This window comes from Molossus molossus, unplaced genomic scaffold (genome assembly GCF_014108415.1).
Source record: "Molossus molossus isolate mMolMol1 unplaced genomic scaffold, mMolMol1.p scaffold_m16_p_1, whole genome shotgun sequence".
In the NCBI taxonomy this organism is placed as follows: Eukaryota; Metazoa; Chordata; class Mammalia; order Chiroptera; family Molossidae; genus Molossus; species Molossus molossus.
In genome coordinates, this window is record NW_023425344.1 from 56,294,541 (window position 1) to 56,438,719 (window position 144,179).

Genomic DNA, 144,179 nt, shown 5'->3' on the forward strand with positions numbered 1-144,179 from the left:
TACTGTTCGTAAGACGTGGAGCCAGGATTAAGAAACCAGGATGTAAAGCTGCACAGTTCAAAGTCTTAACCACAAACACACATGTCAACAGGTTCATGGGAGGATTTATGGTATAATGAAGGAGACTCTAAAATGTGATGTGTGTTAGCATCATTTCCAAAGAAGAATAGGAAAACATTTCCTGCATCAGCTTATCTATCATCATTATTAATACCCTACTCCAGTTCAAGGTAATCAGTAAAATTTAAGATCGGTAACAGGATATGCTTTTTTTTAAACATTCATTTTCTTAATTTAAAATTGATAATATTTATCATAAAATTTACATATTACAGAAATAACAGATATAGCCCTGGCTGGGTACCTCAGTTGGTTAGCGCATCATCCCAATACGCCAAGGTTGTGGGTTCCATCCCTGGTCAGGACACATACAAGAATCAACCAATGGCCCTGGCCGGTTTGGCTCAGAGGTTAGAGCGTCGGCCTGCGGTCCAGAGAGACCCGGGTTTGGTTCCCACTAAGGGCATGTACCTCGGTTACAGTTTGTCCTCGCCCTGGTTGGTTGTGCGGGTGGCAGCCACTCGATGTGTCCCTTTCACATTGATGTCTCTCCCCCCTCCCCCCACTCTATCTGAAAACAAAATGAAAAAATGTCCTCGGGTGAGGATAAAAAAAAAAAAAATCAACCAATGAATGTATAACTAAGTAGAATGACAGATCAGTGTTTCTCTCTCTCTCTCCTTTCCGCTTTCTTGCTAAAATCAATTTTTTAAAAATGAGAGAAAAAGAAATAACAGATATAGAGTGACTATCCCTAGCCCCCAAATCATTAGCCATTGTTGGGTGGAAATTTCTCCAGCTCTTTTATATATGCTGACATATTGTCATCATTTATATTAACAACCCTTTTTCCCTAAGGTGATCATATTGTCTCATAACATGCTTTTTCATTTAATATATTTTGAATATCTTTCCATACCAGGACATATCGTATCATTCCCTTTAAGAGTTGTATAGATACACTTTCACTTTCAGCATGACCCAGTCTGGATTCATGTTCTTTTCCAATCAGCAGAGCAACAGGTTTGTCGTGACCTAGATTCTTACCTCAATGCCACTTTTGTTCCTTTTGTGTCTTGGACAGGACTCAAGGAGACACAAGCTCAAGTGGGACTCAGTTTTCTGTTTCTGAGAAAATAATAGAAGCTAGCTTTTATCTAGTATTCACCAGCAACTGTTCCTAGCCCCATTTTATAGTTGAGAGAACTGAGGCCTAGAGAGGTCAAGTAACTTACCTCTTCAAGTTCATACCATTAGAAATTAGAAAGTCAGCACTTGAAGCCTGGCTCTTTGACTCCAAAGCCTGTATATTTAGCACCTTATTATCTCTATCTCTTTTACAAATCTTCTACCTAAACTGGATAACGTGCAGTGGTTTCCATAGCATCATGTTGAGGTCCACTGTAGAGTAAAAGTCAGTCAATTAAGATAAGCTCTGCTACTTCTCTTAAAGGCATACTTCACAAATCTCAGCAGCCAACAGAGGGGGGCTTGTCTGGAGAAGCACCTTTCTTCCTGCTGTCTCTCTCCACACCCTCCCACAGGTTGCTAGTTAGCCTGGAGTTTGACCCACCACCTCTCAACTGCCCCAGAGGATGCCCACTAGGACTCCAACCTCATGTATGACCTCTACTGCTGATGGCGGCCGCAGGGAAAGAGTGGCCAGAAGTCCCCTGGGTGAGGTGCAGTTGTCTCCATTCCAGCTGGGCAACATGATGGCTGTATTTATCTCTCCACCCAGTACAGCCCACACAGAAATTTCCAAAGAGCCTATTTAAGTGGATGAGTATAGATAAACAATCTTAGTGGAGCATCCTTTAAAGGACTTTGGTTTTTTGTTTTATGTTTTGTCTAAGTGAGCTAGACTGGTTGAACATACAATCTCTTCTAAGAAAAGTAAGTCTTTTCTTAGCTTTGTGCTAGGAAAACCTATACAAAGACATACAAGGTAAATCCTACAGTCCTAAATCCTTCAAACCATTTATATTTGAGTTATTTGGTTGTACCTAATTTTGTTGCTTCAAATCGTTTCTCTCCAAGGTAGGCATTTTCATAAAACTTCAGGGTCAGAGGGAAGTAACAATTTTAGTTCGTGTCTTATATGCGTTAGCAGAGTCCCTCTAAAGTGGCCAAGTGGCCAACCAGCCTCCACTCCAGCCCCATCAAGGAAAGTGAATTCCCTAGGGCAAAAGCTGACTACTTTATTTTCAGATCTTTTCAAAGTTCAGCAGTGTTTTTCTATGTTAACTCTGTCATCTGATGTCTCATAATGTCATCCTTGTGTCTTCCTTGGACCAAACAGGAAACATTGAATGGTTTTCCCACTTGACTCCTTCTGTCCTTTGAGGACAGCTGGCATTGCCCTGCCAGATCGTCTGCTTTCCGGTTAGTCTACTTCCTTCACCTGTTCTTCCCATGTCTCAATCTAGAGTCCTGGGCTGTTAAGGTCCGGCTTTTTGTTGTTGTTGTTGTTGTTGTTAATCCTCACTCAAGGATACTTTTCCATTGATTTTTTTTATTTTTTTTAAATTTTTTTTGAGAGAGTGGAAGAGAGGACGGGGGAGAGAGAGAGAGAGATGTCAATGTGAGAGAGATACATCAATTGGTTGCCTCCCGCATGACCCTAAGCAGGGCCAGGGATCAAACCTGCAACCTGGGTACGTGCTCTTGACCAAGAATTGAACCTGCAACCCTTTGGTCTGAAGGCTGGCACCCAAACTGGCCAGGGCAAGGTCCTCCTTCCTCGACTGTGTTCTAATTTGTCCACATTGCTCTCAGATGGGTGACATCTAACACAGAACACAGTGCTCCAGGGGAGACTAGATGAGGGAAATCGCTTACCTTGCTCTTGATGGTCTACTATTAGGAGTGCTAAACTTAGGATTTTGCCCAATTCTTCAAAAGAAGGGCAAACCAAGGAACTTCTGAAAAGTTTGTAAAGAAAACAGCTCCTCAATTTATTTTTTCTTCAAGCAGGAGCTATAGAAAAAAAAAGAAACTGCAGACCTAGAGTTTTCATTTGGTGTACTGTAGCATCTTTCTGATATGCCATTTTTAAAAATAATATTTATCCATTATCTCTGAGACAGGTATTGTGTGGGAATAGCAGTGCTTCACGTTTCAAAAGTATCTGAGCAACAACTCCAGAGGTACCAAATATTGAGGCTTCTTTCAAGTGTCTTAAATAGAAACAATGAAATATTGTAGATTATTTCTTTTTGCAAATGATTCTTTGAAGTGGATGATTAGCCCAGAAAGAGTAGGTTTTGTTTTGTTTTGCTTTGTTTTGTTTTTTAGCAGCCTCTCCCACCCACCCGCCTCCTTACTGCTGACGAGGAATCGTGTTTCTGTGAATTCTTGCAGATTGCCTTGAAAGGTTTACTACCTCCCTCCTCCACTGAAGGACTTAGGTGCCCACTCCAGATCCAGATTAGTTATTGTAACACTAGAAGAAAGTATAGAGTAGGTTTCCTCTCAAAAAGATTTTTTGATTAAAAACTGTGATCATGTACATGTAAGATTTGATTACACCTCAGACTTCTCTGGAGAAATTACTGCTGGAATATGCAAGGTAGTGTGCGATAGGGGGTATATGAAGGTGGGAGAATGTATTAGATGCTCCTGTATCATTTCCTAAAACGCATGTGACTGGGGAGTCTGTAGAAGAGACTGAAAATTATGACATGTAAGGAAACTGCTGTAAAAAATAACACTGCCCCTCAGCTACTGGCTAAATAAAAAAAGGAGGACAAAATCTTAAAGATGAATTTTAAATAAAGGCTAACTAATTATAGCAGAGAATGTGCTGGATAAGAGTGAGTACATGTAATTATATAGTAATTATGTTTAAAATGTAATCACATGCCACCTAAACATTCACTGTGGGATGAATCCACCCCTGCAACCATCTCCGTCTGATCTCAAAGACCCACATGGACTTTGTAAAACGTGTGAGATGGTTTCCTAGTCTCAGAGGGTGACCTTTCCAGGCCAATTAAAAGGTGCTGCTTTGAGGATATTGGAACCCATGCTCAAAGGGATAAAAGGAAATTGAAACTTCTATTAAAAGGAGCTAATGATGCCTGGAGCAGTTGGGATTAAAAAAGAACAAAGTCAATTTTTAAAAAGATCCCCAAATCAAAGAGCTACTTCTCTCATCAAATACTAAGAGAAAGCAAAATGATTTTTTAATGAAAAATGGGACAATAGAATCAGCCTTTTGCCTACATCCTGGGGCTTCAATCAAAACCAGTGAGAAGTTTTGAGCAAAATCCTTTGAATTTTTGGAGAAAAATGTGTTACATAAATCTGAGATTGTATCATAAAAGATAAACTAGCTTTCTCCCACATTAGGTACAATAATCCAGAAATATGTTGAAAGGATAACAATAAAATATAGTATATATGTAGGACTGACTTATAATTAATTCCTCATCTGACATAAAATAATTCGTGGATTAAAATCTAACATTTTAAAACATTGAGATATGGTTGACATATAACATTGTATTAGTTTTAGGTATACAACATAGTGCTTTGATACATGTTTATATCATGAAATGATTACCATAATAAATTGAGTTAATATCCATCACCATACATACTTAAAATTTGTTTTACTGTGATGAAATCTTTTAAGATCTACTCTATTAGCAACTTTCAAATATACTACACAGTGTAGTTAACTTTAGTCACTGTGTTGTGCATTACAGCCCAGGACTTAGTTATCTCATAACTGAAAGTTTGTACCTTTTATTGCCTTCACCCCCCTTTACCCACCACCCCTTGCCCTCCCTCAGTCTCTGGCATCCACCAATCTGTTCTCTTTATCTATGAGCTTGGTTTAGGGTTTTTTGTTTGTTTTTTTGTTTTTCTAGATTTCATATATAAATGAGATCATGCAGTATTTATCATTGTCTGTCTGGCTTATTTCATTAGCATGAAGCCCTCAGGTCCATCCATGTTATCACAAGTGGCCAGATTTCCTTCTTTTTTTATGCCCAAGTAGTATTCATGTGTGTGTGTGTGTGACATCTTCCTTATCCATTCATCTGTTGATAGACACTTAGGTTATTTCCATGGGTTAGCTATTGTAAATAATGAACATGGGGGTGCAGATATCTTTTTAAGACAGTGAACAGTGATTTGGTTTCTTTCAAATAAATACCCAGACATAGAATTGTTGGATCATGTGGTAGTCCTATTTTTAATTTTTTGAGGAACTTCCATACTGTTTTCCATAGTGACTGCACCAATTTACAATCCCACTAACAGTACCCAAGGGTTCCCTTTTCCCCACATCCTCACCAACACTTGTTATTTCTTGTCTTTTTTATAATAGCCATTCTAACAGATGTGGGGCAAAATTCCAGTTTCATTGGTATTTCCCTGATGATTAGTGGTGTTGAGTACTTTTTCATGTACCTCTTGGCCATGCCTATGTCTTCTTTGGGGCGGGGGGGGGGGGGGGGGGAGTGCCTATTCAGGTCCTCAGCCCATTTTTTAAATCAGATTGATCATTTTGTTCTTGTTTTTCTTCCTATTGAGTTCTATGAATTCCTTACATATTTTGAATATACACCCCTTGTCAGATATATGATTTGCAAATATTTTCTTTTATTCCACAGGTTTGCTTTTCTTTCTTTTTTATGATGGTTGTTTTGTTACATACAAGCTTTTTAGTTTGATATAGTCCCACTTATTTATTTTTGCTTTGTTTCCTTCACTTTTGGTGTCAAATAAAAAAAAAATCATAAAGACTGATGTCAAGAGACTTACCCTCTGTGTTTTCTTCTAGGAGTTTTATGGTTTCAGGTCTATGTTCGAGTCTTTAATTCATTTGAGTTGACTTTTGTGTATGGTGTTAGGTGTTCAGTGTCATTCTTTTGCATGTGGCTGCCCAGTTATCTCATCACCATTTATTGAAGAGATTATCCTTTTCTCATTGTATATTTTTCGCACCTTGGTCATAAATTATTTGATCATATATGTATGAGTTTATATCTGGGCTCTCTATTCTGTTCCATTGATCTGTGTGTTGGTTTTTATGCTAATATCATTCTGTTTTGATTACTACAGGTTTGTACTATAGTTTGAAATCTGGAAGTGTGATGTCTTAAGCTTTGTTCTTTCCAAGATTTTTTGGCTATTCAAGGTCTTTTGTGGTTCTGTACAAATTTTAGAATTGTTTGTTCTATTTCTGTAAAGAATAGCATTGGAATTTTGATATTTGGGTAGTACGGGCATTTTAACAATATTAATCCTTTCATTCCATGAGCACATGATATCTGTCCATTTATTTGTGTTGTCTTCAGTGTCTTCAGCAGCATCTTACAGTTTTTGGTGCAGAGGTCTTTCGCCTCCTTGGCTAAATTTAATCTTAGGTATTTTATTCTTTTGGTCAATTGTAAATGGGACTGTTTTCTTAATTTCTAAAATCTAGCATTTTGATGATTGGTGATGCACATAGTGACAATTAGGGTTCAATTTCTGGTAAGAACTCAATTCCTGGCTTACAGTGGCCATCTTCTCATTATGTCCTTTCATGGCCTTTTGTGGGTGTATGTGAAAGTGTTGAGAGAGAGATGGGGGGGAGAGAATGAGTTTTCTAGTGTTTCTTAAAAGGACACAAATCTTTTTAGATCAGGTTCCCACCCTTATAACTTTATTTAATCTTAATTAATTCCTTAGAGGCCCCCATCTCCAAATATAGCCACATGGGGGGTGAGGGCTGCAACATATACATTTGGGGGGAATGTGAACATTCAGCCTATAACACTGTCCAAGGTAGAAGGCAGGAAATGCCTGGGCTTGAAAAGGGGTAATGTTTACCACTCCACCTGCACATCAGTGGGGAATGCCTTGTCATTTAGAGGCTAGTTGGGTCGCTGGTTGGCAAGCCATCAGGAAACCTAAGAGCAGGCTAGTGCTGCATTTTTTTTTTTTTTTCCTGTTTAAATTGTAAGTGAACTAACTGCCCAAACCAAGGAGCACTACACCCTTGGCACTACCAGCAGAAGCCTCCTCATTACAAATTTGCTTTGAACTCCCTTAAGATATGTTTAATGGCAATGTAGCCAATGGGACATTCCCCATCATACACCATCACTTATTAACTTTGGTTATCTGTCTAGCAAATCAGGGCTTTGGCAAAGGAAGCTTCACAGTGTCCAATTTCACTACCTCTGAACTTCAGTCTGGCTGTGATTTTAATGGTGGCTGAAACTATTATTTTAGAATAATGAAAAGGTCTCCTGTAATAAGCAGGTCATTCCTACTTATACTGGGACTCAAAGCTACCTTAAAGGGCTCAGGGTGTCTCAGCCTGGAAATTCTAGGATGAATTAAGTATTAAATTTACAAAAAGAAGTACATAGCCACTTCTGTGCCCATGTGTATTAAACAGAGACAAATGTGTCCATACTGGCAGTCAGTGTTAATAGTTTAATAATTCGAGTTTGGTAAAGAGAAAGGGGAGTTGCTTAGGCAAGAAAGATGACTCTTCTCAAAAGCAGAAGATATCTGGACTGATAAAAAGGGCAACTGAAAGAGGAGCTGAAGATAACCAGGAGAAACTGATCATAAATTTGTCTCAGGGTTCAGACAGGGGGTCACGTAGCTGAATTATAGGCAAGGGTCACTGTGGTGAATTCAGAACTTACGTCCTGGTTTTGATACCTTTGGGCGGGCTCCCTCACCATGCACCCCAAGTCCAAACATTAGGTGGCTGAATATGCATGGATGGAAATAGTTGCCCACGACGAACTTGTTATGCATAGTTGATGGCACTTTGGGGTTCCTGAGAAGCGGGTCAGCCAGTGTGTCATGGCATAGGTTAATGCCTCAGCTGTGCTGTGTCAAATGGCTAATTAAAAACTCACCTGACAGCTTAAAAGTTTTCATCTTTATATTTCTCTTATTATTCCAGGGAGGCCAGGCCTTCCTGGAAGGGGTGTCCAGACTATAAATTCATGCAGGATAAGAAACACATACACACACATTCCAACATCATAGCTGGTCAGCTAATATAGGTTGCCCATATCGTCCATTCTAGTTGGTTGTCCGTGGATACAGGCCTGGAGCAGATATATCATGTGTATGTGTTAGGACAGAGGTGGGAGGAGAGGGCCATGCATCATGAGTAGGACTTTTGCTTTATTTAAAATACAACTGTAAAAGTAGAACTGAACTCCCTTAGGTCTGATGCTGTAAAATGAGTTAATGTCATGCAGAACGGCTCAGTAAATTTAAAACAGTATCCTGGACAATGATATGATTTATATCAAGCATGACGATCATTTCTGCCACTAGAGCCACTAAGCTGCCAGGGTTAGGCATTCTATCTTGAGTCTTCCGTGTGCCAGATGCTGTTCAAGATCAGGATTTTTCTATTTGGGCTCTTATTAACATTTGGGGCTGGATAAGTCTCTGCTGTGGGGGACTGTCCTGAGCACTGGAGGGTGCTCAGCAGCATCCCTGGCGTCCACCCCCGAGATGCCAGAAGTGCACTTCCTCCACCCCCAGTTGTGACAGCCCGAATGTTTCCAGACATTGTGAAATGTCCTTGAGAGCAAAACTGCCCCTGGCTGAGAACCACAGTTGTAGACACATGCCACTGGGAGATGGGGTGTGGTGTATTCCAAGAGCAGGAGCCGGAGAGTCACATTGCTGTCTTCACTCCTTCTTCCCTCACTTTATCTACAGAGCCCTTGCTGTGGGCCAGAAACCGTGCCAGGTGATGGGGATATGAGGAGGGACAGATAAGGATTTTGCCTCAAGGAGAAGGATCCAGTATGGGAGAAGAACTTGTCAGTAGATATATTACCAATCAATGTGGTAAATGCAGTGAAATAGATATGAAATAGAGCTGGGAGCACATGATAATGGTCAAGAGGAGAGAGCACCTGATCCAGTTTAGAAGTGGAAGATGGAGTCATCAAGGAAGGCTTTCTCGACTTGCCTAGGCTGACCTGAGTCTTAGAAGTGGAGGTTCCTGGCAGATGTGACTCAATGGCTGAACGTCAGCCCATGCACCAATAGGTCCCCGGTTCAATTCCCAGTCAGGACACATGCCCAGGTTGTGGGCCAAATCTCCAGTGAGGGGCATGCAGGAGGCAGCCAATTGATGTTCTCTCTCATCGATGTTTCTATCTCTTTCCCTCTTTCTTCTTCTCTCTCTAAAATCAGTAAAAAAAAAAAAAAAAATTTTTTTAAGATAGGTGGAGGTGAGAACACTGAACAGAGGCACAACTCAGAGGTGAAAACAAGCCTAGAGTGTGTTAGGTGTTGGGTAGGAAATGGTCAAAGTCTGGTGAGGTAGACAGGATGACCTGTTTGCTGTTCTAAGGGCTGGTACTTTATTCTAGGAGGTGAAGAGCCACTGAAGGGTTTTAAGTGAGGGAGCAACATGTTTTTGTTAAACCTGTTGCTTTGGTTAGTATGTAGAGAACGGATTTAGGGGACATAAGGGTAAAAGCAGGGACCCACTTAAGAGGCCAAGAGATAATGAGGGGCTCAAGTAGGACAATGGAAAGAGGGGAAAGATTTGAGAAATGCTTCAGAGATAAAATGTCATGACTTGGTGACTCTTGGACACTGGAGATGAAGAAGAGGGAGCATTCCAGGACGACTGCCTGTCACACTTGTTATAAGGTGCCACTCTTGGTGTCTAGCACATAGGACATACTCAGTGAGGACAACCATTGTATTATACCATCATGTCGACTTCTTTTTACCCCATTTTGCAAGTGAGAAGATTGAAGCTCGGAGAGGAAGAACAAATGGTTAGCCCAAGCCCTGGCCAGTTTGGCTTATTGGTTAGAGCGTCGGCCTGGGGACCAAAGAGTCACAGGTTCGATTCTGGTCAAGGGGCATGTACCTCGGTTGTGGTTCATCCCCAGCCCCGGTCGGGGTCGTGCAGGAGGCAACCAGTCGATGTGCCTTTCTCACATCGATGTTTCTTTCTCTCTCTCTCTCTCTCTCACCCTTCCACTCTATCTGAAGATAAATGGAAAAATATCCTCGGGTGAGGATTACCAAAAAAAATGGTTAGCCCAAACTCACATGGTAAGAAGAGAGGCCAGGGTTTGGGCTCTATTTGACTAATTTCTACACTATCCTACTGCATGGCTTTGGCTAAGTGTAAATTGGACTGTTGAAAATGAGTTCACTCAAAGAAGTGGATTTGGTTACCATTGGCTTTCATCAATATTTACATATCATTTTCATACATTCCAAATTGTTGAGAGGAAGAGAAGTCGCGTACGTAATAGCTTACGCCTAGTATCACCTGCAAACATCATCCACCTGAGCTGCAGTTTTAGTCTCTTTTCAGGTTTCTGGAACCTGCAACTGAAATCTGAAGGCCCCACAGTCCATTGTTCTGTCTCTTTGTTTAAACGTTCAATTTGTCTCTTCAGACACATAGCCCAAGACATAAGTATAACAAATACTTGTTAAATATTTCAGCAATTTATATTATATTTTTAGCATCACCATTAAGTTCTGGGCCAAGAAGAGGACCTCCAGTCCTCCTGTCATGTCTATCTGAAAATATTCATGTGACCAAGACCAAGAATGACTGTTGGGCAGGAAAAGGGGAAGACAGTCACTGGGCTAAAGGTTGAGTCTTATGGGTGTCATTAAGATAAACACAAGGAAATTCCTGTTACTTCTCTCTAGGATTGCTCCTTAATCTTTCCTTCTCCAAACCTAAACTTCAAAGCTTCTAGAAAAACCAAGATACAAAGTGTAGGATTAGTTGCCCAATTCATTTATATTTTAAGAAAGTGTCCCCAAAGGCCGGTTAAGCCTGCCAGACAACAGTGACAGTTCTCATCGTCAGAAAAGCCCAGAATGATTATAGCCCGTGACCTGTGACAGCGCTGAAGGCCCAGATGAATAGCCCAGGAATGCCCCTGGTATTTGCCTCTCGGGATCACCTTCTTTCTCAAGGCTACGGAGAGAGCGCTGGGCCTGGATGGAAGAAGATCCACAGCAGTTACTGCAGTTACTGGCAGCTGCTTTCCTCTGCTCACTGTGTGTGAGGGTTTGGACTAGAACCGAAAGGGGAGAGACATTCACAATTTTGTACTCATGAAAGTATAACACAGCGACCCAGCCCAGGGCCCTCTGCAATGGCCACTTCTCTCCCTGCTGAACTCAGGACTCCTTGATCTGGGGTCGAGTCGTCAGACAGAGTGCACCAGGAGAGCCCGCGGGGCGTCCCTCATTCCTGTTGCTCCCACTTAGGTTCCAACGGCAGTGGAGCCCGTGGAGGTGTTTCTTGTACATCGGTGGTGCCAGCGCCGTCTCACCCGCCATTCCCAAAGCAGGGCTTGCCTCTCCCACAAGCAGGGCCTGGTACTACGGTTCTCCTCGGAAACTGCTACTGAGTAATAAGTTATTAATGTTATAGTCCACACTCAGTCCAATTTAAAATAAACATTATTCCTTTCAAATAAAATTTTTCTTTAGTCTCTGGCCAGGTAGCTTGATTGGTTAGAACCTCGTCCCCATACACCAAGGTTGCGGGTTCAATCCCCTGTCAGGGCACATACAAGAAACAACCAGTGAATGCATTAAAAAGTGCAACAGCAGATCTATGTTTCTCTCTCCCACCCCCCTTCCTCTCTTTATAAAAACAATTAAAAAGCAACTCTTCTTTAAGTTTAAATTACAGGTAACCATAATACTTCTCTTTGTGCCTAGGCACCGATGATTCCTCCGGATAAAACGCCCTTGATCTGCGTTCCCCTTTGCCGGCCATATTTTATGCCTTCAGGTCTCACCGCAGGGCTACTTCTGACCTCTCCCTCGGATGCGTAGCACCTGGCAAGAGCCCTTCTCACTCTGTGTTGCAATAGAGATGTCTAAGACCTTAGGGTTTCTTTGGGGCAGGATGACACCATGTTCATTGTAGTATCTTCAGTGAGGGACACACAGTGGGCTGTCAAAGAATTCTTGAACCGGGTCAGAGCACATTGGAAAGTGCCGGGGCTGTGCTGGCCAGAGAACATGGACTTACATCCATGTTGTCACTTACCAGCTGTATAACTAGAAACATCATTTATTGTTGCTGAGCCCCAATTTCCCCATATAAACCATGGAAATAATAATATCTACCTTAAAGAGTTGTGGAAAATCTAAGACAGTTCCTGGCACATAGTAGGTGCTTAATAAATGTATTTATTCCTTTGATCTTTATATTAGGTTGAGGATTAGCAGTTCCTTCGAAAATATTTATGCTGAATGGCAGCGGTATAGTTCGGGGTAAAGCATTTGACTGCAAAATGTTTATGCTGAGCCATTAATAGGGTGAGAGTATCACTCTAAGTATCAGCATGTATATATTTTTTGGCCATCTCTTCCCTTGATAAGTGACACACACATTCATGTGTATCTACCGACTCTGCTCAAAGCTATTGGCCTTACTTGAATGGTTTGCCCTAATTTAACCCGAACGTGCCTGCTCACTACTAGCTCTAGAAATTTAAAATGGAATATTAATTACCATCCCACTTAAAATAGTTTCCTTTTGGTTCCAGGTACACTCTGTTCTGTTCAAGTAACCAAATAGTGCGTGTGCTACTGTTCAGGGTCCCCCAGGGGTTGAGGTTCTGTTTCTCTGGTGCAACAGTGACATCCATTGGCCTGTTGTGCTAATTATAGAGGAAACCTGCTTCTCAGCTCTTTGACTATTGGGTTTCCTGATGCAGAAATGCAGATAACAAACTGTCTCTGGTCTCAACAAATAAGTCAACGCTAGTGGTGAGCACCTGGTCCCTGCACACTGAGCTGGTTTCAGGACTTCTCCCAAGGACACACATTCTCAGACCAGTGCCACCTGGGTCTTCCCTCGTGGTCATGTGGGGCAGTCCTGGAATTGTGCTCTCTTTATGGAGTTCAACAAATGTATAGGGTTGTGGGGAAACCATGGGTTTTGGATTCAGATATGCAATTGAGTACATGCACCAGGGCACATCACTTCCCCTCTGAACCTTTTCCATGAAGGAAGCTGATAACCATACCTGTTTTGCAGTTACCAAGGGCTTTTCCATTCAGCTTATAATAAGTCCCCACAATTTCACGCCAATGGTGAAAATTAGGAAAGCACAAAGTATATCTGCCCAGCTTCCAGAAGACTGTGAGGATGGGAAGCTGAACACCAAATCATGGATTTCTACACCTCAGGCCTTGGTGACTCATGTTCAGTGCCTTAGGTGGAATTAACCAGGCCACTACTCTGGGGAAGAGGTAAGAACTCTGGAGAGAGGTTCTAGAGACGGAACATCGAAGGAAAGGTTACGCAGCTGAATATGAGATTGAGCATTCACTGTTCTGATTTAATTCACCAGAGATTTGCTTTGCCTATTCTAGAACTTCTCATAAATGAAATAACACAGTATGTACTCTTTTGTATTGGTATTTTTTACTCAACATGATTTTGAACTTCATCCCTGCTGTTACATATATTAGTAGTTCATTTCTCATCCATTCTCAAGTTGATGGACATTTGGGCTGTGTCCAGTTTGGGGCTATAATGAATAAAGCTACTATGGATATTAGTGCACAAGTATTTTGGTAGACATATGTTTTTATTTCTCTTGGTATAGACCTAGGAGTGAACTCCTGGATCAGAGGGTAGATATATGTATGTTTGCCTTGTAAGAAAGTTTCATACCATTTTCCAAAGTGGTTGTACCATTTTACAATCCAGTTCCAGTTGCTTAACAATATTCTCAACGTTTGGTGTTGGCCGTTGTATTCATTTTCTATGGCTGTGTAACAGATGACCACAAACAGCATCTTAAAGCAGCACCAGTGTATTAGCTCACACTTCTCCAGGCCGAAGTCCCGTGTGACTCAGCTGAGTTCTCTGCTTAAGGTCTCGCAAGGCTGACTCGAGTGTTGGCTGCCTGGGTTCTCATGTGGAGGCTCTGGGAAGACTCCACTTCCAAGCTTACTCAGGTGGTTGGTGAATTTCATTTCTGTAATATCCTTGGTGGCTGTCACTGGGGCTGCTCTCCTCTCCTGGGGGCAGCCTGCATTCCTTCTCATGTGGCCCCTGCATCTTCAAGCCGGCAGAACACATTGAATTCTCTTCATCCTTTGAACCTCTCTGACTTTTTGTTCTATCAGCCAGAAAAAAGATAAAGAAAAAAAAAAAACTTATTTCAAAAAAGTTAGACTTACCTGGATAATCTCTGTATTTTAAAATCAATTGACTTGGGACTTAAATTGTACCTGCAGACTTCCTACACAGTAGTGCCTAAATTAATGTTTGATTGAATAACCAGGGGACAGGAATCTTGGGGCCATCTTTAGAATTCTGCCTGCCCCAGCAGTCCATGGTGAAGCCCTAAAACCAGCATCACTTTTCATTATTCAGTTGCTTTCAAAGCTTGACATTTTAAATCTGTTTTCCTCCTAAAGAAGCATACCAATGGTGGCTTCAGTAATTACCCCTTACTACTTGTGTTTTGTGCATTTATAAAATGCCTTGTGTTTGAGAACATTCAAGTGCTTCACCAACGTTTAGTTGGACAGCCCCATGATCAAGTAACATGATCAAGTTAACTGGCTAGCAATGTGAAGACTAGAAAACTTAGACACAGGTTAAAGTGATTTGACCAAGTTAATTTTTGTCATTTCCTGGTGTCTCTTATAAGTGGTTGCAGAATTGAAAACCAGTATTTCGCCCTGGCCGGTTTGGCTCAGCGGTTAGAGGGTCGGCCTGCAGTCCAGAGAGACCCGGGTTCGGTTCCCGCTAAGGGCACGTATCTCGGTTGCAGTTTGTCCCCAGCCCTGGTTGGTTGTGAGGGTGGCAGCCACTCGATGTGTCCCTTTCACGTCGATGTTTCTATCTGTCTTCCTCTCTCTCCCTCCCACTCTATCTGAACAAAAAAATGGAAAAATGTCCTCCGGTGAGAATGAAAAAAAAAGAAAGAAAGAGAGAGAGAGAGAGAGAAAGGGAGGGAGGAAGAAAACCAGTATTTCAACTTGGTAACTAGAATAATAGAATTCAAGGTTGAAAATTCTCAAGATCTTTATAATCCAACTGAAGATCAGAGAAATTGATTCATAGAGTTGCTTAGTCAGAGATGAGCCCAGAATTGTGTCTCTAGATTCCAGGGCTAGAATACACTCAAATTTCCCACTCCACTCCAGTACCTCTTTGCTTCTAGGGAGTTGTCTGATCGAGCAAGGGGACTTTTAGATTTGTTGTCTTAAGTCTATAAATCTCTGGCAAATCACGCATGGGTTATAGTGTTTTCCTTACTTCCAAATCAGAATACTTAAACTAGCTAGAAACTAGCCAGTGTGCTGGTAGAGTTGACGTGCTTACTTGCTAGAGTCTTTGGAGTCCTTGATTCTGTGCTTAAAATCTCATGGGGCATGGGGATGCTGCATTTGCTCCAATAAAGAATAAAAGAGTTATATGCCTGACTTTCAAGAAATTCTTCTAAAGCCCCCTTATTTTTCAAGAAGAATTTTAGAGAAGGTGGTTGTGAAGTCACATGACTTGCCAAGTCAAGAGTAAAACCCAGGTCTCTCTGTGGTTTTACACCAGAGACAAGAACCAGTAGCAAACCAGCCAGATCTCTCCTGAAGCTATATTTTATTTGGCCCACCAAATGGTACTGTTTTTTATTTGAATTACTGTCAAACATTTAAAAACTGAAAAATATCATATGAAATCCCTTATTTTGAACTTTTTTCTGAGAAACTGGGAGCTCAGGTCACAAGGCATGAGGACTCTAGGTGCCCAATCCCTGGCTTACTTCATCTATTTACCTCCTTGGTTTCTGTAGGAATTTGAGTCATGACACCTGCCTTACCAAAGCTGCCATTTTGAGACACTTTTTCTGACTGTTCACTTTCTTTTTTTTTTTTTTAATGAAACTATTTTTTTTTATTGATTTTGAGAGAGGGAGAGAGAGATAGAAACATCGATGAGAGAGAACATCGATTGGCCACCTCCTGCATGCCCCTCACTAGGGATTGGGCTCACAACCTGGACACGTGCCCTGACTGGGAATCGAACTGGCAACCTCTTGGTGCATGGGTTGATGCTCAGCCACTGAGCAACACCAGCCAGGCTAAACAAACACTTCCTTATGTGGGCTATACATACCAAATATGTTTGGCTCTCGTTTCCTAGCAATTGGAGATAATGCACCAGATTTTCAAAATAGGAGAGCTACTTCCTGGTATTAATTCTAGCCACTTAAAAGAACATTTTCTCTGTAGGCCCATAGTCAGTTACCATGTGAGGTACCCAGCATTCATGTAATTTTAAAAAGTACTTTTTTTCTAATGGGCTAGCTTACTAAGCAGGAACTTCTGACTTTAGGTAAATAAAACATTTGGTATTTATGAAGTCAAAGAGTTTATTAGGAAAGCCAGCTTCTCATCTAAAGAACTTATGAGTTGAATTATGTCTCCCCCAAAACTCATAGGTTAAAATCCTAACCTCAAGTACCTCAGAATGTGACTGTATTTGGAGACAGGGCCTTTAAAAGGGTGATAAAGTGCCCTGGCCAGTTTGGTTCAGCGGTTAGAGCATCAGCCTGTGGTCTGGAGAGACCCAGGTTCGGTTCCCGCTAAGGGCACATACCTCGGTTGCAGTTTGTCCCCGGCCCTGGTTGGGTCGTGTGGGTGGCAACCACTCGATGTGTCCCTTTCACGTTGATGTTTCTCTCTCTGTCTCTTCCTCTCTCTCTCCCTCCCTCTCTATCTGAACAAAAAATGAAAAAAAAGTCCTCAGGTGAAGATAAATAAATAAATAAATAAATAAATAAATAAATAAATAAATAAAGGGGTGATAAAGTTAAAATGAGGCCTTTAGGTTGGACCCTAGTTCAATACGAGTAGTGTCCTTATAAGAAGAAAAAGTTTGGGCGTACAAACAGGCCCTAGGGATGCCCAGAGGGGAAAGCTCACGTGAGGACACAGTGAGAAGATGGCCATCTGCGAGCCAAGGAGAAGAGGCCTCAGGAGAAACCCAAACTGTTGACATCTTGATCTTGAACTTCCAGCTTCCAGAACTTCGAGAAAATTAATTTCTGTCGTTTCAGTCACCCAGTTTGCGGTATTTGGCTGCGGCAGCCCTAGCTAACTAATACAGCTCCTCCCGTTGTATTTCTTTGGAGGAACCTGTGTACAGCCTTATGAAATGTATGCAGTAAGTTGTTAATTACTCATTCTTCTTGAGATTACGCAGCTAGAATCCTGAGTTGACTGACAGTTGTGATTCTCAGCCTTAGCTGCACAGGAGAATCTTGAAAAATAATGCCTGGGATCATTCCCCAACGTTCTGACTCAATTTGGGGGGACTGGTCCTGGGCCTCTGGTTTTCGAAGCTTTCCAAGTGGTTCAGAGGTGCAGCCTAGAGTGAGAATCATGGACTTGGAGAGAAGAGTCTCCCCCCTGGAAGACGGACCAAGCCTTCTAGAGTTCACAGCTGAGATTCCACAGCTGCTAGTGCCGCCCAGAAACAGGTGGGGTGACTTTATTGCCTCTATAACAGGGCCTCAAGGGCCTTGAGTAAAAGTGAGCCTCTGCCCTCGGGCCTCAGGTCAGTGGAACCGCCTCAAGTCTGTAGTGGCAGCAACTTGCCTGTGAGGGACTTACTCGTGCAGTGTGGCCTGGCTGGGATCCATGGAGTTTGTTTTCTTATTGATCTCCTATCTTTCTGCCATTGATAGCCTGTGTTTAATTTCTGTCCCACCTTCCATACCAGTTGCGGGTGGGGCACCTGGGAGGGCATTCTGGGAAGCCGTGGCATTCCCTCGGCACCCTGGGCCTAGCGCCTGGAGCCAACAGAAGGAATTGCCACTCAGGGGGGGGGGGGGCGCTGCTGAGACCCACGTGGCTTCCCTCCCCGCAGTGCTGAGACCCAGGGCCTTGCCAGGAGTGCTGGGCTCTGCTGTGGGTTTGGCTGCTTTTTGCAACATCTTTGATGATTAAAATGGTGTTTTCTGATGTTTATGACTATTTAAGCTTGCTGATTTCATTCACTTAATTCGTGGCAGTTCTTATCAGTCTCTCATGAGCCTGGTAGAGTGAAAAAGTTACCCTGTTCTGGTGTTTTCCATGGGCTGCCTGCTCTGTTCATGTGTGGGGAGCGGTGATGTTTTTGAGAGACAGATGCACGTTAACAGAGCTAGGAAGCACTGGCCCCTTCCTTCAAAACTCTCTCCTCTGTTAGCTGGTGTCTATCTAATGTTTTTCTCTGCCATCAGGTGTGACATCCTGACCCCATGTCATAACTTCGTTGCTAAGTGCTGTTTTGGTAAATTCAACTGTATCAGTGGAGAACTGCCCTACCCAACATTACTACAGAAAACTTTCAATGCGTGAGGAAGTTCCCACCGAACACTTTTATCACAAAACCAACAGAACGGGGTCACTTTCAGGACCCTACAGATTACCAGGAAAAGAAAGAATTCTATAAGGGATTTGGGGGCTTAAGTGTTGGTTGATATAAGGTGGTATTGACAAAATCCTAAAACAGCAACAACAACAAAAAAGAGCAATTTGCTGCACTGTGATGTTTGGAGTTTAAGAAAAGTCCAGTGATACCCAGTGTTTCCTAAAGCTGAAGAAAGTTCTGGCCTCACTCAGTACAAATGGATATTTGTAATTATGATCTTGAACTAGTGATGCGATCACCTATTATGCAAGTGATTATGTAGTACGGCTTGCCTGAGCTCAAGTATGACAAAGATCTTTCAACTCTCACAGCTTCTAATTTCTTGAAAGGAAATGCTGAGAAAGCAGGGACATGAAGAGATATTTCTCTACCCATGTTCATAGCAAACAATACCCAAAAGGTAGAAGCATTCAAGCAAGTGTTCATCAACAGAAGAATACATAAGCACATGTGGTATATATTTATAACGGATATTGTTCAGCCTTCAAAAAGAAGGAAGTCCTGGCACATGCTACAATATGGATGAACCTTGACATAATGCTAAGTCAAGTAAGGTAGTCACAAAAGAACAAATACTGTATGATTCCACTTATATGACATACCTAGAGTAGTCAAATTCATAGAACCAAAAGGTAGAATGGTGGTGGGCAGGGGCCGGGGGGACAGAGAAATGGGGAGCCTGTGATTAGTAAGCGTGGAGTCTCAGTTCCGGAAGATGAAAGAGTTCTGGAGATGGATGGTGGTGCTGAATGCACAACGGTGTGAAGGTGCTTAATGCCACTGAACTACACACTTAAGCATGATTGAGATGGTAAATTTTGTGTATTTTATCACAATTTTAAAAAAGGAAAAGTTGAGCAAAGAGAGAATGTTACTATAATTATTATGCAAACCAAAGTGAGTATACAATGTGAGGTTTTAGGAAGTTCTTCTGTGGTCAGATTTATATAGTGAGGAGCCAAAGTTACAGAGAAATAGTCAGCCATGAAACACGCTGCTCAAAAAAGGGACCTTTGCCCTGGCTGGTTTGGCTCAGCGGTTAGAGCGTCGGCCTGCGGTCCAGAGAGACCCGGGTTCAGTTCCCGCTAAGGGCATGTACTTCGGTTGCAGTTTGTCCCCGGCCCTGGTTGGTCATGCGGGTGGCAGCCACTCGATGTGTCCCTTCACATCGATGTTTCTGTCTCTCTCTCCCTTCCTCTCTCTCTCTCCCACTCTATCTGAACAAAAAATGGAAAAATATCCTCGGGTGAGGATTTAAAAAAAAAAAGTGACCTTTGACAGACATTTTGAGGAAGCTAATTTCCATGCGTCCACCTGCCTGCTGGGCATACCGACTCCTGTCTCATAGGCACTTGTCCCATACTGAGGTCATCTTCCCCATCAAAGCTGCTCCTCACCTGGTCTTCCCTATTTCATGACTTGTATTATCATCCATCCAGTTGTCCAAGCCTGAAATATGGGCATATTCCTTGACCTTCTATTTTTTCTCACTACCTCCTACATCTAATCAAAATTAACAAGGCCTTTGTTTGTCCAAAGACGCGTATACAAATGTTTGTAGAGGCATTGTTGATAGTAGACAAATGTGGGGACAGCCCAAATGTCCATCAACTGGTAAATAGATAAACAAAATATGGTATATATAAAATGGGATACTATTCAATGATAAAAAGGAATGAACTATTGAAACATGCTACAACATAGATGAACCTCAGAAACATTATGCTAAGTGAAAGAAGCCAGACACAGAAGATAACACATTGTGATTTCATTTATTTTAAATATTTAGAAAAGGAAAATCTATAGAGACAAGCAGCCGAGCAGTAGTTGCCTAGGTTTAGGGGTAGGAATGGGAATCAGGCATGAGGGAACATGAGGTGATAGCAATGTCCTAAAACTGGATTATGGTCATGGTTGCGCAACTCTAAAAATTTACTACAAATCGCCCTGGCTGGTTTTGCTCAGTGGTTAGAGTGTCAGCCTGCAGACCAGAGAGGCCCAGGTTCCCACTAAGGGCACGTACCTCTGCTACAGTTTGTCCCAGGCCCCAGTTGGGGTTGTGTGGGTGGCAACCACTCACATATATCTCTCTCACATCGATGTTTCTCTCTCTCTTTCTCTTCCTCCCCCCACACCTTACTCTATCTGAAGATAAATGCAAAAATGTCCTTGAGTGAGGATAAAAAAAAAAAAATTTACTAAAAATCATTCATTTGTATACTTTTAAAAAGTTAACATTTTACATGAAAAATAACTTAGATATTTTATTTGGAATCACATCGAGTTATCATGGAAAGGATGCAAAGGAGCACGACTAAATCAATAGACTTAAAAAAAAATCCTCACCCAAGAATATGTCTAGAGAGAAGAAGGGAGAAAGAGAGAAATTTTGATGTGAGAGTGAAACTTTCATTGCTTGCCTCCCATATGCTCCCCAACAGGGGGTTAAACCTGCAACCTAGGTATGTGGCCTGACTGGGAATCAAACCCGCAACCCTTTGGTGTATGGGATGATGCTCCAACCAACTAAGCCACCTGGCCAAGGGCTAAATCAATAGATTTTAAAGAATGTTTCAAGAAAGATTAACAAAGCCAATCCACTTTACTTCCTAATTTTTCTTCCCATCTGCCCCATCCTTTAAGCCCCCCCAGCATTATTCTACTTCAGCCTATTTATTTGTTTGTTCAACAAATATTTGAGTACCTACAATATGCCGTATACTGTTCTAGGTGCTTGAGATATAGTAAACAAACCAAGCAATGAGCCCTGCCCTCAAGGAGCTTACACTCTGGGGTGGAGAACTGCACCACCTCCAAGCTGGACTCCTGTGGTCCTAAGTGGCCTCTAGCCTTGCGCCTGTCCAATCAGTGGCCACTGTAGGCAAAGTGATTCTTTTAGAACACAATTCTGATCCTATCCCTCTGCCTAAAATTTTCCAATGCCTTCCTGTTGCCTTGGATAAGCTCTAAACTAACCAGGACCTGACCAGATCTGCATGTCCAGGGCCTGCCCAGGCCTTTTTGTCCAGGCTGTGTCTGCTCCCTTAGCCTCTTCCTCCTCCTTTCAGTCATATTGGTTTCTTCTCAGTCCTGGGTCTTGCTGGGCTCTCTTCCCTCCATTCTCTTTACCCAGCTAACTCCCATTCAACCTCTAGACCTAATTTACCAGTTCTGGTTTAGGATGCCTTACTCCAGCCTGCCAGACAGATTCTATCACACCGTGCCCAAGGCATAGTAGTTGCTCAATAAAACATCCAGCGGGAGACAAGTTTAGTTGGCATTGACCTTGTTATTTATGTGATGCCATGGCCTCCATATTTAACAGAAAGAGTATTTTTCAGAGTTGTGATCTGAGAAATAGGAGCTCTACTTACTACTTCCATTAAGGCTACAGTGAAAAGGTCAAGATGATGTATCCCTCTGGTCTAATTGCATACATGGGGCTAATATTGATGAAGTAATATTCGTACAAAGCTGAGCTCATTTGGCTGAAATAATATATTAGTTTATATATTACAAAGTCGATTTTATAACATTTTTTTCAGAGAGAAATAAAACAGAAAAAAAAAATCTATCCCTAAGATTATTGTTTCAGCAGTAACATGTCTTAAATGTTTTGATCAGATTCTTCTCACTATAAATTATTCTGTTACTTCAAGTTAGGGGTGAAGAAGAGAAGATGGCCACTCGCCTCCCTCCCCAGCTGTACTGGTCAGAGCAGTGAGCACAGACTGTGTGGGAAGTTTCCTGCTTTAAAAGTTGTTTACTCCCCCCAAAAAAGCTACTTTTATTTCATTATTCTTTTAAGCATACATGGGTTTTAATTTGGTGAGAAAATATCCTTGCCATTAAGAGGATTCTGCCTCATTACCTCTAATAAAAAAGCCTTCCCCTTAAATTTGCAGAACTCAAGGAAGCATAAATTAAGACACTTGTTGTTTCTCGCTTTGATCAACAAACACCCATCCCCAAAAGAAAACACTCTAAACTGGGCCACATTGAAAAGCAGTCCCTTCCCTAAAATAAATCAATCCATATAAACAGCGTAGCCTCCCTACTGGATGAGAAAGAAAAAAATGGGACAGGGCTGGGGATAGAAAGAAGAATTAGGAAGGAAATGGGGTTGGGGTTCTCAAGTTCCCTTATTTTGCCTGTTGGCATGACTCCTCAACTGATCGCGCTACGACTGTCAGTCTTTTGATTTGGAATCAAGTGGTGAGGACTTACTGTAGTCTGTTGTCTGGACTTCAGATGCATCTTTTGCCATTATTCATTATATATGTAATTTTAAAGTATTCTATTGGCCAGTGGTTAAGAAAAAGAGGAAGATTCACATTTTTCCTTTCTACTTCTGAAAACTCTTACATCTTTCTCTTTCTCCCGTTTTGTCCACACGAAGAGCACAGATATTCATGTGTAATGGAGGCAGCTTGCTACGAGAAAAAAGGGAGGAGAAGGGATGAAATAATAGCCCAAGGAACAGTAATATATTTTCTTTTTCTGAAGGTATTTGGCCATTTTCTTCTTTTTCTTATTTGTTTTTTAATGTTTTAAGTTTTAAAAAATATTAACTGTGGTTAAAAAGCTACATACAATTTACTGTCTTAACCTTTATAAAGGGTACAGTTCGGGAGTGTTAAGTATATTCACACTGCTGTGCAAGAGATCCCAGAATTTTTTCGTCTTGCAAAACTAAAACTGTATATCCATTGACCAACAGCTTCCCATTCCCCTCTACTGTTGTTTTAACATCAGAAAGGAAAAGATGGACTCTTCTGATTCTGTATAATGTCCTCATTACCTCAGATTTAGGAAGTAAAAAACGCTGAGTGTTTTTTCAGTAAGGCAAGGATACCTGTTTCCCGAGAGCAGTGAGCACTGTTCATGTTTCTCCGGGTTACTTATCTTTTCCTCTCTCCTACACATTCAAAGATAAGTGAAGGAGGAAACAAATCCTGTCCTTGAACCTTTAGCACACTGGCCTCTCTGACTCTCCCCCTAACATGGGGATCAAAGGTGAGCGGTCCTCTAACCACATAGAACTAGCCTCTTTTCAAGTCAAATTTCAAGAAGTCATTTCCTCCTACCCAGCCTCCCCTTACCCCCAACTCCCGCAACTGTGACACACTGGTCTCTGGTCTCACATTTCACACCAGCTGCCAGGGTCCCCACTTGGGTTGGGTCCAGTTTTCTGAAGCCTGGCAGTTAGTTAATAAAAAAAACCAGGGATGTAAATCACGGGCTCAGACAGTTTCCTGTGGGGGAGCTTTTAAGTTCCCATCAGATCTTTTCATTCCAGTACCTGAAGAGGAGACCAACGCTCCCTTCAGATACAGATACGAATATAGACCAGAGATAAACAGGGTTGGGTTCAGGCAGGGAGTGGGAGGGAAGCTCAAAGTAAAGATGCTTAGCACAGGCTTTCATTCTTTTGCCTAAAACATTTATTTAATGAAGGGTGGGGATCTCATGCTAGATTGAAAAGAAAAATAGCAGAATTCTTAATCTGGCAGTTCCAATACTGATTGGGGAAGGGTTTTTTTTTGTTTTGGTTTGGTTTTTTTTTATCCTCACCCGAGGATATTTTTCCATTTTTTGTACAGATAGAGTGGGAGGGAGAGAGAGGAAGAGAGACAGAGAGAAACATCGATGTAAAAGGGACACATCGAGTGGCTGCCACCCGCACGACCAACCAGGGCCGGGGACAAACTGCAACCGAAGTACGTGCCCCTAGCGGGAACCGAACCTGGGTCTCTCCGGACCGCAGGCCCACGCTCCAACCGCTGAGCCAAACTGGCCAGGGCATGGGGAAGGGTTTTTGCTTGATAATTTGTAATATGTGATGACCACTAGTATTTCTAAAAACAGGTTTTAAAGCATTTTTTTTTGTTTTGTGAACTTGGCAGTTCCCAAACTCTGATGGAACATTTATTGGGGCCCTGTTCTCTTCCATGATTGCACTAGACACTGTAGGTTCCCAGATGAATACCAAAGATGTGTGTTCCCCGCCCTCCGGAATCTTACTGTCCAGGTGTCAAAAACCAGCAGAGAAGGCTGAGGGCTGACTCAGGCTGAGGATCGAAGTCAAAGGGACCTAAAGTTCCATAAGGGATAAAATAAATGAAGCACTCACAGAGTGCCTGAGAACAGCACCCACTAAATGAAAATTGTTTTGAATAGCAAAAAGGATAACAACATCCTCCAGACAGACATTCACCCAGGAGAAGCTCTAATTGGGAATACAGGACGTACAGATAACAGAACAAATAATGTGTTCAAGCCACACGCAATAAACACCAAAATTTAGTTCATAAATTTTGGGGAAGAAATGGCTAATGCAATTGGGGAAAGGTCTTGAAAGATTGGAACTTACATAAACAAAGAGAGACAAGAACAACCTGGACTCCAACAGTGAGATGATGGGTTTGTGTACAGTGGTCTGAGAACATTAACTGAGTCACCAGCGACATGCTCTGCACATGGGCATCAGGGATGAAGGAGGCGTAGTCCCGTTCCTAAAACACCTTTAGTCTTGTAGGGGAGGTTTTTGTTTTAATGGCACCAGTAGCTGTATTGAAGGTAAATTTTGATAAGAGCTACAGTAGGTGGTTGGAGAATGTATTTTTGAGCATTCAGAAGAGTGAGAAATTGCTTTTGGTTAAGGATCAGAAAAGTTTCTTTGAGAATAGAATGTATCTTATAGGTCCTAGGAAAGGAATATGTTTTTCAGCTTCTAGGAGATGGGCTACAGTTTCCTTAGTAGAGATTGGGATTGAGGAAGGAATCTCAACCCAAACAAAGGAACACGTGAGTCAAGTGTAAGGAGGGAAACCATGCTTGCGAAATGGTAATTACTGGACTCACTAAAGGTAGCTAGAAAAACTCTTCCTTATAGCTGACTCAGGAAGGATGGGATCAGGTGAAGTTAAGGACTTTTCATTTGGGGAAAAAGGCACAATTTTTAAAGTAGAAAATATAGTAGTTTTCCATTTACTGAGGAAAAAAACATCATTCTGGGGAGATCTAGGGTTTTGCTCACCCTCCACTAGATTAATGAGGCAAAGGGGTATTCAAGTAGCTTTCTCTTTCTTGGCGCTCTGGATGGCAGTGAAGTCTGCCTACCGAGTGGATGTGCCCACTTCCCTTCCCCCTCTAGGAGACAACAAAAACGTGTCTTCTTACTAAAGTAGAGTAACCTGCAGTGTGTCTTGGTCATCTGGGGCGTCAGACGAACAAGGCCTGGATGGGCTTCTTTGATTCTTCATTCTGCCCTTTCTTTACTGTTGGAGCAAGTTCCTCAAAGCCTGAGCTTCATTTTCTCTCCAAATAAAATGGGACTGCTAAGAGGTGCCTTGAAGTGTTATTGTAAAAGTTAGAAATAAGGTATATAAAGCCCGAGGCATGGTGTAGGACTAATACTAGGCACACATTAAATAGTGGCTGTTATTCTTACCGATAGGCTGTGGCTCAGCTCTTTCTGGTCTACCACTCAGTCACGGCAGCCAACAGCCTGCAGAACCTGCCCGGGACTCTGTTGTCTTCTTGCCTTTGGCCAATGCAAGCGTACTTTGGACATCTCCCAAAGGGGCTGGTTACAAGAACTTTAAAAATAAATTCTCTCTCCCATCTTATCTGCTGGTTCCTAGGCAAGAGTGCTAAAGTATGCGGAATAACACCAACATCCGGCTCGGAGTAGAACAGTCTCCCGAACACCTACCGGGAAAAAGCTGTGCTTAAAAGCAAATACACTGAAAAGTAAAGGAAAAAAAAATGTACCAGTGTTTGCATCTACATGTTAAAGTATAAAATATAACTATGTAGCTTCAGGCAAACAAAAAAGATCCTAAGAAATGAACTATTATAATGATACTTGGTGGCCAGAATCTTTTTCTAAAGCAAATTGTTTGTGGCTTTTAAAGGATGAGGGGAGGTGAGTTGGCTTCTTTAAGTCAATAGCTGAAGTGAGACCGCCAGAAAGTAAACACGAGCTACGTTGAATTTCTCTGTTATTCTTCTGAGAGCCAGAGAAGTTAACACTTAAGACCAATGAAGCTGCCAACTAGCTAGTGGAAATTTTATTCTCAAAATTCGGTTTACAAATGAAGATGAGGTGTGTTTTTTTAAACCTAAAACACCAAATAGGATTTAACTCTTTTTGAAAAATATGTAGATATTAAACACCCTATTGTCTAAGCCTCACCCTGCTGTCTAACTAAGTGGCAGTTCATCATCAAAGTAAGTCACCCACATTTTAAAAATACCAATTAGTTTTACCCTGGCAACTTTTCTTGTTTTTATCTCTTGAAGTTACACTTTTGTAGCACCTTGGGCTGTTCTTAAAGCAGTCTGGGACAATGTTAATAACATTGAAATATTTTAAATATTTATATGGAGTCAATACTTCATATAACACAGTCTTAGGGAGAAGCCTGGCTAGTAGAATAGGTGTGTTGATATTGTGAATAAAATTAATAAGATGCCCTTTTTGAAAGGCCTAAGATTCGGATACGATGCAAAGACCAGAAGTGCCGGATCAACGAGCATTAACAAAAGAAGTAATTTTGGTTTTGTGGATGTTGTGTATTGTTATGAAGAAATTGTTGGTGTCTCTGATGAAGCCTCTTGGTAAGGGAAGCAGCTCTTTGCAATCCGCAGGTCATAGGTTTGCAAGCAGTGGAATAACATAATGCTTCTAGTCATTAAGACCGACTTCTATAGGTAAATCATTTGTTCAGTTTGTATGCCCATTTATAACCCATCTTCATTTCCAGTTGTCCTCTCTCCATATGTGTCACATGTGATTAGATTCACACACCTCAACTTGGTTTTCAGGCCCTCCAGCATGCAGGAGTTGTCCACCCGGGGCTACTCTGCCTAGTCTTTCTCTCAATATCTCACCTCCTGCACTGTTTCAGTGGCTCTCTCTTCCCACCCAGTCCTCACGCAGGCTTTCAGGAAAGCAGCTTTTGTTAAAATACAGTTGCAGATCAAGGACAGGAATGGCACTGATTTCCATCTCTATGCTTCCCCTTCCTCACACCTGCATCTTCAGAAATATATGAATATTCTTCTAGAAAGAAGAAAAGGGAGTTACAGCTTCCATCAGAACATACTGCATTATGTCCCAGAAAATACTTCAGTCCTCAGTTCTTACACTTCTTGGACACCATTCATTAAAATACTTCCATTAGTAGAAAGTAATGTTCACATTTCGCTCAGGCACAGGTTGGGCTGAGCACGCTGGCTGGCTCAGCCCTGTCTCCCCTTTCCCTGTGATCTTCCCCCAGTGACAAGGACATACCAGCATTTGAATGCACTCCAGCTGAACCCATGCTCTTAAGGACCTGTCACTTGTCGAGTTTTACCGTTCAGGATTCTGGCTGTCAGTACTCATTGTCACCTAGCTCACGTCTTTGTCCAAGAGTCAAATGACCTTCACATACCAAGCACACGTCACCTTCTTCCAGAAGGTTGCTGCCACTAAGGGCCGGTGGCAGCTGGTAGTCGTTCACACCAACCCTGTTCTGAGCTTCAGAGTTAAAAAAGAAAAACACTTTCTCCAGCACAAACAGCTACAATCACTGTTAAGCAGGCGAGGTTTAGTTGTTTGAATTGCAGCTTGACCTGTACCTTTTTTTTTTTTTTTTTATCCTCATCCGAGGACATTTTTCCATTTTCTGTACAGACGGAGGGAGAGGAAGAGAGAGAGAGAGAGAGGGAAACATCGATGTGAAAGGGACACATCGAGTGGCTGCCACCCACACGACCAACCAGGGCCGGGGACAAACTGCAACCAAGGTACGTGCCCTTAGCGGGAACCGAACCCGGGTCTCTCGGGACCGCAGGCGGACACTCTAACCGCTGAGCCAAACCGGCCAGGGCTTGACCTGTACCTTTTACAAGCGAATATGCAAAGGGGATTTTCTTACCTGAAATTTTGCTCAGTGACCAAAAATTAAAGAAATACCATGAGTTGCAGAATTTACCAATAGAATCTTCATTCTCTCCTGTACAGAGTTAATCGTGACTTTAAGTGCCGCCTAATTAGTAAGCCAAAATTCAACCAGCACTTACTTTATGCCAGGTAACATTCTAAGTGCTTCATATGAAGTATTACATCTGAAACTCAGGTCCAAAATAACTTAGCTTTATTTTACAGATGAGTAAGCCGATGGAGAAGGTTTATGACCAGCCTAAGATCACATAGTAGGTTCTGTGGTCAGGATCTAAGTACTATACTCACAGAGACCCAGAGACTGCACTCTTAACAGGAGTAGGATTCCGCACTAGGCCTTGTGGTCAAAATCAGTGAGCCCAGCACCTCCCATTCAATCCATCTTCCACATGCCAGCAGCATGACTTCTTGAAGGTGCAGATCTGATCATGCCACTGGTGTGAACATTTAATGATTTCCCGTTGCCTACAAGATTTTTGATGCCTTGGAACCTTCAAATTGTCTGCATTGACCTATTTTTCCCCTCCTCTTAATCCCAGTAAGCTCATGTACATCCTTCAAGACCTCTCCCAAACATCTTCTCTATACCTTTCTCTGAGAACATAAACTTTCTTTCTTCTGTATGCTACCAGCACATAGAACAAAAATAAAATTAAAATAGCTCCCATGTGCTCGGCACAGTACTGAGCATTTTATCTGTTTGGTAGGTACAAATCTTGAGCCACAAACACAATTATGGAAGAAATGTAACGCTTTCTTTAAAAAAAAACAAAAACAAAAAAAACCTGACAATTTCTGTTTTAAGACCTCATTCAGACAGGAGGCAGAAACTTAATATCGGCCAATTCAGCATGTCCTCCAGCTCCTGGGGTTGCAGCTGAGCTGTTTAGGCAGAGTCCGGGGGTGGAGGTGGGGGGGAGGGGTGTGTGTGTGTGTGTGTGTCTGGTCACCATCCGAGCTGAGACAGTTGTGTCTGCAGCCTCCTCGGGTCCACCAGCATCTTTACCAGGTACACTGTCTCTCCTGGACACTCTGGGTTGGGAGGATTGCTGGCGAGCATGGGCTCTCTCCTGCCTAAGTGCACCACAGACATTTCTTTGACGCCTACTTCATGCTGGGTTCCCAGCAGCTCTGGGACTGAGCCAGCTCTCTGGACTCTTGTGTGGGGTCAGGGCTCACATACTTTCTGCTTTCAAACCCCTAAGCCTATCTGGAGCTCCCATCGGACCCCTTGTGGGACTCAGATGGGCTCCAGCTTCTAACTCCCCTCACTCCCCTCCTTCCGACTTTCCTTGCCCTCAGTCCTGGGAAGCTGTTCCGTCTGTTGGGGAGAAAAACTGGCTCTGACTAATTGAGTTTTCTTCTAGCTCTTCAGTCTTGTGTCTCGATTCCTTTGTTATGTGAGTTCTGTTGAGTCATCCCTTCCTCGGTCAATGAATGTTACTGACTGGGAGGCAAACAGGAGCATGAGGAAATTCAATGGAAGGAATAAGAACAATTAATATTACTATTACTTTTGACCCCAGACACACACAATGAATATCTCATATAATCTTTGCAAAAAACCTATGGGAGGTGTAACCATTCTTATTTTACAGAGGAATAACGGAGGCATAGTGAGATCAATTAGCATTGCACACAGGTATAGAATCCAGCCCATGCTCTAGACCACCAACAACACTCTACTTTTCTTATCACATGGTACTGAAATAATTTCTTTTTAAGTTTATTTTTTATTGTTGACATTATTACAGATGTCCTCTATCTCCCCCCTTCCTCCACCCAGCCCCACCCCTCGGTCTTCACCACACTATTAGCTATAGTAAACCATACTTACTGTTTTTAAAAATGCCCAGAGCTATAGAAGTGTTTAAAAGCAAAGGTTAGATTGATATGTATCCCCCAGATTTTCTCTCCCTACAGTCTTAATCCCCAGCAATAGTTTAGTATCTCCTTCCAGATGTTTTTCTGAGCTTTTATCACACTTATAATAAACATTGTATATAATGTATATGCAGCTTTTTCACTTAACAATATGGACATCTCTTCAGGTCACTACATATTTTAAATTCTGCTTCACAATTAATTTAACCATTTTCTATATGAACATTTAGATTGCTTCCAATTTCCAAGATGCGTTTCGAATCTCTCGGCCAAGACTTTCCAAAGAGAATGCTGTCAATGCTTATCTTCTTAATGGCTGAGGCTGCTGACCTGAGTGACTTACGTAATCATTGATCCCCAAACACTGAAAATGTCCTTTGTCTCCTGTTTCCATGAGGACAAAAGCTTGCTGACTGCCTTCATGCTCTGAAGCTACCCCTTTGAGTTTTCTTCTGCTAGTTTTGTTGTTATTGTTTTCTTCTTCCTTTTTGCTTCTTTTAGTCCTATAAAGTTTTGACGCAGGATTCTAAACCTGACCCACTAAGTCTGTGCATGGCAAATGAGAGCTGTACTAACGTACGCTTATAGAGGCACAACGAATGAGTGAATTTTCGCCAACATAGTCCTGCCCTCTCTTTTCCTTGGGTTCTGACCTCTGTACAAGTCTAAGTACCTTTCTGGATAACAGCCAGGTTGCCTAAAGGCCCTTTACAGGGGACCTTAGTCCTGGGGCTACAAAGCACAATAGAAAACATGGAGGTGCTCCTGTCAATATGAGTCCGTTGCCTGCAGCAGAAAATGCCTTAAATTAGGAGAGTGAGGAAGGTGTTAGCTTGGGGACCAGGGGCCTCGCTGGGCTATTTACGGGAAAGGACTGTGATGGAGGGTAAAAGGTGGTTGAAAAGACTAAATACAGAAGGTCCTCAAATGATGTCATTTTGTTATAACATTGATGAGATGCTGTAGGAATTTAACTCTTGTTTGTATCACTTAGCCTATGGTCAAATTGGTTCTGTTATATGTTGTTTTGTTTAAAGTCACAGAACCTATCAGTAATATTAAGTGAAGATTTATTGTAACTCAGATGAAATAAATTATAGTGTTTTCCCTCCTTCATGTTACAATTCCCACTTCATGAACTAAATTGTTTCTAAGGTTTGGCATGGTCTTAAATGCATTTCCTTATTTTAAATGTTCATTTTAACATTTTACTCACTAGGATGGTTGCTCACTTGTTTTTTACATTTTGCTGTGAGTTGTTCAAAAAAAGTTAAAATACTTATTAAAGTGAATATTACGTTAGATGTTTTGTAATGTTCACATTAAACCCAAACACCCATTTAAAAAGGAAGCACACTATCTGTGCTTCCTAATATTTTCTCTATGAAGCAACAATCCATATATCGAGTGTATCCTTTCTCGGTTGTGATTGTTTATATTGATCATTAAACCGTCCCTAGAACTAATTTTCAATATTCAACAGATATTGACATTGTTTTTCTAAGGTGTCAACATCCAAAAGAAGAGTAGATGAACCAGGGAATTTATTGTATAGCTGTGGCAAGAGTGAGTTGCTATTATTATAGTTTTATTATTATTTAGCAAAGACCCTTGTTTCAAATAGTTACAATGTTCATATTAAAACTTTATTTATTTAAAATAATAGAAAGAATGCCAACATTGATTGGTAAGAAGTAATTGTAGAGTATTTCTAAGTGAAATTTAGTTTAATAATTTAAAGTATAACATATATTACAAAACTATATTATAACCTTGGAAAGAAGCTAAATTTATTAGAATATAAATTCAGAAACTAAATCATAATGTGATTTCTGTATGTAGTGTTTTTAAAGATACAACTGCTTAAAAGTTTTAGACTAACTGAAATGAAACAATTCAAAGAAAGAATAACTGCTTATTCTGGAATTTTTAGATATATGGAAATAATCTTAAATTTCTTCAGTTTTTTGTTTGAAAAATATACTCATTCATATAGGTATCTCCTTATTATTTAGACCTGATAATTGTAGTGGAAAAATGAACTTCTAAATATGTAGATAGTATGAATCAGACCATTTGGATCCTCAGTTAGCATAGTTTAATTCAATGTGATTTTAAATATATTTAGGTTGTCATATTTACTCAAACTGAAATGTGGGTTTGTGGGTGGAAATATTTAGACATTAGAGAAAAACGTGAAAGCACAAAGTGCCTGCAATGGCTGCCTCTGCTGCCCTCCCGTCACCTCTCCTGTTTGTGAGCCATGACCATCCCTGCCGCCGGGGACCTTCTGCACGCTCTCCTGGGTCTGTGTCGGCCGCTCTCCTGGGTCTGTGTCGGCCGCTGCTGTGGTCCCTCACTCTGTCTGATACTTACCCCAGTCTCTCGGGACTTTTTCTCCCACCACCCCCTCCAGCATTAGAGAAGGCAGGGTGGGGCGAGGGCACAATATGCCCATTTCAAAGTGTAAATTTTATGGCATTTGAATTAAATCTCAATTAAAATGTTTAAAAATAATCATGACTTTAAACAAAAGAGAAAGTATGCAAATAGCAGGTGCTGGACTGGCCACACATGCCCTTGCCTCTAAGAGCAGGTTGTGCACTTTTTTCCTATTCGTTACCTCCTCATAAATGAATAAATGATTTTAGCATTTTTAAAGCTTTATTTCTTGATCAATATATGTTTTCATTTTAATTTTTGTTGTTGTTGTTGTTAATCCTCACCCAAGGACATTTTTCCATTGATTTTTAGAAAGAGTGGAAGGGAGGGGGGAGGATGGGGGGGGGAGAGAGAGAGATGCATTGATGTGAGAGAGGCACATCGATTGGTTGCCTTCCACACAAGCCCAACCAGGACCAGGCCTGATCAAACCTGCAACGCAGGTACGTACCCTTGACTGAGAATTTAACCCTTGACCCTTCAGTGCATGGGTCAATGCTCTAACCACTGAGCAACACTGGCCAGGGCCCTATTTCCATTTTAAAAACATAAAGCATTTTGGATTCTAGTGTGATGCACCATTTCTGAGAGCAGTCCTAGTACAGGAACTAAAGGGCAGCATTGCTTGACAGAGGCTGTTTTAATAATTGGCTTGGAGTTTATCCATACATATGCTTGATATGTGTAACTATCTCATGGACATTTACCAGTTATGCTTTGTGAGGAAGGGATGGACCATTTTTAAGGAGAACTGGGGCACCAGGTGAGGGGACTTGCCAGGTGAAGAGACTTGCCCCTAGCTCATGGGAAGAGGATGGTAGCGTAATTTTGTATTGCTATGAAGATTTCTTCATTTCCAGTCTCAGCTTTGATCCCATGAGAGAGGTTGTTTTCCTGTCATCAACAAAAATCAGATGATGCTGCCTGGCCGGTGTGGCTTAGTGGATTGAGTGTGGTCCTGGTTCCATTCCCGGTCAGGGCACATGTTCAAGTTGTGGGCTTGATCCCCAATGTGGGGTGTGCAGGAGGCAGATGATTGGTGTTTCTCACATTGATGTTTCTATCTCTCTCTCTCCCTAAAAAATCAATAAAAACATATTTTTAAAAAATCAGATGATGCTTCTAAATTACAGATACAAGTAAAAAGTAAATTCCAGAATCTCTGGTACAATGGAAGCTCAGTGATAGATTTCACTGGTATAGGCTGTGGGGGAGCACAGATTTGAACCCAATGTGTGCTTCCAATCACCAATTTAAAGTGATGCTTCACACAGGAACGAGGGATCTGTTCCACCCTTATGAGATTTCATCTGACCCTAAGCACTTAGAAAACAAGATGAAGAAGCAGAAGGATCGAGGTCTTACCTGTTCCGCTTCCAGAGTTCCTGCCTGTGTCCTCAGCTAACACTTATTTCCTCCATAATGGGAGGGTGTGCAATGTGCTTTCTAAACTGTAAGGGCTGACCACTTCTTTAAGGTTTAAGTTCTGAACATCACCTGCCATCTCCCAAAACTAGATTCCCACTAGGACACCAGACAGTCAACATTAGCCTCCCTGCTCCAATGCCTAGCAACACCGTGTGCAGAGACCTGGCTGACAGTGTTTGCACATGCTTGTGATGCCACTAAAAATTAAAAACAATTTTAAGGGGGATAGTACTGTACAGGGTGGGGGAGAACCTGTCCATGAAGGTATCAGTAAAGAGGTTTATTTAGTGGTTGCCCTTGCATTCATCCAGGTTATTACCAAAAGCACAGCCAAGTCAAGACAAGTGGATCCACTGTAGGGGAACTGAGTTTTCGAATTCTACCTAATTAGGCATTCTCTCTTTTTGTGTCTATATGGATATCTATTGTCTTAAATATAGAACCTGAGATTTTTAACAACAGAATTTCTACATAAGTAAGAAGAAATAAAGCCACTTTCAAATCTTATTTTAATTTCTAGAGCTGACATGTGAAAGCAATTAGGGAAAAAAAACTTACCTCCATTGAAAGAGGCTGGAAGAGGCTTTGAAGAAAGATGACATGAAAATAGCACCATACCTTCCTTGAGAAAACTGGGCACCCTGATCATGAATGCAAAACACATGTAAATGCGTCTAAAACTTGTCTAAGACTCAAAAGCTTCCAAAGCTGAATCTAGTATCTCCCAAAAAATCACAGTGGTAGCCACTGAAGCAATCACCTGTCTCTCATCTAGAGATGATGCTCGTGGAAACAAAGGGGGCTGGAAGGAAGGTTTCAACAGCTTTAGCAGATCAGCAGCAACCCGAGTCTCTCCTGTTGACTTCTAGTGGAAGGAGGGCATAAAGAAAAAAAGGATGGTTATTTTCCTTGTAATGTGAGCTTTTTTTTTTTTTTTTTTTTTTAAGCTGTGAACTTTTTACCTTGCTTCATTCATGCTTCATTTGATCAATTACTAACTGTATAGCCCCTGAAAAGCGAGCGCGGGCTTCTTGAAGCTGATATTTTGCTTTTGGATTCCTCTTCGTTTCAGAGCGGGCGGGGGAAGCGTTCGGGCGCCTTTGTGCTGTGAACTGGTCAAGGAGAGACTGGGGTGTGCGCGTTGGTACCCAGATTACCAACAGGACCCCAGCGGAGCCCGCCGCCTTCTCCAGCCCAGAATCCGTTTTCAGACCTCAGTGGGGAGCCGGCCCTGCCATTGACATGCAAATCCCGTCCTGAGCGCGCGGGCCAATCCGCGAGGCTTCCTGTGGGATTACCTGGTGGCGAGCGCCGCGCGGGCACGGCCCCTCCGGGCGGCCCAGGGGGAGGCGTGGTCGGCGGGCGCCCCCGCACCCCCCGCGCCCCGGCGCCGGATCCAGGCCCTCGGAGCCGCGCGCCCCGGGCCCGCCGCAGCCTCTGGAGCCCGGGCGCCGAGGCGCAGGGCGCGGCCGAGCCTCCCATTGTTGAGCGCGGCCGAGCCCCGCCGGCGATGCCCGGCGCCGCCTCCTCCCAGCGGCGGCGAGGTTTGAACTTGGCGTCGGCCTGGAGCCCCGCGCGGCCCGGGGGGCGGCGGCGGCCCCGCGAGCGACGATGGTGAGTGCGGGGCGTGGGTCCCCTCCCCGGGCCAGCGGGCGCGCCGGGCACTCTGCCGCCTACTTTCTAAAGGCGCCTGTTTCGGTCCCTGCGGCGACTCGAGCCGAGTCCGCGAGGACGGGACCCGGGGCTGGCTTCACTGCAGCCGGCCTCCGGGGTGGGGGGGCTCCCGGGGTCTCCTGACACTTGGGGCTCGGCTTTTCTTTTTATTATTGTTAGGGAGGCAGAAACTGCCACTCCGAGAAGAAAATAATTGCAGATTATTGACAGCATGAAAACTTTTCAGAAGAAATGATCTGTGAAATATTTTAATTTTGATAAATCGCTTCCCACGAGGGCTCCTACTGAGTTTAGAACGACTTGACTTTCTTGGTTTAACTGGATTCGATTCTGTAGGAAAGGCCCCAAAGGGGCTTTGAGGGGCGTGCCTGCCCCTTCCCCTCAACTTGTTCCAGATCGTAAGGCAACATATTGAAAGGTGTGTTCCGGTCATGTAGGGAAATTTAAATCATGAAAATGAAATTATACCTGTCACATGCTCTACGCTGAGTTGTCAAAGGGATAAAAGTGCATTGCTGAAGGATGGGGGAGAGCTTAAAATTTTTCAGTACATGCAGCATTCTGTGGGGTGCGGTGGGTTGTGTCGGTCTCCCTCTCTCGCGTACTTGAGCGTTTCTGTGTCTGGGGGTGGGGGTTCGTTTTTAAATCGCAGTGTCGTGGTGGTGGAGGCTTTTGGACTGGGAGGGAATGATCTCCCACATACATGTAATCTCCATGGAGAGACTGCTGTGAGGTGCCAGGGATCTTAGCACAGAGCCTTCTGAAGACAGCTGTGCCTTTTCTGTTTCTAATTGTTAATATTGAAAGGCTAGTTACATGATCATTTCCAATTAAAAGCACTGTGGTCAGACATATAGCTAAATCTTTCCCCCAGATAATTTCACCAGAAGTTGTTTTGCATTTTAATTAATTCAGATGGTTATTTTTGTCTTTTGAAATATCTTTTTTTCCTCCTGATTATAAAAGTATTGCATGACCATTGCAGAAAAGGTGGAATATACAGAAGTGAGAAAGAAATCAAGTTATCCTGAACAATAACATTTAAGTTCTGTTTGCCAAAGCCTGGTTTTTCACAGAAGCCTAATCATTTGAAAACTTTGAGCTAGGGACATTTTTTAAAAATTGCCAACAAACCTGGTCAGACACTAAAACTAGTAATTGATAAGGAAATAAATTTGTACTTTAAAAAATGTTATAACCAACTTATAACTTATTCACATGGAACAGAATTTATTGTGGCAATTTCTCTTGAATCAACTTCCCACATCTGTTCCTCACAAATGGTTTCTGTTTGCACAGCCTGTTTTGTAAATACATCTCTCTACCATTGAAGGCAGAGTGCCCAAGCACATACATACCCCTTTCCAGTGCTTGCAGCTAGGCTCACAGAGCTAATATTTTTATTGGTTTCTACATCAGAACTTCCTCACTGTATGCTCGATAAAACCCTGGAGAAGGTTACCAAGGGATGTTGTAGAGAATTTACTTCCCTGGAGATTTTAAGAATAGGATAAACATCCATCTGCCTAGGATGGCTTCAGTGCAGTACTGCCTGGATAATGGGAGACTGGGTCACCTCTCAGAACCCAGATGGAGGAATTCTAAACTTATTTCAGTCCTCAGTAACCTAGGACCAAAGAAAACAATTGTCCCAAAGTACCTGAGTCCAGTATGAGGCAAAGCCCTGCTTTGATTTATGCCAAACAAAAGTTCTTTTTTGGTAAGAAAGATTTAAAATTACTCCTAGGACTTGCCAATCCTTTTCTATTTATGGATAGAAAAGCAAAAATGATTACTGTCTAAGAAGTTATAGGTTAACTTAGATTTGTGGGAATTAAAAGTTCTGCCTCAAAGGCAGGAAGAGGTGTATTGTGATAAACCTCTGAGCTAAGGATGGTGCATGTCTGAGACCTTTCTCTACTTTGGACCCTTTTATTGTTGTTGTTTTTAATCTTGTGTGAAAACCTGGTTACATTTTTACACTAACATTTTACTTTCTTCTCAGAATGTTTTCTTGACTTTTCACTTTCAATGTAGAAACCACGTGGCATTTTTGCTAAAACCAAGTATCTCTGCCACTTTTTTTGGAGGCTGTCCCCCTGGGTTCCAGCAGTGCTGCTGTTTTACTGGCTTCTTTCAGAAGGTCGGGATTTCATGGCTTGCTGCTTCCTCTGCCCTCCTATTTGACAGAAGTATCCTGTAATTCTAACCACTGTGTGACCTCAATTGCAGCGACACCTTCCTCCCTTTCCACAGTGTCACTTGATCGGAGCAGCCACCCCTCTTTCTTCCTGCAGGATCACTGGGAGAGGTTCACTTTCTAGGAAAGGCCATGCCAAAAAAGAAAATGGGAAGTCAGGAATCTCCTGGCTGGGTAACTTTTCACCTTGCTTGAGTGAATGACCAGTGCCTCCATCTCACACCCTCCAGCTTGTCATATTTTTCCATGCATGCCAAGCATCTTTTCTTATGCTATATAGTAATACCTAAAGAAGGAACAGAAATACAGTATGAACAATGGTCATTCATTTGTTCAGCAAACATTTACTATGTGGGAGGCAGCCCAAGAACTGGAAATGGGTTCTTTGCCCTCAAGGAACTTGTCATATAAGAGGAGAAATCAAATATGTTAATAAGCTAGGGTATTTCTGAGTACAGAACAGAGTTAAGAACTTAGGCTTATTGTAAGTTAAACATACACCAACCCCAAGACCCAACATTTCCACACCTCGCTATTTACCCAAGATAGATGAAAATAAAAAACGTCCACAAAATGACATGTCAAAGACTGAAAACAACCCTAAGTTCAACAGGAAAATGGATAAACTGTGGTATATCCATACAGTGGAATACTACTCAGTAATCAAAAGGAATGAACTTGTGATATTCATCACCTGGATGATTCTCAGTACCATTATGTTAAACTGAAAGGAACTGGACACAAAAGAAAACAGAAGCAATTCTATTTATGAAGTAGTAGAATGGGCAAGACTAATCTGTGACAGCAGAAGTTAGTGCTAGCCTCTGGGGTAGGAGGATTGACTGGAAAGAGGTAAGAGATTTTCTGGAGCGATGGAAATGTTCTGTCTTTTTTTGAGTGTTGGTTACATGACTGTCTGCGATGATCAAAATCCATTGGCCCAAACACATAAGACCTGTGCATTTTATTGTATGCAAAGCATTAGGTTCTAGAGATAGACAAGGGTACACATCCCATCTCTGTCTCTAGGTATATATTACCTTGGCAAGTTATTAAATGCCTCTGAACCTGAAAATGTTGGACAATAATAAAACATTTCCTTCATAGGAAATGTGAGGATTAAGTTAGATAATGAAAGTGTTCAGCTTGGTCAGAACTCAGTAAATGCCAGCTAATAATTCCATGCACTGTGATAAATATACTGTGGTTTGGGTGTTGATATTAAAATTAACTGCACTTTTTGCAAAAGCCATCTATGTAATATTATCAAGGATCTTGTAACATATCAACCAATATCCTTGACATTATATATGCCTTCTTTTTAATTTATAAGAGGTTGTAGGGAATTGAAATGTAAAGTTCTTACCCACCTTATCAAAATACCACTGGAGCTTTGGTTTTTCAGCACAAGTAAACCCCAAAGAAAGGAAACACCCACCAGGCAAACTCCTCTGTTTTTGACTGATTTAGTGATACTAATTGTAGCTGAACTCCCAGACTAGGCTCACAGCATCCTCTGGGAACCCAAGTGAAAGGGTTACATATTATATACTCTTTCCAAAGCTGCAGGTAGAAAACAACTCTTGGTCTCTGTATCAAATTAATATTGTGCTTTTTTTAAAGGGACAAATCTATAACTTGAATTTTCAGCAAATTACCTTGGAGAAAGTGGTGCATAAAATATAGGCGTTCACTTAATCTATTAAGCTTCAGTTATGTTTAACTTTAACAAAGTGTCTGGCACAGATGTTTTACATACTTTGCCAGCTCCAGCAGAGGCATTTTGTTGTTGGGTTGGTTTTGTTGGGTAGGTTTAATTCATTCAGTAAACATCAACCATTTGCAGAAAACATTTTATTAGCCTCTGGAATTCAGTGATGAATAATAAGATATTTCACGTTCAAGGATTCATAGACACACTGACAGTGTAAATGTGTATCCATTTCTCAGAGTATTTGTCAGGGCAGAGGTCTCTGTCTTAGGCTAGCCTTTTTTTTTTTTTTTTTTTTAAGCCTTTTGCTTATGGTGGAGGTTTAAAATCCTGGTTCTTTTTCATTGGTACTATTTTCTTAAATACCAGAGTTTCTTGCTAATGTTTTTTCTTGTTATTTATTACTGAAATAATGACAACAACAGCAAAGATCGTATGTATAAAGGCAGTTTAGTGTAATGGAAAGGTCTTAGACTATGGGGCCAGCATGACTTGGGTTTGAATATGACTTCCACTACCTACTAGCAATTTGGGTCAGGTTCTTCAATTCTTGAAGCCTGAGTTTTCTCATCTGCAAAGGGGTGATAATAATACCTTAAAGGAGGTATTAATACTTATCAGATTAAGGCTGTTATAACGATTAAGTGACCAAATACATGTAAAAATGACTAGTTTAGCACCTGGTGGGTGTTGACTTGTAATATTTATCAAGTATTTGCTAAGAGTTGAGAACTATCTGAAATTCGTGTAACTTCCTCCCCATCCTGTGAGGGAGGCATGATTATTATCATCGTCTTCTCTAAAGATGAGACCAACACAGATTAGGTTAGGCGTGGAGATGCCAGGATTTGGAACCTGACAAGATCTGGCCTTTCAACTGATGGTGTTCATAATAGATGTCAGTTCGTTTTCCCTGTTAGGTAAAATAATTTTTTATATAATTACTGCAAGGAGAAAGGAACAACGATAAGTGAGCATTGGTGGTTGAAGAATTGGTCAATCCTGAGTGTGTTCTTAAATGGTTCCGGGTCCACTTGCTACCTGCTTGCAGGGGGTGGGGGTGGGGTTGCAGGAGAGGCGCTAATGAACTTGTCCAGTTCTTTCTCCAGCCCTCAAAAGTCTGCCTGTCAGTGGCTCTCTCTGACATTGTCCTTCACCCCCACCCCAGGGACTCCAATGAAGAGGTCAATTTCTGAACAAAAAAGGTGGAGCACCAGGCCACCTCTTATGACTGGCCTGGACTTTGTGAAGCCCATGTAGGGACTGACATAGAGGTAGTATTATCTTAGTGCCTACAAGGAAGCCAAGGTGAGAAATGTGTCTGTCATAGTCAGAGGCAAAGGAAACTACTGACTCAGGATATTTTGTATCCCCTATTTCCACTGGCCTTTCAACTCCCAGATTCTGGAGCATCCTGAGCTAAAAAACTTTTAAGTAAAATATAAATCCCAGGGGGTAGGTTGAGAACTATTGATGTGATGAGAACAGAAGTCACATTGGCCAATTTATTTTTAAAATATGTTGACGCCCCGGGGGGAAATGTAGTTAAAGATACAGACACAATTTTCTATTTAGATCTGAACCTTTTCACTCAATCCCATTAAGATGCTCCGATGTTCTGGACATCCAAGCCTCTGCTTTGCAGTCTGGCTAGACAGCCTGAATCTCAGGACCCTTTCCTCAGCCACCCAAGTGCTGCAGGTCTATTTACAGACCCATCTGAGAAGCGCCCCCCCCCCCCCGCCCCCAGCATGCAGAGGAGGTGCCACTGGAGGCAATGGGCTGAACAAAACCAGGGGAGTTGGTGAGAACCCCCTTTGCATAGTGTTTTTGCAGCTCTGTATTTGAAGGAATGTCAATGTGTGTTTTGAAGTTCTATCCATCCAAGTGAGCCCCATTATCTCAGGGCAAAATTACTGGCAGACAAAATTCTTTTAGGGATCTGCTCTCTGGACAGAAGAAACCTAGAGGAAGATCCTACAAGGGTCTCAGCTCTGTGGTTGTTCCTGACCTCTCCAGGCTGTTTGCTGTGCGCAGGCTCCACTTGCCTCGGTCTGACTCACTCGATGTGCGATGTGCGTGGCTAAAGTTAGGAGAATTGTAGGACTGTCACTTGAAGTTCCTCTCTGCCTCTTCACTATCGCCTCCAGCCTCTTTCCTTCAACTTTAAGCCCTTTGTGATGGTTCCCATGGTTACCTCTTCACCACTAGCAGCTGGAATGCCACAGTGAGAGGAGGCCGCCTCCCCTACTGAGCCAGGTCTGGCTGAGCCAGAGGCCACTGATCTGCAGCTGGATCTGCAGCTGGATTCATGACATGGGGTCACAGCCCACTACCTTCTCTTTGTCTTGGGTTCTGTACCTTTCCCAGGCTCAGTGTGTTGGTGGTGCAGTGGGAGGGGAGACAAGTGAGTTGATGTGTAGCTCACAGAGTATTTCCTGCCGAGGCTGGCCTGGCCCTGCTGCCCCAGGACCTGCCAAACTCCTGCTGATGCCCACCCCTCCTGGGAAAACCAGGGGAGTTGGGGAGAACCCCCTTTACAGAGTGTTCTTGCAGCCCTGTACTTGAAGGAATGTCACTAACAGTGCAGGGAAAGGACCTGTTCTGCCCTGTCAGACAAAACTTCTCCACCGGCCTCCCCTTTGGCTTTTGTTCCCAATACTACCTGTTTGTGGGTTAGTGGACATTACCAAGGCCATACTCCAGTCTAGAAGGAATTTGGTATCAAAGGTGGGTTTTCATCCAGCCTGGAAGACCAGGCAGGCCCTGGCAACTGGGGGATTGCATGGAGATTCGAGGTTCAAGATAAGAACACAACTAGCCAAGAGTTTGTCTGGAAGCTGTCTCCTGAGATACTGCTCAGAGGCTTGAGTTCCTTCTCATTTGCAGTCCAATTGGCCCCCGAGTTAACACAGGAATTCTAACTACAGGTGGAAATTAAGCAGCCAGACAGTGAGGTTAAGGAGTAGTAGTTACCAATAGAAACCACCAAAAATGGTTACTGCTAAGGAAGACAATACTGAAAGAATATGATGCTCTTCCTGGGATAAGGCAACTAACTCTTGTTTTCTGAAGATGGCTCAGCCCTACAAATCTCTCACTGAGCCCTTAGGTGAAGCAGTTATTCTGGACGGTGGTTAAGGACACCATTTGGAGCCTTATAAGGTGTTGGGTCCCGGCTTTACCACTTTCTTTGTGATCTTGAACAACTTATTTAAACTACCTGTGCCTCAGTTTCCATTTCTGTGAAGAGGAGACAATACTTCATAGGCTGCTGTGAGGATTAAATTTGTGAGGTAAAAATACTTTGTAAATTGTAAAGCTCAACAGAGGTGCCAAATGTGTAATCATTGTAAACGCTGCTTGAGAAGGCCACGCTAGACACCGGTTTGTCAGTCCCACTTTTGTATTACATTTGTCGATGGGTCCAGAATTCCCCTGGAGAGGAGAAGGAAGTGTTGGGGTAGGTAAGGACATATAAGATTAAAACAAAACACTCTAGACTGTATTACAAAAGAAAAGGAAAAAGGATAGGGATAAGTAAAAATTTAGTCCATGGAACTATAACTATACAAGTACCTTGAAAAGATAGATTGTAAACCTCAAACAATTACTTTTTCACAATCGGGCTGCATTTTGGTGCCTTGCCCTCCATTTAAACTGTGCTTCCATAGAATATAAAGCAATAGCTGGGGGAAAGCTTGGGAGACAGAGTCCTGCTTTGGGTGATAGCAAAGGTTGGAAACATTTAGGTATGAACTTTGGAGGCCTTTAAATAGCTTGGAATGTCTATTATCTACCCTATAAAGCAGAACGAATCTTGCATATTGTGGACATAAATGCAGTTGGCACGAGCTTTTTAAAAAAAATGCATGTGAGTTTCTTTCTAAGACCCAGTAATCCTCTTGGGCAAAGTAAGGATTAGGCCTCCCTCACAACAAGGGGGTGAGTTCATTTTTGCTAAGATTCCTTAGCTGATGCCAAATTTAGCAAGGGACCTACTTTCTCCCAATGAATGAGTCTCTATTTACATTTTTAATGTCCATCCATCTTCTATAGGCAAATCTAGGACAGGAGCCACTTATTTGCAAGTAGATGAAATTGAGAAGGATTGGCTCCCACAAACCACATTGCGCGCCCCAGGGACTTTCCAGAGCCCCAGTCCCACCTCCTCCTGCCTGCAGGAGGGGAGGGGTCTCTCACCTCAGGGCCCAAGGTGGGAGGACTCCAAAGGCTCAAAAAAACTGGGCCCAAAGTCATTATGGTTTTTTTATTATTAAATTTATTGAGGTAATCTTGGTTAATATCATTATGTAAATAACAAGTGTACAACACAATTCAAAATCTATATACTCTACTGTGTGCTAACCATCCCAAGCCTAGTTTCCTTCTGTTACCATATATTTGACCTCCATGTTTTAAAAAACAACCTTGCAGATACAGTCACTGTCTGAGTCACTGCCTCTGGGCGGAGGAGGCCTGTAGAAGACCCCTCAGGCTAACCCTGTCATCCTGACCCTTGAGGAACCTTTGCTTTCACACCAATTGCTGGGTCCTCTGCTAGTCTGTTTCCTAAGAGGCCTAGGCGATGCCCCAGATTTCCTGTTCTTACATGCCAAAAACCTCTGCTCTGGAGTTAGATGGGTATATCCTCCCCAAATGCTTCGGACATTTGCAGTTTCCCTTTCTAAGGTATAGAAGAGCCCGTCATTACACCACCACCCTGACATACCCCTTGGCGACTTTCCTAGTCATCTCAGAGAGGCCACTTGGATTGAACGGTCATGGCTCCTGTCTGATGGTGGTTATCACAGGCCAGACTCAGTGGATCCCATAGCAGTGCCACCAGGCAGGTGACGCTCTGTGCCCTTTTTACAGATGACGTCCTGAGGCTCAGGCAGACTAGTGCCAGGGATCAGAAGAGCTCAGATTGGCCCCCAGGTTGCTCTGACTCCAAATCCTGTGTGAGTCTCAGAGACACTGAAAGTCAGAAGTTGGTTTTTATTTTACAGTGATACCTCGGTTCTCGAACGCCTCGGTTCTCGACCAAATCGGTATTCGACCAGGAGATTCGAGAAACTTTTGTCTTGGAATCCGAACAAATATTTGGAACTCGAACTTCCGAGATGAGCCGAGTTGAGCCGAATGGCGTTCATTCGGCCCAGCGCGCCTTGCTTGCGTCACCAGTGTGAGTGCAGAGAGAGAGTCACGCTTTGTGGAGAGAGTCACGCTTTACACTGAATTTAACCCTTAGACATACTGTACACTTTTATTTCTTGTTGAGACTTATGTTTTTCTACATATTATATACAAATTAGGCCAGTAAATAGGCATTTTCTGGGGCTTGGAACGAATTAATCCAGTTTCCATTATTTCCTATTGGGTTTCATTGCTTCGGTTCTCGAACAATTTGGTTCTCGACCGTCCTCCTGGAACGAATTATGTTCGAGAACCGAGGTATCACTGTATTTTATTTTTTTTCCTCACCCGAGGACATTTTTCCTTTTTTTTTTTTTTTTTTTGTACAGATAGAGTGGGAGGGAGGGCGAGAGAGAGAGAAACATCGACGTGAAAGGGACACATCGAGTGGCTGCCACCCGCACAACCAACCAGAGCCGGGGACAAACTGCAACCGAGGTACATGCCCTTAGCGGGAACCGAACCCAGGTCTCTCCAGACCGCAGGCCGATGCTCTAACCGCTGAGCCAAACCGGCCAGGGCAGAAGTTGGTTTTTAAAAAAATTATTAATTTATTTTTGTTACAGATGTTTCTCCTTTTTTCCCCATTGACACACTTCTCTCCATCCCCCCCCCCATCCCCAGCTTTGTTGTCCTTGTCCATCTGTTATACGTACATGCATGTAAGTTCTGTGGTTATCTCTTCCCTCCTCCCAACGCCCTCTTCTGAGGGTTGTCAGTCTGTACCCCACTTCTACATCTCTGGGTCTACCCTGTTCCTCAGACTGTTACGTTCATTATATTTCACAAATAAGTGAGATCATGTGATATTTGTCTTTCTCTGCTTGGCTTTTTTCACTTAGGATAATACTCTCCAGGTCTCTCCATGTCGTCTCAAAGGATAAGAGATTTTTCTTACAGCTGCATAGTACTCCATTGTGTACATGTACCACAGCTTTTTTATCCATTCATCTGCTGATGGACACTTGGGCTATTCCCAGATCTTAGCTATTGTAAATAGTGCTGTTATGAACATGGGGTACATATATTCTTTCTGATTGGTGTTTCAGGTTTCTTAGGGTATATTCCTAGAAGTGGGATCACTGGGTCAAATGGCAATTCAATTTTTAATTTTTTGAGGTAACACCATAGTGTTTTCCATAGTGGCTGCACCAGTCTGCATTCCCACCAGCAGTGTACTAGAGTCCCCTTTTCTCCACACCCTCGCCAACACTTGTTTGATGATTTGTTGATGGCGGCCATTCTGACAGGTGTGAGGTGATACTTCATAGTTGTTTTAATTTGCATCTCTCTGCTGATTAGTGATGTTGAGCATTTCTTCATATGTCTCTTAACCATTTGTATGTCCTGTTTGGAGAGGTGTCTATTTAGTTTCTCTGCCCATTTTTTAATTGGGTTCTTTGTTTTCCTTTTGTTGAGTTGTATGAGTACTCTATATATTTTGGAAATTAACCCCTTATCTGATGTTTCATTGGCAATGATGTTCTCCTATACAGTGGGTTCCCTTTTCATTTTGATGGTTGTTTCTTTTGCTGTGCAGAAGCTTTTGAGTTTGATGTAGTCCCATGTGTTCATTTTTTCTTTTATTTCTGTTGCCTTAGGTGATGTATCAGTGAAAATTCTACTACATACGATGTCCAAAATTTTGTTGCCTACATTTTCTTCTAGGATTTTTATGGATTCACAAGTCACATTTAAGTCTTTTATTCATTTTGAGTTTATTCTTGTGTATGGTGTAAGTTGATGAACTAGTTTTATATTTTTGCATGTAGCTGTCCAATTTTTCCAATACCATTTATCAAAGAGGCTGTTTTTTCTGCATTGTATGCTCTTGCCACCTTTGTCAAATATTAATTGAGCATAATGTCTTGGGTCAATTTACGGGTTCTCTGTTCTGTTCCACTGGTCTGTATGCCTGTTAGAAGTTGGCTTTTATTCCACACAGATTGCAGCTTGGAGCCTGCATGCAGTGTAGAAAGTGCTCATCCCTTGTGGAAAGAGGCCCTCAGATGTTTTCTCACTCGGGATTTGTCATTTATGCCCTTTTTCACCTTGGTCCATAGACTGTTAAAACCGAGGTCATCTATACTAATCTGGTGCAGGTGTCCTGGCTGCTGGCCCAGCACTGTCGACCTGTATAGCAGTGCATGCACATATGGCCACTTTTGGTGTCTCCTTAACCATTCAGACTCCTTTTTCCTAATGTTTTGTGGAAATCGGGGGGGGGGGGGGGAGTATTACCATATCTGTTTGCCTGTATAACTTCCACCATGATGCTGCTTGTTCTCTTCTCTCTCTTGGCCCTCTCACAAGTGGATCCTTTCCAGTGTGCTTTCCTACAGGTCACTGCTGGTACTACACTGCTGGTCTGGGAGAGGCATGGCAGAGGAATTTGGACTGGGAGATTTATTTGGCTCCAACTTTACCTTTCTAATAGGGTCCCATGATTCAGGATGTCAGAATTGTTTCACGTGCTCTTGACTGTCTCAGCTAAGGGTCTGGCGTTGGTTGCATTATATTTTGTGCACCACTCCCCCCTGTCCTGAGTAGGCCAACACTACACTGGTCTGGTCTAAGCAGAGCATCAGCAATAGCAGTTCACTGTAGGAAGACATCAATCCCCATCCAGATGAGATAGGATAGACAACTGCAGGGAGCCGACCAGGAAGCTGCCTAATCTTCATTCAGAGCATATTTTTATTAAACAAATATTTATTGGGCATCTTCTCTTGGAAGAGGGCACCATATAGAAGGGGGTACCATATCTGGCCAAAGAAGGAAAGAGAAACTCAGTAAGATTAGGACTACAGTTGACCCTTGAATAAAGTGGTGGTTAGGGGCACCATATTTAATTTCTGACTCCCCAAAACTTAACTACCAATAGCCTACTGTTGACTGAAAACCTTACCAATAACATAAACAGTAGATTAACACATTTTATATGTTATATGTAATACTATATACTGTATTCATACGATAAAGTAAGCTAGAGAAGAGAAAATGTAAGAAAATCATAAGAAAGAGAAAATGCATTTATTGAAAAGTCTGCATATAAGTACAACCTGTGTTGTTCAAGGGTCAACTGTATTATGTGGTCTTTAGGAGCACAGGCTTTGCCACCAGCCAGATCTGGATTCATAAAGTTTGGTTCCACTAGAGTTTGAGCAATTTCCTTTGCTTCTGAGTCTCAGTTTCCTCATTTATAAATCTGAGATGTAATAGCTTAAGAGTATCTTTCTTAGAGACTGGTTGTGAAGATTCCAATGAACTGTGGAGGTAATGATTTAGCACCTGGCCTGGCTCAGAGCGCGCAGTAGGGTAATTACAACTTCTGAGACGGCTGCTTTGATGCTGCTCCCTGTGAGGTACCTGACAGGAGGGAAATGAACATACACACAATGTAAGAAAGTGGATGCCAAGGAGAGAGAGGCATGCTGAGTAGACTACTCTCGTCTCGTGTATTCTGTCTCCCCAGCACTTATGATTTGTAATTATATACGTGTACCGTTATTTTGCCTGTGCTCATCATTAATTTGTAATATTATAGAGGGAGGGATTGTGTCTATTTTGCCACTATTCCAGGCCCAATGCATAATCCATTGTGTGGTCCGTGGTTGACCCTTACTGACTGTTGATTGAGTGAATGGATGATTGGGCTGGGTGTAGCTCTGAGTCTGAGCATGAAACATTCCTGTATATTTCAGCAGTGTGACCAGTGTTAAGAAGTTCTGGGTCGCCCTGGCCAGTTTGGCTCAGCGGTTAGAGCGTCGGCCTGCGGTTGGGAGAGACCCGGGTTCGGTTCCTGCTAAGGGCACGTACTTCGGTTGCAGTTTGTCCCCGGCCCTAGTTGGTCGTGCGGGTGGCAGCCACTCGATGTGTCCCTTCACATCGATGTTTCTCTCCCTCTCTCCCTTCCTCTCTCTCCCTCCCACTCTATCTGTACAAAAAAAAAAAAGGAAAAATATCCTCGGGTGAGGATAAAAAAAAAAAAAAAAGAAGTTCTGGGTCAAGGGTAGGAAAGCCATCTAGGTGGCAAGGGTCAGGGTGCAGGAGCCCTTCAAAACCTAGCCTCACCCTTTCTCTAGATCTAGGGACAGAGAAGGGTCCCATCTGAATTTTAATAACTCTCCTTTCTTTGGAAGAAGCTTTCCCTGTAAAGAAGTTTTGGTATTGAATGTTTGTTACCTGTGTCAGTGGACTTTCAGGACTGTTGAATCCAAAGGCAGCATGATATAAGAGAGACTGTGGAAGTTAGAGTTAGGGACCCTGGCTTCATGCACCAGCTATGTAACTTTTACATCCTGACCTCCAGCCAGTAACTGTCCCGATCTGAGGCCGTCTACATCGCTAAAAGGGAATAAATAATACCTGGTAGAATTATTACCCGTTAGGATTATTATGAGGGCCAAATGGAACAATGTACGAAAGGTGCTTTCAAGCCACAATGTATGATATTAAAAGTAAGGAAGTGTAATAGTTCACTGTGGACGTTTGTATAGTTCTCCAAGGACACTGGAGAGAGAGAGAGTAGGTGAGGGAAGAAAGGCGGAGGCTGAATCTTCTCAGGAAGGCTTCATCGTCCTCTGCTGATAACGGTTTCCCAGAAATCTTGCTTCTCCACTGAGTATTTTCAGTGTTTACAGAAGCTCCAAAGTAAATCCTGCCACAGTGTGAAGTCTTTCCGCTGCTGGAATTGGCTCCCAGGATAGGTACATCCACTTCCATTTCATGACCCAGATTTTGCCTTAAAATTATGGAGAAATTAGACTCTTAGACTCATCTAGTTAGGAAAAAAATAAGACTAATTTACTTTTTCTGGTAGTTCAAATGATGAATGTTCATTGTAAACAATTTGTAAGATATAGAAAAAGAAAACTATCACCCATAATCTTATGACCCAGTAGTAACATTTTAGTATATTTGCTTGCTGGTCATCTGTTTTCATGCATATCTATTTGTCTCATGAGTAGCATAAGTGTGATGTGAAGAAATGACAGGTACGCATGGCTTGGCTGTGGCTAATGGCTAAGAAGAAGGTATTCAAAGCCCCGTTCTCTTCAGAAGCATTTAATGAGGGGGTGGGGTGAAGAGGGTGTGGCCTTTGGCCATACTTTTTCTACTTGTATTTCATTTCACTTTCTTTATGTCTAAAATGAAAATCATCACTGTCTCGGATGATAAGAAAGTTAACTGAATAACTTTTAAAAGCACAGTATCTAGTACATACCATGTGCCCAAAAAATGTAAGTTTCTGTTCTATTGGTAAGGAGGTACCATTTATTGCCAGGCACTATTCTAAGAGCTTTACATATATCAGTTCATTTAAGCTTCACACCTACCCTTTGATGCAGGTGCTGTTATCTAATTCTATGGAGAAGGAAACTGAGGTTCAGCAGCCTGCCCAAGGTCAAACACCTACTGGGGGATAGAGCCTGAATAGGAACCTGAGCAGGGTGGGTGAGTCCAGAATCCATATTGTCCACACGCGTCATACAGCCTGCCACTCATCCGAGCTGAGTTACGGTCAGGCTCTCAATGTTTGAGGAGAGTATCAGACCCCTCCAGTGGTGGAGTTATCATCCGTTTAACTACAAGCCCTTGCATGAAGGCGCTTGGTTTTCTTGTGCACTTGCCTTGGGCTAGCTGATACAGAGTTTAGTGGGTGGAGGGACTGAAGTCAAAAGTAAATCTGAAGCAGATTAAATATTTATTTGGTTAAAAGATTTGACTTTTTCCCTTACCCACCCTCTTCCCGTGTCCACTCAAGGCTGACATACAGGTCACTGGATAAGATCTGGGCATAGTTGAGCTCTGGTTTCAGCAGAAGCAGATGCCGAGTGCCAGCGGCGCCCCGTGCAGGTGGGCTCACCTGGGTAGTTTCAGGGGAACTCGGGGCGAAAGGCAGCAGCAGAGCAGCGGGGGGCACAAGTGGACATGGGTCTGAGACAGATGTACCACTGCGTGTGGCTGAAGCACTACGTACAGCCCTCCTCCAGTTACCAAGGGCCAGCCCGGGACCAGGCGAGAGACAGGAGAGGTTTTGTTGAGCCTGTGATGGAAAGCACCAGATAGGACGCAGGCCTGAGGGAATACAGAACAGCTTCCTAGATGGTCAATGATGATTTGAAAAGCAAAAAAGGAGAGTAATGAAGGGACAGTGACCCAGAGGTTAAGTCTAAATATATAGGTACCAAAAGGTCAGGAACAGAAACAAGGGTTTTTTAAAGAAAGGGCAATTATTGAGAATGTGAAACCCTTGATGAATGCTCAGCCACCAGAAAATGAAGAGCTGCTGGGTTAGCCTAAGAACGGAAATCTATACCCACCGGCATCAGTTCTGAAAACCTCCAGACACTCACGGAGCCGGGGGTCCAGGCTTCCCGCACTCTAGGAGACTGAGGGGACAGGTGCTGGGAGCTTATGGCGATGACACCAGAGACCTGCCAACAGGATGGGGAGATGACAGTGAGTCCGCTTCTTGCACGCTGGATGTGGAGCAGGATAAAAAGTAAAACAAACACGGGAAACCAAGAACACGACTTTTAAAAAGGCAGATTATGAAAACAAATACACATGTACACCCAGCATAACCCCAAAGGAATTTCTCCAAAAGGCTCTGAGGATAAACTTAGCCCACGTATATGCACTTCTGTCTTCTTAATCTCAAAAAGCATCTGGCTCCTTTGAAACAGAAGGTGGCAAAACTGTGCCAGCTGTTGGTCGATGGGTGTGGCCAAAGTCCCCCAACCCTGGTCTTCTGTACCCCATGAAAGTCAGCTGCTGATGAGATGGACCAACAGTTAAGACCTTCTTTCACAAAGCAATTGACTCACAAGCTATACAGAAAGCAACTAAAGAAAAAGGATTCCTACCTTCCCCAAAACATGAATGTATACAGTTTAATGCTTTTGACAGTTTAAAGGCATGGAGCTGCACTTTGGAGCATTACACAATTATTCCCTCTAAAGTCTCCTGTGATTTAGTCAATAAATCTGTATTGTGTGCCTACCATAAGCCACTCACTCTGCTGGATCCTGGGTGTATCGATGGTTAAAAAAAAAAAAAAAATTTTTTTAATCCTCACCTGAGGATATATTTCCATTTATCTTCAGATACAGTGGAGAGGGAGGGAGAGAGACAGACAGAGAAAGAAACATCAGTGTGAGAGAGACACATCAATTGGTTGCCTCCTGCATGACCTCAACCAGGGCCAGGGACCGAACTGCAAAACTAAGGTATGTGCCCTTGACCGGACTCAAACCCACAACTCTTTGGTCATTGGCCTGACGCTCTAACTGCTGAGCCAAATCAGCCAGGGCATAAAAAAACAAAGCCAGCATGGGCCTGGGCCTCACTGAGCTCACTGTCCAGTAGAGGAAGAAGACCATGGCCAGTGCACAATGACATGTAGCCGAAGTGCAGTGAGGGAAAATACCAGATGCCAGGAGACGGACTGTTTGCGATAGATGAGGCGGGCGGTCTCTGAGAAGATGTTTGACCTGGGACCAGAGGCTGAGGAGGAGCCAGCCAAGTGAAGAATTGGGAGGAAGACTCTTCCAGGCAGAGGGAACAGCATGTGTGAAACTGACGAACTTGGAGGGGTTGGAGAGCTCAGGGTGAAGTGAGAGAGCAATATTCACAGGAAGGTAGGCAGAAGCTAGGTCAGTCGAGGTGTCTAGGCCAAGTTGGAAAACTTGGATTTTATCCAAAGTGCAGGCAGCAGCTATGCTAGAACTTTATTAGAGAATGACATCATCCATTTACATTTTTTAAAGCTTATGCTGGCTCCTGGGTATATGCTGAATTGGAGGACAGGACGGGACGTGGCTACTTAGAAGCTGTTCCCTACTGGACAAAACACAACAGAAAGGAAAAGACCACTGATTCTAAAGCCAAGAACTTCCCTAAGGTGGTAACTGTCCATGCCAGGGAAGGACAATTCCTGGCCCCCTTTAATCCCTCCCTGAGGACAAAATAAAACTAAACTCAGTAGAAATCAGGAACTAAAGGAGCTGGGGAGACCACTTTAATAGTGCCAGAGCAGCTCTTGAAGTCTTTCACTCAGCTTCCGTGGTCTTCCCCAAGTTCCGTGGCATCCAAGAGAGCCCCCGGAACAGAATGATCTGGGGCTTTTTCTTCTTGTATTGGCTGAAACTCAGTTCAGAAAGCAGTTAACAGTGCTATTAAAATACCACATAGTAAAGCAGGAGATACGATTATTGGGGCCAGGGAGAAGAGAAAATATGAATGTACTCATATCACAGGAAATAGAAACATGTAGGTCATTGACGTTTTGTTTTGCTTCTCCACTATTTGCGGGTAGAAAGATGATACTGGAATTGTGGATCACAATACTTTATGAGCCCCTGCTAACCCCTCTCAGGTCAGCTTTGATTCCTATTTCATCCTTCATAGTTCATGATCTTGAGACTGGAGAACATCAAGAAACAATATAGAAACAGCCCCCAAAATGTCTCATTAGTTTTGTTAGCAAGTTATGAATTAAATTTATGAATTAAAAGGATGGAAGAAAGGGTACAGGTCTGTTGAACACACACCAGCATGTCATTTATTGGGCAGCTCTCTGTGCCGGGCACCAAGCTGGCCAGCTCGACTCTCTGAGCTTGTAGTAGAAGAGAGGGACCTACGGGGGGGGGGGGGGGGGGGGTCAGAAGAAGGTGTGAATTGCACTTTGAAATGCACATCTACAGCCAGGGTACCACTCTGCTAGCATGGAGGGGTCACCTCACCCTGACCTGTTCCTAGAGAAAACGATGGCCAAACTCAAACCTGCAGGACAAGTGTGGATAAGCCAGGAGAGAGTGGTACCTTTCAGAAATCTGGAAGTAGACCCATAAGGTAGAGGTTTATTTGTGTACTTTTCACTTTGAAGCTGTTTCATTCATTCCAGGGCTTCTACAATGTGTCTTTTGGTATCTTGAAGTAAAAGAAGGTAGCTTTGAGTACCCTTTAAGTAAAAATAAGCTCATTTGGTAACATGTTTAATTAATGGCTCAATCATCACCATTCTGTCCAAACCTGGGTTAGTAACTTCAAGGCTTGTAGAATTTATGACATAAACTGAAAAAAAAAAGTGTAAGACTACTAAACTGGAAAGAAGAGTGAATGGTTGTCAGTGATTTTCATCTCAAATGAGTATGATTCCGTGTGTGGTTTGAGCCAGGATATACAACCTCTCGGTGTCTCAATTTGTTCATCTGGAAAATGCGACTAGAAACATTAGTGCTTGTCTTCCAGAGAGGGTATGAGAATAAATCCTGGCATACGGGAAAACACACACACGCTTTCTTAGGAAAGACTGGACTAGCCTGCGCCCGTCATGGAGCACCGGCTCCTGGTGAGATCAAAGCCTGGCAGCTTGGTCGAGTGCAGTCTCATGAGGCAGGTAGCACGGTAACCTCAGGTGGGTAGGAAAAATGATCTTTTTGGAGACAGCCCAAGTTCAGTATACAGATACAATAACTGGCAAGGGGAGAGAAGGGCAAAGTGAGGTTGCAATTGGGGGTCTCTGGGACAGTAGCCTTCCACCACTGATCCCGGGTCTATTTTCCACCTGGACTCACTGTGGAATTTCTTTTCATCAGAACATCTGGATTTTAAAATGTTTATTTTCCAAATTATTCCAGAAAAAGTTTAAGGCAGAAAAAGAGCCCTCTAGCCTGTTTCTAGTTGGTGTGGTGCATGTAGACAATCCACTCGGGAGCCTCCAGAGCCAGCCCAAGGGCCGCGTATGACTCAGCCTGGGGACTGCAGTCAGCAGCCAGCATCGTGGGCTTCACGAACCCTCTGCTAACCTCAGCAGGTTCCTTGGAGGTGGCAGGTGACGGGGCAACATGTGACCTTGGAGAGCAGTGCCAGGGTGCTGGTGTCCCTTCCCGAGGGTTAATCATATGTTGAAAATCCTTAAACAGATGAGATGATTTCACGTTCCTCATGCTTCTATCCCTCTCCCATTCGCCTGCTGTTCCTGCCAGCCCTTCACTGTGGCTGTGCTGCCTGGACCTTTAGGTCCTTGGTGCAGCCCAGCAAGGGGGCGTGGGCAAGGGGAGGACAGGGCTCAGCCGTCCTGCACAGAGGACGGAGCCAACAGTTGTGGTCCAGGCCAAAAACGAGGAAGTTATTAAATGCGGCAAAGGTTTTGTGAACACTCAGGCCTGGTCTTTGCTGTCCTCCAGCAGACAGGAGGGTCTAGCGGTTCCCAGCCTGTGGGTCGCAACCCCTTTGGGGGTCGAACGACCCTTTCACAGGGGTCGCCTAAGAAATAACAGTAGCAAAGTTACAGTTAGGAAGAAGCAACAAAAATGATTTTATGGTTGGGGGTCACCACAACATGAGGAGCTGTATCGAAGGGTCGCGGCATCAGGAAGGTTGAGAACCACTGGAGGCTCGGAAAGGACAGCTTGCTGCCGGACGGATGATACCAACAGGAGGTCTTGGTGGGCTGTTATATTCGTGGGAGCTTGACATTCACGCATTTGGTGGGGAGATACCTCTGAATCTACTTTGCATCCCCGCTTAAGACAGATGCCATTGGGGTTGGTGCTTCTACGGGTTGTCTGAGGAATCCTATTGGAGACCGCTCGATGAAGTCTGCAAAAAGACTTTGACAATCTTCATTCTTCAGCTAAGGCTCTTCTACTCTTACTTCCAGCACAAATTAGGCCTTTTTAGGTGTGTCTGTTTTCTATAACATCTTAGCTGAAAGGAGCTCTAAAATGAAGGCACTGGAGTAAGACACGGCACAGGCCACATGTAGGCTGCATGGTAGAAGCTGATCGACATGGTCTGGAAACTCGCTAGCAGCCCTGCGAGGCAGGTGTGACAGCGGCTGATGTGCCGAGTGCTGAGTAAGCGCCAGGCTCTACTCCAAGTGCCATGGTCCCTGCATCAGTTTATGTTCCTCAGCAGCCCTGTGGCAGTGGTTATTCTGTTACACCCACTCAGAGATGAGACAACCGAGGTACAGAGAGGACAGAGCCACAGACCTGGCCAGTGGGTAGAGCCAGGACTACGACTCAGACAGATCAGCTGACTCTGGAGCTGGGCCGCTCACCGTAGTGCCCCTGCCTCTTGTCTCCATGGTACAGATGGAGTCTGAGGCTCAGGGTGTACCTGCCCAGGGTCATTTCATTCATAAGGAAAAGAACCTCAACCAAGTCTTCAGACTTCAAGTTTAGGTTTATGTTGAAAATATTCAAAGCCAGGAATCCTCAATTTGGTGAGAAAAGGGATGTACAGAAGGAGGTGACAGTGCTTAGGTATAATCCAGGTGAAGATGGAACTGGAGCTGGCAATGGAAACTCCTCGAAGACTCCGCGTCATCTCCCTCCACATCCTGAAATGACAGAATCAGTACCCCTCAGGGAGCCCAGCCCCTTCGGCCCAGGCCTGTGCAGAGGAGACAGCACGTGTTTGCACCTCTCAGATTCTTGCTTCCCTGAGACATGAGAGGCAAACCGGTCAGCCCTCGGAGGCGTTGCAAGCCCACCGCTGGTGCCCAACAAAGTGGAATGTGGCAAACCCACTTCCGGGCCCATTGCAGGGGCGGCCTGATCAAGAGGGGGCCTTAGGGTTGCAGTCAGGGCATCTGGAAATTCCACAGCCAAGACTCTCCTAAGGAGAAGAAATATGCCCGTTCCCATGGCAGAAGGCATTGGCCACATGGGGCTTAACATTTTTCTCTGACTCCCTGGGAGCATGGGGGAGACGGGTTACGGAGCCGGTGTTAGGGCCCGGGGTGGGGGCTGGATTTCGGTGGACACACAGGCTTGCCTGCGGTGCGGTGGAATCCCAACAATCTGAACCAGCTGGGCTCAGGATCCGGCCTGTGCTCTGAGCTGCCGCCCACTGGACAGACGGGCAGCTCCGCGGGCAGTCGCTCTACTGAGAAGTGAGGCAGCAGGGACTTGTTTCCAGGGAACGACCTCTCCTGACACTTTGCTTCAGTGAGTCCGGTTTTTCACTTCCCGACGGACGCTGAATTACAGGGGAGTTCACCTTCATAACAGTGACTCTTCCCTCCCGCTCGGTTGGGAAATCTAGAATTCTGAGATTGGAAGTGCACGTCCTGGCTTCACAGAAACACACGGGAAGGGATGGAGACCTCCGTGGCAGATGTGCCTGGCTGGGGCAGACAGCTTGCATGGGGCAGGCTTAGAACTCCGGTCTTTGCTGTGTTGCTTTGCTCTAACTCTGCGTTAATTTCCACACGTTAGGCTCCTTGTTAGGTTCATCTGTGCCCCTGCCCACGAACACCGGCATGCTCAACTTTCTGTTTTCCTATTGCTTTGCCAGAGATGCATGTGCAGACCCGGGCCTTGCAGACACTGGCACCTCTGACCCCGTCAGTCCAGAGCACCTCACCTCTGATCCCCAGCACCGGAAAGCAGCGTGGTCAGGAGGAGCTAAGCTTCGGCTGAAGCACAGGTAGGAGGCGCAGAGGTCTGCACCAAGCGGTTCAAAAAAGATGCTGGAAGAGGGAATTGGGGGCAAGCCTGGTGAGAAGGGTAAGGAGAGGCCAAGCAAGGTCAAAAGCTCAGAGTTCAGAAGGATAATATCATAATGGCAGTTTTCAAATTAGGTTCTGGAGAACCCAAAAGTGTCCCTCAAATCATATAACTCAAATATCTTTTAAAAATATATACTCACAATTGTTTTAAAACTGTAATTAAAAGCGCTCAAGCCCTGGCCAGTTTGGCTCAGCGGTTAGAGCGTCGGCCTGCAGTCCGGAGAGACCCGGGTTCGGTTCCCGCTAAGGGCACGTACTTTGGTTGCAGTTTGTCCCCGACCCTGGTTGGTCGTGCGGGTGGCAGCCACTCGATGTGTCCCTCACGTCGATGTTTCTCTCTCTCTCCTTTCCTCTCTCTCCCTCCCTCTCTATCTGTACAAAAAATGGAAAAATATCCTCGGGTGAGGATAAAAAAATTAAAAAATAAAAAATAAAAAAATAAAAGCGCTCAAAGTAATATACCAACATTTTGTACTTTGGAAATGTCAAATTATGCAGCAAGATTAATTCATCCTTGAACTGATATTCATTTAAAACTTTTCTTGTCTCTAACTGAAGAATGTCCTGAGATTACTAAATTAGAATAGAAATTTGCAGCTCCTTATCTGTGCTGCTACGTGCCAGGTGGTGAGCCAGGGCTTTGCATATCGCATCAAATTCTCACACCAGTCCTGTGAGGTTTGCACTAGGATGCTTCTAGGAAGTGGCGGATTCAAATTCAGACACTTCGATCGAGCTCTTAGCAACTACACTCTAGGGCCCCAACAATCCCTATAACAGAACCTACGTCATAGGACGACCATGGGAACTTAATGAGCACTTAGCACAGAGCCCACTCATAGGAAATGAGAACTAAATGTTAGGTAAAATAAATATTAGGTGGTATAATGTTGTGGCTATCATCCTCATCTTCATTTTCATCATTATCATGGGAGTCTGAGCCGGCATGAAAGGCAGTATAATGTAGTGAGTAAGATGTGGTCTGTGGCATCAAACGACCTAGAATTTGTATGGTGACTCTGCCACTCACTGGGTAACTGCAGGCACCTTCCTTAAGTTCTCACAGTTTCCAGTCTGTGAATGAGTTTTGTACCTCACCACAGGGCTGCCAGAAGTGCTAATCCATGTGAGCACTCACAGTGGTGCCCGGCACATGGTAGCACCCAATAGACATTACTGTTGATGTCAGTTACCCGGATTCCAGTGGGGGGGCCTTTCATGTAGATATGTGAATTTGCATTTTAAGCAAGTTAACATTGTAAATCTTGTGTTTGATCCTCATGTTTCCTTAGTCTCCTAATCTGTTATTTCCTCAGTCTTTCCTTGCCTTTCATCACCTTGACACTTTTGAAGAGTGAGGGCCAGTTATTTTGTAGAATGCCTTTTAATTTGGTTTGTGTGGTATTGTCCCATGATTAGACTGAAGTTATTCATTTTTGGCAAGAATACCACAGAGGCCTGACCAGTTTGACTCATAGGTTAGAGCGTCAACCCGCAGACCAAAGAGTCATGGTTTCGATTCTGGTCAAGGGCACGTACCTCAGATATGGTTTTATCTCCGGCCCTGGTCAGGGTTGTGTGGTAGACAATGAATTGATGTGTCTGTCTCACATCGATGCTTCTCTCTCTCTCTCTCTCTCTCCTCTCTCTCTTCTCTTCTCTTCTCTTCTCTTCTCTTCTCTTCTCTTCTCTTCTCTTCCCTCCCTTCCTCCTTCCCACTTTATCTGAAAATCAATGGAAAAATATCCTCGGTTGAGGATTAAAAAAAAGAATACCAAAGAAGTGGTATGTCCCTCTTCATGCAACCTCACAGGGATTACTTAGTGTTGATATGTTTTATTACTGGTGGTATTAACCTTGATTACTTTGTTAAGGGGAAGTCTGCCAGGTTTTTCCATTCTAAAGTAAATATTTGTCTCTTAGTAATTAATACATACCTTGGGAGAGAACTTTGAGGCTATGCAAATATCCTGTTTCTCCTCAATCTTTCTCTTATTGATTTTAATATCCATCAGAGGATATTGTCTGCAACAATTATTACTGTAATACTCTAAAGATGATTCTGTATTTCCTTCTACATTTATTCATTGGAATTCTTTCGTAAGGAAGAGCTGTCTCATTCCCCCTCTTATTTACTTATTCAACTATTTATATCAGTAAGGATTCCATCATGTATCAGTCATATTTTGTGGGTTATAATCCAGTACTACTGTTACTTACTGTATTGCTCAGATTGTCCCAGATTTGCTCACTGGGAGTGCTTTCAAGCTGGCTTTGGTCCAATCCTGGTTTGAAGTATGGAAAGGGGTATGATGCTGCTGTCTTGTTCTTCCACGTACAAAGAGCAGGCATGATGGGCTTACCATCTTCTTAGGAGTCTTACAAGTGCTCGGGCGGGAGGTTAGGAGTAGGCGTTGAGCAAGTCTAATTTGTGACTGTCACGGAGCATATACACTGACCTTGGAATTGGAAGTGCTTGAGCCACCTCCTGAGCCAATTCCAAGTCCAATGGGCCACAAGTATATATAATTCCCTTTTCATGGGGAAAAAAAAAAAAGAGCCAGAAAGTATTTCTTACTTATTTATAAGAACAAAACGAAAAACTTCCCTTCCCCCAGGTGTATACAGGAACGAGCCAAACAACCAAGTTCAAGAGAGAGAATCTTAGGCCCTGGCCAGATAGCTCAGTTGGTTAGAGCATTGACGCAAAACACCAAGGCTGCGGGTTCAATCCCCGGGCAGGACACATACAAGAAATAACTAATGAATGCGTAAACAAGTGGAACAACAAATCGATGTTTCTCTCTCTCTCTCTCTCTCAGCAATAAAACAATAATTCTTTAAGTTGTTAAAAAAACAACTTAGTGGCCCAGAACTTATTATTCTCACCGATCCAATCCCATCCTTCTCTGAATTCTCTCGTACCTAATTTAGTAGGACTCCTGTTATCTAACTTACCTTGGCCAAAACTTCTCCCTAAAAAAATCTGTTAAGCCTTAGGCGAGGGTAGTTCAGTGAGTTGGAAAGGAGACAGAATGTTCTAGCTTAAAACTCTAGATTTTCTGAGCCAGTTCTTCCCTCCATGAACTTCTCATCCCTTCCTCGCCTTCCACCACCAGTCACCACCTTACTCTGATAATGGTCTCATCTAATTATTAAGTGCTTAGCCATACATGGTGATGTTGTGTGCTCTGTAAAGTAAATCAAGATGAGTGGATAATCGAAACTCAGGTCTTGACTCCCAATTCAGTCTCAGTGAGCAGTGAGGTTGGTTCAGCTAGCACCTTGCATTTCCCTTGGCAATGAGTTCTGTCTGTGATACTGACTGAGTGTTCTCCGGACGGCGCGGCATAGGAGGCCTTGGTGGATGTCCATATAGAACCCCTGCTTCACTAGCCTCCCAAACTGTGGGAAGCTTAAAGCAATTAGCATACTTTTGCAGACAGTGGCATTTTTGCATGTGGAGGAGGGTGTGGGTTTAGCAGGGAAGATCATTCAAGGAAACTTCCTGATTTGAGTTTGATGCATTTTTATCAGCAGACGATTTTCCTTGCTCCCTCCTCTTCCTGCCCACAAAATGGAATTCTGGCATTTCTAAGCTGCATGCTGTTTTCTAAGATGCTGGTTCTTCTCAGGAAGAATTACTGGGTGTCACCTTCTCTTCTTTCCTCTTCTAGAGCAGGAATTGAACTTTAATTGGCCAGTTTACAGACGTGACTGGGAGTGAGATCCCTCCCACGGGCACAAAGCTTAGGGAGTTTGGGGCGGTCCCTGCTGCCTGGAAGGCCTGGCCGCCCTGGGAGGAGCAGGAAGAGCGGTAGCAGGGTGTAATGGCTCTTTACCCCACTCCTGAACATGACGTGCGGTTGGCCAGAGGGTTGTTATCTGGGATGTTTCTGTTTGCCACAAGGTAAGTCCACTGTTTCGTTAGAATGAGATTTAGCATCTTTCACTGCAGGGTTCTCAACTGACAAGCCTTCCACAAGTGTCTGGTTCATGTTGTGCTATATCTGTTTATAAAGAAAAATAAATAACCAACCTCATGTTAAGGTTAAGCCTGTTTCTCTAAGTTGTCATGAAACTTATTATTTGAGTATCTCATGTAAGCCAGTGTACTATTAATATTTCTGTGGGGGAATTTTCAGTCATTCTCTCTCCTATATATACTGTCATCGTATTTTTTTTTATGATGTGTGTATTTAGAGTGGCTTTTTTAAATCTTTTTATTTTTTATTTATTGATTTTACAAAGAGGAAGGGGGAGAAGAAGAGAAATCTTGATTTGTTGTTCCACTTATTTATGAATTCATTGGTTGATTCTTGTATGTGCCCTGACTGTGTATCGAACCCATAACCTTGGTGTGTCAGGATGACGTTCTAACCAATCGAGCTACCTCCTGGTCAGGGCTAGAATGGCTTTCTATCTCATTCAAATAAGCGATTGCTTTGTGTTGTGTACTCCCCGCTTTCGCTTCCCCATTTCCCTGGGGAATTTCGGAGCAATTCCGTTTCTCACAGGGAAAGCCTACTTACCTAGATAGTAGTAGCCAAGTTCTCTATTCTCATTGCCAACATTAGTGTAAAGAAATGGAAACCGTGAATTTATTCTCAGTTTTAAAAGGTCTTCTCTTGCAACTTTGAGTTTATATGAAAGGAATTGTTGATTGTGATCGCCAGTTTTACATTATTTCACTGCGTTACAATTGAAAGTTTAATTCTAGACAATCTTTTCCCTTATTTACAGTAATTTGAGTTCAGCTTTTATCCATACAATCTTGATTCAAAATATTTGTTCAGCGTTATGCTTACGGCCAATGCTTGCTTTTAAGGATGCTTTTACTGAAAAGAAAATTTAACATGGAAAAGAGCAAGTAGCTACGACAGTCATGGTGATCTAGATCTCAAGGTGACTTGAATATTCGTATTATTGTACCTTGTAAAGGGTAAAAAAATATGAACTGCTTATATTATAAAACACATATAGAGAGAGCAGGATCACAGGGCTGGTTTTTCAAGTTTTATTTGGCATTCTTTCATTTGAAAGCAAGAGAGAGCATTCTTGTGAATTTTATTTTCTCCCCAACAGTGTCAGGTTATGTGTGAGTATTGGTGGAGATTAAACTTCTTGTTGTAAAATTTAATACAGACGTGTTGGTAGGTAGGAACTAAAGAGTTGGAGCAAGTGTTCTTCAAGTTTTCAGCTTCTCTGTCTTATAACTCTTCATTGTTCTTTTATTCAGGTTCCAGTATTACCTGAAAGCTTTATTTTTAATGCATAGTTTTTTGCCAGTATGATTTTAAAATACAGATTCTTCTTTAGACCATTGTTTAAGAGTTTCATCTGAAATAACTGCTTTCTGTCCTTTTCTTTGTTGTTGCCTTTAATTTTTTATTTGTGGTCTCTTCCTCTAAATGAAGAGAGAGTGAAACAGAGAAGAGAAAAACACAATATAACACATCAAATTTACTCCAAAAGAGATTGAGTTTCTTTAGTGTCGGAGGTTTGGTGGGGAGCATTCATGTGTCTTGTTTAGCTGGAGTGGTGTTGGGGGAGAAGAGGTCACTACATAAAGATTAGCCTTCTAGCCCTGGCCGGTTTGGCTCAGCGGTTAGAGCGTCAGCCTGCGGTCCTGAGAGACCCGGGTTCGGTTCCCGCTAAGGGCACGTACCTCGGTTGCAGTTTGTCCCCGGCCCTGGTTGGTCGTGCGGGTGGCAGCCACTCGATGTGTCTCTTTCACATCGATGTTTCTCTCTCTCTCTCTGTTCCTCTCTCTCCCTCCCACTCTACCTGAACAAAAAATGGAAAAATGTCCTCGGGTGAGGATAAAAAAAAAAAAAAAAAAAAAAAAAAAAAAAAAAAAGATTAGCCTTCTACCTCGCAGGAAAACCCTTTCGTTTTGGCAAGTAAAATCTAATTTATTCTTTAGCATTGTATAAAAATGAATTAACTTGATTTTGAAATATCTTGGTTGGTATTTGGACTTCTTTGAACCCTCAAAGGACAATATTCTGTGGATTTGCAACTTAAGGAGGTGTGTTTCCAGCGAGAGAGTGGAGTTCCCTCCCCCTGCCCGAGCCCTGCAGCCGCTGAGGGACAGGACGGCCACACACACCCTTCACTACGCCCTCTGAGCGGCTCCCAGTCTGTCCAACAGGAGTCCTTTTGGTAGAGCCCCTGAACAACTTTCCTTTAGGAGGGGGCAGTAATTCAGGGGTACACACAATATTTCTAGCTTCTCTGCAACTGTCTGACCCTTTCTGAGATCCATGAGATTTATGGGTGTCTGCATGTGTCTGTGTGTGCAGATAACAAGCCAGCATGGCAGTGATTCCTCCTAAGTCCTAGCATATAGTCAGTGGCGCGGAAAAGTAGTGGAGAGGAAAATTGTAAGATCATAATATCTGATATCTGAAGAAATCAGCAAAAGCCAGTCCCTCTTTTCTCCAACAAATAAAATGTCTGATTCCAAACTGACAGTTGGAAAGACAGTGTTATTTATTGATGGCGGTCACGCTATTCATTTATGCTATGCTGCTCTGTTGTAAGGGAGTTTGAAAGCCAGTGAAAGACAAAGATGAATGCTGTTCTAGATCAAAGACCTTACAGTGTTTGTATTAACTTCTGCTGTGACTTATATGTAAACGCCGAAGTGTGGGAAGGAGAGTTGACTGTTCTCTGTCTTAGTCAGAGTTGGGAGGAGTATTGAAAGGGGGATATTGAGGAAAAGGACATTTCAACATCATCAACCTCTGGTGACTACGTGAAAGACACCCACCCCCATTGCTCGTCCTTCTCTTTTACGGTAATAGTTTTGTGTGGTTATCAATAAAATGTAATCTTTAAAAAAATGTTTCAGAATGGAGGATAGTAAGGAGATAAATAGTGAAAGAATGAAAGAATGTTGGGACCGTATGGAGGAATGGGGTAAAGTCTTCATAGGAAAGTTTTTGGGTTTTTTTGTTTTGTTTTGTTTTTTACATTTTATGCAAATTTTAGATGTTTGAGTCTTAGGCTATTAGCAGACTTCACTCTTACTTGTGATTCCATTGTCAAAGCCAAAAGTCCCCAGGGCATATTATCAGGATGTGACATTTAAAAAGAACTCTTTCCAGAAAGGATTGTGTGTTGCTATGCAGTTATATTACCTAATGAATACTTTTCTACCCACTGAGCCACTTTTTAAAGACACAGATATTATTGAGGTAATTATAAAAGCCTTGTAAAAGTTTGCTTGTTAGATTTTTCTGTGAATTCAAAAGGTCTGGGGGAGCGCCTCCGAAGCCATAGAAACCAGACAGATGCTGAAGGGTGAAAGGGTTTCTCAGAACAATGTCTTTGCCAACTCTGTGTTAAGGGACAATTACTTTTTATTTTTTTTAATTTTGGAAGATGATAGGCTTTTTCACCTCTTTCAGCATTCCTCAGAGCTTTTCTGTTTCCCCTGAACCTGTAGAAAACATATCTCAATATAGAGTGGTTTTTATTCCAGAGCCCTTCTGGATCTGCAAATGCAACAATGCTAGGAACGCAGTTCAGTGTACCTTGACTTACAGTTTTTGCCTGCTGTATGTTATCATCATCAGTATTTAGGGCCCGTCCTTTTCCTGTAAACAGGAAATGCCAAAAAGACACCGTTGTTCAAATATCTATTCTTCTCTACTGACGAAGATGTAACTATAGTCCCATCCAAATAACTGTATGGTAACATTTAATTGGTGATATTGCGTTTGTTTCCTCTTTAAAGTGTGAAAGGGGCAACTTAGCAATAATTATCAAAATTGCAAGTTCATTTTACTTTGAGCCAGCAATTCCACTTCCAGGAGTTTCTGCAGATATGTCAACATAAATAGAAGATAGTGTGTGGGCATGGTTGTTCATTGAAGCATTATTTGTAATAGCAAAACACTGGAAATCAAAGAGCATCTACAAAAAGGGTCTGGTTAAAGGAACATATGCACACAGTAGAATACCAGGAGGCAGCTAAAGGGAAAACAAGATATGAGGAAGCCCTGTAAGTACTGACATAGAATGATCCCTAGTATGTACTTAAGTTAAAAAAAAAAAAAAAGGGTAGAACACCACATGTAGTTCCCTTTGTGAAGGTGGTGAAATGAGATTATATGTTCGTATTTGCTTATATTTGCATGAGAAAACATTGGAGAAGATACACAGGAAATTAACCACAGAGGTTATCTGTAGGGAACAGGAGAAACTGAGGGAGGGGCTAGGAAATGCTCGATGGCGTTGATCTTTTTTTCTTAAGTATGTGAATCAAACCAATGAAAAAAAATACCAGAATATGGGGAAAATATTAAGATTTGATAGATTTTGGTGATCAGCACAAAGATGTTCTTTATATTAATCTGAATATATTTATATATGCTTGAAATGTTTGATAATTTTGAAAATGGATGAGGAAAAATAGGGGGAAATAGTAGCAATACTAAAAAAGATCCTGAAGAAACAGAATTTACAGAATATATTGATATATTGTATTTCCTTTGTCGTTTTCTTTGTTTTGGGCGACGGGTCAGACTAGAACCTTCTAATGGAGGACGTGGCCTTCTATTACAGTATGTGCACCAGACCACTGATAGGTGGGCAGGCAGGTGTGGGTTAGAAAATACGATGTTTTATTTGGTAGCACTGATAGTTGAGTATATTTTGTATTCTTGTACATTAGACTTATGCCCAGTTGATAAGTGGTATGGTTTAATAACATTAGTGCTCCCAGAAGAGCCCAAAATCTCAGGCATAACAGCTCATCAAAGAACAGCATCAACAAAATAATTAACTCTAGCTCTTAGAATTGTTTGTTTTCCATACAATGGTTGTCGCTTTCTCCATTTATCCAAAGCATACTAATCCTTCAAGGTCATTAAAATCCCACTCTACTACCAAGCCTTTTGGCTAACTTCAGACCCCATTACTGATCACCAGCAGCACCAGCTTTTTTGGTGCTTGTATCCTGAATGCCTCCATAGCCTTCGTGGCCCAATATGATCTGATGACTTGCCCTACTATCTGGTCTTCACTCGCAAGGTGTTGGCCACACTGTCCTGCTTTTTAAAATTTATTTTAATGTCCTGCTTCTTGAAAACCCCCAATTCACTCTCACCTTAAGGCTTTTGCATTCATCATTTCCTCTGTGTTAAATTCTCTGTCCCCAGTTCTTTACCTGGTTGACCATTTCTTATTATTTAGACCTTGGGTTCAAATGTACTCCTCAAAGAGGCTGTCCCTAATCCAAACCAATACCCTCAATCACACACTCACATTACCCAGTTGTAGTTCCTTTAGAGCCCTTATAACTGCATGAAAATATCCTGTTTATTTGCTTTCTTGTTTATTGCCCATCTTCCTGCTCTGCCCACCCCACCTCATCATGCTGCTCATTGCTTAGAAATTAAGAGCACAGGCTCTGGGGACAGATGCCTGCATTTAAATTTCAGCTCTGATTCCCACTGCTCTTGTGACTGGACAAGTTATTTAATCTTTCTTATTTTCCTCATTTTCTCACTAATAGTCCTGTATCATATAGATAGTATAAAGATCAAGTGTCTAGCATGGTGCTTATTACTTAGTAGGTACTCAAATAATTTTTGAATAAATAATACATTGATTCTGTTTAGTACTTTTTCTTGCATCTAACACTCCACAAGATCATCTGTGTCCTGCTAGAGCTACAACTATAATTCTGTAAGTGGAAGGCATATAGTAGGTGATCAGTGAATACTGCTTGAAATACCTGAACTGCTTTATAGAAGATTTCACAGAAGTATGCTTTGCATTCCTGAATCTCTCTGTGTTAGAGTATAATCATCGAAGAAGGACATCATGTCACTGGCTAGTTCCAGTTTCATCCCACGCAGTAAAGCTTCCTTGTCTGTGGTTAGGAATGCAACAAAAGGGTTTTGTTTGAATTACACCCACAAGCAAAACTTAGTTTGCTCAATCTAAAAATTAAATCATCTTCTGACTAAATCATCTGCTGACTCTTATTAATATGTTCATGATGTCACGTACTTTTTGAAAATATTTCTTTATCTTCTTAAAGATCAAAGTGATCCCAAAATGTAAAAAAGCATTCTGTGCTCTTTAGGAATGCTTATTAAATTATTTGCATTACTGAAAAAGTCAATAAACAGCTGTTTGACTTTTTTTGGGTATCTCAAAATACATGAAGTAGATTTTTAAAATGAGAGGCCATTTTAAAAATACTTTGTTTCTTAATGGGTAAGACATGTACATGGTACACAATTCAAAAGTTACAAAAGGAACTTTGGTGAAAAAAAGCAGTCATTGTTTCTAGTTTCTCAACTATTCTTACAGAAATATTCTGTTGTTGTTGTTGTTGTTTTTTTAATTATTTTTATTTGAGAGAGAGAGACATGGATTTGTTCCACTTATTTGTACATTCATTGGCTGATTCTTGTTGTATGCGCCCTAACTGGGGATTGAACTCACAACCTTGGCCTAATTGGGAAGACACTCTACCTAACTGAGCTACCAAGCCAGGGTCCAGAAATATTCTTTTTTTCTTTTTTAATTTATTTTTTCCTTTAGTGATTTTTAGAGAAAAAGTAAGAAGGAGAGAGAGATAGAAACATCAATGAGAGAGAACATCGATTGGCCACCTCCTGCATGCCCCCACTGGGAATCAGGCCCACAACATGGGCTTGTGCCCTGACTGGGAATCGAACTGGTGACCTCTTGGTGCAGGGGTTGATGCTCAGCCACTGAGCCACACCAGCCGGACCATAAATATTTTATTTACATTAATAAACATATAGGTGATTATGTATGTTTTCCCCCATATAGTGCAGGGTACAATACACACAGTTCTGTACCTTACTATTGGCATGTAACGATACATTCTGTAGATATTTCCATATCAACATGTATAGAGAGCTATTCCATTTTTTTTTTTTTTTATCCTCACCCCAGGACATTTTTTGATATTTTCTTCAGATAGAGTGGGAGGGGGAGAGAGAGAGAGAAACATCGACGTGAAAGGGACACATCGAGTGGTTGCCACCCACACAACCCAACCAGGGCCAGGGACAAACTGCAACCGAGGTACGTGCCCTTAGCGGGAACCGAACCCCGGTCTCTCGGGACCGCAGGCCGATGCTCTAACCGCTGAGCCAAACAGGCCAGGGCCCATTTTTTAAATAGACATGTAAATATTCCGTTATATAGATGTACCACACTGACTTAACTATCTGCAACTGATGAGCATTGAGGCTGTTTTCATTTGATAGACGTGTTACTAAACATTTGTTGTTGTTAGGTGCTGCCACACTGCTCTTTATTCAGGTTGTACCCACTTATACCCCCGCCCCAGCAAGACAGAATTGGGCTATATTTAGGTCTTTTCCATTGTTTTTTCATTTTATCACTTAACTGTACATTTGGAGGAGTCTTATAAAACAAAGATTAATCTCTGAAGCCGTTTCTCAACATATGTTCTGTGTTGAGAAATACCCAAAAGAAAGGGTGTTGTTTCAGAATCACTGTTCTTAATGTAGTAGATCTGTGATGAAACCTGATAAACCCCACCCCACCCCAGGGCAAACTTACCAACTTCCCAAGTTGGCTTCCTGTCTTGGCATTGCACGCCTTGGGCACTTGTTTTATCTTTAGTAGGACCTTTTTCTTTATGATTTATTATTTTATTTTATTATTTTTTAGTCTTCACCCAAGAATATTTTTCCATTTATCTTCTGATAGAGTGGGAGGGAGGGAGAGGAGAAAGGGAGAGAGAGAGAATCGTTGATGTGAGAGGGACACACGACAGGCTGCCTCCCGCATGACCTGGACCAGGGCTGGGGACCAACCACAACCCAGGTTTGTGCCCTTGACCAGAATCGAACCCACAACTCACTGGTCTTCGGGCCAATGCTCTAACCACTGAGCCAAACCGGGCAGGGCTGACTTATTATTTTTTATAGGAATTACTTCATTTGGTCTCCCTACCAGAATGTAAGCTCCTTAACGGCAGAGACCATATCTTAGTGGCTGTTCTTTAATATCTCAGATCAGTTTCAACTCTTCTAGTCCTCATTTACTTTGTCCCTTGTGCCCCAACCCACCATATCATCCCCTCCACTTTTTTTCCTTTCTAGGCTTCATCATGAAAATAGAGGGCAGCGGGTGTGAAGTCCCTTCGACTGTCTTCCCTTTCATACTCTGAGCATCAGTATCTTACCTGCTCCTTTCTTCTCATCTCAGTAACTGGCTCTCCTCCCACACAAGGTTATATCCCCTTCCCTCCGTGTGGCTCCAGAGTGCCGTCCCCTCCTGCTTCCTCATGAGTCGTAAGGAGCGCCATCCTCTCTGTCCTGTCCCTTCAGCTGTGCGTGTGTTCACCCTGTCTTGTCAACTTGCTCATACTTCTCATTGTTGAAAACAAAACAGCTAGAACAGAACCTTTTCACTCCCTGGCCCTGTAGTCTTCTCGCTACCACCTGTTTCCTTCAGAGCCAGGTTTTTTTTCTTAAATAGCCTTGCTGTCTCCATTTTCTCTTTCATGCACTTCTTAGCCCACATAATCAGGCGTCTGCAAGGGCTCACTAGTTGTCAAATCCTGTGGACATGCGGGTACCCTCGTCAGAATCACCTCTCCGTAGCAGCTGGAGTCGTTGACAGTTCCTCCTCCTTGTTCTTCCCACTAGGAGTCTGTGAGACCCTCATGTTCTTCTAGTTGACCTCCTACTTCTCCTTTTTGGGCTTTTTTCCAGCTCCCCTTTCTTTAAATTGTGACAGTTCTCAGAGACTCATTCATAAACTACTTCCTTTGTCTCCCTGTGCATTCTCCCCAAGCAACATGTCTTTTCTCAAAGGCCTCGTGCTCTGTGACTCCTGCATTTCTGTATGCAGCCCAGATCACAGTCCTTGAGACCCTACTGTGCACCGTACACCTCCGCTGAACACTGCACAGGCAGCTGACGTCTGTATCCCCACTCCGGTCTCCTCCCTCTCTCATCCCCCACTTAATAGTTCTTTATCTAGGTTAATACTACCATTCTAGAAACCTGAAGGCCATCCTTCTTCCTTGACTAGACTCTCCTCCACACCACCTACATCGCTGCAGTCACTAGGCTGGGTGGGCATTTTGCCGCCTCAGTGGCTTTGAGATCTGTCATCTCTTCAAGTTCACTGCCACTGCCTTAGTGCTCATCACTCATTAAGTGATCCTGGCCAATCTACTAGCTGCCAATCTTGTCTCTCTTAAGTTTATACTCTGTTATTGGTGATATCTTCCTGAAACTCAAATTTGAACATGCCCTCCCTGGCTAGTGTTATTGGTGACTTGCAGTTCCACAGGATACTGTCCAGGCGCTAGAGGCATGCTAAGATCTGGCCCCTCCTACCTCTTCTCCTGTACCTGCTGCTCTTCCCCTACTCATCTCTTCTCCGGGCACTATGAGTTGGGTGTACTGTGTGCTTGCACATTTCTAGGCATTTGTCATGCCGTTTCCTCTACCTGGATGTCCTTCCCTTTATTTTCCCACCTACTTCCATGGAGATAAACTCTATGTGACTTAGTTAAAAGTGAAGGCTCCCTGCCCCAAGCACAAAGTGTTGGTACTCCCCGCTCTGAGCATCTTGTTCAGGTCTCTGCAGAACCAGTCACACTATATTTTAGCAGTTTACTTGGCTGTCACTTCTACTACCCTGTGACTTGTTTGAGGCTGATGAAACTTTATTATTCTTTGTATCCCCAGTGCCAGCATAGTGGCTGACATAAAGCAAGTTTCTGGATGTCCCCTGGATGAATGGGAAGGAAACTGAGGAAAGGTCTGGATTGCTTACATGTAAAAGAAAGCCTTGCTATTGTCTTCAAAGCACAAAGAGGAATGTTCTGCACTTAACCTAGGTGAAATAGCTCCATTCGCCTTCATTGTGCTATACACAGTCTCTCTTGACTTCCACGGCTGATTTAGGACTTTCAGCAGTGTCTGATCCTTCATGAAGGAGGTGTACCAATGGACGGGAAGTCTGGGTTGCTACGTCGTACCTCGGGCACCTCCTCTCTCCTTAGAGATGTCAGAGGAGAGGGCTTCTCTGGAACCGCTGGAGTTCAGTAAACCCTCTCACACTTGACCTCCGTGGCTGGAAGAAGGATCTTCATTCTGCAGAGCCTGTGGAGTTGGTCGGGGCCTGTCCATTTCCCTTGGGTGGGAAAAGCTTCCTGGGTCCGTCTGTTTAGCTAGGCATGGCTAGATACCGCTGGGGCTGGCGCGCTGAAGGCGGTCCTGGGGGCACCACGCTCAGGGGCGAGGCTGAGTTCCCGCTTCGCCTGCGTCCATCGGCTTCTCGAGGCCAGTCCCCAGTCATAGGGTCAGCCTCCTGCTACAGAGGGGTCCTGCCAAATGTGGGGCAGGACAATGGCAGTTTGTCCTTTCTCCTGTGTCATTTGGACCCATATGAAATGTCGCCAGGTACCACAAGAAAAAAAAGACTCATTATTTTTTCATTAAGTTCTGGGCCTTTCCTGTATAATTAACAGTGACACTAATTAAGTACCTGAACTCATTTGTAATTGGGTTTGAACCCAGACTCAGGGCTCTGAGATTTGGGCCAGTGCCAGAGGGGCCTGGGGCACCAGGAAGGATCTCAAATCACTGAACGGAACTGAACGATAAAGCAGGAATCTGAGTCACTGAGGAACTGGTTGAAGAACCTAGCTTCTGGGGAGCTGGGTGTCCAAGGTCACAGTAGGGTTTGCAGCAAGGATGCCAAACTACTAAAACTCTGAGCCATTAACTAGAGCTCCTGCTTCCCCCTCTGAGAACAGGACTGATTCAGCGGTGGGGCCGTGCGGAACCTGAGTGTGGCTTACCTGGGACCTGTCGTGAGGACGGGACAGTTATGGGGGCAAGAAGACAGACAGGTTGTAACATATTGGCTCTCGTTGTTGGTCTCTTGGTTTTGCATCTTATATCCTCTCTTTAGCTCGGCTATGGGATGATTTCCTTCCGTTCCTTCCTAGTTTCCAGGTGAGCAAGGTCTACCCCCTCTTGGCCTGTGTTTACCTCCCTGACTAGAAGTGACAGCCACTGCCCAGCAGCTGCCTGCTTCACAGGCATGGCCAGGGTCCTTCAGGCTGTGACCACAGTCAGTCTTAGACCAGCCTCTGCCACAGTTATGTACTCTCAGCCTCTTACTGGGGAGCTCAGAGCTGGGCGACTCATTGCCACCAACAGTCCCTGCCCATTCCCCTCTCTTCCTGCGCTCACCCAGCTGCTTTCTCCCCTTTCTGTCCTGCATTTGAGGTCTCCGATGGGCTTGGTCTCCTTAGCCTCTCTCGTCTTTATCAGCTGATTAATGATGAACGACTGAGGATAATTATACTCAACATTTATTGAGCTCTTCCTAGGGGACAAGTATATTATCTCATTTTAATATAAAAAAAAAAAAAACACTCTGCCTTTTACTGGTGAGGAAACTCAGAGTAGTTAAGAGTGTAGACCCTTTTAATTCAATAAATATTTATTAACTGACTGCTGAAAATCTTATGTGTCTATATCCCTTGTGTCACACAAAACCATTTTCCTATCACTATAACCTCTTCAGAGAGTTTAAATATATGCTTTTTAAAAATCATCTCTCTTGGTAAGTCCTTCATTGTCTTTCTTATTTTATTTCAGATTAAAATGAGGTTAACCCAGCCTCTTTGATTAATGTCTTCCTTTTTTAGGTAAATGGAGGCTTCTGGTGGAGAAGTGACTTACATAGGGTCATGCAGCAGGCTAATAACACATTCAGGGTGAGCCCAAGTCTCCTGACACTGGGCTAGTAGTATTCTGATGTACTTGACACTTGAAATTTTTATTGGCATCAGGGGAATGATTTCTCATTTATATTATAAAAGCCAATTTATTTTTTTACAGAAAAGTAATAGATGGACATACAGCTTTATCTTCAACAGATCAAAGTGGATTCATGGATCCCCCTAAGTGTTTCTAAACTGAAGAAAAAATTCCCCTGTCATCTTACAGTTAAAAAATTTTCAGTATGAAATGCCTGGTAGCTCACCTCACTTTTTTGCCAAAAATAAAGCCCAGCAACTCTCCGGTCTCTGACCTTCTTTAGTAGTGTAACCCTCCTTCCCAAATCCATGCTTCAGTCTTGCGGTCTGAGGGGCACCCACGTTTTCCTGTTGGCTTTGTCCATTCTTTGTGTTATAAGGACAGAATGTTTAAAAGCTGAAGTCATTGACTTGCAAAATGAGAAACTATTTTGGAGAGCATCTTGTTGTTTATACTGCTCTTGTAGCTTGGAACAGTGTTGCCACTGAGGTAGCTGCTGGTTTTATGTAGTTCTTTCCAAGAAATTAAAATAATAGCATTTATCCAGTATCAGGCTATATGACAAAGGACTTAAAAGTCCCCAGGAAGCTTTTTGCCTTGGGAGGTGGGGAAGTATTGTTGCTCCTGTTTTTTTTTTTGTATTGATAAGCCGAGGCCAAGGAAGACCAAAGCAACTTTGTGTGCTTTAAATTAAGCATGTAACGTTAACATGTAGGAAATCTAGGCAAAAGTTATGTGGGAATTCTCTTCCCCCAGCTTTATTGAGATATAGTTGATACCTTGGGCAAGTTTAAGGTGTACAGTGTGTTGATTTGATATATTTATAAACTGCAAAATGACCACCATAGGATTAACTACTGCCTCCATCCCCTCACATAGTTGCCATTTCTTTTTTGTGGTGAGAACACTTAAGATCTATATTCTCTTAGCAACATTCCAAAATATAATATAGTATTATTAGCTATAATCCCATACTATCCATTATATCCTCAGAATTTGTTAATCTTTTTTTTTTTTATTCTCACCCGAGGACATTTTTTCTTTTTTTTGTTGTTGTTCAGATAGAGTGAAAGGGAAAGAGAGGAAGAGAGAGAGAAACATCGACATGAAAGGGACACATCAAGTGGCTGTTACCGGCACGACCCAACCAGGGCCGGGGACAAACTGCAACCGAGATACATGCCCTTAGCGGGAACCGAACCCAGGTCTCTCGGGACCGTAGGCTGATGCTCTAACTGCTGAGCCAAACTGGCCAGGGCTAATTTTTTAACTTAAAATATATTCCCTTTGACCAAAATTTCCCCGTCCCCCATCTTCCCCAAAACCTGGAAACCACCACTCAATTTTCTGAGTTTGTCTCTTTTTTTTCATGTGTCAGTGAGATCATACACTGTTTGTCTTTCTCTCTTTGATTTCCCTTAGGATAATGCCCTCGAGGTCCATTCAGTTTGTTGCAAATGGCAGGATTTTTTTCTTTCTCATGGCTGAATAGTATTCCACTGAATATATATAGTACCCTATATATATATTTTTTCCATTCATCTGTTGATGGACACGTAGGTTGTTCCCATGTCTTGGTTATCGTGAGTAATGCTGCAATGAACACGGGAGTGCAGATAGCTCTATAAGATCCCGATTTCATTTTCTTTGGATATATACCCAGAAGTGGGTTGCTGGATCAAACGGTAGTTCTAATTTTAATTTTTTAAAGAACCTTCCTACTATTTTCCCTAGTGCTGTACCAATTTGCATTCTTACCAACAGTGTCACTAGGGTTTATGTAGGAATTCTTCATGCTAAGTTTGCTGCATTTTTATATTAATTTTAAGTTAAATGAAAATTAAAATATTAATAAAGCAGAGACTAATACTGCTTAGCAAGATAAATAAGCAGTAAAACCTACTTTCCGCTGTTTACTTGATTTTTTTAAAAATCTCAGGAAAAGGATGTAGCAGTCTTTTTCCAGATGCACAAGCCACATTGGCGACGACTCAGCTGAGAATGCCGCTGACGGTGGGGTCCCCCTCCTGTCTCCCCAGGCGCAGCGAACCTGCAGGCCGGCCGCACTCTTGGCATTCAACCAAAATTGGGGAGCACCAACCCAATGCCAGCATGATGCAAATATCTCCGGGCACGATTGGCCCTCCTTGGCCCCAGAGCTACCATTCCAGGTAAGTGGCCCAAGCTGAAACCCAGGGGGTTCTTTTCTTCAAATGTCCTGTTCCCCAAAAGAACATTTTCTTCCGTCTCAGAATATTTTCTTCCATTCACCCTGAGTATTAAATCTCTCTACCCACTACCGTCTTCATCCTCTTACAACTCCTAACGTGGCGGCTCATCTTTATGTCCCCCGCGAGATTGGTCGGAACAAGGACAGCCTTACTCTGAGCGGTGGCTAGCTCTTCGGGATATTTACTGGGTCTGCTGATGCTCAGACATTTCTCACTTCCACATTATAGCACTATCGTAGGAAAACTGACCAAGTTCTTCCCTCAACACTCAATGTCCTTTCTGCTTTAGTCAGATATGACAGGGGCTGGGGAGCAGAGAGCCACCTGACCACCCAGACTCCGTAAAGCAAAAACGAAGTCGGGATTCCCCTACACTTATTGCAGACTTGAACCCACACAGATTGGAGTTTATCCTCTGGGCCCAGAGAGTCGGGCTCTGTTGCTTGGTCACTTTTCGGAAGGGCACGATAAGGGTAATGGTGGGGAGATGGAAGGGTCAGGAGACTATGCCTCGTACGTAAATGAGATGCAAGTGCTGACGTGGGGGGAGTCGAGGGCGGCTTCTGGAAGGGCTGCTTAGCTAACAGATGATGACTGTGCATTTGGCAAGGCCGGGACCCAGAACCCTGAGCACTCGGGTCTGGGCCAGTGAAGAGCCGAATCCTAGCCCTCTCACTGGTAGACATGCCTCCCCGCATAGTAGGGTAGGCTTCAAGCCACAGGAAGAGAGAATTTCCAGGTTACCCTCCTTGTTCCAGACACTCCTCTCCCTTGCTCCCGTCCCTCCCAATAACCCTGAAAGAATTCATTTTCTTGCCCTGACCGGTTTGGCTCAGCAGTTAGAGCATTGGCCCGCAGACCAAAGAGTCACGGGTTTGATTCCAGTCAAGGGCACGTACCTCGGTTGTGATTTGTCCCTGACCCTGATGGGGTCATGCGGGAGGCAACCAGTCGATGTGGCTCTATCACATCAATGTTTCTCTCTTTCTCTCCCTCCCTCCCACTCTACCTGATAATAAGTAGAAAAATATCCTCGGGTGAGGAATTTAAAAAAAAGAATTCCTTCTCCCTGTCTGAGCCTTCCTTGCTCAGAGAACAGTGCCCCGCCCCTCCACCCCCTGCAGGCACAGTGGTTTTGCGGTGGGGCAGGTGTTGAGGCCTTCAGGTGGGGTGAGGGCTCAGTGTGAAGGAAGGACAGCATAATGGTAAGTAAGGTGCTTGGGATTTTAAGTCAGACGTGGGTTTAAATCCTAACTTCCCCCCCTACTGTGTGAACCTAAGCAAACTGTTTAGCCTCTTTGGTCTTGGTTTCCTCGTCTATAAAATGAAATTAGTACTATATATATATCAATGGAGCACAGAAAAGATTAAACGAAATAACATAAAACATTTAGTGTAGTTCCTGGAACATAGTAAGCTCTCAATAATTATAACAATTAGTTATAATAATTAGGCTGAAGACTTATCAGAGGCACAGTGACACCTGGTAACGAACTTCAAGGTTAATTGCATAAACCAGCACAAACTTATGAAATGCAAGTGTGTGTTAACAGAGTGCCCTCAACAGTAGGGCGCTTTGGAGCCTCCTGACCCCTCCCCTTAGGAGGCCCTGAATCCGAAGTCACACAGGAACAAGATCACTGCCCGCAGTGCTAGAGTGAGTGCTCATGTGACTGTGGGGAGCCCCACGAGGCCCCCGGAGAGGGGTGCTGTGGGCATCAGAAGTGCAGCATTCTGAAGGCTGCTTCTTCACCTCCTGTCTCCTCCTCCCCAGCCTCCAAAGGCATTTACGCAGGTGGATCTGCCCTGACTGTATCCACCGGTCTCCCCTGTAAGTCAGGCTTCCGAACAGCTCCTGACACAATGACTGTCAGCCCAAAGGCACCGTGTGGGGTACAAGGAGAAAGAAAGGCTCAGATTACCCAACATGGGAGAGACGTGTGGATTCTGTTCTACCCCAGCACAAATCAGTGATCTGTGTTCATTCCATGCCTCAGGCTTGCAGCTCTGGCAGAGGACTTCGCCCCCAACTCTGCCTTCTGCTCCATGGGTCTGAGTTGGCAGCTGTGGGAGGAGCAGCACTCCAGGTGTGGTTCTGTGGAGCACAGTGGCACCTAGTGGTCTCGTGCGCTGCATCCCTCTGGCGGCACCCCTCTGGCAGCCTCTAGTTCCAGAGACCAGTCTCAGCCCTCAGTTTGTGCATCTGTTTCTCATTAAGAAGCAGGAGAATGAGGGAGCTGAAGGGGGGCAGGGAGCGGGAGAGAGAAATACAAAGAGACTGAAGACTTAATTGTCTGCAAGCTGGCTCAGATCTGGGATTTCACTGAAATGGTCTTCCTGCTGCTCTGTCAGACCCTCGTCACTGTCTTTTCACTGTCCTAAAGAAATCTCACACAGTGGTCCTGAAGTATTAAAGTACTTTAGACGAGACCTTGGAAAGTCTGGTAGTCCAGTGCCCTCATAAGGGATGAAACAAAATACTATCAAAATACTCAAGTACCTGTACTTGTTCATGGATTGATTCTTTCAAACAAATACGTACTGAGTACCCACTATGTTTCAGATGAACAAGACACAAAAAGCCCCTATCCTGTAATATTTGTTCCCCAAGGTGTGTTCCATGGAATAATAATCCACTAGATGCCCCTTGGGAAAAGTTTCTAGGTTCAAATTTAGATAATACCACTTAGTGTATTTTCTTTTAAGAATACCCCATGAACACCAATGTATTGAAGACTCAGAAGCCTTGCAGCAAATAAAACTTGAACTCATTTAGCCCAGTGTGAAAGCATATTTGATCATCTAAGGAATTCATTTTCTGTAAGCACCCTGTAGGAGATGTTTTCATGCACTTGTTTTGTGCTCTTTGCTATGTTTTCAGTATTTACAAAATAGTTTTAAGCACACAAAATAGAGTAACATTATAAGAATGCATGAATCTGCCCTGGCCAGCATGGCTCAGCGGTAGAGCATCAGCCCGCAGACCGATGAGGCGTGGGTTCGATTCCAGTCAAGGGTATGTACCTCGGTTGCGGTTCATCCCTGGCCCTGGTCAGGTCATGCTGAAGGCTACCAGTCGATGTGTGTGTCTCAAATCGATGTTTTTCTCTGTCCTTCCCTCCCACTCTATCTGATGATAAATAGAAAAATATCCTCAGGTAAGGATTTAAAACAGCAACAAAGAATGCACGAATCTACCACAGAATTCCCATTTTGTCATTTTTGCTTTGACTGAAGTCTCTTCATAATCAAAGGGATATGATGTAATGTCCAGTATGGTGAGTGCTATGAAGAAAATAAAGCAGAGTGACAGGGAGTAAGGAGAGAAGGTGTGCTCCTTAGCGAGTTCCAGGTGTTTTCTGACGCAGAGACGTAAAGGAAGGAGTGAGCCAGGTGAAGAGCATTCTGTGCGGTGGGAATAGTAAGTGCAAAGGCCCTGAGACCTTGCCATGGCCTATATTTCATGGGTGTGAGTTAGTAAGGAGCCACCATGCTGGAGTGCCGTGAGCAAGAAGGAAAGCAATAGAAAATGAGGTTGGTCCTGGCCGGTTTGGCTCAGTGGTAGAGTGTCAGCCCATGGATCAAAGAGTCGCAGGTTCAATTCCGGTCAAGGGCACATGCCTCAGTTGCGATTCGGTCCCCGGCCCTGGTCAGGGTCATGCGGGAGGCAACCAATCGATGTGTGTCTCTCACATCGATGCTTCTCTCTCTCCCACTCTATCAGATGACAAATGGAAAAAACTATCCTCGGGCGAGGATTTAAAAAAAAAAGAAAAGAAAATGAGGTTGGAAAAGTAGCCAGACTACAATAAGAACTTTGACGCGTTCGACTCGAGGGTAAGGCTGTCCCTGTAAAGGACTAAAGATCTCCATTGCAGGTTTTTCTTACCCGTCTTTAAGAGTGCCACTTTGGAAACAGGAATGGCAAAGGTAATCAAAATAACTACTTCCAGAAATGGGTGGGAGAACCTGTTCCTAGAAGGTGATGTCAGGACACTCAATGGCCTATGTCACTGGTCGTGTTTCCCAGTCAGCGTGGGAATGGGAATTCTGAAGGGACAGAGCCCTCCCTGAGTAGCAGGGAAGAGCACGTCACAGTCCTCATGGGATGCTTTCCACCTGATGTTTGGTGGGTGAAGTTCCTTTAGCTACAAGATGGAACCCACTCGAACCTTGCTTTGCCTGGCTAGAGAGATGTACCCCAGTTATTTCATGTTTCTGGGCACCACCTCTATGTTGAGATATGTTAGTGATCACATTTCTTCCCACTCAGCAGTGAGTGAGTGTTTCAGTTCACCCACCCATTTATTCATCCATTTATTCACTTTGATTTTTAAGCGTGTTCCTAAGTTAGATGTGAATTATCTTCTCCGTGAAAGACTGCTAACGTTCTCGGCAGAGGGGAGGTTAAGTAGTGTCTGCCACCTGCATGGAATGGGCTCTGCTGCCTCCACTTCCTCCCAGTGAGCTCACTCAGCCTTCAGGGAGAGGAGATAAAGGGAAGCACAGGAGTTCAGATGGGATTATCTCCCTCTGAACTAGGCCGTGTGCGTTTTATTTCTTAATCCTCATCCGAGGATATTTTTCCATTTATCTTCAGATAGAGTGGGAGGGAGGGAGAGAGAGAGAGAAAAACATGGATGTGAGAGAGACACATGGATTGGTTGCCTCCCGCACGACCCCAACCAGTGCCGGGGACCGAACTAAAACCGAGGTACATGCCCTTGACTGGAGTCGAATCCTCGACTCTTTGATCTGCGGGCCACTGCTCCAACTGCTGAGCCAAACCAGCCAGGGCGCCATGTGCATCTTTAATACAGCTTCTTCGTTTAGAGGAGGGTGGGGTGGTAAAATCTGACATTGACCTAGGCCATGCCATGAGTGCCAGGGCTGATTTCACTCATCTGGCTGGCTCGGTAGCTGTTCCTTTCCTTTCTCCCTTGACTTCATACCTGTCCCTCTCAAAGCAGGATGCTGATTTTTGTTGATACAGAAAAGTTACGTTCTTGAGGTTAGTTGCTAAAAATGTAGTCGTCTTTCTCTTGAATTCCAGCAGCAGTTTTGACTCAGAATATGGTCCTTCTAGTCTCCGGCCATATACTCAGTCCAGCCATAAAACATCATCACATATTCAGCCACCAAGACACTATATTTACCTACAGGAAATCTAGAAATATAATAATAGCCCCATGAATTTCAGTAGTGAGTAAGTGCATATTCATGTAAAAATGGAAACTCTTAGAAAGAGCTCCGAGTGACTTACCCTTCTTTAGAGAACATGAGTCACAGATATTTGATCTATGGAGACTGCTGTTTGAATTTTGAACCACCTACTCCTTCCTATATGCCCTCCCTCTCCCAACATGCGAGGTGAAGTATATTTTGAGTTTATAATTAAAGCTGATTGTAAGTAATTTTGATTTGAGACAACTTTCTAAGGTGTGCAATGCCAGGATTGAGAGTCATTCCCCTCCCCCAGCCAGGCTCTGAAAAGCACCTGGAGGAGCTCATAAATGAGGTCTCACGATGAGAGGCTGGGCTGCAGGAGGTCATCCTCAGGTGATGGACTTTCGTGATTAAGACTTCTTATAAAGCTTCCCTCTCCCACAGCTTTTTCTGACTCTTAATTCCTCTCATTCAGCTTTGTGTTTAGTTTCTCACCACAAATTGTCCCCGGTACGTTGAGATTCCAGGAAGATTGCCAGGGTGGAAGGCCTTCAGTTCCATAAAAAGGAAAGTTATTAACTAAAAACATACACGTGTGCTCACAGTCTCCCTCACCCATTCACATGCCTAGTCACTAAGCTTTCCCCTTCTTCCCACAAACAACCCCAAGAGACACTCAATTTCAGTGTCAATCACTCTTCCTCCTCCTCTTTTCCTCTTTCCTCCCGACCTGGCTCATTTCTTGGCACGTGTCACCATTTCCAGCACATAGCAAATCACATGAGCGTGCTGCCTGTGCCTGAAGGCTACGTGGCTGCTTTCGTGCTCCCGCCCCTCCCCTTGCGAGCCTGGGTGATTACTTAGAGGCACACATAGGTTACAGTGTTGGGCAATGACTCCTAGTGACGGCGCACAGGGAGGCAGAGCGAGCCCAAATATGGCTCGCTCACCCATCTTCCAAAAAGTAAACATCTTGCACCAGAGTACATTTATAAGCTGAGTCCCGTGCCTGAGTCCTAAGTGATAACAGCCCAGTGGTACTGACTGCTTTGTCTTCCTTCCAGCTCCTCTACGAGTGACCTCTCCAACTATGAGCATGCTTATCTGAGGCGGAGCCCTGACCAGTGCAGCTCCCAGGGGAGCATGGAGAGCCTGGAGCCCAGTGGGGGATACCAGCCCTGCCATCTTCTTTCCCCTGCCAAGTCCACCAGCAGCATTGACCAGCTCAGTCACCTACATAACAAGAGAGACTCGGCCTACAGCTCCTTCTCCACCAGTTCTAGCATCCTAGAGTATCCACCTCCTGGCATCTCGAGTCGGGAGCGTTCAGGCTCCATGGACACCACTTCTGCTCGAGGTGGCCTCCTGGAAGGGATGAGGCAGGCAGACATTCGCTATGTCAAGACAGTCTATGATCCCCAGCGGGGCGTCTCAGCAGAGTATGAGGTGAACTCTTCAGCCCTGCTTCTCCAAGGTAGGGAGGCCCATGCCTCAGCAGACGGCCAGAGCTATGATAAAGGGCATAATGTTCCTCGGGGCAGGGGAGCGCCACCCCCATCCTGGAGCCAGCAGTGTCCCAGTTCCTTGGAGACTGCCGTTGACAACGTGCCTCCTAAAGTGGGTGCACCACTGCCCCCAGCTCGGAGTGACAGTTATGCAGCCTTTCGGCACAGGGAGCGGCCCAGCTCTTGGTCTAGTCTTGACCAGAAACGGTTCTGCCGGCCTCAGGCAAACTCTTCAGGTTCCCTGAAACCTCCCTTCATAGAGGAACAGCTGCATACTGTGCTGGAGAAGAGTCCAGAGAGCAGCCCCCCAGTGAAGCCCAAGCATAATTACACCCAGAAGGCCCAGCCTGGCCAACCTCTGCTGCCGACTGGCATCTACCCAGTGCCTTCCCTGGAGCCACACTTTGCCCAGGTGCCTCAGCCCTCTGCAACTAGTAACGGCACGCTATACCCTGCACTGGCCAAGGAGAGTGGATATACAGCTCCGCAGGGAGCCTGTGACAAGAGGGCTACCCTTGATGAGAATGGAAACCAAAATGGGTCTAGCAGGCCTGGGTTTGCCTTCTACCAACCCCTAGAACACGAGTCTTTGTCCCCAGTAGAGAGAATACCTGAAACGCCAGCCAAATGTGTCTCCTACAAAGTCCATTTCCCTTCAGTGCCTGAGAATGAGGAGGATGCCTCCCTGAAGACGCATCTCACACCTCTCCAAGGCAACAGCCCACATCCCAGTGAGAGAAAGAGCCCCCACGGCAATAAACCATCTCCTAATTACCACCGTGTCCAGTGCCCTCAGGCTCAGGCCTGGCAAGTGGGCGAAGACAAGAGATCTGCCAGGCCCTCAGAGCCTTGGGTGGGTGATTTCCAAGAAGACCACAATGCCAACCTCCAGCAAGGGCTGGAGAGAGAAGGCCTAAGCCAGAGCCCGTCAGGCAACTTTGTCAAGACCAAGTCAGCCTTCTCCTCTCTTCAGAACATTCCCGAGAGCCTAAGACGGCAAAGCAGCCTGGAGCTGGGAGGCACCACGAAGGCAGAGGACCCTGGGAGGAAAGTTGTTCCAGATCACAGGAGCCATCTGGACAGGCCGGTTTCCTATCCAAGGCCTGAGGGGAAAACCGGTGCTTTGTCCTCTTTTCACCTTTCAGACCCAAGGTATGAAGAGCTGCCCTCCCCACCCCACCAGCAGACCTCCAGTCTGGGCCGGAGGAGGCTCAGCTCCAGCGGAGCCGCAGCTCTGCAGGGCTTTCAGTACGGGAAGCCCCACTGCTCTGTGCTGGAGAAGGTTTCCCAGATTGAGCAGAGAGAGCAAGGGCGTCAGAGACCCCCAAGTGTGGTCAGCGCCATTAATGGCTATAACTACAGGCCTAACAAGATGGCCCCAACTTCCAGTACTTCCAGGAATGACTTCCAGGAGACGAAAGCCAATAGCCGTTTTTCCGAATCCACTGAACCCCTAGGCAATGGGGAGCACCACTTCAGAAACGGGGAACCGAAGGTGGAAGAGGTTTCCTGGCAGCCAAGTGGTCAACCGCTGAAGAGGGGTGCGGAGGGCAGCCAAGGCTCCCCACTCCGCGGCAGTGAGCCCCCCAGGCGGGACGCTCGCCTGCTCCGCAGCCAGAGCACCTTCCAGCTCTTCAACGAGGCCGAGGAGGATGCCAAGTGGCGGGACAGCCGGCCGGGCACACCCGAGTCGCCCGTCCTGGATGCGCCCTTCAGCCGCGCCTACAGGAACAGCATCAAGGATGCACAGTCCCGAGTCCTGGGGGCCACCTCCTTCCGCCGCCGAGACCTCGAGCCAGGGGTGGCCGGGACTTCCAGGCCCTGGCGCCCGCGACCAGCCTCGGCCCACGTGGGCCTGCGGAGCCCGGAGGCCCCAGCATCCGCCTCCCCGCACACCCCACGGGAGCGGCACAGCGTGACCCCTGCCAAGGGGGACCAGGCCCGGCCCGCGCCGCCTGCTGCCCGGAGGGGACCCCGCCGCCGCCTGACCCCCGAGCAGAAGAAGCGCTCCTACTCGGAGCCTGAGAAGATGAACGAGGTGGGGGTGTCGGAGGAGGCCGAGCCGGCGCCCCTGGGCCCGCAGAGGAAGGGGCTGCGATTCCCCGAGAGCACGGTGGCCGACCGGCGCCGCATCTTCGAGCGGGACGGCAAGGCCTGCTCCACGCTCAGCCTGTCGCTCAGCCTGTCGGGGCCCGAGCTGAAGCAGTTCCAGCAGAGCGCCCTGGCCGACTACATCCAGCGCAAGACGGGCAAGCGGCCGGCCTCCGCCGTGGGGGGCGGCCTGCAGGAGCCGGGGCCGCTTCGGGAGCGCGCCCACAGCACCCTCCTGCAGCCCGGCCCCGCCGCGCCCGAAGGCCCCGGTCTCTCCTCGGCCTCCAGCCTCTGCTCACTGCAGGAGCCCGGCCTGCAGCCCCGCAGGGAGGCCGCCCTCCTACTGGCGGCAGGGGGCAGTGGGGAGCCCCCACGTGGGGCCCGAGATCGCAGCAGCTCCTTTGCGAGCGGCCGTGTCCTGGGAGAAAGGCGACATGGGGACCAAGCCCCAAGGGAGCTGCTCGGTGGAGCTAAAGGTGGTGGACCAAAGGGCACCCAGAAGGTGGACAGGACCGCTGGGGAGCCCTCCTCGTGGGCGGCTGCGTCCGGGAGGGCCGGGAAGTCCATGTCGGCTGAGGACCTGCTGGAGCGCTCGGATTTCCTGGTGGTCCCTGTCCATGTGAGGTCAAGGTCATCTCCCACCACCCACAAGAAGCACCAGGTAGGTGTAGCCAGCAGATCCTAGGCCTGCCCTTTGGGCCCCGGAAGCTGTATTGCTGCTCCCCTAACCCCTCCTCCCCCTTCAGTGTTCCCTTTACATGCAGAAGAGTAGCATTTGTTTTTAAGAGACTATTTCTTTTTCAGTGCCCCTATTTGATATCCTTAGAGATAAAAATATAGATATCTATATATGTTTACATGTGTGATATATACATATTCTATATAATTACTTCATTTTAGGAAGTCACCTCTCAGTGCAACAGTGCATGGTTAGGAAAAGTTAGGGATTATCTTTTCTGTTCTTCACTTTTTTTTTTTAATTCAAGAAATTGGCTGTCTCAGAGTTTTAATTAAATATTTTAGCTTTGTACCCTCTGTGTTTCTGTTGGACTTTTGCATTTACAAAGTAGAATTACTAACTTTTAAATGTTATTGAGTCCCAGGCCCTTAGCTAAGTATGCTTTACATTTATCATCTTGTTAATCTTCACAACAATCTATGCAGTACAGTATATTATCCATATCAAACCCATGCCTCTCTGTGTACTATCCTGGTAAAAAGGGAGAATCAGACAATTTTAAGTCTCACATTAAAGGGTTTTCTAATAAAGGCTCCAAACTATGCAAGTGCTTTCCAGTGGAAACTTCAGGCAGAGCTCGGAATGGAACCTGAGCACTCTGACTCCTAGGAGTCTATTAATTTCCCTAATTCTTAGCCCATCCTCCAGCTCCACATTCCAAGGCGATCAGTGGCCTCCCACATGGCTCCCTCCCCACCTAGGGAGATACTAGGAATTCACATAGATGTTAGCACAGGAGCAGCCACCCCTCCGACCCTCTTCAATTCTGGTTTTCCTGGCGGAGAAGTCATTCGTTCAGCAAGCATTTGTAGAGCATATTAGTATGAAAAGCCCTGGCTTACAGGCTTTAAGGAAAATAAGTCTTATCCCTTTTGGTGTTCACAATTGAGCAAGGTATGTGTTCTTAAATGTAAATAACTAGCACAACTGATGAATGCTTTGGAAGCAGTGATAAATAATATGCATGGGAAGGAAAGTGAGGTCAAACTGAGGGGATCCCAGAGGGCTTCTCTCGAGGGAAATGGGATTTGAACCAGGCTGTAAAGGATGGGCAGGTTGTTGACACAGGATTGGGGGTTGTGTGTGGGAGGCAGTATTTGGCGGAAACAGCTTCAGACTAAAAAAGTTCAGTCCTTACTGCCTGAGAAGTTTGTTTATAGCACTGCTTCTGAAACACACCTACACACACAGCCTTCTGAGAAAAAATACTGTGTCCTCCCAGGTATTTTCTGTCCAGGAATCTTCAGAAATATGTTCTCCCCACTATAAACTCTCTCTCACACACACAAATCTATAGAGGCAAGCCTCCCTAAGATTTCAGTAGCCGTTTTCTTCCCTCTCAGAATGAACAGAGCTAATTTCTACTCCTTATCCTACCACTAAAACACTTGTATGTTATTTGTTTAGCTTTATTTATTTGAGAGAGAAAAATATCAATTTGTTGTTTCGCTTATTTATGCATTCATTGGTTGTTGCTTACATGTGCCCTGACCAAGGGATCAAACCTGCAGTCTTGGTGTACTAGGATGACACTTGAACCAACTGAGCTAGCTGCCAGGGCACTAAAACACTTTTGAATCCATATATGTAACATGCCATTGCAGCTAGTTTGTTGGGCTTCATTTAGTGCATAGCAGAACAAACATTTGCTTCATTTTGCTTCCCATGTTCTAAAGAACATGTATGTTCAGGCAAAAACATAATCCTCTTGTTCTTTTTTTATCCACCACTAGATGTCATCATTCTTTCTTGGGGAATCAGTTGGATGCTAACGTTATTTTGCCTTCCCTCCACAAAATATTTCTCAAACCTGGTAAATTGGGAAATAGAGCTAGAACATAGGTGGTGTAGATGCCTCCAAACCCAATTACATACTTTTTATTATTTGCAATGCTTTTTAGAAAGACAACTCAATAAAGAATATTATTTAGGTGCCCTCATTAATAAAGAGATTACCACCCTGGCCAGTTTGCCCAGTGGTTAGAGCATCGGCCTGCAGACCAAAGAGTCGCAGGTTCGATTCTGGCCAAGGGCACGTACCTCTGTTGAGGTTTGTCCCCAGCCTTGGTCGAGGTCGTGTGGGAGGCAACCAATTGATGTGTCTCTCTCACACAATGTTTCTCTCTCTTACCCCCCCTCCCCCCGCCACACACACACACACACACACACACACATTATCTAAAGATAAATGGGAAAAATATCCTCGGGTGAGGATTAAAAATAAATAAAGAGATTACCATGGAGTTAGATAGTCTTTAATTTGGGGAATATGACACCAGAAAAGGACTGTTTCAAAATGAAATGCTCTAACTGTGCAGCTTTGCTCCCACAAAGTTACCATTCCCCAGATTGTAATTGTGCCAAGACTGTGTTCTTGAGCTTCCTTCTTCCATTCCCCCCACCTCTCCAGTACCCAAAGCTTGCCTGCTCTGGGACCTGGTCCATGGCAGTGTCCGACCCACTGTCTTCATACGATTATCATCTACCTTATTTGTAGAACTAGTTAAAAGCAAAACAAAACTAGTCTCACCACATAATTATTGTGGTTATTTCAAACTATTACATCTTTTTATTTTAAAAACATCCAGGAACTTTACCATTATCATTAAATTTTGGTGAAGGTATTCAATACAAGTATTTTTCTTATCTTAGCTTTAGAGAACTCTGTGAAATTAAGTAACACTGTAGAGACCATCTGCCTGAGTTAAACCCAAAATATGGAGTCTATTTCTGGTGCTGGCTTAGTCCACGGCATCCTGAACAGATGCTACTTGCTCCTGCCAGCCAGACACTAACAGAGCAGGATTTTACAAGCTTTGGACAAGGATTCAGCTTCTTTTCAAAAGTTCATAAGTGAGGACAGTTTCTGCCTTCACAATAAGATCGGCATGGAAATAAATTCCTCTGCTTATGAAATTGATTATTCCTGGGCCTGAGTTAAGGATTGCAGAAGACTACCACCACTTTCAGGCCTACTCAGATACTCAGCAGGCCTGGTCCACCCTGAAACACGCAGCCTCCCCTTACCTCTCCTTTAATTCCTGTTCATTCCAACCCTGTAACTGCAGAACAAATTGATATTCGTGATGGAGCTGAAGGGCACAACCAATTCTTGCCTATTTCCTACTTTTGAAAGACTAGAAAACTTATACTTGGGTGAGGGTTAAAAAAAAAGGGTTATTTTTCCATTGATTTTTAGAGTGGATGGGAGGGAAGAAGAAAAACATCAATGTGAGACATATCAGTTGGTTGCCTCCCACACAACCCTGACCAGGGCTGGGGATCAAACCTGCAACCCTTGGGTCTGAGGGCTGACACTCTTAACTGCTGAGCGAAACCAGCAAGTGTAAAACTTAACCTTTTCCAAGTAGCTGGGCCCTGCAGAAAAACATTCAAACATTTCTGCCTTTGAGACAGAAATTTACACCTCTTCATTGCTTAGATCTAAAACATAGAAGAGGCTATAAAAATAAACCTGTGAAGAAATAAGAGTCCTGGTGGGGAATTTTTTTTCCAGATGCTGAGTTAGAGGCTTCTCTGGTTCTCACTGTATTTTCAGAGACCTTTGTTCTGATATGTAACCATGTGTTGGCGTGCCAAACATTTCATTGCTGAGGAAAAGGCTCAAGGTATGGAACCTCGGTGCTGGATTCTGGAGACTGCAGCTTGTAAATAGTTTTTAGCACCTCTCAACAAGCACCCTTTCAAGCTTGGGGATAAATAACAGAAGCAACTTTCCACAGAATGTAAAATTGCAAATAGGTACTAACAATCAAATGTGTACTCTGTGCCAGTCATTGTACTAAGTGTTTTTTATAAGCATAAAATTGATAGTTATCATCTCTAGATTACAGATGAGGGAACTGAGGCACAGAAAGGGTAAGAAATTTGCCGAAGGTAGTGGGAGCAAGGTTTTGAGCCCATACTCTCTGGCTCCAGAGTCTTGAAGTCACTGTACATGCTGCCTTCTTGAACTACAAAAGGCTGAGGGACGGGGAGGGAGGTGCGAGTTAAACATCTTATACGTAAAACTTCAGCCAGTGAATTGATTTCATTTTAACACTTATTTATTACTGTTATTTACTTTTTAAATAACATTTTAAGATTTTTTTTCAAATGGATTTTTAATTCATTTTAACAGATACTTGAAACTGATATTCCAAAGCAGATGAATATCATTGTCTTCATATGTCGTTGGTCACAGAGATATTAGGATTTCTAACTCAGAACCCAAAGCAAGAGTGAGGATTGGGACTTAACAAGCTTTTGGTCTATAGCTTTAAGTATGCTATGCCTAATGAAGAATAAAAACCAGTAAGTCGGTCATCAGAAGTCGGAGATAATTAACAAAAACAAACCAACATTTAACAAGCATTTGTTGGTATAACCCTACCTGGTATTTCTTCCCCAGTCACTGCTTTTCTGTAAATTGCCCTGTAAGTAATGTATATACTTCTTAACAGTTTACAAAAAGTCAAGTCTTCTTGGACAATGTGCATATTGCCTAATCAAAGCAAGTAAATACAGTAGAAATGTATCCTCGTCTCTGGCTTTTACTAGGTTGGGAAGGCATTTTCCTTCTGTCCAAATGGTATTTTGATTGACAGGAGATTTAGAGAGTTCTCTCAATAGTCTATTACTGGGTCTGATTTCCTTTATTCTACGCACACTCACATAAATATCAACTTAAGCTCATACTATAATTCAAAGGAAATAACGGAATGGGAAATATTTAAAAGTTATACTGGGTTAGGAGCTTATAGGGACCTAGAGGCTCTCCCAATTAAGTATTGGCAAAGCTGCACATTCGTGTCAACAGAAGGGGTGCCGTGGGTATCATAAGGTGTCCTGGAGAGCAGGGATTCGCATTCCCTGTAGTGATAATTGAGCAAATCTGAGACGTATGGCATTCCTTTTTCTCAAAGCATTGACATCTGACTGCATCTACCTCAGCTACCTCTCAGCTTGCAAAAAAATCCAAAGAAAGATCCTGTGTTTTGCAGTTATCAAGGTTTAAATCCTGGCTCCTCCACCTACTTAACTGTGTGGGTGGGTAAAATACTTAACCTTTCTGAGCTGCAATTACCTCTCCTCTCCCCACTGTTATAGATTAAATTACAGAAGAAATGTCATGTGCCTAACACAACTCCAGGATCATAATACGAGGACTGTAAGGCATTTAACAGAGTGTCAGGCACACAGTAAATGCCCAATAAAGAATAGCTGCAATCACTAACAATCTTCAGGTGTTTGTTGTTTCTTTGTGCCTACTACCTGTGGTTCTTTTATTGCTTATTAGTACCTGTACCACTGTCTGGGGTGGGGGAGAAGGGGGTGGGAAGGAATTAGCTCTTTGGACAGATTAAGTAATGAAATAATTGCTGAAATTAAATATAGAGATAATGTATGGATTTCATTTGTGTTTTCTACCTATCCCCTAGTATCTACGTAATTGAAAGTTAAATGTTTTATCATCAGTAGCAACATTGTCTTCATCAGGGACTTACATGGGTCAAACCTTATACTGTCAAAAACTGACTGAGGACCCTTTCAGGAAACCAGTAATACCCTTATTAAAAACAGCCCTGGCCGGTTTGGCCCAGCGGTTAGAGCTTTGGCCTGCAGACTATTGAGTCACGGGTTCGATTCCGGTCAAGGGCACATACCTTGGTTGCGATTCATCCCCAGCCCTGGTCGGGGTCGTGCGGGAGGCAGCCACTTGATGTGTCCCTTTCACGTGGATGTTTCTCTCTCTCCTCCCCCCCCCCTCCTTCCTACTCTATCTGAACAAAAATGGAAAAATGTGCTCTGGTGAGGATAAAAACAAAAAACAAAGACAAACAAGTAATGACTACCTGAAAAGGCCCAGAGATATTGATGTTATGTGTGGGTGAAACATTTCCCCGGAGAGAACATATTCCAACCTGATTACACGCCAGATTCCTATCATCTGGAATTACAACTCAGAACATTTGAGATTTTTGCTAAATTCCATACACTATCCTGTCATCTCCCAAATTTCCCCATTGCTATTTCAAAAGGTGAGCCCTTTGAATTAATTTTCATTATCGTATTTCAAGGACAGCAGCTGTTTTGAACCCTGGAGATGATTATCAGCCTTCTTTTGCTTAGGAAATGCCCTTGTTAGGAAAGGCACCTTGGTGAGACGGACTGTGGCTGAAATCCCAGCTCTGCCACTGTGACCTTTGGGCCTGCTCCCTCATCAGTGCAGTGGGATTAACATCCTTCCTGGGGTCTTGGGGATGAAAGGGGGTAGTAGGGAGGAGTGCCGCCATGGCGCCTGACAATAAATAGTAGGCCTCTCAAACCGTGCTTGCTCCTTCCTGCCTCCACTCCCTTGGTAAATTTGTTGGTCATAACACTGTGCCCTTCTTGTGTTTCAGGATGTGCTTTTGGGGGAAAACAATGGCTCTGGTCTTGTGAAGGACCCATGTCACTTGGCAGGCCCTGGATCCAGGTATGTTTGTGTCCGGCCAATGCCCTGCGCCTTGTGAATGCGCTGGGGTACAGGGTTTCTGTACCTCTGAACAAGAAACTGAGCTGTGATATTACAGTGTTTCCTTGGGTCATGTGCTGCCTTCTCCATTTGTGAGCTGTGGGGAACTTTTTTATTTGTAGATGACTTTCTCGACGAATGACACTTATTCAAAGTAAGTTTTGAATGTGTGACTTCTAAGAAGTTTAGCATCATCAGAACAGCTCAGGGACATGCCCTTCTCAGGCTCGTCCTGTCCCTCGCCCGCGGGGCCTCGCGCTGGTCTCTCCCAGGCTGTGCGCACAGGGCCCCCTGGCGACTGCTGCGCTCGGAGCGGTTCAGGGACAGCTTCCCACAGCGGCAACTCACAGGAAGCACCTGACGTGAAAAAGCACCCCAATCATAACTGTTAGGCAAAAAGGGAGAGAAAATAACAGGAAAGTCATTATTTTTAATCACCAAAATCATTTATCCTAGGTAGAAAAAAAGAATGGACAATTTCTTAGCGTTTGAAATGTTGAATGACCCACATGGAGTTAAATGAGTAGAAAATTCCGAAGTGAGTTTTCCCAGCACCACACGCGTGTGTCGTTTTAGCGCAGCATCATAGGGCTGGCTGCTGTCATGGATTTACTAACAAGAATACATCTAAACCCCCACTACTACCTTCCATGGTTTTCAAGCCAGTTCCCTAATTTTTCTTATATTTCATTCAATCATTGTTTTCCTCTTCTTTATTCACCTTCTCAATAATCCAACTCAGGACTGTCACGCAGGAGCCTCAGCTTGGCCAGGTGGTGGTGAGCGGCCCTCGCTGCGCGGCCCTCCGCTGTCTGGTGCTCTTGCTCCGGCGGCTGTGGTCTGGGCGAGGCTGGGGCCTCTGGTTGGCCTGAGCACATGAATAAAAGCTAGAGACAGAGGGAAATTAACAGTGAGCTAGAACACTGCCAAAAGAGAACTCGGTCTGAAGTCGAAGGTGAAACTAAACTCAACCACAAAAAATCAAACAGCTCGATCGCAAAAAGGACTTGAATAGACGTGTCTCCCAAGATGCTAGATGGCCAACAAGCATATGAAAAGATGTTCCACGTCACTAATCATCGGAGAAGTACAAACCAAACCACAACGAGGTACCACCTCACGCCCATTAGGATCATTAATGTAACTACTATTTAAAATAAATAAAAAGCAGTGAGGAGGTGGAGACATTGGAACACTTGTGCACTGTCGGGATTGCAAAATGCTGCAGCTGCCATGAAAAACAGTATGAAGATGCCTCAAAAAATGGAGATTCGATCCACCATATGATCCAGCAATCCCACCTCTGAGTATTTATCCAAAAGAATTGAAAGCACAGTCTTGAAGAGATATTTTCATACCCATGTGCACAGCAGCATTACTCACAATTGCAAAGTCGTGGAAGCAGCCCAAATGTCCATCAGTGGACGAGTAGCTGAACTAAAGGTGCTCTGTTCGTACAGTGGAGTCTTACTTGGCCTTGAAAGGGAAGACACTGCTGACACATGGACGAACGTTGAGGATGTTACGCGAAATGAAATAAGCCCTTCACAAAGAGATCAGATTTATAGAACAGAAAGTAGAATGGTGGCTGGGAGAGGGGGGAAAAGAGGAGTTAAGAGGTAGAGTTCCAGCCCGGCTGGTGTGGCTCAGCGGTTGAGCGACAACCCATGCACCAAGAGGTCACCGGTTTGATTCCTGGTCAGGACACATGCCCAGGTTGTGGGCCCGATCCCCAGTGGGGGGCATGCAGGAGGCACCCAATCAATGTTTCTCTCATGGATGTTTCTGTCTCTCTCTCCCTCTCCCTTCCTCTCTCTCTAAAATCAATAAAGAAAAAATAATAAAAAAATAAAAAGGTAGAGTTTCAGGTTTGCAGGATGAAAAAGTTCTGGAGATCTGTTTCGCAGTGACATGAATATACTTAACACTACTGAACTGAACACTTTATTTATTTATTTTGTATCCTCACCCGAGGACATTTTTGCATTAATCTTCAGATAGAGCGGGAGGGAGAGAGGGAGAAACATCGACGTAAGAGAGATACATCGAGTGGTTGCCACCCACACAACCCCAACCCGGCCCAGGGCCAAACTGCACCCGAGGTACACGCCCTTAGTGGGAACCAAACCCGGGACTCTCTGGTCCGCAGGTCGATGCTCTAACCGCTGAGCCAAACAGACCAGGGCTTGAACTGAACACTTTAAAATGGTTAAAGTTAAGTGTTTTTTACCACATAGAAAGAATGCTATGAAGGGGGGAAAAATGAGACTAATTGCCCTCAACCTCATTCTTGATTAGGGCTCCTGACCTGTCAGCAGGTACTTGCCTCTCACACTAGTATAAAAGATTCAAACAAAATCTTTTTTTATCCTATTCTTTTTTCTTGAAAAATGCAAAACAATCACCAACGAGAAGCATTCTCAACCAAGCTAAGCAAGCATTTAACTCAAATTGTCTGTTTGAAGGTGATGATTAAGTGTGATTCCCGTAAACTAAGAAGATTAAATAAACAAAGAACATCGTCTCAAGGTTTACTGGGCTGGATCTTAAAGGATGAGTGCTGTACTCTTTTATTGTAAGCTTTAGTGATGTCTTCCCTAAGGAGCCTCAAGATACAGAGTAAGGAAAACGAAGATACCCAAATTAGTCATTAGAACATCAGTTTACTCCGTGTTCTATTACAGGATGCTAAGTTTAAAAACAGTTGGTATGGTGCAGTTTAAAGAGCAGTTGGGTAGAAGAGACATTGTTCAACACATTGACTAAGAGGGTACTTTGTGCCGGGGATGCCGAAATGAATGAGACATGACAGGACAGAGCCTCCCTAGCGAATCGCCTGCCTCCAGACTTCCCGTATACCATTCGGGAACCCAGTGAGAAGTACAGATTGCCCATCCTGGCTGTTGAGAAGGTCCTGGTAGAAACAAACACAACAACAAACACTGCACCACTGTGAATGAAAAGGATCTATGATGGAAGGGGAGGGGTTGCATCAGAGAGAGAGATGGGCCCCTTATTCAACTCTGCATTTATAATAAAGAAGAAGTAGCAGAACAAGGGCTAGTTTGGTCTGTGCCGTCTTCCCTTCAGTGTGCTGCATTCTCCTGCATTCTCAGACTGGCCTCCGACTTGGGACTGAGCCATGCTCCCCGAGGACTCGGATCTGCAAGGTGAAAAGTGCCATCTGCTCTCCAGATTCACTGGTGTACTGGTCAGGAATTTGTAAATCATGGTGGTTTGCTGGAGATAGCTTTTCTCCCCACATCAACTGTTGCATGGCCAGCAGGCGGGCAGTGCTGCAGACTCCCATTTTCCCTGTAGAACAATAACAAAAGTATTGGAAATTGTTGGGGTTTTCCTTGGAGCCTAGATAGGGGACATTTGTTTGAATCACCATGCACCCTATTTGTTCATTATTATCAATCTCTTTCTCCAGAGGTAACTGCTCATTAGCTCCTTAGGTGAGACTCTTCCCCTCATTATATTCCAGTTGAAGAAATGAAAACATTAGGAGACTAAGAGAAAGTTGAAAATAAAACCTTCTACTTCAGCAGCCGGAGCAGATGCTTTGCAAACAGACCCGCCCCGGGGGGGACCGCGCTGGAGAGAATGAGGCTCTTTCCCCAGCGTCGGGCTGGTTCCAGAGCAGTCCTAAAGGAAGCCCCCGGGAGGCACTGACTTGTTGCTTTCCTTTTATAACCCGAAGCTTGTCCTCAAAAGCCACCTTGTGGGTGGTGGGGGCAGTGAGAGAAAGTTAAGAAAAGAAAATGCCATGTGACATTTTCCTGTAGGAGGTCGTGCCTCTCTGGTATTTTATGTAAACTTGGTTCTTTGCATGAGCTGGTGGGGGAGGGAGAGAGAGTGTGCAACTTCCCTTGCAAATGCTTTTCCATCTGCCATGAACCCTGGGCCCCTGTCTTAGTGCTGGCATGTTTGTGTTTACACCCGCTCCAGGTCACTCAGTTGTGCAGAAAGAGGCGGAGAAGGGACGCTCTTGCTCAAACACCACCCCAGCCCTCAGTGGGGTGGTCCAGGCTGCAAAGCAGTTGGTGCCTCAGTTCCCAGCGAATGTCCTGGACAGCTGGACCATCAGAGGCAGGCCAGCCGAAGGCCTTGCCCCAGGCCACTGCCCGCAGGAATGCAAGGGCATCTCACAGACACCAGGGCTGTACCTCTGATCCCCCTTGGCTCAGCTCTGCCTTCCCCCGTCCCCTCCAGCTACTGTTCACAGGCTGCAGGTGATCAGCCGACCAGGAGGGACAGTCAGACTGGGCAGCAGCCTCTTCCGCCCTACACCCCAGCAGTGACTCACAGAAGCAACGGCCACAGCCTGGGCCAGCCCCCCAGCCCTAGAGGCCAGGGGCCTCCCAGCCCAGAGCACAGGGTAGAAGAGGGGATGAGGAAGCAACCTCTCCTGTCTCGGGTGAAGTGGGCCCACTCCGTCAGAGAGAACAGCCTCCCCGAGGAATCTTCCTTGCCCGAGTTTGCAAACCTGAAGCACTCTAAGCAGCAGCAGAATCTCCCAAGTTCAAGCAGCACTTCCGACCCAGACACGCCTCTTGGGGTCCCAAGCACTCCGGGGAGGATCTCCCTCCGAATATCAGAGTCGGCCCTGCAGGCCTCCCCTCTGCCTCGGGAGGACTATGATGATGAAGTGTTTGTGAAGGACTTGCACCCCAATGCCACGTCCAGTCCCACCTTGGAAGCTCTGCCCCCACCCCCACCTCCTCCTCCTCCTCCCCCGAGCCAGGAAACCCTCGTGAACAGCTGGGACGACTTTCCACCTCCTCCCCCCCAAGTTCTGTACGAGGCACAGCTGGACAGCGAGGAGAACAAGGAGCTGCCTGCGAGGTGAGTGGGCAGATCGGGTAGGGCAGGCCCTCAGCCGAGGAGGAAAGGGTTTCCCTCACTGATAGATGTTCACACTCCAGGCTTCCCAGACCCTCCTCCTGTTGGCCACAGGAGAGCCCTGGTATGGAGGGTTTACACAAGCTCAGCTCATGAAACTGGCAGGTCGATTCCTTTGCGTCCCTCAAGGGGTGGGGCACTCGCAGTCACCGGGCGGCAGGGAGCGAGAGCAGTGGAGATGGGCTGGCACCCAGGAGGCACAGTCCCTGCTGTGGACACGGTAAGTTCCGAGGGTCCACGTAAATAGCACCCCTCTTTCCTGCCCAAGTCCTGAGTCCGTTCAGGAATGAGAGAAAAGAGGAAGGCATACAGAAGACCAAGATACCACCCGTGTGACTGCACGAGCTGATGCTGGGGGAGATGGCCTCTATCTGCGGTGAGCCCCCAAATTAAATAGGGTTGCCTGCCTGTTCACAGGCCATGCTGCACATCCACACATACACGTGTGTACATTTTATATACATATGGAAAGAGAACACGCGAGCATGCCTACAGGCAGCCGTACTCTTAGAAGAGCTAGGCTAGGAATGGGCTCTGGTTAGCTTCCCTCCCCACAGGCTCTCCACATCCACAGAAGGGAATAAAGAGTAGGGCAAAAGGTCAGGAATGTTTAGGGAAAACCTGTTCTTGGAAACCAGAAGAATGGGGAGGGAGCATTGCCCAACACATACTCCCTAGGACAAGGGATCTTTCACAACACCAAGAAAACATGCCCCATTGCTTGCTATCACCTTTGCGGGAACGCCCTCCAGATGCCAGAGTGATGTATCACCACGCTCCGTTCACCTGGACCCTTCAGAAGGCTCTGGATTAGGAGAGCAACATCCTACTCGATGTACCCCCTCAAAGTCGCACAGCCTCTCTGCGGCCAGCTAGCTGGTGGGCTGAGCTGAAGGCCCTGGAGGATGTGCAACTTTGGGGGAATGACCCCCTCAGAAGTGTACTACCTCACCCCACTCCTGACGTGGGAAGCTGCAGCCCTGGAGGTGAAAACTTCTCCCTCATCGTCCTTCACTCCCATCTTCCCCCTTCTACTGACTCTACTCTTACCACCCTCTTTGTTCAACATCCCCAGTGGCTCCAGCACACCTGCCAACTGGACCGTTGCCAAGCAGAGGCCCATGCCTGGGACAGCCCACCTGACTGGTCATCAGATACTAGCTTCCAGATCCCAAACTCCTGTCAAAGGGTCACAGGCCGGCGAGACCAGCCCGCCCTCCACCACGGGTGCTGTGCCCCAGCGAGCCGGGTCTCTTGGCTGGCAGCCAAGCCCAGGAAAGCCACCTTCCGTTCTGACCCATGGCCTCACCCATGACCCACTCAATGGGACTCGGGTTGTAGAAAAGAATGTCAGTTCTGGTCCTCAGAAGACGTCAGAAGACATCAGAACGGAGGCTCTGGCCAAGGAAATTGTCCATCAAGACAAATCTCTGGCAGACATTTTGGACCCAGACTTCAGAATGAAGACAACTATGGACCTGATGGAAGGTTTGTTTCCTCGCGATGTCACCTTGCTGCAGGCAAACAGCAAAAAGAGGAAGGCCGCGCAGAGAACCGTCAGCTGCCCAGGGTACGAGGGCAAGAGGTAAGTCCCTGATGATGTCCCCAAACAGACTTACAAACGAACTCCATCCGCGGGGTGATGTGCCTGGGACTCCTCACCTGATCTTTTCCTGCTTCCAAAGACCCTGACCCAAGAGTGACATTCTCTGTCGGCCTGGGGGGAGGGGCTCTGGAGTGGGAAGTGGGACAGACTGACCTGGAGTCACCAGGCACTTGCCCAACCACAAAAGTAACAATAGTGACAACAATTGCTGTTAAGACCTATTTTCATGTTCTTTTGGGTCCAACGTATTAATTCCTTTATATAAACGTTATCTTGTCTAATCTTCGCAAGAACCTTCTGAGATAGCTACCAGCTTTATCTCCATTTTACAAGTGAGGAAACGGAAGCGCAGAGAAGTTAAGGCTGTGCCCAGCTGGTCGTGGAGCACGTGAGTGGCGGTGTCTGTGTTTGAACTCAGCCCCGTGAGCGCCGCTCTCTTCAGGATTAACTCTGCACACGCAGCCTCCCAGGGAGCCCAGGGACCCTGCGGAGCATGCCGGGCCTCCCCAAGGCAGGGCGGGCCTGGTCTTTGTAACAAGGATGAGAGCCTAGTGGCAGATGTATTTACTACACTCACGTTCGCCTTTGTAGAGTTAGGGTGGATGTTTGCTGTGTTCTGAAAATCAAGAAAGGTCTGAATGGGGGCACACGCGTGTGGTTTTGTTCCGCCTGTGAGCCTCTGCCCTGAGGCTCTCTGAGCCCCCGTGTGCACGCACATGTGTCCCAGCGCCCAGCCACGGGAGAAAGGACCGTGAGCAGTCTATTTTTCATTCTTTTGACTTCTCCTGAGTCACTGTGATACCTTCCTGCGTGTTTGATTTCCATAAAGTACTACTATGGGAAAGATTTAGCGTGGTTTTACTTTCTTTTTCATTTCCAATGAAAACTGAATCGACAGGTTGGAACTCTGCGGTCAGTGCTTCCAAACTAAATAACGACAGAGAGCATTTCATCTAAAGTTGGACTTGCATTTTAGAAATTGCCAAATGGTCCTAACTGCATTATTAACAAGAACACCATGTTTTGATTGGAAGGGGGAGAAGTAAAGATGTAGTACTTACAAGCTCTTTGATATGTTATCAGAGGTTTTCCCAATGCAAGGCCTGGACAGTGCCTTTGTCCATCCCCTTGCTTTTCAGATTTGGCAGAAACTAATTGAGGTGAAGTTGATTTATCCAGGGTTGTGTGTGTAGCAAACATTTACTGATCACCTGCAGTGTGCAAGGCAATCACCGGGTGCCAGGAGGGGTCCAGAGCTTCTGGGGGTGTGCCAGTTAGTTCAGCATGAATGATTGTGGTAGGTCAGAGGGAGGGGCTTCTGCTCACTTGATTCTGTTCTCTGATCCCTTGCTGCAGGTAGACCGAAGTAATTTATAAGTACATCCTTAGCATTATCATTGAGAACATATGTTCTCGGTCAATTTAGAAGTGAAATGGTCCTGTAGTTTTTGCAGGTGGGATTTCAAAGGATGGCATGCGCCATCTTCTGGTGGACATGAGCATGTTCTGTTGTGCTTGAGACTGCAAATGCCCAGTGTGAGGTTTGGTTATCAAATAAATGCATGAAAAGCTCATTTGTAATGGAATGAATAAAGCAGGGCGGGGGGGGGGGGGGACCTATCAAAAACCTTTTTTCTATTTTTCAATGAACTGGATTAAATGTAATTATATTGCTTAGAGGAATAGTCCCGTCAAGCAGGAAACTAGTAAAAAAGACTTTTGTGGGGGTTTTTTTCATTCCACAGTAAAATGATGGTCGAGATGTTACATAATGTCTCATGGTTGAATGGTTGAAATACCTCTCCAGGAGAACCTAACCTGCTTCCATAGAACCACTTATTCAGTGGGGAATCTTAAGGCAACTTAATTATACTAAAACCCAGAACACTAGGTATCAGGTTTCTCCACTCCTAATTTGTTCCGCAGCCTTGAAAAGCCCTGCCGTGTAAGCAGTGAGTAGATTTCACCTCTTGTATTCACTGACCAGCAAGCTCCAGGTTTCCCAGGCTTCTATAGGACGTCAGGCTCAGTGAGAAGGAAAATTGACAAATGTCCAAATAACAAGTATAATATACATCGGAAAGATAATGGGTAAGCCTGGCAGAGTAGGAAATAATCTAAAATCTGACATTTGTGCAACAGCTTTAAAATACTTTCACCCTGATTAAGTCCTGGCTCCCCATTGCCCTTCTGTGAAATAGGGAGTCAGTATCATTCTTATATATATCACAAAAGGAAAAACATGCAGAGAGGTTAAATGACTTGCCCTGAGTCATCTGGTAAGTCCACAGTCCTGATTTCCACTCCTCCCCTTCCCAGTACTGCCTCTGGTGGTTTTTATCCCAAGTGTGCCTGGATTTAGGAGCCCTGTGCAAGGTGATCACTCATTAGTAAGTATTGATTAGTCCGTTCATCCTAGTTTCTGGGAAGTAATCGAATAGGATTTTTTATACATGTCTGAATGGAGAGACTTGGTGCAATGGCGCTTTGGTATGTGCTGTGTGTGGCTACACGTTTTGTTCTTTACGACCCAGGAGTGAAGATAAGGAAGCAGTGGGCATGTTGGTCAACTGCCCTGCCTACTACAGTGTGTCGGCTCCCAAGGCTGAACTTCTGAACAAAATCAAAGATATGCCAGAGGAGATGAATGAGGAAGAGGAGCAGATGGATGTCAACGAAAAGAAGGTAAAGAACTGGGACCATATCCTGCTCTCCCAGAAAGATAGTCAAGGTCCCAGCAGGGTTAGTGGCCCTTGATGGCAGGAGGGGAGGGGGCCTGTCACATCACCAAGCTCACCCAAACCATCATTGGATCTGGACTTGCATGGCACGTTGAGCAATTTCCTCACAGCTCACCTGTCATTTTCTTTTCTATAAATGACAAAGTGAAGGTTGGTGGGAATAAGTTATTTCCTAAATGTCTCATAGCTAGGACTAGAACCCAGGTCCCCTGTCTGCGAGTCCAACACAGGGACCCCAGCAGTTCTCAGAGCTGACCAGCCAATGGCCTGTGTAATTTTCATTCATGTTTCATGCTCAAAAGGAAAACTAGGAAATCTCAAAACTTTAAGGAAAGGGAGACTAATTGTCAAAAGACATTTTGGAAAAGGTAAATCTTTAAATTCCCGAGCTCCCTTTGCAATACCCCAGTGAACAGCTTGAAAGCACAGTGTTGGAATTTAGCTGTTAGCATATGATCCTCTTGCAGAAATTTTCATCGCTAAGCGTTTTCAAAGTGAACGTGTTGCTGCTGTTGTCTTACCACGCGCCATGAAGAGCTCAGCTCGCCTGTGCCTACCGGGCAGAAAGTTCTTGCCATTTCATTTCCCTCCATCCCAGAGGGGCTGCCACTGTGCTCTCGGCCCCGACGGCTCAGGCCTGCGTGCAAAAAAGGACTCTTTGTTGAGGCTGCCTCTTGCTGCGTCTGGAATGCAAGTGGTTCTCAGTGGTACCGATTCTAGGAGAAACTTTCTCATGTGATTCTATTTCATATATTCTCGAGTGTGTGTCCAGAGCCCTCTTGTTTCTGTATTGGAGTGAGACCACAGGATATAGACCCTGGGAGCAGGAAGTCTTGGGATTCGGAAGCCCCTCTGTCAGTCATTCCCCAAGACTGTTCTGAGGCAGAGTGTCGCCTAATATTTAAAGTTATTAATAGTCTAAGGTGCATATCTAGGCATGAAACAGCAAGAGTCAGTGGACTAGAGTCCTGATTTATTAATGTTTGTTAAATTGAAATTAGCATTTTAAGTCTATTCAACTTTAATACATTTTCTATTTATATATCCTATTGATGCAATATTATAATTCAAGTAAATATGTGTTACTTAAAATATGAAACACTTTCATAATCTGAACTTCCGACACACATAAAAAGTAAAGACAGTTTGCTGTCCGAGCTTGCAGCGAAACCCTGCCACGTCTGCAAACATCTGCCTGAACAGGGCCCATGATTCTCAGTTCTGAGGGCAAGAGGTTTTGGCTTCGAGACTGAGTGGAAAATTTCAAAAGGCAAAAAGAATCTGTTGTTCCTCAGAGTTGGCTTTCTCCAGGAGATCATGAGTGACCCAGATGGATCTCAGATGCCCATTTCTGTTCCTCTTCCTTCATTCTTGAAGTCCCAAGCTCCCCTCTGGCCTGTCTTCCTGTCAGCCCGAAAAACTTCCTCCAGCATTTCTTTTAGAGTAAAGTCCGCTGGTGACAAATTCTTTTCCTTTTTCTTCATCTAAGAATTCTGCTGTCATTCCTGAAGGATGTGCCCCTGGAGTTCTGGGTTGCCTGTTCCTTCTCTGTCGGCACCGTAGGACGCGGCCCTGTGGACTTCCATGGTCTGTGATGAGAAACGCAGTCATCTGAGTACTAGTCCCTCCTGGGTGCAGTGTGGTGTTTTCTCTATCTTATGATAAGCAGTTTGATTATGACGTGGATGGGCCTGCTTTTCTTTAGTTTATCCTGTTTGGGTTTGCTGAGCTTCTGATTTATATAAATGTGTGTATTTTACCAAATTTAGGAAGTTTTCAGCCATTGACACGAATGTCAGAGCTTTTGATGTTGCCCCACAAGCTCTTTTGTTTCCAGGCTGTTTCCTGTCGGTTCTTCTGATTGGATCATTTCTGCCGGTCTGTCTCCAAGCCCACTGACGTGCCTGTCTCCACTCTGCGAGTGATCTTTTTATTTATTCCAAATATTACGGTTTTCAATACTAAAATTGCTATTTATTCAGTTCAGTTCCTTTTTTGCCGTGCCCATTTCTTTCCTGCAAATTCTGTCTTTTCACGAGTGTTTACTTTTATCATGGAGCATAGTTATAAAAACGATTTTAAAGGCTTTGGTAATGATCCCAACAGTGCAACTCTGTTTTAAGTGGAGTCTCAGGTGGTGGGGGCAGGGTGAGGAGAAAAGAGAGAAGAAAGGGGTCCAAACCGGGTTTCCCCACACGCCTGCCCACGGACGCCCCTTTTCCTCCTCCTCTGGTTTCAAAGGCAGGGCTCTTCTCAGAGTTTCTGCTGCCACACTGTCTGTGTAGTTCTGCCTTGGGGCTATTCTCAGGGCAGAGGTAGAACATAAAAGGTGGGGACAGAATGGGAAACTCACCCCCATTCTGGGTTGCACTTCAAGTCTGGCTGCCCTCCGCGGGGCAGTGCCGTGGTTCAGTTTACAGAGCCCTCAGAATCTAGGGCTGTTGGCCCTGGAATGGGGAGAGGGGCCATAGTGGGTTTAGCAGCAGGGAGACCTGCAGTGTGGAAAGTCTCTCCAGCAGCTGTGTGGGGGGAAGAGAGGGTCGTGGGGACGGTGTTAAGCTGTCCAGGGAGTGACCACGCCAGGCTAAGGGCAGCGCAGTCGGAGCAGTGAGAAACAGACGGATTAAAAAGACAAAAGTAAAATGGACAGAATGGTAGCAGATTGGATGGAGAGCGTGGACGAGAGGAGAGGGTCCAGGTGACTGTCGTGGCTGAAATAGGAAAAACAGGAAGGTCATTTAGGGAGGGAGGGAAACGAACTTAGTTGAATCTAAAGAAATATTATTTCTTCTGTATAAAAAAAATTTCTGATTTTTGTATGGCTAAGAGACCATACTACATGGATATGACAACCTCCTGGTCACCAGCCTTCCCAAGAGGAAAGAACCACTGTGGACAGAGGCCATTGGAAATGGCAGTCGGGTCCCCAGGATCTTTGTGCTTTGATCAGGTCACATCAGAGAGACAGAGATTTGATTCTGACATCAGAGCAGTAACAGTCCCCGACTTCTCTGGGTGAATCCGGCCAAGGAAATTGCCGTGGGTTGCTGCCTGGATCCTCCCTACTTTTTACGACAGGGGCCCCTGATTTCTCTGTCCCTAAACCCCAGCCACATGGCTAGGAGTCCTGACTTCTCTTCTTTGAGATGAAGACAGTCAATCAGCAGAGGCCAACTGTGTAATGACATTATCGGCAACAACGTAGTACAAGTTCTCAGAACAGGAGGCGAGCTGAGGGCGGGGGGATTCCCCTGGAAACAGCTCCCTAAAATGAGTAGTGTGCTCTTCAGAGTGTTCCCTAATATTAATGATGCTCACGCACAAATAATAACTGGAGTGTGTATAGTGCTTTTATATTTTCCATAGTGCTTGTACACGCTTTATTTTATGTGGGCTTCATAATATTCCTATCAGCTATTTTAATGTAGTGATTAAAGGCCTGGCTTTGGCACTTTCTAGCCACATGAGCTTGGACAAGTTAAATAACATCAGTTTCCTCATCAATAAAACCAGGATAATAGCAATATCACACCAGGTCGTTGTGAGTGGTAATTGAATAGGAAAACATTTAACTAGTGCCTGGCACAGAGAAGGAGTTCCGTATTGAAACGTTATAACTAGTTTTAGAAGGGTATTGTTAGCCCCTTGCCATGGTGAGAAAGCTGAGACCCAAAAGGCCAATGTCTAGCCTGTTGGTGACTTTCCCACTACAGCCTGTCTCCTGGTCTGTGTGGCCCTGGAGCAGGAAGGGGGTGGGACCCGCCCAGCAGGTTGCTGCTGCAGACCTTGCTGAGGGGGGGAGGGAGGGTCTGCTAAACGATGTCTACAGAAAGAACCTTATAAATAGCATCTCACACAGGTGGAGTTAAGTGTATCCCAGATGAGAAGTTAAGTGGATAAATGTCAATGATTTTGCAAATCAGTAGCTCCTGAGAGAACAGTATGTTGTTAAAGGGGGAAAAAAAAACAAAATACCTCTTTTCTCTCTCCAGTGAATTCTGCAGATAGAAGTTGGTAGGTTTTTTGGGGAGATCTCCGTGGCAAAGAAATGGCTATTTAGTACAGCCAGCTTTCCCTTGATCCTTCATTTACTCCAATCCCTTTTAACTGTACTTTAAAATCCAAATTTCCATATGTGAAGGGCATGGTAAAATGAAAAAACTTCAAATACCACCCAAATATGCAACATTTGGGCCAGAAGTGACTGCTTGGTACACTTGTGTTAGCGTATATGGCCAAGCTGTAGATATATCACATTCCATCCCAGCAAACAGCTTTCAGAAATCACAGTGCCACAAATGTGTATTGGTCCTTCCCAGTAAAGACTGCCGGATCACTCGGAGGCCTTTTCATCTCATTCTGTTCCTCGTTCCATGAACCTGGAGTATGCATCAGCTCCTGTACTGATGGCTTAGGGTTCTGCCCCGCATTGATGTCTTTTTTTTTTTCATCCTCACCCGAGGACATTTTTGCATTTATCTTCAGATAGAGCGTGAGGGAGTGTGGGAGGAAGAGAGAGAGAGAAACATTGACTGGCTGCCACTCACATGACCCCAACCAGGGCCGAGGACAAACTGCAACCAAGGTACGTGCCCTTAGCAGGAACCAAACCCAGGTCTCTCTGGTCCACGGGCCGACACGGGTCTCTCTGGTCCATGGGCCGACACGGGTCTCTCTGGTCCAAACTGGCCAGCACGATATCTTCGAAAGCCAGAACAGAAAGGACTGGGTGGATGGCCTGCTGAGCCTGATCACGGGTGGCCTTCAGCTGGGTCAACTTCCCTGGCCCACCCTTGCCCACTGCACTGTGCTTACTTGGTGGCTGCCCTTTCAGCCCTGCTGACCTGTCATCCCTAAAGCAGAACTAGGACATTACAACCTTACTTGGATTGAAGGAGACTGAGAAAGTTGGGGACCAAGTCTAGCAGAAACTCAGAGCAAAGCTCTTCCGCTCTTCACCCCTCACCCCACATGTGAAGACAGACAGACTTACTCTTACTGGTTTCTGCTCATTTGCAAATTAAAAAGTTATCATACTGTCCCTTAAAATGCCAGCGACAGAGTAATGAGAATTTTTTAATATTAAATTATTAATAAAAGTGCTCTGAGTTCCTTCCAGAAATGACACACAATATTAGTTTCAAAAGAAGTCATATACGGAAAACACAAAGCGGATACCTTTTCTTTCTACTGTTTAGCTTTTTAAAAGCCCTTTTTCAAAACGTGAGGTTGAAATGAGTCAGAACCCCAGAGGAAGCGAGGCCCTCCCCTTGGGCTGGAGTGGGAGGAACGTACTGCTCTCTGAACTACCTCTCGGGATGTCGTCAGAACCTGTTTTCTATCGGAAAGGGGCAGTAAGAGGGGCAAGCCTAGGAAATGCCAGCTAAGAGGCTGCAAACTCCCGGCCTGACTTCCGGTAGTGTCTCAGCCTCCTCTGACACACAGCGACGACATCTGACTGGTGAACCGGCGGGAACGTGGGCAGGCGCGCAGCGCTCCTTTGCCCGCTGCTTTCCAGCAGGTCCTTGCCGCTCCCGTCCCAGGGCCCGAATCACAAAGCGAGATCACCACAGCCTGCCAGGAGCTCTGCTGAAGGTACCTGGCAGGTTCTCTTGCAGGCAAATACCTCAGCTGCCAGCCAGAACTGTTTCTTGGAAAACAGTGAGTTTTCTAGGACACTATAAGGAAAATTAAACCATTAACACTAAGCAATATTCTCTGTATTTTTCTGGGCTCAGACTCTAGTTGAGTAATATAACATGCATATATACACACACTGTCCCACTATTAAAATTGTCTTTTGCATTGACTTTGTCTTAACAAAACAACTTGAGGAAATCTGAGTATAATCTGTGATGTGAGGGTACAGCAGATACTAATTTTTTTTTAATCCTCACCCGAGGGTGTGTTTATTGATTTTAGAAAGAGAGAAAAGGGGAGCCCTGGTTAGTTTGGCTCAGTGGTTAGAGTGTCGGCCTGCAGACCAGAGAGTACCGGGTTCAATTCCCGCTAAGGGCACATACCTCGGTTGCAGTTTGTCCTCAGCCCTGGTTGGGGTCGTGTAGGTGGCAACCACTCGATGTGTCTCACATCTATGTTTCTCTCTCTCTTCCTCCCTCTTTCCCTCCCACTCTTTCTGAAGATAAATGCAAAAATGTCCTCGGGTGAGGATAAAAAAGAGAGAGAGAGAGAAAGGGGGAGAGAGAGAAACATCAACTGACTGTCTCCCATACGAGCCCCAACCAAGAATCAGACCCAAAAGCTTTTTGGTGTACAGGATGACCCCAGCCGAGCCACCTGGCTGGGGTCAAATAGAAACTTGTTAATCACCCTTCAGCCTCTCCGATTAAGGCAGTGTTGAGAAGACAATATGAATCACCCAGAACTGGGACATTTTAAGAACATCATGAACTGACTTATATTGTAGTATGTTTGGTGGTCCAATTCCAAGATGGGCGATTGTGGAGAAATAAATATTTCCCTTTGTCATTGTGGATTATTGTATTCTGATTCTGATGTTTAAAAATAGTACAAGTCATTAGTATCCTTCAATTCTGTTAGTCAAAACTTTTTATTTTTTCCTTTCCTTTAAAATGAAGACTTAATCTGACATAGAAATGGTGACCCTTTTGTACCAAGTTTCCAAGTGGAGCCACACAGCTCGGTCTCTCTCTCTCTCTCTCTCCCTTTCTCTCTCATAAACACACGCATTTGAGCTGGAACCTTTTTAGTGGGAAAGAAATAGGTTTTAACCCCAAAAGTTTATGTCATCTTTCTATCTGGCTACCTCAGGCTAAGAGAAAAGAAATGAAAGCATCAAAAGCCATGGAGTTGAACTTCTCTTGCAGCGTAGAAGTAGGTTCATATAAATGAAGTCAAGCTTGAAACCACTAAGACCTTTACATTATTCCTTCAATTAAATATGGACTATTTGTGTAACTGTTTTATGTGTATAGGAATTAAGGTGGCACATTACATAGCTCATGTAAATGGGGACAGTGGGGTGAAGTGGAAAAAACAAGGAGCTGAATTCTGATAAAGGTCTCATGAATATTTATAATGATTGTTCAAGGGAACCCCTGAAGGCAGGCTTATTTGTGTTCAGGGCAGCCCCTCCTGATAGTACGTGTGTCTTAGACCTCACTTCACCTCACTGAGTCAGTGTCCTCACCTGTGGTATGTGGATAAAACAGTGTCTACCTCAGAACTGTTGGGAAGACTGAGATGATCCCTGTAGTTTCTCATACAGTGTCTAGCACATAGTAATTGCCCTATAAATGGTATCTGTGATCTTGGGCAAGTCCCATAATTCTTTGATTCTTGGCTTTACTATTTGTAAAACAAGCCTATTTACCCTACCTGCCTATGGTATTGTTGTGAGCATCAAGTGAGAATGTAACTTTAAAAAGACTTTTAAAATACATATTTAAGAAACCAGTTGGGAAGTCAGCTGGACACAGCACAACACGGAAAGCATTAAGAGGCGATGTTTAATCAAGTGTTGGCCTGTGAGGATTGAAGAGGTTCAGAGAAAGACAACTGTGGTCATTCAGGGAGAGGAAGGAGTATTGTGGCCTAATGTGGGGGGCAGTCCATATAGAGTGGGGGGCCTTCAGCTGAGCCTCAAAGAGAAGACGTGGTTGGGAGAACAGAATCCTCCTTCCTCTGACCACTCCGGCTGGCTAACCTTCGCTGTGGGTCTCCTCTGTCCTTACAGGCCGAGCTGATCGGAAGCCTCACCCACAAGCTTCAGACTCTCCAGGAAGCGAAGGGGAGTCTGCTGATGGACATCAAGCTCAATAACGCCTTGGGAGAAGAGGTGGAGGCTCTGATCAGTGAGCTCTGCAAGCCCAATGAGTTTGACAAGTACAAGATGTTCATCGGGGACTTGGACAAGGTGGTAAACCTGCTGCTGTCGCTCTCGGGGCGCCTGGCCCGCGTGGAGAACGTCCTCAGTGGCCTTGGTGAAGATGCCAGTAAGGAAGAAAGGGTAGGTGACCTGGCGCTTCAGTTCAGAGTTTCCCTCTGAGCCCACATACACAGAGAAGTACAATTAGACATGGCCCCTTTGCTCAGGAAGATTACTATCTGTGTGGGGCAGGGAGAGAGTCCAAAGTATAGAGAAGCAGGAAACAGAGAAGAGGGCGTGTTCCATGCCAAGATGTAATGCTGACTCTGCAGACTCAGGAAACACATAGGCAAGAAAAACACAGGTGCCAGGGTTTCTTTCCTTCCTTTCTAATGGGGGTTGACCTTGTAAGAAGAGAGAGGGCCAAGAGAACATCGGGGGATGAGGAGAAGGTGCAAGAACATGAGCTCAAGTCCCAGGGATTCTGCAGTTCACCTGGGGGGCGTGTCTCCACCACCCTTACTGAAGGAAGAGACAGGCAGTGATGGGTGGAAACACCGGATAAAAGTCAAGTGCTTCCCGAGCCGGCGCTGTGGGCTCACACTTCTCGTGCAGCCTCATGGAACCCTCACGACAGGCCAGTGAGTGACAGAGCCCCGATATGCGGAGTCCCACTGCAGACCCCAAGTATCATTCACCTCACTGAACTTCATTCCATTGCTACTGAGCATTCTTCCTCTACTTGTCCGTACAACACGTTTGCTGGGTGTCTATTTTGTGCCACTGACTGGGCACTTAGAATATATCTGTGAACAACACAGATCCCTCCTAGAACCAAGGGAAGTCAGATGCTGAATGTAGCTAACACACACACACACACACACACACACACACACACACACCCCACCCCCCCCAAACCCCCTGCATATACCCACCAGGCGGTGGTGAGCGCACCAGCCCTCCAGAGCCCCTTTGCTCTCTGGCGCCTCCTCCTGTCTACAGCTGTCTCTCTCTCCGTGCTATCGGGGGTTTCCTAATTATTTCTTCTAAAATATACATTTCATTAAAAGGAAAGATGTCTTTTTTCAAATTGACTTTACAAGGATTAGAAAAGGTCCAGGTGGTGACATCTGGGAATGTGACCAGGTATCCAGAACCTCTGCACTCCCTTGAGCGCCCTCCTCACGGACACGCGCTGGGCCTCAGCGCCCTCTGCTGGCAGTTGTCCAATAGCACCTGCCTCAGAAGAGCAGTGCTTTCCTCCTCGCTTCCACTCAGCAAACAGCGAACGACAACCTGTAATACATTAGGTGCTGCGTCTGCCAGGGATGAACAGGGAAAAACGCAGGCCCTGCCCCCCAGAGTGAAGAAAACCAGTCGGGAAGCAGCACGTGTGCCCAGTACGCTGGAGCGCAGCGGTCGAGCCAGAGCCCAGAAACGCTGCTCAGGCGGCGGGGTGAGGCTGGGCGACTTCATGTAAGTGGGGCTTAGTAGAGTCTAGAAGAATTTCATAACTGTAGCCGGACCGAGAGTGGAAGGGCTTCACAATTTAGAAGGGATATCATGGACAAAGTAAAGAAAGACCTGTGGCTTTTTCAAAAACTATTTGCATAGGGTTAGGTTTAGAACATAGAGTGATTATTTGGTTCGTTTTAAGAGATTGTAAATTATAGAAAATACTAGAAAAGTGTGGAGTCAGGGGTTGGACAAGAGGTAGGTCCCTAACTTTTTTATTTGATGACTCAAACAATTCGATTTAAAAATTGAGCAGAGTACCTGAATAGACATTTCTCCAAAGGGGACATATGAAAAGATGTTCAATGTCACTAATCATTAGAGAAATGCAAGTTAAAACCACAATGAGATATCACTTCACACCTGTCAGAATGACTTATCATCAATATTTCAACAAACAAGTGATAGGATGTGTAGAAAGGGGAAACTTTGCGCATTTTTGTGGGATTATAAAGTGGTGCAGCCGCTATGGCAAACAATACATAGGTTCCTCAAAAAACTAAAAATAGAACTACATATGACCCAGCCACTCTACTTCTGTGTATTTATCCAAAGAAATCTAAAACAATTCAAAAGATATATGCACGCCTATCTTCACTGCAATAGCCAAGATACGGAAGCAACCTTAAGAGTCCATCAAAAGACAATTGAAAAAGCAGATGTGATTTTATTTATTTATTTATATATATATATATATACACACACACACACAATAAAATATTACTTGTCCATTAAAAGGAATGAAATCTTGCCATCTGTGACAATGTGGGTGGACCTGGAGGGTATTATGTTAAGTGAAATAAGTCAGTCAGAAAAATACCACATGATTTTACTTATATGTGGAATCTAAAAATATATGCATACATATACATAAATAACAAAAAGAGGTATCATTGAAGGTTGGGAAGAATTAGTGTCAACCAAGAAGAGACAAAGCCCCCCGTTCCCCAGAGCCAGCCTCAGCAGGGAAGCCCTTCCTGCCTCTCGGCCTGGAGGAGCAACAGGAGGGTCCGTATCAGAACTGCAGCTGCGGCTGTGCTACAGCACTGAGGCCTTGGGGAAAGAATGCAGCCTGGCAAGGACAGAGCCAGGGATAATGCCCCCCTGTCTTTCTCCTCCCACCCTCCACTCTCATGCCCATGACTCCTATTGGCCAAACCCAGAGGGCAAGGGAGCCCCGCTGATGCAGCCGCAGAGTCCAGCTTTCCTAGGCACAAAGCAGCGCTGAGGAGTGGACTCTTTAGCCTATTGGCCAGGAAGAGCCATAAACTAATGTCATGACTTAATCAGCCTGGGATGGGTGAGAACGATGCTTACAGTTGGGATAATTATTGTAATGGTCTAGCAAGAGGCTTCAGGTTGTTCATTTGGGCAGTTGTCATCAGGATAGAGAATGCGTCTGAATTAGCAGGTGTGTTACAAAAGAGGAAGGGTGGAACAGAAGGTAATTCTGAGTGTCCTGTTTGGCCACTTGGGTGGTGCTGCAGATATCGGAGATAGGAATACTGGAGCACTTCTTGGGAAAAGTTGTTCTACAATTGAATTCAACTCAACACTTAATGCAAATACAAATAAGTGGTTGCTCACCAGCAAAATACATCAATATTCATTTTTGTAATGATTAATCTTTGTTAAAAAACTAAAAAAAGCCCTGGCCGGTTTGGCTCAGTGGTTAGAGTGTCGGCCTGTGGTCCAGAGAGATTCGGGTTCGGTTCCCGCTAAGGGCGCGTACCTCTGTTGCAGTTTGTCCCCGGCCCTGGTTGGTCGTACAGGTGGCAGCCACTGGATGTGTCCCTTTCACATTAATGTTTCTCTCTCTCTCTTCCTCTCGCTCCCTCCCACTCTATCTGAACAAAAAATGGAAAAATATCCTCGAGTAAGGATAAAAAAATAAAGAAACTAAAAATACCAGTGAGAAAAGGAGACTATGTAGTTCAATAAATGCCAATTCAGAATAATAGTTACCAGAGGGGAGGGAGGGGGAAGATGAGGACTGGGATAAGTATATGTAAGGTTTCAACTGAATCTAATTTTTTTTATTTTTAATCTGAAGCAAATATGAAAAATGTTCATATTGAGATTTGGCACTGTTATTGATGGGTACTCAGGTATTACATCATTCTCTATACCTTTCTGGTGTTTAAAATATTTCCTGCCCTGGCCGGTTTGGCTCAGCGGTTAGAGCATCGGCCTGCGGTCCCAAGAGACCCGGGTTCGGTTCCCACTAAGGGCACGTACCTCGGTTGCAGTTTGTCCCCGGCCCTGGTTGGGTTGTGCGGGTGGCAACCACTCGATGTGTCCCTTTCACGTCGATGTCTCTCTCTCTCTCTCCCTCTCTCTCCCTCCCTCCCTTCCTTCCACTCTATCTGAACAAAATATTCAAAAATGTCCTCGGGTGAGAATTTAAAAAAATTAATTATTTCCTAATATTTTAAAGGCAAGGAAGAGGTTCTCACTTTTTAACATATCTCTACAGTATTTTTAAAAGTGTCTTCAATCAAAATCAGGGTTTTTTAGGTGTGTGTTTCTGATTAGGGAGAGGAAGCCTATGAAAGTGAAGATATTTGTAAGATAAACCTATAACTTTACACTTTTTCCCCTAGACATTATGTTAAGATAGGTTACTTGAAGGAAAGTTAGGGCAGAGACACATGAGCCTTGCATAGCCCTACATAAGCTAATTTGTATTGAGGTATATATTTAAATCTACTTCTTGATTAATTTCCATTTTAATGTTCTCAATCACTTTGGCCTATAAAGTCTGAATGGTTAAATATTAAATTTTTAAAATAACATTTATTATATGTCAGCGTGGTAAGTAAAAATCTTATAAAATGCATTAGGCCTAAAGATAATATGCTACCTTACCATTGGGTTTGTATAAGCAACTCTCAGAACATGAAATTGCCATCACTATTAAACAGAATTTGTCCTGTTAGATTCAGAGGAGTGAAAGAGATCTGGAAAATGGAAACTGATTTCTTTAACGATGATAAATATGATTTTCCCACTGCTGACTGTGGATTAGGACAGAGGATCTCAAACTTTAGCTGCAAAAGAATCACCTGGAGCCTTGTTAAACCATGGATTTCGGGGCCCCACCCCCAGAGCTTTTGATTCAGTAGGTGAAATAGGGCCTGAAAATCTGCATTCCTAACAAATTCCCTGGTTAGTTGCTGGGTCCACTCTTGGAAAGGCACTATAAATAGAAATACTCGATGACTGGCCTTTTTTCCCTCTTCAATGTTTTTGTTGTAAACTACACATAACATAAAATTTGCCATCTTAACCATTAGAAAGTACCTGCTTCGGTAATATTTAATACATTCATATTGTTGTGCATCCATTTCCAGAACTCTTTCATCCTGCAAAACTGAAACTCTAGACTCATTAAGCAATAACTCCCCATTTCCCCACCTCCTGGTCCCTGGCAACCACCGCTCTCCTGCCTGTCTCCGTAATTTTGACTATTCTAAGAACCTCATATAAATGAAATAATTGATTATGCTTTTAAGTATAGAAGCCAAAAGTCAAGTCATTACTCCAGCCAACTTAAGGTACTTGCTCTCAAATTAGAGCTGCCACAAGACTTCACATGTTAGAGAACCATAAGCATGCAACTAAAAGGTAAAAAACTGATTTTCGAAAACATTAAATCTCCCGCCCTGGCCAGTATGGCTCAGCGGTTAGAGTGTCAGCCTGCGGACCAGAGAGTCCCGGGTTCGGTTTCTGATAAGGGCACGTACCTCTGTTGCTATTTGTCCCCGGCCCTGGTTGGGGTTGTGTGGGTGGCAACCAGTCGATGTGTCTCTCTCACATCAGCGTTTCTCTCTCTCTCTTCCCCCTACTCTATCTGAAGATAAATGCAAAAAATGTCCTCTGGTGAGGATAAACAAATACAAACAAAAGCATTCAATCTCCTTAACCTAGAGGGACATTGGAAGGGAGACCTGGATGTTCCGCAGGCCTGTGGAAGTGTCTCCGCAGGCAGCTGGCCTGTCCTCGCACCCCGTGCCCTTTGCTCATCTGCTCCTTTTGCCCCTGCAGAGCTCCCTCAACGAGAAGAGGAAGGTCCTGGCGGCCCAGCATGAGGATGCCCGGGAGCTCAAGGAGAACCTGGACCGAAGGGAACGCGTGGTGTTGGACATCCTGGCCAATTACCTTTCCGAGGAACAGCTCCAGGATTACCAGCACTTTGTGAAAATGAAGTCGACACTCCTCATTGAGCAGCGGAAGCTGGACGACAAGATCAAACTGGGCCAGGAGCAAGTCAAGTGCCTGCTGGAGAGTCTCCCCTCAGATTTCACCCCCAAGGTGGGGGCCATGGCCCTGCCCCCAGAACTCACGAGCGAAATGACTCCTGTCGGGGGATGTACTTTCAGTGGTATTTTCCCAGCCTTAACCTCTCCACTTTAACCTCTTATAAAACATCCAACCAAAAGATCACACTTTCTTTCAACCTTATTTAATCTGAAAAATGTTTCAGTACAAACCACTGTTTAAACCCTGTGGGGTTGGGGGCGGGGGGCTTTCTGGATAAACGAAAAAGATTGTATCCAGGAAAAAAACAAAAACAAAAACACTGTTTTCCTTCTCGCCCTTCGTGATTGATCTGAGAGCTTGAATGCTGCTGGGAACTTATCCCTTTCTGTTATTACTTTGTAATAGAAAGGAAATTAATGATAACTGTGAGAACTGATAGGAGGTTGTTTGATTATTTAGTTTTCAACAGGCTTAAGCATCAGAGATCAGTGTGTGTCCCTCTCAGGAATGTATCCACAGTGGCCTTCTTGACTTGTGGGCAGTGTATCCTGACAACAGACTCCAGCACTCATTAATGAAGGATCTGCAACATAAAGCCTTAAAGAGAAACACACACAAAATTGTAAAACCTTAAACAATGTTATTTATATTTTTAAAAATGAAAAAGATCATTATGTTTGTGTGCTAACCACTTATTTGATTCTGTTTTGTGGTGGACGTAGACAATTATGTTGGAGCTTTGTATTTTGTGAAACCCTTAATGAAATGAAGAATTCCAAAGATAGTCACAATGAGTGTGGAGATTTGTTTTTCCTTAAACTCTTGACTTGTCTGCCTTATTCTTACAAATACGGGTAGACCTCCTACACTTGTGTTTATCTGAGTCCTGCGGGAACCCCAGTTTCCAGTGCTGCCGGTCTGCGCTGGTCCACTGCAGCCAGCAGAAAGGAGCCCCCCGCCCCCCCAGAAGAAGGCTTTAGGCATTAGGGTCACTGCATCACTTCCTAGGGCTACGTGTCCTCACTGTGGTGGGACATCGAGCCCTATTTGATTAACAAGGACAGCAACTCACTAGCCTGTATGACGAGAAAGGTCAGAAACCAAGACCATTCAAAACTGAATGCATGCTGTCCTGTACAGGATTTGGGCTAAGTACAGCCTATTTAGTGAGAGATTATCAGGTTATTTTAATGATGCTGTTTTTAAAAGTTTTTTTTACGTCAACCCTATCAACCACTAGTAACAATTCCTTCAACATCTGAAGATTGACTGTGCACGGTCCTGCTTCAATAACGTCCTCGAGGATACTCAAGAACCCAAGCTAAGTCTGTTAAAACAGACTGGAACCCCGGGGGGGGGGGGCAGGCTATGCTAATACTTTGCAGGTGATGCGTCCTAGGCTGTGCTTTTGGTTTTTGTTGTTTTCACATGTACTTGAACCGTGTCTGGTGGCTACCTCTGCTAATTTGGGCTTCAAGAACTATAGCAATCAGTCCTAGAGAACTGGAGAGAGAAACCTGTACAAGGGTAAAATTGTGCTTAGTATGTTTAATTACTGAAGGAAATGTACCTTCTAGTTAAAAGTTTCAAAGTGTAGTTTTGGTCCCCAGTACAGATGTCTTTTGACAAACTTAAGCAATAGACCACCTAGAAGTTTCTCAGGAGCAATCAACCAAAGCCATTGCTCTGCTCTGTGGAGGTTCTACACTGACTGACTCCACTCATCCAGTAAGACAGCACCTTAGCTCCCCAGGAAAGTTTGCAAGAGCTGCTCGTACATCCAGAGGTCCCATTTCCAGGAAATCAGTGGAACCCGTGACAGCCTTCAACAGCTGCTCCACGTGGTCATTTTGAAGTAGAGAAAAACAGTCCATCTAACTGACATTTCATCAGACTTAAGCCAACGCTGGAGGCTGAAATCAACTGCACTCAGTAATTAACTGCGTCTTGCTGATACTCAGTGGCTCCTTGCATCAGTCAGACCAGGTTGAAGCTAAATGTCTTCAGTTGTTATTGCTCAAGGGATTTAGGGCTCCTAATTCCCAACACTCTTCAAAACTATTCTTCTTAAGGATCTGACTGGGGACATGCTGCAATTAATCTTTTCCAATCACTTTTCTAATGTGTACGTATCAAACTTAGTGACCCCCTTAGAGTAGCAGGTGATGCTGCTTGGCACTCGACAAGCACCTGAAAGCTGATGACCCTCCCAGGACAGCCTCTCCTTTTGTTACATGAAATGAGTGACGTACCAAGTACAACTCTGAAGTCTAATTCTTCAGTGGGTGTGATATTTATTGTAACAGGACTTGACCTCTGGGCTCTGATGAGAAGAAACCACTAACTTAATGTTCATTGTTAACTTTTAAATGCCTTCAGCTAGAAAATAAGCCCATTTGCCCGGCTGGTATTGCTCAGTGGTTGAGCCTCGACCCAGGTACCAGGAGGTCACCAAATCGATTCCTGGTCAGGGAACATGCCCAGGTTGTGGGCCAAATCCCCAGTGGGGGTCATGCAGGAGGCGGCTGATCGATGTTCCCTCTCCTCAGTGTTTCTATCTCTCCCTCTCCCTTCCTCTGTCTCTAAAATCAATAAAGAAAAAATAAGCCTATTCTTTATCCCTTTTCTATATTGAATTCTTTTCCCACTATATAAAAAAGTATCAGCTACAGTGGAAGCTATCCTTTTTCCTCCCAACACTATCCTCTCAACCGAGATCATGGACAGAGCAACCATGAGCAGGTTATTGGGCAAGGGTTCAGGACATATATGATATCAAGAATGTTAACAGTCAATAACGGTCCTCATACACGGTCATTTCAGAAATGCCATGTCCCATCAGAAGTCAGGTGGGAGTGGATGGCCTTGCAAATAATCCAAATGCGAGACTAAGAGGCCGGTTGAAGTCCCAAGAAAGGACAACGTCCTGCGACAAACTGGGAGGCCTCCTACCTCCTGGGCCACTTGGGAAGTCCCTGGGCATGTTGCTACATGTTGGTTGACTCAGCCTTTCCTTGGGCTGCTTTGTTCCTTGTGGCCGCCTAACCCCAAAGAATGCAGGGGGGATCCAAAGTGCAAGTGTCTGAGTTCCTCCGAGAGACGCTGTCAAAACCAAACATTTTCCCCTTCGCTCCAGGGGGACATTTTAGGTTTCATTTTGCACGACTGGTTGCCAAACTTGAAGATTGGCAAGTTTGGGTCAACCCCTAAGAATCAGTGGCTTTCTGTTGATGTTAGAAGGGACAGCTTCACTGAGAGCCTGGGACATCCCACTTCTCCTAGTCTTCCATTGTGAATATCTGATCTGAAATCACTTCTGATTTTCAAAGCGAGATCACAGTTATTCCTAATACAAGCGCTACCTTTAAGCATGTATTTCATTCAAACATCTTTTACTAAGATGTTGGGTTTTTACCCCTGGATACCAAGAAAAATATTGGCTTTTTATTCTTATATGAGTCCAGATTTATTTCTCTTTAGTTTAATTTTCCATAATATTACTGGCTTTATTCTGTTAGGTTGGAATTATTTTTTCTTTGTTAGAACAGCATGCGTTTTAGTCACCTTACTGTGGGCAAGAAAAAGTAAAAACTTTAGCCAGAAATAACTTTATCTCCATCAATATATAAAGACGTCAGGAGGACACGAAGGGGCCCTTCCATCGAAACAGTTTCCTGGAGACAAGGTGCTTACTGCTGCCTTACCTCTGAGATGAAGCATGGGATAAAATGATCAAGACCATTTTAGTGTCAGAAAGGGACATAGGAAGTTGTCCTATCTATTATTTCTAAATAAACCCACTTTTGTGGGAGCTCATTCAGACACTAAATCATGGTTTCTCAAAATGCAGGCAAGATATTCTGTCTCAGAATCGCAGAATACTTGTTAAAAATGCCAGTTGCACCCTGGCCAGTTTGGCTCACCGGTTAGAGCATCAGCCCGCAGACCAGAGAGACCTGGGTTCGGTTCCCCGCTAAGGGCACATACCTCGGTTCCAGTTTGTCCCCGGCCCTGGTTGGGGTCGTGTGGGTGGTGACCATTCAATGTCTCTCTCTCACATCGATGTTTCTCTCTCTCTCTCTCTCTTCTGCCCTCTCTCCCTCCTGCTCTATCTCAAGATAAATGCAAAAATGTCCTCAGGTGAGGATAAAAAAAAAATTTTTTTTTAAATGCCAGTTGCTGGGACACAGTCAAGTAGGCCAGGATCTGTATCTTAACATTTGAGAGCCACTGACACCAATCATTCATACAGTTTATATTGTTAGGATCACAATAAGACTATCATGAATTTATGTAATAATCCGGATAATCAAAGCCCCGTCATGTTGATTCTCATTAACTACATTATTGTGAGTTAATACGATCATAAAATCCCCAAGGCTGTGATATGGGTTTTTTCCCCTGCTCACTCTCTCCTAGAGCTGTTGTAAATTTAAACAAGCTAAGCACTTATTCAAGCTCAACTGCACTAATTATTTTTCCTCAGAAGGAATGAACACAATGTCCATAATCTGAAGTTCTGCAGTGACGTGAATCACGACTTGTCAGGGGGGCCCTGCTCAGAGTCTTGCTGCTTCCTCGTGAGGCGAATGCTACATACGCGTTCCGATGTCTCTTGGCGTGGATTATGACAGCCGAGCTGATGAGACAAAAATGTGTTAATTTCCTTTGAGAAGTGAAAGGAGCCGTGGTCCAGTTTCAAAACCCTAAAATCAAAGTTAGGCAAGGGCAAAGTTGCAAATGAGGAAACTGGCTCATTTAGTCCTACTTCATTCTATAAACCCTTCTCTAATCTTCCAAAAGGAAAAAAAAACAGCTGCATTTTTTGCGAAAACACCGATTTTGCCATTGCTTTACACAGTGGGTTGAACAGAAAAAGTTCAATATGAAGAATGATTAAATTCTGATAAACGGGTGACTATGGGACATAAAGAATTTGATATGATACCCTGGAGCCCAAGGAGAGTACTCAAGGAAAGACCAGCTTGGAAAGGGCCCCCCTCCCAAGGCTGGAGTTCAGATGTGGGAGAACTCAGCCCACTGACAACAGAGAAGTTTCTTGGTTTGCCCAAGCCAGAGCTGGTCGGCAGTCCCTGGGCAAGCAGAGAGCAACCCCCCAGGGTGCAATCCAGTGCACTGAGTCAGCAACCAACCGGCAGGACCTGCACAGGTAGTGAGCTGCAGAAGGGGTGGCTGCTCAGTGGAAACCCTCCGAGTTGCAGGTGATCTGCACAGGGGTTGGCAGGATGCCTTTGGGGCACTGGCGCTTGCTGGAATCCATCAGAGTGTGGGTTTCTAGTCCGCAGGGCTGGGAGAAGGTTATCTCCTGCTGAGGCTGTCAAGTCACCTCGGAAACCTGTGCTTGGGGCAGAACTCCCTCAGACTCCTCACACCACACCCTTCAGGCACCAGGCAACAGCCAAAACAGCAAGAGTCCTTTCCTCCCTCCTGTGCCTCCAGCGCCCTCTACTGAGCGCACCTAACATGCTCACCATAACGGAGAAATAGTGAAGGGCACATGTGGGGCTCAGGAAATAGATTGTTAACTGGCACAGATTTATTCTACTAGATTATTACCCTAGCATTATCGTCTGGTATCATAAAGAATATTGTAGTTGTTGATTCCTAAGAACCGCTTTCTCTGACAATGAAGGAAAAAATAGTGTCTCTCAAATGCACAACTTACATCTCTTGAAGAAAGTGTCGGAAGGAAAGCAATTTCTTAACTGTGCTTCCTACACCTGTATTCCTCAATGTACCTAAAGCAAGAGATTTAGATTGAGGCCTGTGTAGGAACATGTATACGTTTTCTGTCTCCCATCTCTGCCTAGCTCTGCCTTCGGAGACCTGTGTCTCTTGCTGTGTCTCCATGGGTAGCCACCTGTCTCCATGTGTGTGCTTTTTCTTTCTCAACCTTTCCAGCTGACATCTTCCTCTTCTCTCATTCACCAAATGATTCCAATTCTATTCTTTATAGTCTTGGGGGGTGGGACTTACAGAGGATAAAGTGGGATTGAATAAAGAACTAGAAGGGAAGATCTGTGAGTAAAATCAGAATATGTTGTGTTTGTTGTTTTAATTTGTTTTTCTTTATTGATTTTAGAGAGAGAGGAAGGGAGAGGGAGAGAGAGATAGAAACATCGATGAGAGAGAACATTGATTGGATGCCTCCTGCATGCCCCCCACTGGGGATCGGGTCCACAACCTGGGCATGTGCCCTGACTGGGAATCGAACTGGTGACCTCTTGGTGCATGGGTCAACGCTCAGCCACTGAGCCACACTGGCTGGGCATGTTGTTGCTTTTTTAATTGGGGTAAAAATTTAAGATTTTATCTCATTCAAGCTAAAAAGGGGGATATCTGCTAAAGAAAGATTTTGCAATATGTCTAAATATGCATAAGAATAGCTGAGAGCTATGCATTTCCCTTCCCCAATCAGAACAGAATACATGACTGTTTTGTGGGAAGAGGAAGTGAGCTGGTGGGAAGAGGAACTGTGCTGATAAGAAGAAACAACCCAACAAAGGGCTCACAGACATTGGAATAAAAACTTAAATATTGATCTTTCTTCCTGATAATTAAAAGAAAAAATAGAATCCAGATCCACCTGGTATGAAATAGATTTGTTAAAAGGCAGGAAGATAGACATCCCTTCCAGGACTATGGTTCTGTTTGAGTAGAGAAGCAGACAATGAACTTTCGCTTGCAATATAAATACACATTTTCCTAGTTTATTCGAAAGGTTTAATAATAAGCTCAGTTTAATAATGCATCATTGGATATGTTTTGATGTTATTATTTAAAACTCTCTGGAAACTTTCTGCAAATCAAGGAATAATTGCTATGATCTAATTTTAAACCCTGACGAGACATATTTTCACATTGAGATGCAAATCCTTTTCTTCCTCCACTATTTTCCCTTCTTAAAAACAAACAGACAAACAAATAAAAAAATGTATTCCCTGACCTTTTCTCCCTGAAGACTTATTTTTGAGCAATAAATTTCTAAGATGACAAAACAGGGTTTAACAACAAATTGTAAAGCCTTCTTGCAAATGTCAGTTAAAAGCTAAGGAATAGCCCTGGCCAGTTTTGTTCAGCAGTTAGAATATTGGCCCATGGACCAAAGGGTTGCAGTTTCGATTCTGGTCAAGGGCACGTACCTTGATTGTGGTTTGGTCCCCAGTCCTGGTCGGGGACGTTTGGGAGGCAACCAATCAATGTATCTCTCTCATATTGATGTTTTTCTCTCTCTCCCTCCCACTCTATCTAAAGATAAATGGAAAAATGTCCTCAGGTGAGGATTAAAAAAAAAAAAATCAGAAATCAGAGGGAGGTAACTGAAAAAAGACTTCTGTCCATAATGCAAAAATACAAATATGAGTGACACAAATAAAAAATTAGCAATAAAAATACAACCCAATTTTTAAAAGCTTGGAAAAAGAATAAAATAGACATTTGACAAAGGAAGAGATATGAATCGCTGATAAGCACAAGAAAAGGTGATGCACATCTTTAAGTTATCAGGGAAATACAAGATTAAACCACAACAGATGCCATTACCCACTCACCAGAAGGACTAAAATCAAGTGTTGGTAAGTATGTGGAGCGAATGGAGTTCTGATGCATTGCTGGTGATTCTGTCACCCACTTTGGGAACTATTCAGTAGGTTTTTACAAAATTAAACATATATTTACTCTATAATATAGCAATTCCATTTTTAGGTAGTTATTCTAGAGAAATTAAGATATATCTCCACAAAAAGAATCTTGCACAAGAATGTTCACAGCAGCTTGAACCACAGTAACTCAATTGAAAATAACTCAAATCTCCATTGACAGTTAACAGGTAACCAAACTGCCTTACATTAACACAATGGAATATTATCCATCAATAAAAAAGAACTATTGATATTCATAACATGGATGAAAACCAATACGTTAAGCGGCAAGTATTACGAAAAGCACATACTGTATGATTTCACTTATATCAAGTTCTAGAACAGGCAAAACTAATCTGTAATGGTAGAAACAAGAAAGTGGTTGCCCAGGAATAGAGGAATCTAATTGCTTGAAATGGAACAAAAAACTTTCTGGGTTGATGGAAATACTCTGTATCTTGCTTTGAATGGGGTCGGGGGGGTTACATGAGTATATGAAATTATCACAATTCATCAACATGAACATTTAAGATCTGTGCACTATACTGATCATTAATTATACCTCAATTTTTTTAAATTGTGGGAAGGAAAATTATTAATGAAATAACTCACTAGTGTTCACCCTTCATCCAATTATTGGTGATCCTGAAGAATAGAAATTCCCAAGTATATATAAATAAGGCTTGAACATCTAATACAAAGCATAGTGATTCCAGACAGTACTGTATTATAAACATCAAACTTGCTGGAAGACTAGATCTTAGTCCTTCCCATCACAACAAAGAAATGATAATTATGTGAGGTAATAAAGGTATTAGCTAAAACTCCCACAGCATCATACAGTAATATATAAATGTATCAAATCAACATGTTGTACACCTTAAACCTAATTTTAAAATCTGACTGGAAATTTACTTTGCAATTTTACAATTGATAGTTGTGTAAAAATGAAATATTTAGGAATAAATTTAGCCAAAGACATGCAAGACTTCTATACTTATAACTACGAAAGTTGTTGAAAGAAATTGAGGACGTTTAAATGAACCTTTCCCCAAATGGTCACAGATCTAATGTAATCCAATCACAGCCCAGGAGACTTTTGTTTTGTTTTTTTGTTTGTTTGTTTTTTTATCCTCACCCGAGGATATTTTTCCATTTTTTGTACAGATAGAGTGGGATGAGAGAGAGGAAGGGAGAGAGAGAGAGAAACATCGACGTGAAGGGACACATCGAGTGGCTGCCACCCGCACGACCAACCAGGGCCAGGGACAAACTGCAACCGAAGTACGTGCCCTTAGCGGGAACTGAACCGGGGTCTCTCCGGACTGCAGGCCGACGCTCTAACCACTGAGCCAAACCGGCCAAGGCGAGACTTTTGTTTTTAATTGACAAACTTGTTCCGAAATTTATGTTAGAAATTCAAAGAACCTCAGATGCCTAAAGCATTTTGGAAAATAACAAATTTGAGTACTAATATTACCTGACTTCAAGATTTAATATAAAACTCAATTAATCAAGAAAGTGTGGTCCTGAATTAAGGAGCAACAAATAGATCTATGAAACAGAATGGAGCCCAGAAATAGGCTGCACATATATGGTCAGTTGAAGAAAAGAAAAAAAGGCAACAAAATAACTGGATGTCCATGTGGAAGAAATATAAATCTGGTCCTTTACTATACACAAAAGTTCATTTTAAATTAATTGTGGACATAAACATAAAAAGCTAAAGTCATAAAGTGTTTAGAGGAAAACATCAATAAATATCTTTGTGACTTGGGGGCAGGCAAAGTTTTGTGAAACTGGTCACAAAAAGCAATAAACATAAATTTAACTTCATCAAAATTTAAAACTTCTGTTCATCACTATCTATCATTCAGATAATGAATATGCATGCACACCACAGATTGGAAGAAAATATTCACAAACCATATATCTCACCAAGGACTGTTGTCCAGAATTTCTAAAGAACTTCTACAATGTACGAAAAAGGCAAACCACCAATGTTTTAAATGAGCAAAGGTTTTAGCAAATATTTCACATAAGAAGATATACAAATGGCCAACCATCAAATGAACAAGTGCTCACCATCATTAATCATCAGGGAAATGCACATTTAAAATACCGCGAGTTATCACCACAAACCCACCAGAATGGCTAAAATTAGAAAGACTAACAATTGCAAATGCTGGTGAGTTTGTGGTGCAACCAGACCTCTAATACATTCTTGATGGAAGTATGAAACAGTACAATCACTTTAGGAAGAGTATCTGGCAGTTCTTATTAAACTACACATATACCTGCCCCCTTTTTTTTTTTTTTTTATCCTCACCCGAGGATATTTTTCCATTTTTTGTACAGATAGAGTGGGAGGGAGAGAGAGGAAGGGAGAGAGAGAGAGAAACATCGACGTGAAGGGACACATGGAGTGGCTGCCACCGACACGACCAACCAGGGCTGGGGACAAACTGCAACCGAGGTACGTGCCCTTAGCGGGAACCGAACCCGGGTCTCTCCAGACCGCAGGCGGACACTCTAACCGCTGAGCCAAACTGGCCAGGGCTATACCTGCCCTTTTGACCCAGCAATTCCAATCCTAGGTATTTACCCATGAGAAATGAAAAATATACCCACGAAAAAGACTTGTATGAGAATGTTCATAGCAGCTTTACTCATTATTTCCCCAAGCTGGAAACAATCCAGGTACCCACCAACAGGAGAATGATCTGGCATATTCTAACAAGGGAATGCTACTAAGTCATAAAGGGACATGAACTACTGAAACAAGCAACGGCATAAATGGATCTCAAAAATACCATGCTGTGTGATAGAAACCTTCACAAAAGAGTACAAACTGTATAACTCTATTTGCAAATCAAATGTACAGTGGAAAAAAATTAAAACTGTGATGGTCTCTGGGGCAGGTAAGGACAGGGATTGAGTGGGAAGAAGTGTGAGGGAACTCTCTGGAGTGATAATAATGGTCTCTGTCTTGATAGGGGTTTGAGTCACACCAAAGTGTGCATTTGTTAAATGTCAACCACTGTACACGTAAGATATGTGTGCACTTTACTAAATGTAAATTTTACATCAAAAGAAAGAAAACTGTAAATACACGCCTATCTCTGATTTATGAGATGCTTGCTAAAGTATTGGGGAGAAGGAAAGTATTTGAAATGCCTCAAAAATCAGGTGGCTTAAGGAATAGAGAAACACATGAATGAATAGATTGTGATAAAGCAAATCAAGAAAATGTTAATGGAGGAAACCTCTTTAAATGATCAAATGACAGCCCTGGCCGGTTTGGCTCAGCGGTTGGAGCGTTGGCCTGCGGTCCGGAGAGACCCGGGTTCGGTTCCTGCTGGAGGCGCGTACCTCGGTTGCGGTTTGTCCCCGGCCCTGGTTGGTTGTGCGGGTGGCAGCCACTCGATGTGTCCCTTTCGCATCGATGTTTCTCTCTCTCTCTCTCTTCCTCTCTCTCCCTCCCACTCTACCTGAACAAAAATGGAAAAATGTCCTCCGGTGAGGATGATAAAAATAAATAAATAAATAAATGATCAAATGACAGAGTTGGGTAAGGTGTAAGAAAGAATGTCTACCAATGAAGATTTTCAAAAAAAAAAAAGAAAATGTTAATGGTGAAATCTAGGTGGTGAGTATACAGGGGTCATTATAAAATTCTTTCAATTTGTTGCATATTTGGAAAACTTTTGTAATATAATGTTTGAGGGACACTCAGTGCATAATTTTACATTTGTATATTTTATTGTATTTAAATGTTACATCAAAAGAAAAAAGCTAAACAAATATTGAACTCTGGGTGATAACATACTGAAAAATTTAGAGTATATGCAATTTTCTTTGAAATGTGTCAAAAATTAAAATGGATTGTTGGATGGGTAGATGGATAGATAGAATAGATAGATTAGTGATAAGACAGGAATAGTAAAATGTTAGCAATAGAATCTACATAGCAGGTTCATGTGTTTTTGCTGTAAAATTCTCTTATTTTGTTGTATGTTTGAAATTTTTCAAAATAAATTGTTAGGGGGAAAAACTCAGTCAGGACAAAGATCCTCTGTTACTAAAAAGAAAAATAAATACTGGTGACAATTCATAGCCTGGATGTTTATTTGCCGACTGAGGTGGTCCATTCTTTCCCTTTCATTCTACCTTCCCTGTGAGTGAAATTCCATCCTTAGAAAGTCATTCCTTTAACATAAACTTTTGATCCTCCTTGTAATTCAAATAGCTTGATCATTCCTTATTGCCTCCTTTGGCTTCTTTTCCAAGAGCCCCAGCTGTGGGTGTTATTGTTTTCTCCCTAAGTGGTCATATTCATTTCATAATACTCACTACCGACATGCACCTGGCTCCCAAACCAGGCACTGACCTGTCTTAAAGCTCCATTCACATATAGCCACTGATTTGAACATAGGTCCTGGGAACTGTACCACTGCCACCCCAAAGCTCCTGTTTTCAAAACCAAAACTATCTTCCCTCCTAAACCTATTTCACTTCCTCTCTCTATTTCTGTTATTGCTACCATTCTCCCTAGAACGGCAATTTAATTTAATTCATTCGCTCATTCATTCATTCAAAAAATAGTTATTAAGTTTGACTCTGAAATGCTTCTGCTAGAAGCATTGTGAGGCTTCTCGGTTTATCACTATCTAGTTGTTCCTTCTCTCCTTTTCCCTTTCCAGGTTTAATGAATAGATGAGTAGTACTCATTTCATCTTGATTGCTTCCAGGCCCCCTCCCTTCCTGCAGCTGGGCCACGGTTCCAGGGCCTGGAGCATGGGGTAGGGATGGGAGGCACCATCAATTAATTGTCTCCCAGGTTACCAGTAGGACATACACAGCCATCACTTCTACATGCATGGTCCCTGCAGGCCCGGTGCCTTGATGCTTCTGTGTCCTGCAGGGCATTCAAGTCTTTTCTGAGGCAGCCTCTGCTCCCAGATTGTACAACCCATTTTACCCGAGACAGTCTTGGTTTATTATGCTTATTGCCCGAGTGTAATTATCAATAGCGCCCCCTTTCACCGTCAAATGTGTCCTGGTTTGGTCAATAAATTAGAAAAGGGTAGTTACCTTCTTCTAAATCACACACAGCCGTTTCTAATCCACAGGCATACCTCGCTTGACTGTGCTTCGCAGGTGTTGGGTTTTTAACAAAGAGAAGGCAAGACCCTCCACCAGCAAAAGATTATGACGCACTTTACTGCGATATCAGCTTTATTACAGTGGTCTGGAACCAAAACCGCAGTATCTGAGGTGTGTCTGTACTTCTTAGCACAAGCCAGAGGGTCCGTCTGTTTCCAGAATCTCTCTCTGATCTGGGGGGTTTGCAATCAGCACGCGTCCTCTGCTCTGCTAAGAGGGGTTGTTTGTCCTAGGGCATTTCCTTTTCCCAAGAGTTTAGACTTATGGACATAAAAGCCAAGAAGTTTGCAGCCTCCTTCCAGTTTCCACAGCTGGCCATACCCCTTGCCTTCGATGGGGGAAGGAATAGAACAGAAAAAGAGGAAAAGGACCTAACTTATCTCAAAATCATATCCCAGATTTTGAACCCAGTTATTTGTATATGTGCATTATTTCTTCTAATGACTAAAAACTCTTTAAAGACAAAGATTTGTCTTCTTTCTTTTTTTTTACCCATATTCCCTCCTTCGCTTTTTCATATAGGAATCAAGGCCTTGAAAATTTACAGATATACAACAAAAATAAAAGAAGTTTACAGTGAATTGGACATATACTCACTACCTAGATTCTACTACTAATGTTTTACTACTCTTCTTTTAATCACTAATCTATCCATTCTATTTATCTATCTGTCCCTCAGGGGAGGCTCATTAAATGCCTGTTGTAGATGTAAACATCATTATCCATTTGCACCTGAGTGTGAATGAGTTACAGTTCTATTTCCAAGTGCAGACCTAGACAGAGAGGAAGAAAGCAGTCAGGTATCCAGGAGATTAAAAAAATCTAGGTGGGAAATGTAGACACCTCGGGTTGGCAAAAATAAACTTCACTTCCTTCACATTCATCCAACTGAATATGGCCCCACCTCTTCACTTTTCCATGGAATACACTTCTGTACAAAGATAACCAGAATTTAGCTTTCCTTTTTTCTTTCACGCACAACCTCCCTGCATCACAAGCAATAGTGCCTGTGCCACGCGCCCCAGAATTCAGTCAGGCAATGGCCCAACTCCTGTTGAACAGCCATGAATATAAAACATGAGCAAAACTTCAGGTGCCCACTCTCAACCACCTGAAGAGCACAGCCCTGAAAATAAAAGCAAAGATCCCTCCATCCCCCCAAAAGCCCTGGGGCTCCTAGTCATTCTTCAAGTCCCAAGTCAACTGCTCCCTGATCTCTGAAGGCTTTAGACTCTCCCAATAAATCAATTTCTCATTTCAAAAATCTCTCCCTTATCTAGTTACAGAACTATGATTAAAAACATACAGGGTTTGTAGCCCTGGCTGGTTTGGCTCAGCAGTTAGAGCGTCGGCCTGCAGCCCAGAGAGACACGGGGTCGGTTCCCGCTAAGGGCGCGTACCTCGGTTGCAGTTTGTCCCCGGCCCTGGTTGGTCGTGCGGGTGGAAAATGTGTTCGGGTGAGGATAAAAAACATAGGGTTTGTAGCCAGACAGCCTCTATTCAGACCCAGATTCATTGTCACCTTGCACAATCCCATGTGATTATCCCATCCTGAGTTTCATCATTTGTAAAATGGGCACATACACACACGTGCACACTTCACATATATATCATACATATATTCACATAATATACATTTCACAATCATGTGGTCAGTGGACGCTGGGCTCATTGCATGTATCTTCCATGAGTTGCCCTCAGTGGGAGTGAGGCAAAGGAGGCGTTGGCCCCTGCCCTGCAGGTGCTTGCGGGGGGGGGGGGGGGCCCCACACCACCACCCCTACTGTAATGAACACGAAATAGGTGTAACCACACTGACTTCAAGTCCCCTGCGCTGACTGCCCTTTGCGACTATGTCTGGAATGTCGACATTAGCACCACCACTCCACTTGGTCATTCTCTCCCGCAAAGCCCATCTCCCCCAGGCCGGCGGGCCCCTGGCACAGAGACCAACTGAGTTCCTTACCTTGGGGTTCCTGCCCCAGCGCCGGGCACTGTCCTCATGGACCACAGGAGGGAGCTCTGTGCTGGCTGGCGCTGCCGAACAAAAGGTGTCGTCCGTGGAAGGCGCCGCTTCGGACTGTCAGACTCCCTCCCCTTCGCGGGGCCTCGGTTTCCCCCACGTGCCCCTCCACAGCCAGCAGCCAACGGTGGGCTCCCGCCTTGACCCCTCCCCTCTCCTCTCGGCTTCCTCTCAGGAATCCGAAAGATGAAAAAAGCGACGAATCAAGGTCTCAAACTTTGCTTTTCTCTTTACTTGCCTTGATTTCCTCCCCCTGGCTACATTTACTTACCCCGCGTGGTCGGGCTGCTCGCCCGGGCGCCCGCAGCCCCAGCTGGGCTCCCCTCGCCAGATGTGCCAACTTCCCCTGGCGTCCGATTATCGCAAAGGGGGCACGCTCGTGGTTAATTACGTTTCCTCTTAACAATAAGCGTCTGGCACTTTTTGAAGCAGGAGGAGCAGAGGAAACCTGGGCGCCTGTGGGCGCAGTGAGGACTGAGCATCGCGGCGGCCAAGGGCCAAAGGGACTTTCTGGACCTGCTCCCCTCCCACTCAGCACGGACCCCACAAAGACTGTTCAGGAGGTAGCTGTGAAACCAGAAAAAAAAAAAAAGAAATCTTCCTGGAGACCAGGGGTGCCACTACAAGCTAATCCTGTCCTCTTCTCCTTGGCTTCTTCCGAGGGAGGCCACTTCATGCGAACCCCCCTCACTTCCAAGGACGGCGCTAGGTAAGAGAAAGTCGATTCCTCTTCGTGTGCCATTGAGAACCGCCCACGCCAGTCTTCTCGGAAGGTGACAGAGCCCTGGGCCACTTCATTTTGAAGCTCTGAACATATTTTTAAAAGGAAGGCATGCCAAAAGTTACACATATTTTCATTGTGATATATTTTAAAGATCCCTTTATCAATCGGCGCTCTTACCATGCATGTACTAATATGACTGTCTGTAAGCTCATCTGGAGAGAATGCCAAAGGCCACGTGTGAGGCCTTTGATGAGCTTGTGGCCAAAATCGAATGGCCCTTCTGCTCTTCCACCACCCCTGAGATCAGCTTTGTGCCCACAAATGCGCAAGAATGGGAGAGAAATTAGCGGGGGGGGGGGGGTGCTGGAGTTTCGCTGTACCGGAGGCAGTGAGGTGTAAAGGGAAGTCTACTTGAGAACCAAGTTCATATCGGGTCCCAGTTTGGATGCTTCACCTTCATGCTTCACTGCCCATCTGTGAGCTGAAGGATGTTGAAAGAAGCTATAAGGAAAGCAAAGATAAAAATAGGTCTAGGGCCCTGGCCAGTTTGGCTCAGCGGTTAGAGTGTCGGCCTGCGGTAAAGAGAGACCCAGGTTCGGTTCCCGCTAAGGGCACGTACCTAGGATGCAGTTTGTCCCCGGCCCTGGTTGGTCGTGCGGGTGGCAGCCACTCGATGTGTCCCTTCACGTCGATGTTTCTCTCTCTCTCTCTCCCCCTCTCTCTCTCCCTCCCGCTCTATCTGAACAAAAAATGGAAAAATGTCCTCGGGTGAGGATTAAAAAAAAAAAAATAGGTCTAGGAAGACCCCCCCCCCCCGGGCCGGAAGCAGGAGTACATTACTAAATGCGCCCTAAAAATGTTTCCTTCCTCCCTTCCTGCTTCCCTGTCTCCCTTGACTCCTTCTCTCCTATCTGAGTTGGAATCAAAATGCTTTAACAGGCAGTTGACAAAGACAAAGAACGTTATTCATCCCAAACAACGTCTATGGGAGTTTTTTTCCGTCTGTGGAATTTATTAAAATCTTGAGACTCGATGCCTCATCCACATTTCTACGTGGCTTTTCTGAAAGTATAAACATCAAAAAGGATGCAGCTTGTTACATAAACTACAAAAACTCTAACGTGTTTATTCATTACAAAGAGCCCTGGACAGCTTAAAAATCAAACGAATTAGGCAGTGCAAGTCAAAAAAAAAATAGTTTTGAAATGTTAATTACATCTGTAACAAAATTACTTTTTTTTCAGATTTCTGAGAAATATATTTCTGATTTATTGTCATTGCTCATGGTCGCCACACTTGCTACTGGAATAAACAGAAAGAAAGAAAAAGGGCATTCTCTTAGTCCATGTTCCCGCCTTCAGCAGCACACTCTCCACGTGAATCACACCCAGAGGAAACCGTCACGATTGCGTATTGTTTAGCTCTCTAACCTTGAACTGTGTGAGCGGCTTCTTGGGCAACAGTTGCTTGTCATTTAACCTGCCTGGTGGATGAGCTCATTAAGGAGCCGCCCCGGGGACCTGCGCTATTGGCTGTTCTCCCAGACCTCTCTCCGCCCAAGGCCGTCACTGGTCACAGGCCCGCCCTGTCTGGGGAAGCGAGTCCTCACACCCTCTCGCGGTGCGCCAGTCCCTGCCCTGGAGGAGAATTTTAAAAGGTCGGGAGCTGTCATTCCAAGTATCCAGTTTGATCCTGCACTTTTCACAAAAGCCACCCTTTCCCCAGAACACCACCAGCTCTGCAAAGCCCTCCCCTGGGTTCCTAGGGAGGGGGGGGCGACCCTAGTCAGCAATTCTTACTGGTTGCTTTGCGAAGGGCTGCTTTCCCCGGTGAGGCGGCGCAGGCCTGGTGGGAAACCCCGCAATCCTCCCACCGCTCCGCGTCGCCCCGAAGCTGAGCCGCGGCAGCCGGTGGGGCCGCGCTCCTGGGGATCTGAGAGGGCAGTCGGAGCTGCCGGCCCGGGGTCGGGGAGATGAAAAGCCCAAGGGTTTCGTTTTCCTTTAAGACATGAGAGTTCAGGCTGTCCATATGTTCATGTGGTGAGTGTCTGTCTTTAAGGCTCTAGGGCAGGCAGGCATCCAGGGATTTGCTTTCAAGTTTTTAAAAATTAGGATCCTGGCTTTGGTGCCTTGGTTTCGCCTTCCTACGAAAGGCAAAAACATTTGGATTAAATAAAAGCTAAATCCAGATTTCTTTTTGAGAACCCTGAGACCATGATGCACCACCTTCTCACAGGTCTAATCACAGTATGTCCACCCCATCTCTCTTATTGTTTTTTCCTTCTTGCTGCCTCTCCAACAAAATACCTCCTGTTGCCTTACTCAATGGCTTCTCAGTCATTTTTCTTTTTTTTCTTTTCTTCTTTTTTTTTTTAATCACTCCTGGACCTACCCTAACCTTGGCACTTTTTCCATCAGTGTCAGACAGGGGCCGCTAGTGAAGAAAACATGGGACGACACTGAAGAGTGTCCACTGGAGTCTTCCAGAGGTCAACAGCATCCCCAGGCCACATCCACTGGTTGAAGCTCCCAGGATACTTAAAAAATAAAAATAAAAAAACTAATAAATGCCAAAAGTTGTAGAATATTTTTAATGTTTACATCAAATTATTCCTTAACACATGCAAAGCAATGTAATTGAACTGTTTCTGAAAGACAATCTATGGTCTAAAGGATAAAAGACTCATTGTGCATTTGGGGCCCCAGCTGAAAATTTGGATATCCATTTCCCCTTGAAGAACCTTCTGGCCCAGTTATCACTTTTTATCTAGCTCTCAACAAGCTACTGATGAATCTGAGCAGGGAAGACAAAGCATATTTGACTCCCAAGGGCTGTCAGCCCCACCCCTAGGTCTGGGCAGTCTGAGATAGCCACCACCACCAATCCCCCCCGTCCCCACACACACCCCACTTCTCCCCAGTTAGATGCTCAATACCAATGACTACCTGGTAGCTGTTAATGTCATTCTCTTTAAACCATAGCTGGTTTTACAACATCACACACAGGGTATTTTTAAATCAATTTAATTGCTTTTAGCTCTCTACTTTTGAATTAATAAGTGTTGTAGAATTGCATCATTTGAAAGAACAGCAGAATGTTGCTACTGTTGGAGCTGGGTGATGAGTATTCAAGGAGTCAGTGTGCTGATCTTTCTACTTTTGTGCATATTTCATTTTCTATAATAAAAATAAAAATAAGTAAATATTCTTGAATCTATATGTACTATAAATACTAGCACTCTGAATTTTCCTTTATAAGTGAGGAAAACAACCTTTTACTCCATCCTGTTTCCTGTTTCATTAAAAAACATTTTTTTGTCTCACTTTGTGGTTCTGTATGTTTTGTTTCTTTAGTCTAATCTGAGATATAAGACCTAGTTTATTATTAAATTATGATTTTTACATTAGAAGTATTGTTTCAAAGCATTTGACTTTGTCGAAAAACATTTACTAAGACTTTCTAAACGCCCGTGAGGTTGCAGCCAGTGAGATGGACAGAGTAAGTGTGGAGCAGCGCGAACTGTGAGGTTCCAAGTCCAGCACAGCAGCAGCAGCGGCAGCAAACTGGTAGAAGCAGCAATAAGGAGGTCTTCGGAGAAGCTGGCTTTTAAGCTGGGCCTTGAACAATAAAAGAATTAGGCAAATAGGAAGAAGTGGAAAGGGAGTTATTCCCCAAGAAGGAATCGTGCAATCCGTGGTGAAAGCCCAGCGTAGTTGAGCACACGGAGTACTTCTATGTGGATCTGCAGTGAGTACATTTTTGTAGGACAAGGGCAGGAGTGGGGAGGACCAAGCCAATTTGAAGGTAAATAGGAAGGCAAAAGCCAAATGATGAGGAACTCTGTTAAGAAATTCAAGCTTTATCCTTTGGGCCAGTAAGTCTGGGAGGGGGTCAAGGACTCTGCATTTTAACTAATACCTTAGGTGACTTTGAGGGAGGTGGTCCAGAGATCTCCCTGTGAGGATGCCCACCATGTACTTTGGAGGCAAACAGACCTGAGTTCCAGTCTCATTCTGCCTTGTACTAACTGTGTGATTTGAGGAAGGCAACATAATAACTCTAAGCCTCAATTTCCCTATGTGGGAATAATAAAGATACTTGCTTCCTAAGGTTGCAGTGAGGATTAAATGAGATACTTAGCACAGTACCTGGAATATTAGAAGGGCTCAAAATATATTAGTTGCTATTGCTATTTTGCTTTAAAAAATTAATCTTGGCAGCTTGCTGGTAGGTAAATGGAATTTGGGGATAGTGACAGAAGACACCTAGTTATAAAATGTCATCCATGGCATGAGGTATGAAGCACCAAAGACACATAAAGCTTGGACCTAACCCTTACACATAATCACACTGGGATGATAAGACTTATTAAGGCCACTAGGTATGGTTGTGCTGGTTATGCACAGCACCACGATGCCACCTCTAAGAGGGCAGCATTCACAGTTTAGACATGATTGATTTTCATATGTATTACAATATTGGGAAGGACAGTCAAGTGTCTTGTTCTAATAAAAATGAGTATACTACAACAATTTTCTAACAGATGGAAATAAACTGTCTTGAGGAAGGGAATGATAGATTGTTATATTATGGCTCCAATGAATCATGTTTCCTGATATCCACACCCTTGAGTAGCCTTCTGCCATATTGACTCTGCTTGGCTTTATCCATCGGGACATCAGCAAATGTGACACCAGCAGAGTCTGCAGAACTCTGTTATCAGCACCAGCATCTCTGTGATTTTCTGGGACTTCCCCTCATCATCAAATATGGCTGCTGCTGACCCCAAAGCATTATAGGCATCACATTTGCATTCAAAGCAGGAGGAAAAGGAGAGGTATAGGCATGCCAACCAGAGCTTCTTTTATTGGAAAAGAAAAAAATTTTCCAGCAACTTTCAAACAGACTTTCAATTGTATCTCACTAAACAGACCTGTATCACATGGCCATTGTTAGCTGCAAGGGAGTCTGGAAGATGAATGATTTTGCTTTCCCAACCTCTGCAGTAAAACATGGTGAGGAATTAGGAGTTTGGGAAAGGCTGTTGGGTTGGCTAAATAGCAATATCTGCTGTAGAGCTTTTAATCATGGATTTCATATGCAGCCATTCTCCTATTAATACCACAAAGGCATACAAGGTTGGGCCCCCAATCCCTCCCTCCTCTGGCCTGGCCCCAAGCCATAGAAACTGTAAGTTTCTAACCAGTTTTCAAATATGATACATGAAAACTTTTAAAAGCTGGTTAATGATATTTGAAGCCAGGCTCAATTTATTTCTATCGAACATTCATAATAGTGCCATTCCAAAGAGATCAGAAAGCTTTTTATAAATCAAAAATAGCTCCATGTTGAGAGAAGGGGGGGAGCCTGAATTATCCATCATCAACTCCTAAACCAGTGACTGTCAGAGTTTATGGACTGAGACTAATTAGTAAGAATTTTATGTTATATCATAATCTAGAATACACATACAAACATGTTTCATAAAATAATACCTGTTCTTATTATATGATACATTCTAATATTGTCCTTTATATTTAAATCTATTTTTTAAGTTACTTATGACCCATTACATTAATTTTATCATCCACTAATGGGTCATGACCTATAGTTTAAAAAGCACTATCAGCCCTGGCCAGTTTGGCTCAGCAGTTAGAGCGTCGGCCCGCAGTCCAGAGAGACCCGGGTTTGGTTCCCGCTAAGGGCACGTACCTCGGTTGCAGTTTGTCCCCGGCCCTGGTTGGGTTGTGCGGGTGGCAGCCACTTGATGTGTCCCTTTCACATCAATGTTTCTCTCTCTCTCTCTCTCCCTCCCTCCCACTCTATCTGAACAAGAAATGGAAAAATGTCCTCAGGTGAGGATTTAAAAAATAATAATAGTAATAATAAATAAAAAGCACTATCATAAGCTGAGGCCAGGAACAACATTTTTCCAGGCAAAGAGAAGAACAGATGCAAACACCCTGAGTTTGGAGCCCCTGGCACCCAAAAAAGGCTGGCGTGACTGGAGCATATTGGGTGGGAAACGAGGTGGGAAAAGTGTAAGCAGAGGCCCGTCATGAGGCCTGCAGGCTGCAGCAGGAAGTTCGGAATTTATATTTATTCTAATGGCAGCTCCCTCTGGTTCAAGCAGGAGGGTGACATGATATGATCTATTTGTTAACATTGTTTCTCCTGACCTCATGCACAGCCCAAAGATAATTCCAGAATAACCTGATTTTCTCTCAATTTAAAACAAGTCTGCAATGACTTTAAGACCCATCATAGCAATTCTCTCACTCTCCCCCACATTCATTTAATCAAACTCATTTCCCGGTTCCTTTCCCGCCATGTGGGCTCCTACCCTCTGCTGAGCTCGTCTGGAGGGCACAGTCTTGCAGAAAGACTGAAGTTTGAAATTCTCCTCCTGTCAGGTCCTTCTGTCACTAACTACCCACAGATAAGCTACATTTCCGGCCGCACTGCCCTGCTGACTGCACTCGTGCACACCCAGAGATTTTTTTCCTGATTTGCAATGTGGACATTTGGAAGGACATCTCTAAGTTTTGGCAACTGGCTCCTCACTACTTGAAAGCATACTCCTGTCCCCGTGGGGTCTCCCTGTCTGCTGAGACATCTGCAGTGCCTGCTGTTGGGAGCTGCCCCCATGGTCTGTCCCTGAGTCACACAGACCAAAAGGAAGCCTGGAGGGGGTGGGTAACAGGAGACAAGCAGAGTTCCCAGGGCCTAGGCCTCCTTCTTGGCCAGTCCCCAGGAGATGAATTCCAGCTGTGTTTCTTTTTTTACTCTTCCTCCTCTCCCACCCCACTCTCTAGTTGGGCCCCCAATCCCTCCCTCCTCTGGCCTGGCCCCAAGCCATACAAGATTTCGGGTGGAAAACATCACTGTGGAAAGGGAGGAGTCCAGGGACTGAGAAGCTGAAAAGCAGAGGGGAACCTCTTTGCTCTCGAGGCCTGTTCCCTGAATCTGTCAGTTCTTGTCTGGGGAAAGGAGATGGGGTGCAGCAATCGGTCACAGGCGCTTCCTTCAGCCAGTTAACCCAACCCCCTCACCTCCCTTTCCCCACACCTGTGGACAATATCCAACCAGATTTCTTTCTTCTTCTTTTTTTAAATATGTTTTTTATTGATTTGAGAGAGAGAGAAAGGGAGCAGGAGAGGAACCTGGATGTAAGGCATGTTGATCAGTTGCCTCCCGTAGGCACCCCGACCTTAGGGACCGAACCCGAAACCGGGGCATGTGCTCTGACCGGAAATTGAACCTGCAACTTTTCGGTGCAAGGATGATACTCAACCCACTGAGCCGCACTGGCCAGGACCAACCAGATTTCTTTTATTTGCTTGTGATTTTCCAAATAGACATTTTCAAGGCTTGGGGGCAAAGATACTTTTAGGAAAGGGAAAGAGGAGGGAGAGGGAAAGGGAAAGCAACTTGGAAAAGTGGAGAGCTAGTAAGTCAATAAATTGTAGTGGTCAGGGGCAGGGGCTCCAGATTCACAGCAGGCCTGGCTTCCAATCCCGTCTCTGCCACTCACTCATTGTGTGAATTCGGGTTAACTTTGCTGAGCCTCTTTTTCCTTACCCATAAAATGGGCATATTTGTAGCTGCTTTCAAGGCCGAGAATTAATGGGATTCTTAATACAATTATTATCTACTCTAGGAAGTGCTTGATAAATAATATTAATTATAATAGATTAATATTATTCATGTCAAAGGAGCATTGGAATAGGAGCCGGCGGGGCTTTTGAAAGAAAAACAGAAGAGCAGCTGTCGAGGAATTTCAGAACGGGAGCTGTAAGGTTAACACTGTGCATGTTTTACCGTCAGATTTGATAGTTCCCCCAGGGGCTTGCTATCTCTTCTTAGTCATGATTTTTACCAGTGTATGAAATATGAAAGATGAGGAGGTATGTTTATCCCATTTCACAGAGGAAGAAAGTGAGGCCCAGAGGTAGTTAATAAGATAATGAATGTAAAATTACTTGGTATATTGCAACATAGTATTCAAAAAAACAGGTCGTTTCTGGGTTTTGTTGCCAAATAAACTGACAAGCAATGGGACAGTGCCAAAAAACCCAAGTGTCTTGAGTCTTTCTTCAGTGTTTTCTGCACTGGATCTCCAAACAGGAAGGAACCTAGACTAACATGTGAAAAGAGACTGTCCCAAGTTGTGGCAGATGGAAGAAGGCCTCAGGTATGAGCCTGATGATTTGTGTGGTTGTATCCTCAAGCACCAGAGGGCTGTGAGGAGGAGGGGCAGGCTGGAAAGACCAATCCATTGTTTCCAAAAGTAGTATCTGACGATTGTAGCCATAATGAAAACAGATGTAAAATGAGAGGTAAACATAAACAATCTAACAACAAAGCAAATTAAATCATGGAAATATCTCCCCAAACGGGAATCCTTTTGAAGGCAAATCAAGCTTAGAAACAAAGAAATCATTCCCAATGACGTCAAATTAGGGGGTTGCATTTTATAATCCCCTCAAACTAAAGGGTTTTATCCCTTTCTTTCAAGCACTGGAAATGGCTTGGATTTCAACCACGAAGACCGCATAACTGGTCCTGGATCCCAATCAGTGACTTTGCTAATAAGAACCAAAAGAAGCGAACCAAGTGTGGGTTACTTGGTGAAAATAAACATAAATCAGTAGTCAGACTTGCATAGGAAGATGTCAGAATTAAGCAAGCTGCACAGCTGGTCTTACATTCTCTGTGGACGGTTTCTGAGCATTCCCCCTCATTTTTTTTTTTTAAAGATGCAGTTCTCCTATTGGATCTTTCTGAATCTTTTGTGTATAAAATTAAAACTGATATTTTGTTAAGGGTAACTGGCCATTTGCATATATTGCAATCACCTTATGCTCAACATGTCCAAAAATAGAAAATAGAACTCACTGTTTCCCCAAAAAAACACATTCTTCTTCCACATCTCAGGAGTAGCACTCCCATTCACTCAGTTACCCAAACCAGAAACCTGGGTGTCCTCCTTGGGTGCTCTTTTTCCTCATGCTGCTCTTTCTATAGGTCACTAAGCATTACTAACCTTTCTCAAATCCCTAGACTTCTCTCCCCTTCTTCTTGCCCCCATCTGGTGCAGGCCCCGTTTCTGCTCACCTGGATTGCTGACCAGTGGCCATAAAGGCCTCAAACCTCAGCTGTGCCTAGGATTCCTACAGCACCCGGCGGCAACAACCTACTCTACCCTAGCTGCTCCCCGGCCCAGCGCTGAGGAGATAGGCAAAGGGCCCATCAGTGACTCAATAGATAAGTAGCAACACTGCCATGGTCATGTGCCTCGGTTCTGCAGCCTCTTAGCAATGGCAACCATTTCTGAGGGTACAGTCCTGTGACTTGAATGCATTCACATGCTTGTGCAGCCATGGCCAGTCATCTCCAGAACTTTCCATCTTCCCAAACCGAAACTCTGTGCCCATTAAACGCTAATTCCCCATTCTCTCCCCCCCCCCCCCCCAGCCCCCAAAAGCCACCATTCTCTCTGTTGCTTATGAATTTGACTCCTCTAGGTACCTAGTAGGTAGAATCATACAGTATTGTTCTTTCGTGTTTGGTGTATTTCATGTAGTATAATGTCTTCAAGGTTCATCCACGTTATAGTATGTGTCAGAATTTCATTCTTTTTAAAAAAATCTTTTTTCTTTATTAATTTTTAGAGAGAGAGGAAGAGAGAGGGTGAGAGAGAGAGAAATGTCAAAGAGAGAGATTGGCCACTTCCTGCATGGGAATCGGGCTGACAACCTGGGCATGTGTCCTGACTGGGACTTGAACCAGTGACTTCTTGGTGCCTGGGTCAACACTCAACCACTGAGCCACAGGCCAGGCTCATTCTTTTTTTAAGGCTGAATAATATTCCATTGTATATGTAGACTACATTTTGTTTATCCATTCACCCACTGATGGACATCTGGGTTGTTTCCACTTTTTTGGCTATTGTGAATAACACTACTATGAACACGGCTGTGCAAATATCTGTTCAGGTCTCTGCTTTCAATTCTTTGGGATATTTACAAGGTGGGGCAAAAATAGGTTTACAGTTGTGAGTGCTTAAAACAGTTTATTCTTGTATTATTGTTTATTGATTATTGTATTATTTTCCGTACGAACAACTGTAAACCTACTTTTGCCCCACCCTGCACATGGAAGTACAATTGCTGAATCATACAATGTAATTGTCTTATAACTTCTTATCTCACCAGCCAGACTGAACCCTTGAGAAACAAAGATTGACTCTTGACACAAATATTTGAATGACTGATCATTAACCCGAGTAAAAAGGATTTCGTAAGAGACTGAAAATTAAGAAGATAAAGGATGAGGAGGGCAGGCAGATTTGAGGCCTTCAAAAGGTTCAGATCGTGGTTCAATTTACGAAGCTTTGATTAAGATCTTCAACAGATGAGAAGGCAGGTCCATGGCTCCGGCAGAGGCTTTATCGCAGTGGTGAAGCTCACAGGCTCCGGAGCCAGACCATCTGGAGCTATAGCCCGGCTCTGCCACTTCCTAGTCTGGGCACCTTCAGCACATTTACCCTTTCTCTGTAAAATGGGGGTAGTAATGATTAGTTAGTAGGGTTACTGTGAGGTTTAAAGGCGTTACCACATACAAAACACGTACAGTCATGTGCCCACAACCAATTCTAGCATTAGTAACAAAACCAGAATTGGATAAAGATTAGACTTAGAGTATGGGTGAGGTTTGGACTCTCAAGAAAGTGCCAGTTGTGTCGGGGACCCACTTTCACACGCCCATTTGGTAGTCGGCACTTTTTTATCACCTATTTTGTGTCAGGCCTGATCATTATTATTAGGTATTATTATTATTATTATTATTATTATAGATTATTCACATTTCAGAAGTAAGTAAATGAAGTGAAGAGAGCTTTAATAACTTTCCCAAGATTACATGTTTACCAAGTACCTGAGACTAGTTTCAAATCTAATCTCAAGGAAAAGGTTGAAGGAGTGAAATAGAGGCACAAAACGTCCCAGTTGCATTCAGAAGAGATGCCAGGGTGAGTGAGGGTGCTTTCAGGAGGAGAGGCAAAGCCTTGGGAACCATTCTCATGGGAGAAGGGGAGCTGCCAACTCCCAGGACAGCGCTTTACGGGGGCCTCTGACCCAGCAGAGCTTTCCAGGGGGACACCGACACCTCACCCCCATCCACACCTACTGTCACACACTCAGGCTCATAGTTTCTGACATCCATCTTAGCAGTAAACAGAACTGACCTAACAGACAACTGAGAGGAAAGACTAGAAGTGCAAGGGCTCGGACAACTTAATTGTGGTTAATTATTTTATTTTATTTTTATTTTATCCTCACCCGAGGACATTTTTCCATTTTTTGTTCAGATAGAGCGGGAGGGAGAGAGAGAGAGGAAGAGAGAGAGAGAGAGAAACATCGATGTGAAGGGACACATCGAGTGGCTGCCACCTGCACGACCAACCAGGGCCGGGGACAAACTGCAACCGAGGTACATGCCCTTAGCGGGAACCGAACCCGGGTCTCTCTGTACCGCAGGCCGACGCTCTAACCGCTGAGCCAAACCGGCCAGGGCTGGTTAATTATTTTAAAAAGCAAACACATTGAACAGTATGACAGGTTATTACACTAGTTTAAAACTAGGCCAAGTATTGGCACCCCATTCCCCTCACTGGTCATTGAAAGCAGGGCATATTACACACATGGGCTCTACATCTAACCCGCAGAAAGCCCACCCCAGGTCTCAATGTTCTGTGTATCAAACAGCCACCTCATGTGTACTATGAAAGTTTTATTTATGCCCCATTAAGTCAAAAGTAATGTAGATAGTCAAATTATCATAAGCTAATGACCTGCGTATTTCCACATGGATGAATGTTGATATATCTAAACAGGAATTAAATAGCAATCCTATCTACCTATGTAAAAAAAAAATAGTGTGTCTCCAAATTTTGCATACTCATCTCTATAAGAAGAGGTATGCAGGGTTTCAGGTTTCACAATCAGTCAGCAGAAAAACAACAAGTATTCCTGCAGTTTCTTGTTAGCATCTGACTCAAAATATTTTTAGATTCATGATTTACAAGACTTTATTAACCCATCTAACAATTTGTCATTATTCTGAGATGGTTCCATGTTAACCAGAGAATTGCTATTGGAAAGAATAACAATGCAAACAGTTAAAAAAAACAACAACACTTAAGTGGAATGCCTTTGCCCATCCTTTTAGACACTTGAAGAATAAAAATGCAGACACCTCAACTTCAGACAGTTCATAAGAAAATAATACCCAGGAAGGAACTAGAGCTTATGACCCAGACTGGGTGGAGACTTTCCTGCTAAAAGCTGTTCAAACATAGGGCATATTTTACATATGTAAATATGAAGGATCTATTAAGATAAACAAAGTGGCCGCCCAGGGGAGGGGAGAAAAGGGTGGGTGGGCTGGGCTAGAGAAACAGGCCTCCTCAAACTCACCTCCAAAGTGCCCATCTTACTTGTTGAAAGTTCTGGGCCATTTTAATGTCTCTCATCCCTCAAACATCTTCACTTTGGGAAGCCTGCTCTTTCCCCTGTTGCTAGAGGGTAAGTCACTTAGTGCTTCAGATCCTAAAGCATAAAATTAGGTGTGTATGGGGAGGGTTGACTAAATAATTTCTAAAATCCCCAAAGGTTTAATGATCTAATATTCACAAGAATAACATCATTTATGTGAGCACTAATGTGCCAGAAGTTTAGACTCATTGTCTCATTTGATTCTAATAACAACTTTGAGAGATGCATACTCTTATTGTGTCCATTTTACAGATAATAAAACAAAGACATGGAGAGTTCAGTGCCATGCTCACATTTACAGAAAAGTGGCAGGACCCAGGCCTGCTAGATTATAAAGCCTGTGTTCTCAATGCCTCTATGTTAAGTACAGGTGCCATCCTAATCCATTCTCCTTGTTGTATAACCATTTACATAAGTGTCTTTGCAAAACATGAGTTCCTTTGGAGAGAGACAATATTTTGACCATGTGCACGAAGATTTTGTACCTTTCTCCTGCTCTGCCATGTTATTATTGAAGAATACGTCTTTGAATACAGAATAGCTCCTTTTTCGCATTTACTGAGGACTTCCTAAAAGCCAAGTACATACTATGCTACATTCTTTAAAGAATACAAAAACAATTTAAAGACAATTAAGACCCTTTAAAGGATACAAAAACAATGAAGACATAGCTTCTATCCTCTGGAGGCTACAGTTTATGAGACAAGATAGACACATAAATAAATGAGTGAGCTGCAAAGCCAATTGCTATAGGAGGTAAAGTGGAGACATAAATATAACATTTCATTGAATTTGATGCCATTGATTGAAAGATGCATCATTATGTTAAGTATTACTAAGAAAGAAAAATTGCTGTAATTAAACTAGGCACACCATTGATTTGAAGATTCATCTTTATTTCAGAGATGTTAAAATGTGCCTCTTGAATGAAATTCTGAATCATACCATAACATGGATGAACCTTGAAAACATTAAGCTAAGTGAAAGCAGCCAGTCAGAAAAGACCACATATAGTATGACTCTACTTACATAAAATATCCTGAATAGGCAAATCTTTAGAAAGTAGATTAGTTACTGCCTAGAGCTGGAGAATATTGGGGATAGTACACCAAATTGGTGGGTGATGGCTAAAAGGTATGGGATTTGGGGAGGGAGATGATGGAAATATTCTAGAATTGACTGTGGGGATGGTTGTGAAACTCTGACTATGCTAAAAGCCATTGAACTGTACACTTTAAATGGGTGAATTGTAGGGTAGGTAAACTATATTTCAATATAGCTATTATCAAAACAGTGTCTTCACCTGTCTGGTGTGGCTCAGTGGTGGAGCATTGTCCCTTGCACCAAGAGGTCTCGAGTTTGATTTCCAGTCAGGGCACATCCCCAGTAGGGGGCGTGCAGGAGGCAGCCAACGATGTTTCTCTTTCTCCCTCTCCCCTCTCTAAAATAATCAATAAAAACATTTTTTAAAATGTGTCTTTTAGAATTGAAAAAAAATAAAATAATATATTGCTCAATGGGAGGTCAAGAGCTGGGGGAGAGATTAAGTCAGATGGGGAGGGATCTGGGAAAGCTTTTTGG

At 44.1% G+C, this 144,179-nt stretch overlaps 1 protein-coding gene across 1 annotated transcript; it reads left to right on the top strand.

Moving 5' to 3' along the window:
- The first annotated feature begins 54,329 nt into the window (after positions 1–54,329).
- On the top strand, positions 54,330–115,101 carry SHROOM3 (shroom family member 3). The gene is made up of 10 exons (XM_036256785.1): positions 54,330–54,403; positions 57,305–57,436; positions 75,376–75,507; positions 81,798–84,990; positions 91,473–91,546; positions 95,540–96,436; positions 97,569–98,078; positions 100,634–100,784; positions 108,558–108,830; positions 114,252–115,101. Exons 1-10 carry the CDS (start codon positions 54,330–54,332, stop codon positions 114,618–114,620), a joined length of 5,805 nt encoding a protein of 1,934 aa, XP_036112678.1. The 3' UTR covers positions 114,621–115,101.
- The last annotated feature ends 29,078 nt before the right edge of the window (positions 115,102–144,179 follow it).

Coding starts and splice junctions, on each gene's coding strand:
- SHROOM3 (XM_036256785.1), top strand. CDS start 54,330: ATGGAGCACCGGCTCCTGGTGAGATCAAAGCCTGGCAGCTTGGTCGAG. Junction 91,547..95,539: donor TTGGCAGGCCCTGGATCCAG/GTATGTTTGTGT, acceptor CACCCGCTCCAG/GTCACTCAGTTGTGCAGAAA. Junction 98,079..100,633: donor CCAGGGTACGAGGGCAAGAG/GTAAGTCCCTGA, acceptor TTTACGACCCAG/GAGTGAAGATAAGGAAGCAG.